Source organism: Chiloscyllium plagiosum, unplaced genomic scaffold (assembly GCF_037043375.1).
Source record: "Chiloscyllium plagiosum isolate Xiang-an unplaced genomic scaffold, Cpla_swu_hap1 HiC_scaffold_31, whole genome shotgun sequence".
Taxonomy (NCBI): Eukaryota; Metazoa; Chordata; class Chondrichthyes; order Orectolobiformes; family Hemiscylliidae; genus Chiloscyllium; species Chiloscyllium plagiosum.
The window spans coordinates 18,685,230-18,829,408 of NW_028270169.1; the positions used below are offsets into that span (position 1 = coordinate 18,685,230).

Sequence of the window (144,179 nt, forward strand, 5' to 3'; positions counted from 1 at the left end):
TTAAGGTTGTTTTTCTTATACAAACTCTGAAGTCTCTCTGCTCATCTATACTTTTCACAGTTATGCCACTTGTCACACTGTCTTTCCATATTAGCACTCACAAAGTGCACCTCTTTGCACATCTCTACACATTGACCTCTTAACTGCCGTGCTTCTGACCATTTCACCATCATGGATGACATTCCGACTCCTTTAGCTTTATTCACATCACCATCTACTATTTTGCCATATTTATACCATTTGCAAACTTTAAATGTTGCACCCTATTCCTGTGTCAGGATTGCTGATAAAAAACTGAAAAAAACAATGGATCCAAACCTGACCCTTGTGGTATTCCGATACGAGCTTCCTGTCACTTGCCAGGTTAGTTCTTAACCACTTACCTTGACTATTTACTCCACTTGTGCCATTAGAGATTGCTGTTCCTTTTATTGTTCACCCTCCAATTTCACAAACACCTTGCCTCTAAGTTGGTCTTTGTTTCTGTTTTTGCTTCTCATTGCGTAGTCCTCTATTTAGGGGCTCTTGTGATGGAGTGGTAGCATCCCTACCTTTAACCCAGGTCTAGGCCCCCCTGTTCCCACCTGGTGTGTCATAACATCTCTGAACAGATTGACTAGAAAAATGTGTTTTTTAACACTCCAACCTCATTGGCATTGCGTGGTTTTTGGCTTTGTAAACATTACCAGTTAATCACCACTTCACACTATGCCTTTGTTTTTCTCTCTCTGTTTCTGTCACTGGTACTTCCTTTTCTCTGAAACCACACAAACACTAATAATATGATTCCCTAGTCAATGACTATATCACTAATTATATTATTTCCCTCCTTCAAATCACCATGACTATGCCTTTGATTTGATAAGCAATTTATAAGCAGTAAAATTAATCAATTTAACATGATAGGTTACAAAATCAAGTTATCTTTGAGCTCTAACATCATTCTCTTATCAGGTATATGACTACTTCTGTTGTTTTTACTATTTGAGGGTTTTTTCTTGTTCATTGAGTCAAAAGATTAAAACCGTGCGATTTGTTTTTCCTCTAGTGACTTGAGGGTCATAGAGTCACAGAGTCATAGAGATATACAGCACAGAAAAAGACCCCTTGGTCCAACTCATCCATGCCGACCAGATATCCCAACCCAATCTTGTCCCACCTGCCAGCACCTGGCCCATATCCTTCCAAACCCTTCCTATTCATATACCCATCCAAACGCCTTTTAAATATTGCAATTGTACTAGCCTCCACTTTCTCTGGCAGCTCACTCCATGCAGGTACCACCCTATGTGTGAAAAAGTTGCCCCTTAGGTCTCTTTTATATCTTTCTCCTCTCACCTTAAACCTATGCCCTCTAGTTCTGGACTCCCCCACCCCAGGGAAAAGACTTTGTCTATTTATCCTATCCATGCCCCTCATGATTTTATAAACCTCTGTAAGGTCACCCCTCTGCCTCCAACGCTCCAGGGAAAACAGCCCCAGCCTATTCAACCTCTCCCTATAGCTCAAATCCTCCAACCCTGGCAACGTCCTTGTAAATCTTTTCTGAACCCTTTCAAGTTTCACAACATCTTTCTGATTGGAAGGAGACCCGAATTGCATGCAATATTGCAACAGTGGCCTAACCAATGTCCCGTACAGCCGCAACATGTCCTCCCAACTCCTGTACTCAATACTCTGACCGATAAAGGAAAGCATACCAAATGCCTTCTTCACTATCTTATCTAGCTGCAACTCCACTTTCAAGGAGCTGTGAACCTGCACTCCAGGGTCTCTTTGTTCAGGGCCTTACCATTAAGTGTATAAGTCCTACTGAGGTTTGCTTTCCCAAAATACAACACCTCACATTTATCTGAATTAAACTCCATCTGCCACTTCTGAGCCCATTGGCCCATCTGATCAAGCTGCAGATTTTTTTAAAATGCTAGCTTTCCCTCGTTGGCCATTGACATCTTTTCTTTTTTATTCATTTATGGGATGAAGGCTTTACTGGGTAGGCAGCATTTATTGCCCATCCCTAATTGTCCAGAGGGTAGTTGAGAGTCAACCACATTGCTGGAATCACATGTAGGCCAGACAAGGTAAGGATGGCAGATTTCTTTCCCTAAAGGGCATTAGAGAGCAGATGGGTTTTTCCTCACAGTTGACAATGGATTTATTTTGGTTATTAGATTCCCAATTCCAGATATTTCTTGAATTCAAATTCCACCTGTTTCCATGGCGGGATTCGAACCCAGGTCCCCAGACGTTATCTGGTCTCTGGATTAACAGTCCAGCGATAATGCCACTAGGCCATCGACTCCCCATTTTGTCCATTCTGGCTTTGACAAAGAGTTTTCATGGCTTTGGAATAGGAAGTAACTGTTATGGCATTTCCGGAGTTTGGGAATGTTTGGTGGACTAGCCAGACTTTACCTACCTGTCATTTTTCTATATTTTTATCTTCCAAACCAACTGGTGTAAAATTTATATTATTACTTCAAATCTTTCAATAGCACTTTCGAAACTGATGATCTAAAAAGGGGTGGAAAAATGACACATCTGGAAATGGGAGTTGCTTAGTGGGCCATCATGTTCATCGTATTTTTATGTATTCTTGGGATTTGGATGTCGCTGTTCGAGCCAACATTTATTGCCCAACTCTTAATTGCCGTTGAGAAGGTGGTGGTGAGCTGAATTGTTGAACTATTGCAGTTCATGGGAAGTTCCAATTTTGACCCAGCCACAGTGAAGGAATAGCAATATATTTCCAAGGCAGAATGGTGAGTGACTTGGAGGAGAACTTGGAGGTGCTCCCATGTATCTGTTGCTCTTATCCTTCCCAGTGTTGGAGTTTGCAGATTTGAGAGGTGCTGTCAAAGGGGGAATAATGAGTTACTGCAGCACATCGTGTAGATGGGAGATAGTTCGATCGTTCTGGGTCAGCAGTGAAGAGAGTGAATATTGAAGATGGTGGATGGAGTGTCAATTAAATGGGCAGCTTTGTTCTGAATAGTTCAAGCTTCTCTTTTGTTGGTCATATTTCGCTCCAAGGCACACACTATCTTGAACGGAAACGATATCATTGTTTTCTTCAATGCTGCTAGGTACAACACATGAACTGCAGTGGTTCAATATGGCAGCCTTAGCCCCCATCACCTTCTGAAGGGTAATTAAGAATGGGCGACAAAACACTGGCCTGTTCTGCAGTACTCACATCCTATGATAGAATCATAATAAAAGTGATTCAGACAAATGATTTGTGCGTGAATATAATTTTCAGCTGTGTAATGTGGCCTCACTCCAATCTTGCTTTATCCTGCTTGCAAAAGGATTGTTACGTGCATAGAGGGGCCCTCCTAACTTTACAATGCAAGTTGAGAAAGAGCTAGCCCTAAATTTCCAATGTTTGCAGAGGGATAGCAGAGCAATCAGAGGTTTGTTAAAACTAAAGATTTTAAGGCTGGAGACTGTGTTACCCTCTATTATTAAAGAGGATCAGATGGGCTTCGTAAAGGGTCGCAGATCCTCCAATAACGTTAGGAGGCTGCTTAACGTAATTCAAGCATGCCAACAGCAGTCAATACAGAGATTGGTGATTTCTTTAGATGCAGAGAAGGCAATTGACCGAGTTGAGTGGCCGTACCTTTTCTATACTCTAGACCGGTTTGGTCTGGGTGAAGTTTTCATAAGATGGGTAAAGGTTCTCTACAGTGTACCTCTCGCTGTGGTCATTAACAATGGGGTATGACCAAGCAATTTTAATATTTCTAGGGGCAGCCGGCAGGGCTGTCCCCTTTCACCATTACTTTATACGTTGGTGATTGAACCGTTGGCAGAGGCCATTCGTGGGGATCTCAATATATCAGCTCCAGAAGTGGGGTCAAAATACATAAGATCTTGCTGTATGCAGATGATGTTCTAATTTTCTTGACAAATCCAGCAGTCTCAGTGCCTTGCCTGATGCAATGCATTCACACGTTTGGCACTTTTTCAGGGTATAAGATTAATTTTGCTAAATCAGAGGCTATGCCTATGGGTGGTCTTACGAAAGAGTTGGCCCTTGAGAGTGACTATAGATTCCCATTTAGGTGGTCACAGGGGGGTTGTGTGTATTTGGGCATATTCATTACTCCAGTTCTGGATTGGCTGTTCAAAGCCAATTTTACTCAATTCTTTGAAAAAATTAAACAAGATCTCCAAAGATGGGAGGCACTTCCAGTCTCATGGTTGGGTCAGATAGCGCTTATTAAGATGAATATTCTCCCTCATTTGCTATACCCTATATGGATGCTCCCCCTGATTTTCAATAAACAAACACTCAGGAGACTGAACAGTTGGTTCAGCTCCTTTATCTGGCACCGTAAACGGCCCCTCATTAAATTAGCCAAATTGCAGTTGCCTCACAGATTGGGGGGAGTAGACCTTCCGGACATTAAAAATTGCCAAATTAAGCTCGCTTTTGACCTATGTAAGTGATTGGGTTTGTGGGGACCCTCTTTCAATATGGCTAGATATCGAAGTCTCCCTGGCAAGGTGCCCCCTTACCAGTTTGCTGTTTTTGGACAAGGTGAGGACAGTTAGGGAATATTGCCATAACCCAATAGTCATCAATACTGTTAAAGCATGGAGGGCAATTTGGCAGAGGGAAGGTAATATTGGCAAAACATCTTTGTTTACACCTTTAGTGGGTATGCCAAGTTTTCAACCAGGTATGATAGATTCAGGATTTAAACGTTGGGCAGTTAGGGGTATATCTTGCATGGGTGATTTATTTGAGGGAGACGTAATGATGTCCTTCGATCAGTTAGTACGGAAGTACGAGTTACCTAATAGAGACCTCTTTCGTCTTTTTCAAGTTAGGGATTTTATTCAAAAAAACCATACTTTTGACTGATCCCTACAAATCTGACATAGAAAGAGGGGTACTAAGGGCTAAGAGTACACTCTCTGTCAGTACTCTATATCACCAATTGGGGGGTGCCACCTCAGATGAGTCTGATCGACTCTGCAAGATGTGGGAAAGAGAGCTGGGTGTTGAAGTTTCTTCAGAGGCTTGGGAGGATATTTGGGAGAATGCAAGGAAGATACCAATTTGCAATAGGACCCATGCTTTACAGTTGAAGATTCTCCACAGGGTCCACTTAGCCCCAGACCGTTTGTCAAAATTTAAACCAGGGGTATCTTCAGCATGTCCCAAGTGCAAGGTCTGCACGGGTACTCTTACCCATTGTCTTTGGTCTTGTGACAGGCTTCAAGCATATTGGAGCGCTGTGGTGGGTGCAATGGAGAGGATTTTAGGTGTAGGGGTGGAGAAGGATCCTATTTCTCTCCATTTGGGCCTATCCATTGTATTTCCTGCAGGCTCGCATAAGGCAAAACGTTTCAATATTCTTACATTCTGTGCAAGGAAGAATATCTTGCTAGGTTGGATATCAGAAAAACCCCCCCAGGCCTGTCGGGTTGGCGGAAGATTGTTATGGAGCATATTCCCCTGGATTTTCTCACAAATATGGTACACCGCAAAACTGAGAATTTTTACAAGACACGGCAACACTTTTTGAAATACTTGGACACAGATTTATCTGCTACACTAACAAGGGCTTTTATATAGCTGTAACGATTGTGTTTCATGTGTCCAATATCCAGGGAGGAGGAACTATGAATGTATGAGTGTTTTGTTTGGCTGGGCTGAGTTATTACTATTTATTTGTTTGTTGTTAGGTATTTATTTAGTTAGTTAAATAGCTAGTTTAGGTTTTTTAAAAATTTTATACTTCTCTATATATGTTTATACATTCGTATAGGAAGGTAGGCTGGGGAATTTTTTTTATTATTTGGTTTTAGTTTTGTACTATTTTTGTACTGTTTTGAATTGCATTGTTTTGTATTTGTTGTAATATTTAAAAGTATATTTTTTCTTAATAAAAATATATTATAAAAAACTAAAGGTTTTACAGAATAGAGTTCCAGGCTTCTTGCATGCAGTTCAGTGTGCCAGCGTACAGCATGCTCTGAATATAGCAATACAAATTATGGAGGGCCTGTCCCTTTAAGACAACAGGCGTGTGTATACAGTATGTCTGCATAGGACCTGCAGACATCACTCCATTCCAACCAAACACTGAAATGTATTTTTAGCTGTAAAAGTCTTAGCTGAGCAGCTGGCACATACGAAGAAAGAAAAATGCATACTGCTCATAAAACAGTGAGCTTGTTGCTTTGTGCTGACACTGTTGTAACTGGCTCGCTGCACTTTGTATTTGCTGCAAGGCAGATGCAGATCAGCACAGTGGACACATAGCTTGGGACTGAAGCTCCTTGCCAGATGTAATCCTGGGCAATTGGAATGAGGCCACTCAGCAACAACAACAACAATGTTCAGACAATATATCGAGGATGTTGGTGAGGCCTCTCCTGGGGTACTGTTTGCAGTTCTGGTCACCCTGTTATAGGAAGGACACTATTAAACTGGAGAGGGTTCAGAAAAGATTTGCCAGGATGTTGCCAGGACTGGAGGATTTGTGATATAAATATAGACTGGAAAGCCTGGAACTTTTACACTGGAGAGTAGGAGGTTGAGGGTGACCTTACTGGAGTTTATAAAACCATAAGGGGCATAGATAAGGTGAATGACAATGGTCTTTTCCCTAAAGTAGGGGAGTTCAAAACTAGGGGGCATATGTTTAAGATAAGAGGAGAAACATTTAAAAATGACACAAGGGTCAATTTTTTTACAGAGTGGTTTTTGTGTGGAATGAATTTCTAGAGGAACTGGCAGATGTGGGTACAGTTACATTTGAATAAGTACATGAATAAGAAACGTTTGGAGGGATAGGTTTGGGTTGTGGTTGGCATGGACTGGTTAGACCGAAACATCTGTTGCCATGCTGTATGACTCTAATGTTAACTTACATGGCACCTTTAATATAATAGAAACATTTCAATGTGTTTCACAGGAGTGTGGTCAAACTAAAATTGACATCCAGCCATATAAAGAGATAGGAAAGCAGATGACTCAAAACTTGATCACAAGAGACGTGTCTTCAGGGGAACCTTAAAGGAGGAGAGAGATTGGGAAAGGACATTCCAGAGTTTAAGGCTAAGACAGCTGATGTTCAACATTAAAATCAGAGAGAAGCAAGCTGCCAGATTTGTAGGAGTGTACAGATATTATAGATAGGAAGGCATAAAGCTACAAACAGAAGGATGAGAGAGTTTAAATTGATTCATTGTGAAATGACAATATTTCATTGTTTCAGGCTTGCAGATGGCTGTAGTATTTATGCAACAACTAAACTCTCAGGTTGGACCAGTTGTTAAATGAGTTTGCTTCAGGTGAACCATTTATTACCTTCTGACTGGAAATTTGAATTAGAGTTCACTGAACACATTGGTTTGGCCAAGGTGAAATGCCCCATAGTATCCAGGAGCATTCAGGCTAGGTTAGCCACCAAAAATGTGCAGTTAAGGGGATAGGGTGGAAGAATGGGTCTGGGTGGGAGTCTCTTCATAGAGTCAGTGCAAACTTGATGGGCTGAATGGCTTATTTCCACACTGATGGGGTTCTATGAACACCTTAGTGGAGATAGTAGCATATAGTAATGCAATAGTAAACCAAAGGCCCAACAAAATGCCTTGAGGAAATGAATTTGAATTCATTTAATAAATTTGAAATGGAAAGTCCACCTGGTCATGACACTTACCATTCAATTGTTGTCAAAACCCACCTGGTTCGCAAATGTCCCTTGAGAAAGGAAATCTGCCGTCCTTACCTGGTCTGGCCTAAATGTGACTCCAGACCCACAGCAATGTGGATGATTCTTAACTGCCTTCTGCAATAACCTAACAAGTCATGTAGATCTGGGGCAGTTAGGGATGGACAGCGAACGCTGGCCTTATCAGGGGTGACCATGTCCCTTGAACAAAAATCTTTCAGTTTGTATACCAGCCAGTGGTACAGAAAAGGTCTGTTTCTGAGGCAATGAGAAGTCTGCAGTAAAACTCCGCACCGCATTCTTGTTGATAGACTCTGGTCTCAAACGGGTAGAACTAAGCCTGCTTTCCAACTCAGCATGCATCCTTTAAAGGATTTTCGAAACTGTTTGAAGTACTTCGAAGTGGCCATTGAAAGCGATCGAAACCAGAGAGTTTAAAGGAATTCCCTTTGCGAACTGACTTTGACAACTCAGTAAGGCGTCTTTGCTATGACACAGTAAGATGCAGATATTAATGCAGACACACTAAGGCAGTGAGGCGTCTTTACTACGACAGTAGCTTCAGATCAGAGGCTTTGGGGACAAGCGGTTTGCGAACACCAGCCCCCACCGCCAGGGGAAAGCAGGAGGTGAAACTTTAGACAAAGCCAAACAGCAGTCACCGAGCGGTTTGGGGCACTGACAATGAAGCTAATTCCAATTCCAATTCGAAGGTGTCCTGAAGCGGTGAGCGCTTCATCTCCAGTCAGTGTTGAGTTGAGGGCCAATGTCACGGGTAGCCCTCAGCAACTTGCAGAAACTCTGCCCGGGCAAACCAGGCCCAGACTGCAGGAGTGTCCAAATGAGGGAGGGTAAATGGGGCAGCCGTCACCCCCTCCCCATCCCCTCCTCTGCCCTACCTGACCCTGGCTGGGACTCAAGCATGCAGCCACCATTCTAGTAACGCCACTATCGTCAAAGCCCAGCCCCTTAGTTATTAACCCCATGCTGACCTTTACCCCACACTGGGGTTAGGAGCCTTGCAGCGACACGGTATAAAATCGGTTCCGATTGCTCTGACCGTGCTTCTCCACAATTGAGGTTCTTCACTGACAAATAAAGTGAGACCCAGAGGAAACACTGAGATCAGTATCTGGGTTCGAAATGGCACCTCGTGTACTACAGAAACCCACTTTTTCACAAGGCTGTGAAAATGACCAAACGAAAAAGACTTGATAAATCTATTTTTTGTAATAAATGAGATCCCCATTCATTTCCAAACGCGTGAATCCCCGGGGAACTCTCCACCTTTCTCAAATCTCTCTTTGTTTAACTGAATCCACAGTAATCCTCATCTGCTGTTGCTCCTCCAGCTGTTTATGTCCCTCGTTCAAGCCTTCAGTTTGAACTCCTCACTGGAAGGGATGTCGTTAAAATATCCGTGTATTCCTTTACTGCGTTAGCAACGAATTGTCAAACCAGTCTGAAACTGAACGAATTTTCCCACCCGGTACTTTGTGTAAGATAACCAGCAACAACAGGAAACAATAATTCCTATACTCAATGATCTGCGGTTGTGCTGCCTGTGTTAATTTCTACAGGATCGTGAATGTTATTCGATCTCTATCTACGAAAATTCGCCCGAAATGAACTGTATACCAACACCCACATTGGCCCAGGTGTCATGACAGAAGTTTTTAATACCCTCCATTCAATAACCTCCTTCAACCACTCACAGAATAACGAGGCTGACACAATGTACAAGAGAAATCGGCAAACTAAGCCTCATATAGGTTCCACCAACTTTAACAAAGTGTATTAGTTTGGATTCATTACCCCTTTGACTTGATTCGTAAACGATTTGTCTCCTCCGAGTCAATCCTTAGATTATTAACAGTAAAGCCCTAAACGTGAGTTTTGAAGTGACTTGGATAAAATCACATTAATATAAAACAAAAAAATAAACTACGGATACTGGAGATCTGAAACAAACAAAATAAAACAGAAATTGCTGGAGAAACTCAACAGGTCTGGCTGCATTTGTGGAGAGAGAAACGAGAGTTCGCGTTTTCGGTCCTCTGACCCTTCTTCAGACCTGGTAAATGAATAGTTCGTGATCTAAACTAGAATGTACCTGCTCTGAAAGTGCATCTTCAAATACAGCAACAAACAACAGCAGAAATTGCTGGAGAAAATCAGCAGCTCTGGCAGTATTTATGGAGAGAAAGCAGAGTCAACGTTTCGAGTCCAGTGACCCTTCTTCAGACCTGCTGAGCTTCTCCAGCAATTTCTGATGTTGTTTGCGGAGTCACATTGCTGTATTTGAAGATGCATTTCCAGGGTTGGTTGGTCACTGTTCAGAAGACAAACTCCTTACTTATTTAACAGGGATGAAAGTAAAATGTTGGTAAACGTGGGACAATTTACAATGAATGAAAAGGCCATCTGGACACAAAAATGGAAACTTTTTATTTGAAAAAAAAATGAACGAAAAGCGTTCTGTGAGGACGCACTAGGCTGGGTGAGAAAACCCGCTGGAGTTACCTGTTTGCTGTTCTGTAGAAGCAGAGGGCTATTTTGGAAAGTTACAAGATTATGGAGAGTGATAACATTGATGTGACAAAAGGCTCCATTCAGAGACTCTTCTCCCTGGAGATTGATTACATAAACTGCGGCTGTATTGTTGCGTTTTTGGAGCTTTTATTTAAAGGGGCAGTCACCGCTCTATTCAGCGGAATTATCAGAAGGTCAAATCGCTGGAAAATCGCTCCATGGCGACCCGCGTGACCATAATGGCGCGTTATATAATTATAATTCCCTCTTGTATCAGTTCTTTATTTTTTCGTGTGAGCCCTCCCTTCCGGCCTTTAGGCTAACTGGTGGTTGGAGCGATCGGTGTAGAGATCCTCCTGCAAGGTCAAAATGTTTATTTGCAAGTTGCGTCCACTCTAACTAGCAACGGCGGGGGAAATAGAAACGGGAACAAACATGTTTAAAATACTAGTATCCTTTACTCGAAAGTTTGATGGGTTCCCAGAATTGCATTTTGTTCATTTTGTACAATCTAAGCAGAAAATGCTGGAGAAAATCAGCAGATCTGAAGAGAACCAAATGTTTAATTTCAAAATGATTTCTTCAAAACGCATTTTAAAAAAATTCGATGATTACATAATTAACGAAATGTTTTCCGAGATTAACGTCGTTTTAATGCATTTTGTTTCCAAGTGAGCTGTGAATTGGTGCTGTGTTAACATTCAGCGTTCTCTCTCTCTTTTATTGACACATAAATAATGTACACCTACTCTATGTATCTAGCGCTAAGAACGAATACTTGGTACTTTGCCGATGTGCGGACTGGTGCAGATTTGAAATATACAAGGATGGTCAAACCCCCATTTCATTATCTCACAGGACTGTAATTCCACTCTCAGGAACTATACCATAGAACAGGATGTGTTTCCTTTACCGAGAACACTGGAGCAAATTCGCCCTAGCGTGGCCCTTGTATAGATCCCGTCGAGTTTCCGACAGAGAAACTGCTGCTTTAATACATGAAGCCGAAGAGATAATAAATGCCCAGGTGTCCCCGCTCGGAGTAGGAAATATAAAATACAAAAATTTCGATTTGTATGGCCCGGGCCTGCTGACCTTGTATAATCCAAATACATGTGTAGCTTTAATGACAGGCCAGATTCTCTCTCCCTCTGCCTTGCTTTTGCTTTCCCGTTCGAGAGAAGACTTTCTCCCAAGGTTTATTTAACAAATCCCCAATGAGACCCCGTTTTCGTGTCAACAAAGCTGTGCAGCTCCTCCCCTGTAGAAATGGGTAATGTACACACAAAAAAATTGATTTATCCGCTCATGCCGTTGACCCGTTCCCAACTTTATCGATCGATCTGCTTGTTGTGGTATCTTTTGGAGGGTTAGTGGGGAACGGGTGTTTTCAGTTTCAGTGATGTTTATGTGGCAAATTTCTGAAGACGTTCATTAAGAGCCTGCCAGAGTTTCTGTTGAATGCATTGTTCAGGATGCAATTAACCAACACATTCGATTACCATTTCGCGTTTAAAGACATTTATGCAGAATCATAAACCTCGCAAATTTGGAATGTTCGCTGCCTGGAAGTTGCATCAATAAAGGTTCAGTTTTTGCTTTAAGAAGCTGAGAAAATTGGCTGACATTTCAGTCGGGGTTCTAAAGTGGGGGTGAATGTTTTACCCCTTTTGGTGAGGAATTATATTTTAGTCAGTTATCTGAGAGGTTACAGAGGCCATATTGGGTGAATGGGAACGTTTACAAATTGTCCCCACTTTATACTTCTGCATCAAGCTTCATCCCCCAGTAACAGGAAGGATACAGGATTGGAAAATAATCTACAATTGACTCTGAACGAAAGCAAACCGGGCTCTGTATAAACTGAGATTTAAACTGTGGCCCGAGCACTGTTATTAAGAGGGGAATGTCCGTTAGTATCCCCCATTACTAAGGACATGTCCTGGCCATTTCGTATATTTCTTCCCCTGGAGAGAAATGATTTGTATTTTTTTCCCCAACAGGTCTACTCCATAATCAATCTGGAGCCACCTAAAAAAAAACTATTCTTTTATTTTTTGCTTTTATACCGTCAAGACATATCGATTTTCTTTTACCATTGATAGGACAAGACTTGATTCAATTTATAAAACACAAACATTCAAAAAAAAACTTTAAGAATCAAACACTCCAATCTGTTTGAGCGAGGGTTTAGTTTAGGGACAGAATATGGGTTATCCGTCAGCAGCAACTGCACCGGAATCTCATTTTATTAATTTGTTTTAGCGAATTCATGACAGTAAGCATTTTAACCAGAAGCTGACCCCAGAGATCTGATTAAGAACGCATAGCCGCTGAAGGGTTTTATTTTGAGGGTAACTGTTCGCTGATCGCCGAGAGGGGAGATAGCATTGTTGACCCTGGCAGCAACATATATTCAGGGGAGTGAGGGTGTGTGTGTGTGTGTGATGGAGTATTGTCAGAGGGAGCTTTGGGGCAATAAAACTGCAGTAAAGTATGGCCTAGGACCTGTTGTGAACTATCGAGACATTAGCGCCCTCCTGAAGGGATATTGTTTTAGGAATCCGTTTGAACTACTACTCCCGAAAGAAAATACCCAGGGCCGCTCAGTTCGGAATTGTAGATCTGTAAATATGACGGAGTGCATGGAAGTCGCTGTTTTATTTTGATGCTTTAATTCCCAGATACCAAAACCTTGAAGTGTTGAAAACCAAAATGATTTAAAACAAAGAAGCTCATCTTTTTGAAACAAACGCAACATACTTGCAGCTGTCTATATGGATTTGTTTGAAATTAGGTTAAGGGTGCACGTGCACATTTCATTTATAATTCCTGAATAATTCTAAGCGATGGATCTTTTAACCCTCGCGATGTACCGTTTAACAATGTAACCTTAACAGCATATATTACATTTCAAGATTTGAATTTATCCTCCCCTCCAAAAATGAATTGTAAATGTGCAACCTTGAACTAATCCTTCTGACATTTTTGGAAAGCTGGGTCTCCTGAAACCTGAGAGAGTAGACCATCTACAAACACAGTAAAACAGCGTCACCTTTCACAGAGTGAGCCAAACAATCCAGTCCTTTGAAACTATGGTCGGCAGCCCAGAGTAAAACTCGCCCAGACACAACTCAACAGCCAAAGGATTCGAATCTAAATGAGATTAAAACAGGATGATGTTCACCGAGACTGTTCATAACAAGTCAAATTCAACCTCTCGTGCTCAGTGTTTTTATTTTTGGTGGTGGGGGTTGGGAGGGGGGGTGGGTTATTTTACACGGGGTAGTGTGCTTATGAGGAATACCCTCAGTATGACTAACAGCCTTTCCGCTCATGTAAAGATCCAACTCCAAGAATTTTCATTGCCCTGCTACTCCCCCCTCGCCACACCCCCACCCCACCGAATCCTGTTTCCATTCCAATCTCCAAAATCAGACAGATTTATTCTGCCAGCGACCATTTGTCCCCTTTTAGAATTGCGAAACCCTGAATGGTTTTGATTCAAAGGCGAAATCCAATGCTTTGCTCATGTGTGCGTTAGGGCGAGGGCGAGAGACTAGAATGATCGGATTTCCTTGTGCCGTTTCTCCTGGTATTTAACGGACGTCGGTGTTCCTTTTGCTCTCACACCCCACCCCCCCTCCAGTTTAAAAAAAATACCCCGTGCCTCCAATTCCGCTGGTAGTTTGAGCACACTCTGGACTTTGGTGCGCGGCGCGGTCCAAAGTTCACCGTTTTGACTAGGTGCGGAGCGATAAATAGAGGCGGATTAAAGGTGGCAGGTTCAAATGTAAACACAACGAGCCGGAGTTCACATGGTGCCGGCTCCTCCAACGCGCTCTGCTGCACTCCGTGGCGATTTGCATATCGCTAAGACCTTTTTTTTTTACCCTCCCACAACCAGCAACCACCACCAACACACACACACACACACACCCCCAGTGCTACACACTTCCGTCTATTTGCATATTCTTATAATCTCTTCTCAAAGAAAGATCATGGCAGTTTAGACAGCCTGCGGGAAACCGATGGTCCATTCTCTCTCCTTAAATAATTTTTTTGTGTGTTTCGCAAGGCAGAGGATCCGATTGGTCTGTTTGTCTCTCTGTCCGTCTGTATATATTCTCTTACACACACACACACATACACACAAAAAAAAGCCCCTTTGATTTATTTGGAACATGGTGTCCAAATTGACATCTCTCCAGCAGGAGCTGCTCAGCGCTTTACTAAGCTCCGGACTTTCCAAAGATGTCCTGATCCAGGCGCTGGAAGACCTGGAGCCCTCTCGCAACTTCGAGGTGAAACTGGAGAATCTGCCCGTGTCCCCGCTCAAGATGAACGGCTCGGCGGCGGCGGAGGGCAAAGCCGTCTTCCACAGCCTGACCAACGGCCACAGCAAAGGCAAACTGTCCGGGGACGAAGCCTCAGAAGACGGCGATGATTACGACACCCCGCCGATCCTCAAGGAGCTGGAGTCCCTGAACACCGAGGAAGGAGCCGAGCAAAGGGCTGAGGTGGACAGGATGCTCAGGTAAGGGAGCTTCCCCGCTCTTGTTGTTCCATACCACAGGAAAATGTAACAGAGGAAATAAACCCTCTCAGGGTTTTGCAACGAGCCCCACCGCCAAGCTCGCTCGCCTTGTCAACTTAAAAATCATAACGGGACGTAAAGATCTTGCCCCACTCCCCATGCCTGCGGGCTGGTTACTAATTACCTAAACAGTTTGCTATTTATTTCTTATTCTGAAGATACAAACTGCATGCGACGCGAGGCAGCCGAGGTAGAGGCGAACGCGAACCCGTGGCTGTTTTCAAAGGTTTTTATTTAGTTCCTAGCGCCTTTTTGATCTCGGAATTCGTTCCAAAACTGGGGTAGATTGTGGGGAGGAGTGGGCTAAATCCAGCTGGGGGAGTGGGAGGGGGGTGTTTCTGCTGCAGAGTGGAGTGCTCATGTTAACTACGGGGAGGGTTATTTAAAGCAGCTTGTCAGTTTCACACTGTCATTTTGCCAGTTTCACCTTGATTACGAATCTGTCCCGTTTCGCCAGGACATCTTTCGCAATCGAGCCCCACGCTAATCTGAGAGCGAGCAGAGGATCAGAAATTCACAACAAGTTTTGAATCGCTCCTATTCCCCCTCCCGGAGAGAAAAATAAAGAGTGACGGGGGGTGTTTTGGGCTAGAAACACGGCCCCAAATACTCTCCCTCCTTAATATATAAACGGAGCCTTTTCAAAAAAAAAATCCTTAGCAAATTGTGTGTTTGAGTGCCAAAGGTACTAAAAGGTTTTGTGTTTCCAATTTAGCTTGAAGCCAGATTAATTTTATCTGAAGCTGGGCTGATCTTCTGATACTTTTTTTTAAGAAATTCAAGTCGTTTAAAATAGCTGTCGAGCGGAATTCCCTAAATAAAAATTAGCCTCTTCTGTAAAATGAGGAGGACGTCCCCTGTGCAATAACGCACCGCCCGGGCTCCAGGCGTCTGATTAAAGGGCTCCTTTCGGCAATTCCTTTCGAATCCAGCCGCTTTAATTTCGGAGCCATTGTTTTAGAAATCATAAAATGTGAAACTGTGATTCCCTTACTGAGGACCACACTGCATAACTAGACTGAATAACCTATGTAACTAGACTGTGTATCCTACATAACTAGACTGAGTAAACTGTATAACTAGACAGTGTAACCTACATAACTAGACTGAATAACTTGTATAACTAGACTGTGCAACCTATATAACTAGACTGAATAACCTGTGTAACCAGACGTGTATCCAAGATAACTAGACTGAGTAAACTGTGTAACCTATATAACTAGATTGTGTAACCTGCATAAACTCTTGAAATGTCGATTTTCCTGCTCCTCTAATGCTGCCTGACTTGCTGTGCTTTTCCAACAACACTCTCGATTCTAATCCCCAGCTTCTGCAGTCCTCACTTTCTCACTGTGTCACCTCTATAACTAGACTGAGTAAACTGTTTAACCAGACTGTGTAACCTATGAAATTAGACCGAGTAACCTGTATAACTAGACCCTGTAATCTGTGAAACTAGATTAAGCTACTGGGTACCGGGGAACGAGACTGAGTAACCTGTAAAACTAGACTGTATCACTTGTGTAACTAGCGAGTAACCCATGTAACTAAACTGAGTAACCTGTGCACTCTCAGCGGACCCCCGAATAGAATATTTCGAGAACAGGATAAGAATGTATTCGTTCGCTTCCTGTAATCCAAATGAACACGGAGTGAGCCGAATGGTTAAGGTTTGATATTGTAACAAAGTGCATCATTTCCCCATTTTCCACATTTAACAATCTGAAGTAAAATCTGACCGCGTGTCTGTAACAATAACCAAAACAAATATAGAATTATTGAGATTGGAAATATGTCCAGCACGTGTTGAAAATACGTAACGAATCCCAACAGCAATCGGGCCGATATTGGAAGCGTGTGGAACGGCTTTACTCTTTTCCCTTGTTTATTTGAGCTCCCGCCGTCTCTTTCTCAGCCGCCTTGTAGCAGTTTGTAAATATCAATCTGACCCAAGATTGTGGAGCACGTGCAGCTGACGTTTGTGCCGAGTGCTATTAATTTATTATAAATCATCGACCCCGAATGCACAGCAAAGTGCAGCACACTGACTCGGTGAATGGCTAACCTGGTTACTCATTGGCAAAGGCGAGCTGGAAGGGACTGGTCTCCAAACGCGGGGCATTATCCTGAACAAACAACACCTTGTGTGTTTGGCTTGAGAGAGCAGATAACTTACTAAATATGATCCGAAAATTACAATCGACAATCAGATTTCCAGACTCACACAGTATCATATACACAAGTCGATCAAACAGGCGCACAGAGGGAGTCTGTCGCTCCCCAGTGTTGAGACCAACATCGTTGGATTCCTTATTGACATCTCAATGCTGCAATTTCACTGTTTATTTCAGCGACCTCATACATTCCCCCGCACCCTGGGACCGCATTCCTTATTTGAATTAAATACTATTTTTTTCAATACTAATTCGCCTGTTCCATTGTAGTTCAACTCTCGGTGAATAAACGCCACGGAGGAAATTAATTTGAAAGCTGCATTGTAATGGGAGATTCGGTCCTGAAGCAGGTGGGATGGGATGAGAATGGGGGCGGGCGGGGGACATTGCTAAACGGGAAAGTGCTCGTTCCGGCCTGAGCTCATCTTTCGAACGACCTTTCGTTTCAGAGGAGAAAAAAAATTTAATGTCACCAAACTGGCCTTTGGAAAGCTTCCGTTCCACAAATATAAGAACAAACGAAGTGTAATTCGACATTCACGGGCATCCCTCCAGTAGCTCGGTAAAGCATTGCCGTCTCACAGAAACACTGAAAAATGCAGTGCACCACGATTTGTCTGTGAACCGCCAGGGTCTGCAAACAGGATAGATTAACGTAAGGGAGACAGCTCCCGATGCACTCCCGCGACCCAGATGATTTCAGACCTCCACTGCACTCACTTTACTCATTTCAATGAGTATCAATCGATTGATATTCTATTTATCTGAACATCGAGCAAACTAACCCATTGCTCTTTTATCAAAAATCATAACGCAGGCTTCCTTAATTGTAGATTTCAAATGTTCATGTTATTTCAAGACGGGCTGTAACTGACGCTCACCCAGGTGTTTATTTTAATGTGGGTCGCTTGTTCAGAATAGGCTGGATCGCTAAACGGGTTCAAATGAACATCCGTGAATTGAGAGAGAGAGGGGGGAGGGCGGCAGTCTCCCTGTAGCCAGCTCACAGTGGATTGAGTCCGTGAGAGTGTCTCTCCTGATCGCTCTGGGACAGTGCCGAGCTTCTTGCCTAGGGGATAGCCTCAGCGGGTAATGCATGTTCACCCACTCACAAACAGAACTCGGAAAGGAGTTTGGAAAATAAGCGAGCAAGCTTTTTTTTTTGAAAACCCGGGTTTGCCACACTCTGACCTTTCCAAGGTGCTTGAGATGCTTCTCCTCAGCACTGGACACCAGAAGACTCTCTGAATCTCCTATATTTTTTGAGGGTCAATTGGCCTTGGTGAAAATTTATCTTAGTCAGATCTGATCCACAGGCCACACATTGCAAATTAATGCAATGCAAACCAATTTGTCCATCTGGTTCAAGGATGTCCATCGACATTGTCTGCCCTCCTCACCTGTCTGACCTACCTGTGACTCCAGATCCACAGCAAAGTGGTTGCCTCTTAGCTGCCCCCTGAAATGGCCTGACTTACCACTCAGTTGTGCCAAATTGACGGAAGGACTTTTTCCCAAAACGTCGATTTTCCTGCTCCACGGATGCTGCCTGACCTGCCAGCTTTTTCCAGCTCCACTCTAATCCAGGCAAAAAAGTTCAGGAAGAGTAAAACTGAAAAGACTACCCACCTTGACATGGACTCAAAGTTGATTAAAGGATGCCAAAAAAGACAACCCTGCAAAGTCTTCCCAACCCAATATCTGGGGATCATATAAACATTTGGAAAGTTGTCCTACAGACAGGTCAAATCAGCACTCTGACATAGTCATACTTGCATAATCATATCTTACAATCTCCCACACGCCACCATCACCATCTCTGGATGTGTCCTGTCCCATCATTGGAGATGGATGGCCAAAAGAAAGAGGTTTCCTTGCCCATATTTGTCTTGATGCCTTGAGATAGGACAGACTCAGCAGAGTTGCTACCACTGTGGTATACAGTTGCCATACGAGTTATAGAGTCATTGAGTCATACAGCATGGAAACAGACCCATTGGTCCAACTCGTCCATGCCGACCAGATAACCTAAATTAATGTCATCCCATTTGCCAGCACTTGGCCCATATCCATCTAAACCCTTCTTGTGCATATAGCCATCCAGATATCTTTTAAATTTTGTAATTGTACTAGCCTCCACCACTTCCTCTAGCACCTCATTTCATACATGCACCAGCCTCTGCTTGAAAAAGTTGCCCCTTATGTCTCTTTTATATCTTTCCCCTCTCATCCTAAACCTCTGCCCTCTAGTTCTGGACTCCCACACCCCAGGGAAAAGACTTCATCTATTTACCCTATCCGTGCCCCTCATGATTTTGTAAACCTCTATAAGGTCACCTCTCAGCCTCCGGCGCTCCAGGGAAAACAGTCCCAGTCTATTCAGCCTCTCCCTGTGCTCAAACCCTCCAACCTGGCAACCTGCTTGTAAATCTTTTCTGAACCCTTTCAAGTTTCACAACATCCTTCCGCTGGGAGGAGACCAGAATTGCACACAATATTCCAACAGTGGTCTAACCAATGTCCTGAACAGTCATAACATAATGTCCCAACTCCAATACTCAATGCTCTGTATAATAAAAGAAAACATACCAAACGCCTTCTTCACTATCCTTTCTATCTGCGACTCTACTTTCAAGGAGCTATGAACCCACACTCCAAGGTCTCTTTGTTCAGCAACACTCCCTAGGACCTTACCATTAAGTATATGAGTCCTGCTCTGATTTGCTTTTCCAAAATGCAGCACCTCACAATTAGTTAAATTCAACTCCATCAGCCACTCCTCAGCCCATTGGCTCATCTGATCAAGATCCCATTGTACTCTGAGGTAACCATCTAAACATGTTCCCAAATTAAACTAGTCCCACTCACCTGCATTTGGCCTATATCCATCCAAAACTTTCCTATACATGTATGTATCCAAATGTTTCTTAAATGTTTTAACTATACCTGCTTCCACCACTTCCTCTGGCGGTTCATTCCACATACAAACCACTCTCTGTGTTGTCCCTCACGTCCTTTTTAACATTTTCTCCTCTCATCTTAAGAATATGCCACACTCTAGAGAAAAGTCTTGTTTTGAACTCGCCCACATTACAGAAAAGTCCCTTGCTATTTACCCTATCCATGCCCTTCATGATTTTAAAATGTCCATCGGTCACCCCTCAACCTCCAATGCTCCAGAGAAAAACATCTCAAGGAATCAGGCCAAATATGGGCAAGGATACCTCTTTCTTTTGGTTATCTACCTCCTGCACATGCACCACCTCACTCTCACCCCCCATAGTGAATCAGTGTCCCTCCATATAGTGCATGGAAAACACACTGAGGGAAACAAGAACACTAAATGCTAATTTGATGAGGATTTCAATATTGATCACTGAGAATGGCTCAGTAATAGTGCTACTGACTGAACTGGCTGCGTCTTGAAGAACATTATTACCAGAGTAGGCCTGTATCAGGGGACGAGAGAAACTATACCAACAGAAATCCTACCTGATTTGTTTTTGTTATTCTGCCTGCCACCAATACATCTGCCCATGTCAGTGTTGGTGAGAGTGATCACAGACCTTGATTTGGCGATGAAATCTCATTTTCATACTGTAGCAATTTCCAGTGTGTCAAAGGAATAAGTCCAGAATGGATCAAGCAGCTTAAATCCCAGCTCCCATTAGGAACCAAGTTCCCCGAACAACAGCACAATGTCTTGTATTCCATCATAACCTGTTCCCTTATGTCCCGGCGTACCCTTCACTTTACCAGTTCCATCAAGCCAGGAGACCATTCTAGTTCAATGAGAAGTGCATGAGAGGATACCAGGTACAGCAGCAGGCATACCTTAAAATAAGTTGCCAACATGGTGAAGCTCTAACAGCCTTGATGCAAGCAAGCATTGATAAAAAAAACATGAATTCCAGAAATGAATTGAGACTGACTGTCCTTGGCATCAAGGCAGCAATTGACAAATCATAGCATCAAGGTGCTCAAGAAAAATTGCAGTCATTAGGAATTGGGGAAACATTTCTACTGGTTAGAGTTACATGTAGAACAGAAGCAGACATCATAGCTTCAGGCCGATTATCTCAGCCCCAGTATATCACTGCAACAGCTCTTAGAACTAGGAGACCAACTATGTTCAGTTGTTTCAGCAATGATCTTCATCCCCAATCATAAATTCAGAAGTGAGGATATTCAATTATGATTGCACAGTTTTCAGTTCAGTTTGCAACTCCTCAAATACTGATGTGATCCACGTATACATGGAGAAAGCCAATATTTGTGCTTGGGCTGATGCATAGCATACAAGTTATTTGCCACCTTACTGCCAGGAAATCTTCAAGAAGAGAAAGTCCAACCACATTCCCCTTGATATCCAATGGCATTTCTATCATTGAATCGCCTACCATTAACATCAATGATTAGAATTAGCACAGGCACAATGAGGAGAAGGTACTAAGGTAAAGACTGGGGATTCACTGATAAGTCTTTCAACTCCTGATTCTTTCATACTTCTCCATCATTTACAAGACACAAGTCAGTTTGACACCATCTAGGACAAAGCGACATGCTTAATTGGCAGACCATCCACAATCATCAGCATTCAGTCCCTCCACCTCTGACACACAGTGGTAACAGGGTGCACCACGGAGAAGATGCACTAGAGCAGCTTGCCAATTCTTCTTTGCCAGAACATTTCAAACCTATGACTTTTATCACCTGGAAGAACCAAGGCAGCAATATACATGGGAACATTGCCACCTGCAAGATCCACTTCAAAACACACATTCTCCTGACTTGAATTGCAGAGCCCTTTTCCTAATATATTGACTACAGCCAGTCAAGAAAGCAGCTCATCACCACCTTCTCAAGGGCAATCAATGAAGGGCATCAAATGGCCGCGAGCGTTGCTGACATCCCATGAATGAATTTTAAAACCCGTGATCTAACAGTGAGAGGCCAGGGAGCTCTCCTAATAAAATGAGGGAGAGTCCCCATATAGTATCCATAGCTATCATAAATATAAATCTGCACATTTCCTTGCAATTTCAATTAAACAGCTTGTGGGTCGAGCAGTGTATCTGGAAGTATATAATGAATAGAATTGTGCTGCTGAAAGATGTGCCTTAAAAAGGAATATTGCCCATTTCTTTTTTTCTTGTGGATATTTCATCCTTTTGTAGGGAGGTCACAGGTTTTCCCAGGGCGATTGAGATGACTGTGTTACATGTAATATTTTTATTTGGTGTCTCCAATAGGGAGGACCCATGGCGAGCAGCGAAGATGATCAAAGGTTACATGCAGCAGCATAACATTCCGCAAAGGGAAGTGGTGGATGTGACAGGTCTCAATCAATCTCACCTCTCACAACATCTCAACAAGGGAACCCCAATGAAAAATCAGAAACGGGCTGCTCTCTACACCTGGTATATTAGGAAACAACAAGAGATTCAGAGACGTAAGTATCTTTGCCCAAAATGGGATATGGTATGGGAGCATTATATATACATTGTACATTATATATTGAGAAGAATTGCATATTCTTCTCAAATATTGTTATAGTGAGCAGTAAATATTGATTAAAAATGTGAAGAGTTTACTCATTTGTTAAAATTACCGTTTTAGTTTCTGGTTATAATGTATTGAAGCACTCACAACCTACTTATACATCCAGATGTAATGTAACTTGAAGTTGATATTGTTGTGGATAAGCCAAATAATTTCTGAGTCAGAAGTTTTCTATTTCAATCACTTGTCCAGTTTGCAAATTTTGTATCTGGGAAGAATTGAAAGAAGTTACAGGAAAAGCTCACTTGCCCAACAAGCTTGTGCTTGTTACTTAATTCTAGCTACCTTTTCCTGATTTCTCATCATGACTTTTAATCACACCTTTCTCCAGAAACACACCCAGTTGTCTCTAGCAAGCGTAGGACAAAGGAATGCAGATTTAGCAAAAGACAATTTAGTACTGCTATTACAAAGTTCTTTATCATGCAGAAAGTGATGGATTTGTCACTGGCTAGAGTCATGAAGGTAGGATTCCTGGAATCATTTAGAAGCCAAATTGAAATGGGGAAAATTTAGGATAATCCTGGATAGAAAGAAGAGATAGACAGGTGGCCTTATAGGTCCATAATTGCCTTACAATCCTGAGAATCATTTTACACATATACTTTAAGCACCACTTTGGCGGTTTGTTCATGGTAAAATAGGAAATAGTAATAAAGGTAATGTCTATTTGTAAGCAAGTAACTTTGGAACAATTTATTGTAATAAATCTGCAATATTGTCTTTATTGTTTTAGAAAGAAAGACTCATTTATTTACATTACATCATTAGTTGCCCTCTCTGACCCTTCACGTGTACATATATAAAAATCTATTTGTCCTTGGTACAGAATAAAAACACAGTTCATTAGTAGAGCATTTCTCTAACATTATTATGTAACCTTTGGGGAAGAACGGTAATTTCAAAAGAATTTTGCAACCTGTAATTATTTGATATAGTTGAATAGTTGTGATATGATGCCAAATTTAATTACTAATTATCCATTGTCAGGAAGAAAATGGAACAGCATACAACATAATAAAGTCAGGATTTGCAATACATATTTAAATAAACTCAGTGTTACAGCAGTGCAAATAATTTGGTTCAAAAGCATTTCAGATCGCACCATTTCAATGTGGAGCTTGTCATCTGCTACTGTCTACCATAACATCCACTACTAAAAAAAAATCACAGAAACAGAAAAGGTTTTTGAAGCTGAACTTTTGTATATTATGTGGAATGACACAATTCATTATGTAATCAAGACACATGACAACTTAGAGTAAAAATGGTAGAATAAATTCAAAGTTTGTGAGAAGATTTGTAGCTCGGGTGCTAGTTGTTGTGGTTCTGTTCGCCGAGCTGGGAATTTGTGTTGCAGACGTTTCGTCCCCTGTCTAGGTGACATCCTCAGTGTTTGGGACCCTCCTGTGAAGCGCTTCTGTGATGTTTCCTCTGGCATTTATAGTGGTTTGAATCTGCCGCTTCCGGTTGTCCGTTGCAGTGGTCGGTATATTGGGTCCAAGTCGATGTGCTTATTGATTGAATCTGTGGATGAGTGCCATGCCTGTAGGAATTCCCTAGCTGTTCTCTGTTTGGCTTGACCTATAATAATAGTGTTGTCCCAGTCGAATTCATGTTGCTTGACACCTGCGTGTGTGGCTACTACTAAGGATAGCTGGTCATATCGTTTCGTGGCTATCAAAGTTTGTGAGAAGATTTGTAGCTCGGGTGCCACGAAACGACACGACCAGCTATCCTTAGTAGCCACACATGCAGATGACAAGCAACATGAATTCGACTGGGACAACACTACTATTATAGGACAAACCAAACAGAGAACAGCCAGGGAATTCCTAGAGGCATGGCACTCATCCACAGATTCAATCAATAAGCACATCGACCTGGACCCAATATACCGACCACTGCAACGGACAGCTGGAACTGACAACCGGAAGCGGCAGATTCAAGCCACTATAAATGCCGGAGGAAACATCACAGAAGCGCTTAACAGGAGGCTCCAAAGCATTGAGGATGTCACCTAGACAGGGGACGAAATGTCTGCAACACAAATTCCCAGCTCGGCGAACAGAACCACAACAGGTAGAATAAATACTGGGATGAATTGGATCTGGTATTAAGTAATGGTCACAGGACCTAAAATCCCATTAATAGCCCTTGACTTTCCTCAATCTTTCATTTATAATTGTACTTGATTAAACAAAAATACTTGATATTTTGAAACTGCCATTTCTTTGATTGATTCCAATCTATTTTTTGTCATAATGCTTTTTTTTTAATGAGTGGACTACAATTTTCAATAATAAACAAATATTACCAGTTCTTAAGCTGTTATAGAGTCATGGAGAATTACAATACAGAAAGACACCCATTGGCCATCAATTCAGTGCTGGTCATCAAGCATTTATCTAACCCCATTTCATAGTCCTTGCCCCTCTCCTCAGAGGAAAAGTTTATTTTTATTGACTTGATGTATACTCCTCATATTTTTGTAGATCTCAGTTAGATCCCCTCCAAGCCTTCTCTGATCCCTATCATATTTCATTCATGGAGATGCTGAATAATAATTTCTTAAGTTTTCTTTAGTTAATATGCTGACCCATATATAGCTAACAACATTTGCTAAAAGGTGCCAACTAATTTTCTTCTGCTGACAGAAGCCATTTATAATACGCCATTCGTACCATCTGACTGAAATTCCTTATTAAAAAGAAACTAAACATATTGGCTCCATTGGAAAATGAAGACAATAGTAAAATAGAGTTGATATTTTTAAAAGATACTTTTTGCTTCAGTCAACATGAGGTTTGGAATACCTTGTCTGCTCTTCACAATCTAATCCTCTTGTGCCATTATTTCATTTAAGTCATAATAATTGAACAAAGAATATTTACGCTTTATTATGGAATTTTATTCACATTTCCTATTCATTCTATATTTTTCTCTAAGTGTCCATAATGAATTATTGATTATACAACTTTCTCATCAAGGTTAGGCTCCAGCACATCTAGGTGCTGAGGCTATTTCATCACCTTTATGATTAATACCTGTATTAGAAGAACTAATCTATGTTAAGATACCTATGGCACAGTTCTTATTTCTCCTCAATCCATGTTCTCCACTCTAACTGATGACATATTATTTCCCTGATCTACAACAAAATAGATTTGCCATTAGGTTCCATTACTAACATCTATGTTCATAATGGTTATACAGTCTCTGGCAATTGTGTGGATTTTAATCCATTCAGCATCAAGGTGTATGTTGCATTATAGATATGGGAGATTGATCTCCAGTAGCAAATATTGAAAGCACAATGTAGCGATTAGTTATCTCTCTGTCCTCTGGAAAAGCCTTTAAGAAATAGTTTTGAGACGAATCCCAACTGCCCTGTTTATGATTCTCTCAACTTTTGTCTCTAATGTACCATTCTTACTGTGAGAGGCCAGAGGAATGGTTGAAGTGAAAAGTGCATTGGCTGAGTTGTGCGTATCCTTTTGGGCAAAGGCACAGTTTGGTTAAAATTACTCTGTACAGCATCAGAATAAAATCAAAGACCACTTACAAAGGACAGTGAATATTAATATTTTGCTACAGATATGTTTAAATTGTATTGGAAACTAAAGAATTATAGCTGTCGAACTAAATACATAATAGAGATGTTTCCAGTGTAGAGGAGTACAAAACTTAGGATCTTGACTGTTACATAGAAACATGGAAAACAGGAGCAGGAGTAGATTATTTGACCCTTTGAACCTGCCACGTCATTCAATGTGCCCTGTTTCTGCTTTCACCCGATATCCTTTAATCCTTTTAACTCTAGATATCTCCATCTTAAAAGCATTCAACTGACACTAACAAATTCAATAATGACTTCAGAAGAAGCCATTGCGCACAGAGAGCAGTTTGAATGTGAATGTTACCACATGAACTGATTGAGACAAGTTATGGAAATGTTTTAAGGGAAAGGTAGATTAGTACTTGAAGGAGAAAGGGTTAGACGTATAGGCAAATGGAATAAGATGAAGATTAGGTGGGGATAAACAAGCATAGACCAGTTGGGCTGAATGGCCAGTTTCAGTACTATAAATTCTATATAGCTCTATGTAGCTTTTTTTGGACCATATGACACTGGGTTTGAAGTGTCACTGAACTGGTTCCAGTCCATAACCATTAATTATCCCATGTCACATTGTTTTACACTGAGTTAATATTTGCTGACAGTTTCTCAAATCCTCAAACCAGCGATGTCTGAAAAGCAGACATTTTTGGGAGGTGACATGATCTGATTTGCCCTCCTCACCAATATCATTGGTGTAACTGAGCTGGAAATCCATGGAGCTGCTCCCATTCCACCACCAACTCTTAGCGGCTTATAAAATGGAGCTTTTCCAGCAAAGTACCACCAATGGATCTGCAGCTGCTTTAAAGAATGTCCTGATTTCTCTTGCAGCATCACGTCTATTTCTTTCCAAATTGCCCATAGCAATCATTAATTGGAAAACATACCCTCAACACTCAACATGCCTGGTATGTACAACATGACCCCGAAGCCCATAAGATCTGAAATCTATCATGAATCTTATCCTAGGGGTTGCCAGCTTTGAGACACTGTACCAGTATGACATTCAATAACAAGCCACCAGCTGCAGAGAGCAACAGAAGCCTGTGCTGTATTTCCACTTCAAGTTTGCAATCCATACTTCTGTTGATGAGATTTGATGGTGACTGTATTGACATCTTGTTGTGAATTTTTTTTTTGAAGAATAAATGAATCCATTTCTCCTGTTGTGTATAGGCTGGGTCAAATCTACCCTTTCTCTTTCAGAATTCAACCAGACTATCCAGAATACTGGAAACAATATGACAGACAAAAGCAGGCCAGATCAGCTGCTGTTTCTCTTTCCAGAGTTCAATCAGCAAGACCAGGGGCAGGGCTCGGAGGTGGGCACTGAGCCTGCTAACAAGAAGATGCGTCGCAACAGGTTTAAATGGGGACCAGCATCTCAGCAAATATTGTACCAGGCTTATGAGAGACAGAAGAACCCCAGCAAGGAGGAGCGGGAGGCACTGGTGGAGGAGTGCAACAGGTAAGTGTTGATAACCCGGTCATTCACAAATATCAGTTCTCCTTGGTATCACAGTTTACAAGTGTGTGACTGGATTCAGATTAAAGCCCTGACCAGTGTTAACTCAAATGATCATAACCATGATTGCAGTAGGGGTTTCCACCATTGGATTCAGCAGGCCGGGAGAGGGAAAGGGAACAAATCAGCCTGAGTTTCCACTCCTCATCCAGGGACTCTTGCCTGAGCAGACCCATGTGTGTTTTCAAAAGGCTGTGAACCCCATGAACTGTATCTAGCCTCAAAATCAGGAGAAGAGCGGGGAGAAAATATGTTAGGGTAGGAAATTATTGGTGCTGGAGGGGTGTTACATGCTAACACAAACCAGTACAGTCTATTTTAAAGACTCATTGCAATCTTTACAGAACTAATGTTTTGCCTGGTAATGCCGGCTTCTGTGCTGCTGTCACTTTCTTGTCTTCTTCATATTTGGACCATGGGATTGCAAACATGGTGTTGTCATGCCACAGTGATTGTTACAGACAATCTTTGATTCTAGCCGGATATTCTTCTTTCGGTACCTCAGCAATCTTTGAAGAGAATGTAGTCAGTGATGATCTCCCTCTGTCGCAAAATAGAATCAATGCGAAGAACAGTTGAGGAGGTCAGCGTTAGGACAACTAATTGGGTATGCGTCATTGGTGGTGTTTCTACTCAAGGTGATGCAGCCTTATCATGAGATTTTAAGTCTTTGTGTGTTTCTATGTCATTTATTTTGACGGGGATGGAAAAGTTTTAGGGTAACCAGTGAGTAACCAGTGATATATTTAGAGATAGTATTGAGCAACAGGGTGAGGAAATTCAGTTGTCATCAGCACTGTTATTCAGAATGATAACTTCAGGTGTATTGTACCCATGGAGGAATAGGTTTTGCTATTTATTCATTTATGTTTCTGACAGACCCAGCATGATGTATTTGTCTGAAGGATTGTAATTTCTGTCTGGTAAATCAATCTAGTATTACACAGGAAAATATAATTTCCAAGATTTTCTTATTTTTTTAATGTAATGGAACATCACTGGTATTTATTGCCCATCCCTAATTGCCCTGAAATTGATTGCTTTGCTCGGTCATAGAGGAAAGTTAAGAGTTAACTCCTTTGCTGCAGGTCTGGAGGCACATGTAAGCCATAACAAGTCTGGAGACTGATTTCCTTCCCTTGCCATTTCTTTTAACAACTGATGCTAGTTCCTTTGTAATTAATTGAAATTAAATTGCACTAGTTGTTTGGTGGGATTTGAAGCCATATCATATCACTTTAACCTGGGCCTCTGGGTTTCTAATAGGCCACCGACTCCTTATGAGAACCTTCTGTGCAGGGAGGACAGGGACAGAAAGTTTTCAAGGAGTATTATGGCAAGTGACTTGTGATAAATCTCCCTCGAAGGTTTATTTCAATTTATGAAAATATAAAAGGCCAAATTTCACTCTTCCATTCCTCCAGAATGCTTTCTTTTGAGATGAAACTATTTAAAATTAATGCATCTTCTGGCAGCACAGTAGCTCAGTGCTGCCTCACAGCTCCAGGGAACTTGTTCCAATTCCAGCCTTGGGTGACTGTGTGAAGTTTGCACGTTCTCCCTGTATCTGTGTAGGTTTCCTCCGGGTGCTTTGTTTTCTTCCCATAGTCTAAAGATGTACAGGTTAGGTGGACTGGCCATGCTAAGTTGCCTGTAGGTCCAGGGATGTGCAGGCTAGGTGGATTAGCCATAGGAAATGCAGAGATGGGGTAGGAGGATGGGTCTGGGAGGGATGCTGTTTGGAGGGTCAGTGTGGACTCAATGGGCCAGATGATCTGTTTTCACAGTGTCGGGATTCTATAATTTTCCTCATGCAATGCCACTAGGTTCAGTGACTTATCTCAGCCAGTCCCACCAAAGATGCCATTCTGCATCATGTTGAAACAAGGCTTGCTCCTTCTGTATTCACCAACATTCAATTGTCCACTTGTTACTTTAATTGATGGGAAATCCATGGAATTCAAAAGCAGAAAATCTTGGCCAGAGACTTTAAAACAAGGCAGAGGAAAGCAAAAGGATTTTAAATTTCAACATCTTTCTTCAACTAAGTTTCATACATGAGATTTGAAAGAAATCTCAATGCTGAATTTGGTCCTCGTTATTGAATTCCTTTGAAAAACTCTTATTTCCCTTATCAAAAGATTTATGCTGCACTTTGAAATAATCTGTCAGAATTGGAAGTACACACTTCTGGAGCAGATGCCTTGAAACCAAGCCCCTGGCTCTGAGATAGGGACATATCATCGCGCCAGAAGAGACCAAGTGATAGTCCATGTTTATGGGTAAAAACAATGACTGCAGATGCTGGAAACCAGAGTCTAGGTTAGAAAGGTGCTGGAAAAGCACAGCAGGTCAGGCAGCATCCGAGGAGCAGGAAAATCGACGTTTCGGGCAAAAGCCCTTCAACAGGAATAGAGGCAGGGTGCCTTAGTCCATGTGTATGCCAAGTGAAATTGTTTATTCTTGTATTTAAATTTATTTTCATATGAATGAAAATAGGCATGTGCAATTAAACTAAGCAATTCACTTTAATGGTAACAGCACTCAGATGAAATATTAAAACATTCCTATCATTTCTCACCTCAGAGCTGAATGCATACAACGTGGGGTCTCGCCTTCTAAAGCTCATGGACTGGGATCAAATCTGGTTACAGAAGTCAGAGTGTATAACTGGTTTGCTAATCGAAGGAAGGAGGAAGCTTTCCGTCAGAAACTTGCCATGGATGCATACAACGTTCAGTCACACAGCATCAACCCATTGCTGTCTCACAGTTCTCCACATCACCCACAGCCGAACTCATCCCCCTCAAGTAAGCACGGTAAGCTGTTGGCCATTCTTTTATGCCAGTGTACCATTTAAACGTCCAATGTGTTGCAAAGGTGCAACTGAGGTTGGGAATGGAGTGGTGTGATTTATCATACAACTGCAATTTGAGCTTAAGGCACTGATGCAAAATGAAGTTTCACAACCCAACTAATTTCGACATCACATGAAAGTAGCATTGGCTGAAGTGTAAAACCGATGTTTTCCGCAATACAAAGGGATTCCCATTTGGAGAGCTACATGAAACTTATCCCTAGGGAGTTAGCTGGATTAATTGGTTTGGCTACTCTTTTAATCTGTGCTGTTCTTAAATGGTGGGACATACTAGTTTCAAAGCGTGAGGTTTGATTGTGGGCACAGGAAGGAACGTTGTTCTGTTAAATCACACTTGTCCAGATTGCTCAATACATCAACATTTCCTTGCTGGAATTATACTTTTTAATCAAAGAAAGATTTGTAAATATCTATTGCCTTGTTTGGTTACTGTATGGTTTCCATTATTTTTTGCTAACAAGAAGTATAATGGAGACTGATGCCCATTTACACTGCTTTAGGAGTTTAATTCAATCAACATAGTCATTCTGAATTAATCAATGAGATCACAAGCTGAACAAGTACATGGAATAAAGTTCCAAGGATGTAGGTTGGTCTTTCTCAGGTTCATGAGGCGAAAGTGAGGACTGCAGATGCTGGAGATCAGAGTCGAGAGTGTGGTGCTGGAAAGGCACAGCAAGTCAGGTAGTGTCCGAGGAGCAGGAGAATCGACGTTTCAGGCAAAAGCCCTTCATCAGAGAACCAGAGTGTGGTTTAAAAATTATGGTCCCAAAAGGCACCTCAAGATCCCATGCCATGGGGGTCACCTTTGAACTTTCAAAAGGTGTACAGAATGAGGAGGGAACAGGAAAGCCCATTCTCTATCAATTAGTGCCCCCTCCCCCCAAGCTCCTTATTATGAAGGGGTCTGCAGAATGGAGCTGTAAATTTAATATTGGTGAGCCTGAGCATTTGGTGCACATTAGCGTACTGCATTGTGGTTTGCCACAGTCAAATAATATTTATGTTTCGGTTAGTTGTAAGTGCTTTTCCTGGGATCTACTTGCATCGGCGCATGTGCTGGACCTTTAATATTTTTACGTGGCCCATTGTATTTTTGTTAATGCTACTGGTATTAAAAGGAATGCTAGGGAAGAGAAATGGGTAGTGGAGGTTAGGCATTTATAGAGTTGAAATTTGAGAATTAAATGACGGGTCACCATGCCTCTGCATTCACTTGCTTCGAGGAGTTTTGTTTATTTTTGTTGGAAGCACTGCATAGCAATACAAGTGGCAGCACAATTGGTGACAAAGATTGCACATCGTGCAGGGAGGGTAATATACCTGTTTATCTATGACACAAAGAGCATTAATGAGGCATCCTTTAACACAGTACTACATCACTAATTCTTCAGTGGGATTCCACTATGTTAAGAGGAAATAAACATTGCAAAGTCAGGACAACTTATTATTTTTCATTTTTTCATGGTACATGGACACCACCACAAAGCCTAATATTGGTTAACAAACCCTAATCCTTCTTAACCTGAGTCACCTGCTCAGCCATTTCAGAGGGCAGTTGTGGATCTGAAGTCACATGTAGGTTGGGTAAGGATGGTGGTCCTCCTTCACTAAAGAGCATTAGTGGACCAGTATATTTTAAATACAACAATCAATGATAGCTGCCATGGTCACCTGCCTGATGAAGGGCTTATGCCCGAAACGTCAACTCGCCTACTCCTCGGATGCTGCCTGACTTGCTGTGCTTTTGAAGTGCCACACGTTTTGACTCTGGTCACCATTCCTCAGGTGAACCTTATATTCTAGATGTATTAATTGAATTCAAATGAAATCCACCACTGTGCTGAGATTTGAACCCATGCCCTGAGAGTTATGGCTTTGAGATCTGGATTACCAGTCCAGTGACATTACCACCATGTATAACCCAGATGACCACATCCCATTGACACTGCAAATACCATTGAGGGTAAAAGGTAGATTCAGTTCAAAACTTCCAATGTAATTCTGGCCCCAAGCTTTATTCCAATGTAATTGGATACTGGATCCTAACATTATCCCATTCCATTCCTCAATCTGAGAATCATGCAATTTGTGCATTAAGGGGGAGACATACAGTTTTATCATATCTCACACAATCTCCGAGTAATCCAAACTGCTGTACGGCTAATGATGCACCTTTAAGGTGTGGTCACTGTTGTACTGTAAAAATGCAGGAGCTGGATTGTATACAGCATGATCCCACAAATAACGTGAGACCTTTTCCCTTGCTCAGTGTTATAAACATGGTAAAAACCAAGAGTCTTGATTTGAACCTGTGGTGTGCTTGGTTCAGGTGGAGTGTGGGGGACCCTGTGTGATGAGAATGGGTTTCTTATGAATGGGCAGTTGTAAATCCTCCACAGACTGGTCAGCTCAAGGCCTGGGTTATTCTGGCCTTTTTGGTCTCATTTTAATGCTCCCTCCCCCTTAGTCAGTGGGAATGATGTAAAATCTGATTGGTGGAAATTGGGGTGGGACATTGCCAAAGACTTCTCGGGAATAAATCCCAGCCTAAAATAAAAATGGTGCATGGAAGTATGTGATTTGTCAGTTAGAGAAGAAGGACCCATAATTGTGACTGGGTAGTTGAAGACACTTTGAGAGGGCTAGCTGAGTCAAACCTTCATCTCAGCAAAGAAGGAGATCACTTGGCCTATCAAATCCATGCCAGCTCTCTGCCGACCAACCCATAAATTTCCATTCTCCTGCTAGTGTCCCTGTAGACCTGCAAGCTTATTTCACTCAAAGTACCTATCTCATTTGCTTTTTAAATCATTCATCACCCATCCTGTCCACCAATTATAACCTTATAGAGCTTTATAAAATCATGAGGGGCATGGATAGGATGAATAGACAAGGTATTTTCCCTGAGGTGGTGGAGTCTAGAACTAGAGGGCATAGATTCCAGGTGAGAGGGGAAAGATTTAAAAGGAACCTAAGGGGCAACTTTTTCACACAGAGGGTGGCACGTATATGGGATGTGCTACCAGAGGAAGTGATGGAGGCTGGTACAATTACAGCATTTACTGGCATCTGGATGGCATATGAATAGGAAAGGTCTAGAGGGATATGGGCCAAGTCCTGGCAAATGGATGAGTTGGAGTGAAGGGTCTGTTTCCGTGCTATACATTTCTATGACTCTGTGACACTATGACTTTCAAGTGGGCTACAGGCCATTACTTGCTGCATAAAACAAAAATATTACTCCCTTCCTCCCCAACTGTATTGTCCAGAACCTTAATGTACTTCCCTCCCTCCTTACTCCACCAGCTAATAGGAACGGCATTCCTTTGTCTATCTTATCTCAAGTTGTCATAATCTTGTGCACCTCTATCAAGTTTTGCCTCAATATCCTTTGCTCCAAAGAGACTAAGTTTAGCTTCTTCAAATTAACTCTTTCATGAACTCTCACTTCCTTCCAAATGCCACCGATGGATGCTCCAAAAGTTTAAAGCACCGTCCTGTCACAGTGCCATCCTGTGGCTGGTATCTGTGACACTGTGCCAGACCTCTGTGATTTGTCCTTCAGATTGCAGCACCAATGAATTGGGCCCCTGCCAGTCTGCAATAGGCAGTCTCTACGCTGCCAGAATCCTGGTAATTAAAGTAATGTGGGATTGGTGGGGACAAGAACACAATGGGTTCTGCCTGTCTACTGTTTTAACCTCTTGTTCCTTCCTCCTGAACTTCCTGCATGCCAGCTGAGTTATAAGTGGGACTGATGTGTTCGGAGCTGATGGATTGAACCAATGCACAGAGCAAGAGTAGGAATTAGTAGTGAGGGAATAGAGCAAGGTCCGATAGATAGAGAGACTTAGAATCCCTTACAGTGTGGAAACAGGCTCTTTGGCCCAATAAGTCCACACCGACCCTCTGAAGGATAACCCACCCAGACCCATTCCCCTACATTTGCCCCTGACTAATGCACCTAACCTACACAGCCCTGAACCCTATGGGCAATTTAGCATGGCCAATTCACCCTAACCTGCACATCTTTGGATTGTGGGAGGAAACCGGAGCACCCAGAGGAAACCCACGCAGACACGAGGAGAATGTGCAAACTCCACACAGACAGTCACCCGAGGCTGGAATCAAACCGGGTTCCTGGCGCTGTGAGGCAGCAGTGCTAACCACTGAGCCACCGTGCTGCCCCAAGTAAGAGTGTAAGCAGGCAACATGTAATCTAATCATGGTGCATGGGACTGAGTAACCTGATTGTAGGGCACGCTAGACCCTGAACTTAGTACTTAAGAATGGCCATTAGGACAGAGTGCTGAAAGACCACTCTTGGTCGCCATCCTGTACCATTGTGTGTGTGAGTACTGTCTGGAGAAGAAGGCGGGAGAGAGTTAGAGGCCAGGGTTGCCAGGGAAACAAGTTGCAAAATGAAATCAGTAAAGAAAGAAATAGAATTAAAAAGAACAGTGTAGAATAAAAGTAGTGTAAAAACGGAGCAACAAAGGTTTGGTGAGTGATAGCAGAAATGTCATTGTGATTCCGACGAGATCGGAAAACAATCCACATTGTTCTTGTACCTGCAATCTACACACTAAAGTTAGCAATCCCCTGATCCAAACAAAGGGAACCTGGCGGGCAGTGGGGTCATGGGGAGGTCACCCTGAGGTCGCCGTCCCAAGTATGTAGAGGCGGGCGGGTAGAGGTGGGGGGTGGCACTTGGACAGGGTGGGGTGGGGGTTGGTTTGTTGGGAGGAGTTCATTCTGCTGACCCTGACTAGCAGCCTTAGTGTCATAGGCCACTCAGCTACAAGACATCCTACAAGCACATTGTCAGCAAGATCAGCTGTTTTCAGTGTCACACTCAGGCTAAAATAATGCAACAGCATGCAGTCAGTGTTGTCATGGCATTGTGTCCATTATGCATGCTTAATTGAAAATTAAGCAAGTGCTTTGAATGAGCCATGTTCCCCTTTGATCTCTCCTGTCCTGCCAGTGTGTACTCAGTCACTGCGTGACATCCTTTGTTTTTTTATATGAGGGGACTGCATTTGTGGAATGGTATACATGTTAATTTATCTTTACTCTGCAAGGTGGTTACAGGCTGCCCCCTTTATGTTTCCAGCTCCAGACTCAGTCAGCAGGAGCTGTGCAGTCTATGGGATGCAATGACAGCCCATTCTGCGGTCCTCTTTACCCACCAGGAATGATGGTCCTTTCTTAATGCAGTCTGTGAATTGGGATTGGGGTCTCAAAAGGTCAGGCGTGTCGGAGGCGAGAATTTGCGAGTTTTCTGGGGACTGGTGCTGATATTGATTAGGTCTCGAGAAAGGAGGAAATGAGCTCAGGAAATGAATAATGCGGGGACAGGGGAGTGCATGAGTGAGTCAATGAACTCTAATCTTTCTAACCTTTCCCAGGGCACATAGGTACAGAGCATTTTGTTGGATTGTCACTTCTCTGACTCAACACGAAACCAATCTTTCTTTAAAACGAATAAACTGTACATGACAGGTCCAACAATTGTTCACTTGAATTATAATCCTTCAGATCCTCAAGATTCCTTGCAACTAGAAGTAGGTTTAGGGAAAACTAACTCCCACATGAGCTGCCTGGTGGAAATTTTTGGTAAGAGAGTTGCTTTGTTTCACTAAGTACAGTATTATTAAGCTCCTTTTAAAGTGTAGTTATACTGTACTGGTCTGTCCAGTGGCGACTGTAGACTGTGAATGGTCTCAGTTCTAGTATTCAATTCAGACTGTGCCTAGCCTCAAACTCCACTCTACCCAGTGCCAATAATTTTCTCAACATACAGAGAGCAGGTGAGGGAGCGCACTTTCATCTTTCACACTTAAAACAAATTTTTGCATAAGTTTACAAGGTACACAGTGAAACTTTTCACAGTGTGTTGCAGCAGAGAAAGGTTCAATGGTCAAAGGTTCTGTGCAGAACAAAAGGTGCTGGAAATGGGCAGCTGGAGAATTGAAATGCCAGGCGAACATTTCGATGAGTGGTGCTGTTAGGATTGGGAAATGGGAGTTAAGTGAGACTTTTCTTTAAGAAGGAAATTAAGGAGAGGACCCGGTATCTTTGGATCTTTTCAGGGTTGGATGAGCGATCAGGTGGTGCTCGCATGTCGAGAAAAGATTCTGGCTGGTTGCTTGTGAGAAAAAACACTCCTTGTTTAAAATGAGAGCCTTGGGGAAGGGCCAAAGTACAAGGCATTAATGAGGTTGCGAAGGCTTAGGAGGAAGGGGAGATAAGGTGGTCTGAAAGTTTATATTTCAAAGCTGGGGAATTGAACTTATTGGGTGAACGTATGATTTTGTTTGGCTGCCCACATCTTCATTTCTTTGTGACATGCAGTAGACAGAAATTGCCACACTTGTTTTTGCTCTACATCCTCATGTGGAAACTATGATTTAACCAAACTAGCATTGTTACCTAAAGGCAGGGAGTTCCTACCTGCGGCTATAAACTTACACACAACTCGTAAAAGGAAATTCACTAATTGTGTTCGTATCTCTTAATTAATGGTTCATGCTATTTGAATTTGATATTTTTGTGCTCTTTGACCCTCATTGTGCTTAACCAGGCAGTATCTTAATTTTTAAAATTTTCATCATCGGTTACAAATCCTCAGCCCTCCCTGTCTCTGCAATCTCCTCCAGTCCCACACCTCCTGGGGATAGCTGTGCTGCATTAAATCCAGCTTCTCCTCCGTCCCTGATTTTAATTGCTGTCTTCAGCTGCCCAGGTCCAAAATTTTAGAATTTCCTCCCTACACCTCTCTACCTCACTTTCTCTCTTTAAGACAATTCGTAAAACCAACATCTTTGCCAATGATTTTGATCATCTAATCCAATATCTCTTTACATACCTAGGAGTGATATGTTTTTATAACGCATCATGGGTCAGTTTATCACATTAAAGGTGCTATGTAAATATACGCTGTTGTTGACGGGAAATTTGGAAAGATCTTTCTCAGTGCCACTGTGTAATTCTCTGTAACCACCTTGCCTTGGTATTTGATGGTATTGGAAATCAGAGTGCCCCTCGTCAATAGCCTGGGGTAGCAGCTGATGGGGAGTTTAACTGGACCAGTCACATTATGCCCTGGTTTCAAGAATAGGTCAGAAGCTGGGTGTTTTGCAATGAGTAACTCACCAGGTGACCCTCTAAAGTATGCCCATCATCACAGAACAGATAAGGAGTGTGATGGAATATTGCCATCTGCTTGAATGTGTGCAATGACATCGGTACTCAACACTACCCTTGGGCAAAGCAGCCTGCTATATTGGCAGCACATCCATCTCTTCCATCATTCACTCCCTCCACTACCAGTGCACCATGGTTGCTGTGTGGAGATGCATCATAGCAACTTGCCAAGATTTCCATGACCTCCCAAGCCTGTGACATCTACCACCTAGAAGGGCAGGACACCAGAAGTGTGGGAACACCAACACTTCCACATCACAACATCCAATGTATTGCTGTTGATGCATTGTTGCGAAGTTAAAATTCTGTAACTCCCTCCCTCACCATACTGTAGATGTACCATAAGAATCGCAGCAGTTTAAGAAGGCATTTCACCATTATCTTCTCAACGGTCATTAGGGGCAGGCAATAAATATAGGCCTACATCCATTATATGAATAGAAATAAGTCTCATTCCAACAGATCTAGGTAATTGTAAATAGAATAGAGACACAAATCAAATTGCCTCTTGGGACAGACAAATAAAATATGACAGGAGTTACAAATCTTCAGGTTAAAGAGATAATAGAGACTGATTGTCATGTGTTGTTTCACGGTCATAAAGCTTTCATTAAACAATCACAGTTTCCCTGGATTGCTCCTTAAGTGGTGCTTCGATCTTCCAGCATGCAAACCAACCAAGCAACTCTCAAAGTCCCTCCCACTTCTGTTTAATTCAGAACTGTTTTCCCACAGATATAGTTCTAGAAAAAATAACTGAGGTCCAATGGATCTTTAGTTGGACTTTATGCTGGAGCTATGCAGTGTAATTCCAATGGATTTTGGGATGGACATTCCAATGGATTATGCTAGAGAACTGGTATAACTCCTGTAGACATTGGGGCACACATTCTGCTGCAGGTGCACTGGAAAGTGATGAGTTTCTTTGTTGGTGTGTACACTTTGTACCTTCACAATGCTGCTTGCAGAAGGGCTCCAAATCATTTAGCTCTGGTATGCGGCCGTGGGGCCATATCATGAAATCCAACATTGTGTCCCATAATGTCAAGGCAATTGAATTCCCTTCCTGTCTTCCTCTGCTGGCTTTCCTTTATACATTTCTTTAAATTGGGCATCTAGAGTGATCTGTTCTCTATACTGCTCTTTCATCCTAACCTCTGCATTTTATTAGCACCATTTTAGTTTCACTGTATTGGTGGTGAGTGGCAATGAGCCACTATGAAGCAAAGCATGGATTGGATTGTCCAGCTTTCGTTGTCTATCATGTGGCGACTGGCTTGGTTAGGGACTCTACAGCAGGTTTCAAGTGTCAGTGGAGAAAAAAAGGTCTAATGACACATGCTGAATTGCAGTACATAGAAACATAGGAACAGGGGTAGCCCAATCCTGATGAAGGGCTTATGCCCGAAACATTGATTCTCCTGCCCTTTGGATGCTACCTGACCTGCTGTGCCTTTCCAGCACCACACTCTCGACTCTGATCTCTAGCATCTGCAGTCCTCACTTTCTCCCATTCAGCCCCTTAAGCCTGTTCTGCTATTCAATGGGATCATGACTGACCTGTGGCCCAACTCCACATACCTGCCTTTGACCCGTATCCCTTAATACTTATGCTTAACAAAAAAATCTATCTCTGATCTAAATTTAAAAACTGATCCAGCCTCCACTGCCATTTGTGGAAGTGAGTTCCAAATATCTCCCACCCTTTGTGTGTAGAAGTGCTTCCTAACATCTCTCCTGAACGGTCTGGCCCTAATTCTCAGACTATGCCCTCTAATTATGGAATATTGTTTGTTTTTGTTTTGTTCTAGAATTGTATTGTAAATGTGGACATTAAATCACTTCAATGTGTAGCCTTAAATATGAGGAATGGCTGCTTGGGTGCTTTTAGAGTTGCATCCAATGTAGAAAAAGAGAGACGCAAAAGAGAAAGTGAGCATTCAGGAAGTTGAAGTGCACAATGTTCAGAAGCAAGAGGCACATATGCCCGTGTTGTTGACACTTGTCATGCAGTCAGCCCCAGAACCCAGCCTTAATTGTGAACAAACATACAGATACACCATTGCCCCACCACAACTTTAATGCAAAGATGGAAAAATTACAGCTTCTCCTGCATTTTCCAGTGGCCATTTACACAGGAATCTGGTCAGGGGTCCTGGCTCAGGTTACCAGACAGTGATGAAGCTCTGTACAAAGGGAGGCTGGCACTTTAACAGAATCTTATGAATAAATTCGGGAGATGGTGTCACAGTGGCAATGTCACTGGACTAATTATGGAGATCCTCACCATCTCTGGGAACATGAGATCAAAGCTCACTGTTACACTCAGTAAAAGTTGAATTTAATGAATAAGTTCAAAATATAAAACTATTTTTATTAATGATAACAGTGAAACTATTATCAGTTGTTGCAAAAACCATCTGGGTCATGCATGGCCTTTTGGGAGGAAAATCTGCTACCCTTATCTAGCCTGGCTTACACGTGACTCCAGACCCGCAGCAATATGTCTCACAGATAAATGGCCTCACTAGTTCAAGGGCAATTAGGGATGGTAAACAAACGCTGGCCTTGCCAGTGACACCCACATGCCATAAAAGAATTAAAAAAGGGAATAGTTGGATTCCTTGTAGTTCACAGTCGAAAAGTGTAGCACTGGAAAAGCACAGCTGGTCAGGCAGCTTCTAAAGAACAGGAGAATTGGTGTTTTGGGCATAAGCCTTCCTGATGAAGGGCTTATGCCTGAAATATGGACTCTCCTGTTCCTCAGATGCTGCCTGACCTACTGTACTTTTCCAGCGCTACAGTTTTCAAATCTGATCTCCAGCATCTGTAGTCCTCACTTTCTCCTTCCTTGCAGTTCACACAAGCAGTGAAGGACAACTGCACCATTTTCTTTAAGACTCCAAATCCCTGGCAGTCGATGACAAATCTGACTTTCATTGCCTGGCAGCCGATTGGTGGAGTCCACGTACAGCCAACTTACTAACTTAAACTTTAGCAGCAGGCTCTGAGAATCAGGCTTCAAGAAGGTAAACATGAGGGTGCTTTACAAGGTGGTAATCTCAATGAGGACGTCAAGTAGTATCAAAACCAAGAGAAGGTTCTCTTCATCATCTGAATGTAAAGATAGTATTTCATTCACAACAATCGGCATTTGGAAGATATAAGGTGCAGTGTGTGTGATGTGGAATGTTAATAACTGGGCTTTGTAATGGATACTTTTGATTTCATATGAAAGTTGTTGTAGCTTACATGGCCTTACTTGTAGTGATCTCCTAGTTAAACATCTCCTTGATCTTAAAATTCTCATTTTTGATTTTAATTACTGCTGTGCCCTCACCACTCTCTATGTCTATAGCCTCCTCCATCCTAACAGCACTCAGTGAACTCTGCACTTCTCCAATCCTGACCTCAATTTCACTGCTCCACCATTGGCGACTGAGCCTTCATTGTTGAGGCCTGAGGCTGTGAATTTTACCTGTTTTAACCATTCCACCTTTCTCTCCTTCCTCTGTTAAGTACTGTTAAAGCATTTTTGGTGACCACACTTCTCCTCATTTGGCCTCATTTGACCTCAAGTGTGGCTTGCTGTCAAATGTGGTTGAAGACACTCTTGCGAGACACTTAAGATCTTTTATTTGTTAAAAAGCTCTCAATAAATGCACATTACTGTTGGTTTGCTGATTTTGTAAGATCGGTTGCTACCATGATGCACATGTTGTCATGGTGACAGAAAGAGCTTGGAAGCGGGGCGAGTGACAGTGTGCACATAACTAGTGTTTATCTTTCGATTTGTTAGTAGTTGGATGGGAAGAAACTCCAGTGTGATGTTGCCTTGGAAATGTGCAGTGAATGGTAAAGGTGATTAGAATATATCATGTGCTATTGTGGTCTTCGTAAAATTTTTACTTTTCTCCTTTGGTCATGTTTTGAGACTTCGGTCTGCTTTGACAGTTGTTTTGGGGGCAGACGCTTTACCCATGAGCCTCAGCAGTCTTTTTCTACTGCAAACGTACTGAAACATATCTTCATTGTTATCCCACAACTATTTGCCTTTTTTAAATATTCTATTCTCGATAACTATGTTGCTCTGCCTCACCTCATGTGTAATCTACTTTTCAGAGTTATTTTGTGTCCCCAAAAAATTGTATCAAATAATTTGAAAGAACTCATGTACAGAACACAAAGTATGAAGTTAGTGGCTAATTACAAACTTGGATTATTGCATTATAAAATTGGAAATAATCAGGATGAATGGACCTTTTATCTGAACTGAAGGGAGAGCTTACAGAGTTGAGTATGGAGGTTTGTGGATAACAATATGTGAATATAGCAAAAAGAATGAATGTACAGGAGCCATTCCTTTAGCACATTGTTAAGGGCCATTGTTTGTTTACGAGCACTGAGGGTCAATCTCATTGTAATTCTTTGTATTAATCCTTGTATCTTGACCAGTATGGACCAGTTTGGGCCAAAGGGTCAGTATCCGTGCTGTAGGACTCTATGACTCTATATGAGTAGATATTCACCTTCAGTGGAAGTGCAAAATGGGTGGTGTGCCAATGACCTCCTGTTATCCATTTCTCCAGCATTCAGTTCCTCTAACTTTAATAGGATGGAATATTCAATAAGGGGTATATCAGATGGTTGATGTGATATTGTCTGTTTGGGTCCACCACTCAGCTGAATTTTAACCCTAGATGGTTTTACAACTAGGAGCTTTTCTCTTTGAGGTAATTGTCCCCTCTGTCTTTCAGGTTCTTATCAACATGTCTTGTTGAGCAGGTGGTTATGTGATTAGCTCCAGACCCTGACCACTTATAGCTTGTGACAGCAGCTCACCTCAGATTCTACCTCCCAGCTTTTCTTTCCCTCTCTCCACTTTGTCAAAGAGTTTACTTAGTTTCATTATTTGCCATGACAGACAGCAATTTGTTGTGCTGCTCAGTTTTGCAAGAGATCACGCAGTTAAAAGAAAATGAATTCATTCAATATGTAGCTCAGATTGCTAAGAAAGTGTAATCCCCAGGAAGATACCATTTATGTCCTTTCTTGCTGTAGGTTTGATTAACCGATTGAGTGTGAAAAGAATAGTGATACCCGCAGGGAATTCCCTTTTGGAAAATGATGGCCACCATCTCCATTTCTCATCCTTTTATACAAATGGAGGGAAGTCCACAGGCTGTGGTCACTTCTCTGAGCAGGACGCCCTGCAAGCTCCAGCTCAAACCAAACACGGTTAGCCGTGGAATTGATCTGTAATGTACAACTGGAAACCACACCATGGAAAATGCTAACAAAGGCATTCATATAAATTGCAGTCTCTGTGTATGGTAACTAAATGAATTCTTTCATACCACTAGGATTGCAAGATTTTATTCATTGATGAGATCTTGACATCACTGACAAGGCCAACATTCATTGGTTAATCCTAATTGTCTCAGAGAAGGTGCAAGGTGGAGGGAAACTGACAGTGCTATTAGGAAGGAAGCTCCAGGGCTTTGATCCAGTGAAGAATTGGTGATAGATTTCCAAGTTAGGAGGTGTCTGATTTGGAAGGGACCCTGCAGGTGTATGATGTTTCTGTATATTTGTTGCTTTTGTCCTTATAGGGAGTAAATAAGGGTTGTGAGTTTTGAAGGGTCTGTTGAAGGAGCCTTGATGAAGATCAAGTCCATTTGGTCCATTTTAATTCATCAATCCAGAGATGTCCTAAACCCCTCCTAATGTTTTTCTGAAATGATTTTGAAATTCGTCCCTCTACTAATGTACATGGAAGTTTTTTTTCCACACACTGATCAGTCTTTGTATGAAGTAAAAAATCCTATTATCAATCCAGAAGTGAGTTTGAACCCATGTTTCCTTAGTTCTGCTCCCACAGTTCAGTTTAATTTGTAAGCCCAATTAAGTATTTCCTTTTCTGCTTAACAATCTTCAAATTTTTCAAAGGGTCACCTCTCACACTTCCCCCTTTCCAAAAGCAGAAACCTTAGGTCTGTTCAGAGGAACACCGATCCTAACACTGGAATCAGCTTCTCTCTTGTCTCTTCTCAGCAATGACTTTGAAACTTTCTTTCATTCCTGGAGATATGGTGGATCAGTGGTTAGCACTGCTGCCTCACAGCACCAGTGTCCCAGGTTCGATTCCAGCCTCGGGTGACTGTGTGGCGTTTGCACATTCTCCGGGTGCTCCGGTTTCCTCCCACTGTCCAAAGATGTGCAGGTCAGGTGAATTGGTCATGCTAAATTGCCTGTGGTGCATTAGTCAGAGGGAAATGGGTCTTGGTGGGTTACTCTTCAGAGGGTCAGTGTGGACTGGTTGGGCCAAAGGGCCTGTTTCCACACCGTAGGCAATCTAATCAAACTGAAAGCAGTATTTAAACTGTAATCTGGCCAGAATATTGAACAGATTCATCATTCCTGAAATACTCCTGTGAGTAATACCTGCCAGGTACTTTTCGAAGCACAACTTATGAGGAGTAACAGCAGCCTACAGTTTGGAAGAACTTTGTATATATTAAGTTTATTTTCTTTCCCGAAGTGTGTTGGCACTGATAGGGTAAGCAAACTGAGGGACAATAATAAACATCAAGCCACCAATAATAGGTCTCAGTGCCTTTGTTGAGTCTACAGCATCAGACCTTTCCCCAGGTGCAGCTTTTCAAAGTTAACTTACACCTGCGGCTCTCCATTGACTTTATGCAGTTACTTCACTGTAAATTGAATGCTGCCAGAGAAGGGACTGTGGATACGGTCATCATCACTGAGTGTGTTGATATTGGTCCATCAGATCATTGACTGACAGATGGGCTGCATAACAGATGGTCAATAGAGTGATGCATCAATGTACTCACAGGTTGCTACTGCAGCTCAGTAGGGCAGGACTTGCTCACCTGTGGGTTTAATTCCCTTTGTTCCATTACTGTGCCTGTCTGCATTTGCTGCCTCAGTTATTTTAGTGCCAGTGTTAGCCCTTTTCATTTAAAAGTAGCAGCTCACTGCATTCAGATTGGATAAGAATTTAGGCGAACATGGAAACTAGAAAGAGCACACGCAAAAAACATTAAACCCATTGATTTCTCCATGCAACTTACTCCCGGTCCTAGCTGAGCAAAGAGAAATATCAATTTTGTAAAACAAATTGTAACGTAGGGTCTTCATGCTTCCATGGGTTGGGGGAGGGGCGCGGGGAGGGGTGTGGGGGGAGTTGGTATCTGAGGCCTGAATCCCTTGGTTTGTTGCTAGACACGTCTCCAATACTTTATTATCGAGATTGCCATTGACATAGGTATGGGGCAGGTTACTCATTACCCACATGTTCAACCAAGGACTGCATGAGGCAGGAGGAAGAACTTTAAACAGAATGAATTAGCTCCCTCTGGGGTTTTGCCTTTACCAGCAAGCCCAAGAGATCTTTTGGAAAACATTGCAAACCAAACTGAGCTAGACATTGTCCCTTTAAGGAGGCCATTCCAACGGTGCTTTGTGAACACTGTTTGCTAAGATGTACATTTAATTAATGGGCCCCGGCTGGAATTGATAAGACATGTCTGAGCAGAAATTTGCCTCAACCATAAAGTTCAGGTAAATTCTTCAGACCACAGTATCTGCTTGCTTAACAAGACCAAACAGACTGATCACAGGCTGAGCTCCTGGGGTCAAAAGTTCACACTGAAAGCCTTATTACTCAAGGCTGGCTGCCACTCCTGGTACCCACAGCATTGTACAACAAGATTAATTGGATTGACTAATTATCTTTCACTTCTGAACACCAGAAAAAATTGTATTGGTGTGTGGATGAGGATATTTTTGGTTTAATTTGTAATTGATGCAAGGCATAAAATATTTCAAGAGCAGTTAAGAAAGGGTCATAGTTTTGCCCGACTTCTCTCCATTTGTAGAGGAAGCGTGTCTCTTTGGGGTGTGGATCCATGGGCACCTTCCAGTTAATTGGTCTTTTTTCTTCCCTGGAGTGTGTCCATCGACAAGACAATTTGATTATGAGCAAATACAGACAAGGTAGGTCCTGAGTCTCACCCCAGGTCAAGCCGCTCAGTTTCCAGTAGAGGTCACACATGCGCTTTCCTGCAGAATGTAGAGATCAGCAGCTGGAACCCTGGACAAACTTTCTCCCAGCACCATAGCTCTTGACATCCTAGAATGACCCTCCAAGGCATTGACATAGAGAACCCTCACCATGTGCTCCTAAAATTCCTCTCAGATGGAAGATTTAATCTGAATTATTTCTGCTAAAATTTGGGAGCAAGGGTGTTCACACGAACGTAAGAAGGGATTGGTTCTAAATCTTTGGGTGACTGACTGGCAGCGCAGAATAGCCAGTGCCTTCAGCCAGGCTGATGAAGCATGTCCACTCCTAAGGCTGTGTCTTGACCAGCATTATGGTGGAGTGGCATCAAAATCAATGCCAGTGTTGAACTGCCCCGGCTGCCAGTAAGTAAGAACAGGGAGTGAATGGAGGATCGGGTTACTGAAGTTGTTCTCATGCAGAACGACAAAATTCATTCCAAACTTATCCTCGCTGGGCTTCTTTGGCATACCCCTGCATGCGAAAGTGATTGGAGTTCACCTGGCATTCACCCTGACTGGTTTGAGCCCTTCCAAGGCAAAACCAGCTGCAATTGACTCTCACTAAGTGTTCATTTTTAATGTATCAAAACAGACCCCATTTAATTGTTTTCACTGATCAAGGTGGGGATGGTTGTGTAGGCTGGCGGTTTTTAGAAATTTCTGAGCTAACTTCCTCGTTGCCACTGAGAGATTTACCTACAAAATTAAAAGTGGGCATATGTAAAAGATGTGCTGCAGCTGGTCAATCCCAGCTTTTGTTTGGTATCATCTTCTGTCGGGTTAAAAATTTGAATAGTCCAGTTCAGTCAAAATGCAAACGTGCAAAAGACTTGCAAAAGAATCACCATGATGTAAACAAAGCAATCAAAAATGGTGCAAGAGCTCCGTTTTCACAACCAAAGGAAAAACAAAGCTGGTATTAACCGTCTGGGTGCTGGGCTGGGCCTGGGGCTAATTGATTATTCACCTTTAGAGACCCTCCAATTATTGGTCCACCCTTCTCATTATGAGTTCTAATCTCTTGCAACAATTTAATGTACTACTTAGTTGCCTGAGGTGATAAATTTCGATGAAGATGTGTACATAAAATACCTGACACCAGGACATGGGGGTGATTTTCGGAAGTTGTTTTGCTGTCAGTGTGTCCTACCCACTGGTCACTCAAATAAAGAAAAAGATGGGTTACTTTTTTCAGTCTGTGAAAATAGACACACATTAAATTACTGAGTGATGCTCACGTCGTTCCAATGTAGCCTCCCACTGAATCTAAAACTCTCCCTCGGCCAGTGCTAAGTAGGCCCGATTAGGTATGGTCCTGATATACCTCTGGGTCCTGACCTATGGATTTGTTTTACAGCACCATTTCCATTTACTCTCTGCCAGAGGATAAATCATTTTGTGAAACCTTTTATTCTAAATATTCCCAATTACAGCAAGTTACCGTGCAGATAGAGGCCAGTTGAAATGTGCCCTCTTAGTTCGAACTGTGTCCCTATCACCAAAAATAAGATGTTAGTTATTGGAACATTTACATTGCTGTTATCTACAAGCACACTAACCCTTAGAATTGACTCGCTGACAATGCCTCTGGTCACTGATAGTAAGTAAAATATATATAACCAGGATTGTGTTATCTATCACTAACAATCCTCGGATAGCATCGTCATCTTGTCAATCTTGAGATATATCACAACCCACTCCTGTTTATATTATTCTTCATATAACACAGATAAAAAGTAATGTCTTGCTACCTTTTTTTAATGAAAATGAACAAGCATGAGCTGTACGTGCTCTATGGAATTAGCACATCTTAATGAGGAACACCCTCCCAAACATTGGCCTCCCGAACTTGCCAAGTTCTCGGGGTGGTCTTCACTTACAGAATGTCATTGAGCTCCCAGCCCAGACCGCTCGGTATTTGTTGTTTGCTGAGTCTCTGAAGAGCAGGGAGTTGCCTATATACAATTGTCAAAGAGTTGCTAATGAAGAGAGATGGATAAAATGAAGGGGATTTGACTACGTAATGGTTACAGCACAATGGCATGTGAGTCTAATATTTAAATGTAAGGTCAATGCTTTGCAAAGGCAGTTTGGGTGAGAACAATGATGGTATGGGCCAGTTTGCTGGGACATTAGATGGAAAAATGGAAAACCAAGTCTTTGGTGAAGAGACTGCTCAGACCCCTGTTTGAATTCATCCAAAGATCATGTCCTAATTCTCACCAAAGCTCATTAGCCCCATCAGTCCATACACACTGACTTATATTGGCTTTTAATTCAGCAACACCTCAAATATAACATTCTTAATCTTCTGTTCAAATCCTTTGTCATCACTGGAACATCATATCTTTTCCCTCATCATTGGCAGCCATACCTTCATCTGCCTTTCTTTATCAGCTCTGGAATTCCCTTCCTCAACCTCTCCACCTCCTCTATCTCTTTCCCGCTCCAACAAGATGCTCCTTAAAACCAATCCCTTGAAGCTTTTGGTCATCTGCTGGACCATTTCAACATTTGATCTAAAGTATTTTTGGATAATGCTGCTGCAAAGCACCCTGGAGATTTTATTATGTTGACGGCACCATATAAATGCAGCCGAGTGTTTGTTTCTCCTCCCCTGATGATGGGGGACTGGATGAGGCAGCCACCAGGATTATGGCTCTACTGTCACTCCAAGGGCCTTCTCTTCATCAGCTTACAACCTGACCTTCGTGGAAAGAGATGGAGCTGGAGGAGTTTGGTGGCACAGTGAACCAGCAGTGTACATGTGCCTTCACTGCAAGTATTCTCACACACAGATCTCTCAGTATTGTCCCTCCTTCCCTGCGATTTGGAACATTTGCAGCTGGAACTCCCACTAAAGCAGGGCTGCTTTTTCTCTGCAAATATAGGCCTCAGTATGCTAGCTAAACCATGGGGTAAGGGTAGAGCCTGCCTCCAGTGCAGCCTGACTAGCCTGGCATCCGGCCATGACTCCTCCTCCAAAGAATCACAATCCACGGGCAACACATTGTGCACATTCCAAAAAAAAAGGGGGAGGCTTGTTCAAATCACTCAGCACCAAGACTTCTGAGCACTGACAGGGAAATGAAGGAACAAGCAGCAACAATAACAGAAACAACCCCAGAATGCACTTTTTTCAAGTTGTGAAGGCCTCTCCAAATGTACTTCGAGAGACAGGCTGTCACTACCTCCACCTCAGAAGGGATTGACTTCGGATCCTCCATTGCACCCACCTTGCTCATCCCTGTATCTGACCTGAATGTCAGTGGAAATGAGGCCTCAAGGTCGGAATCTGGTATATAGTCTAGTTCTGTCTCACTTACTGGATAGAACATAGGACATAGAACATAGAAAAATACAGCGCAATACAAGCCCTTTGGCTCTCGATGTTGCGCCGATCCAAGCCCACCTAACCTACACTAGCCCAATATCCTCCATATGCCTATCCAATGCCCGTTTAAATGCCCATAAAGAGGGAGAGTCCACCACTGCTACTGGCAGGGCATTCCATGAACTCACGACTCGCTGAGTAAAGAACCTACCCCTAACATCTGTCCTATACCTACCACCCCTTAATTTAAAGCTTTGCCCCCTCGTAATAGCTGACTCCATACGTGGGAAAAGGTTCTCATGGTCAACCCTATCTAAACCCCTAATCATCTTGTACACCTCTATCAAGTCACCCCTAAACCTTCTTTTCTCCAATGAAAACAGCCCCAAGTGCCTCAGCCTTTCCTCATACGATCTTCCTACCATACCAGGCAACATCCTGGTAAACCTCCTCTGCACCCGTTCCAGTACCTCCACATCCTTCCTATAGTATGGCGACCAAAACTGCACACGATACTCCAGATGCGGCCACACCAGAATCTTATACAACTGCAACATGATCTCAGGACTCCGGAACTCAATTCCTCTACCAATAAAAGCCAGTACGCCATATGCCTTCTTCACAGCACTATTTACCTGGGTGGCAACTTTCAGAGATCTGTGTACATGGACACCAAGATCCCTCTGCTCATCCACACTACCAAGTATCCAACCATTAGCCCAGTACCCCATCTTCTTGTTACTCTTACCAAAGTGAATCATTTCACACTTACCTACATTGAACTCCATTTGCCACCTTTCTGCCCAGCTCTGCAGCTTATCTATATCCCGCTATAACCTGCCACATCCTTCCTCACTGTCAACAATTCCACCGACTTGGATAGAGGCCACTGGGCCAACTCCACAGGCCCAAATCCACCCGTATGTTAGCTGCTACGAGCGAACTACCATTCGCCAGCTCACTCAGGCCCCTCTCTCTATCTCTCCTGTTACAGAGCTAACCAACATCCCAGTACAACAACCAAGCACATCTTGCAGTTAAAGCAAGTATAAACTGAAGATGTTATTGTCAAATAGGACACTATTTATGTTGGAATATAAGGGAACAGCAAACCTTATTGTATGGAGAATGAGAAAGGTTTGCTGGAATAGTATCAGGATTGAGTGGTTCCACAGAAAGACTGAATAGGCTGGCTCCTTTTCTTTCGCAAAGACTGAAATGATGGACGTTTTGAAGATTATGGAAAGGTTCAATAGGGTAAAGATAGTCAAGATGTTTCTAATGGCAGATTAGATCAGAATTTGAGACCATAGTCATGTGACAGCGGGTAATAAATCCATTAGAAAATTCAGGACAAATTCTATCCCCAGGGAGCAATGAGAATGTGGAGGTTACTACCACAGAGAGCAGTTCAGATGTAGATACGTCAATGGAACAGGTAGTCAAACAGGCAAGATAGAAAGGAATAGAAAGATTTGGGGTGGGTATTGTGCTTTCCTCTCTCGCTCATGTATTTGGGGGTGAGGAGGAGGCAGCATGAAATAAAATAGGTGGTCAGCCCCACTTCCTGCCTGCCAGCCTGTGACCTGTCCCACATATTGTGCACCTTTGACAGCGAAGGCTGCTGTTGGCAGGAGGGGTCACCTCCTCGATTGGGACCCCTGAGCATATTACAGGCACCCTCTTGCTAAAGGTGCTACACTCTCCACTTTCTCCCACCAAGCACTACCATGCCACCCCTCTCCTGGGTCTTCCTAACCCATCCACCCCTCCTCTCTGTGGCCTCCCCTACCAATCCTCTCCAAGATTCCCAGATTTACCTGAGGTTCTGGTGACACCTATATTCTTTCTGAGTGGGATTGGTTGTATTCTGAGCATTGGCCAATGGTCTTTCCTGATATTGCTGAGCCCATGGAGCTCCCGAATGATCCGAACTCTTTAGAGCAGGACAACCTTTCCCAGAGGGGCAGAAGTCCCATGCTCACCAGACCACGGCCCTCCCTATGGGCCATTCAGATTCCCCATGCATCAAGGTGCTCACTGACCTTTAGATTGAGGGAGTGGGGTTGGATAATCCATTTCCCATGAAAACCATCCCGCCCCTCCCCACCCCCCACCCCCCTCCCATAGCATTTCCTTTGTGCTGATAGAGTGAGGTAAACAGGAATGGGGGGAGAATACTGTTCCAGCAACACTAATATGGGCTGAATGGCCTGGTTATATGCTACACATACTTTGTGATGCTGTTTATTTCATTCATTAACAATATGCCTTACAAACTCTTGCAAAGAAATAACATACCCTAAATGTTACAGTGGGATAGCAGTTCCTCTATATACTGTAGAGCATCAGCAGAAATTGCATAATAACTATCCAATCCTAGTATGGATTCTCACTCACAGGGTAAGTTCAGATGGGAGATCAATAGATTTTTTGACTGATTGTGGAATCCAGGGATTTGAAGATAATATAGAAAGGTGCAGCTGAAGTCGAAGATTAGCCCAATTCTTATTGAATGGCTGGAGTAGATCTGAAGGGCCAAATGGCCTACTTCTAGTCCTTGTTCTTATGTCCTCGTGTTTGCAGTGTAAAATTGTGAAATTGTGTCTCTTATTGCCAGGTAATTTGTGAGTACCTCGCAATCTAATCCCTATTGATCTCACGATTTGGACACAGTGTCAAAAGCTGACATTGTTTACATTCAGAATGACACTCTCTGTGAGAGCATAAAGAATTGGAGTGTTATGCGGCAACTCTCAGGGAACACAGTAGGTCATGATTACACTGACGGGTGCCTGAGAGAACTGAGGAACCAATGCCACGAAAACATATTTATCTTCATCAGTTTCACTGACACCTGTTATCTATGAATTTCCCAGGCTTTGACTCCGGCTCTGAGCTCCGTGAGCGGTACTGGCTCAATGCTGAAACTGGCCTCACATTTATCAAACCCTTTCTCCTCGAACCTGCACTCTCGCAACCTCCCCTGAGTCTCCCCACCCTCCCCTGTATGCAGCATTAGTAATTCACTACTGAAAGTGCCTTTATCTTCCCACTCGGGGAGTATTGTTGGTTTATGGATATTCATTAACCCCCTCATGTTTTTAGGATCACTTCCCTGATTCCTGAAACACACAATAAACATTCGATCAATGCTGACCTGCTGCCTATATCAGGTCAGTTTAAAACTTCAAATTATAATAGACTCTCCCTAATGCAGGAGATCAGAGTCAAGAGCGTGGTGCTGGAAAAGCATATCAGGTCAGGCAACACCTGAGGAGCAGGAGAGACAATGTTTCGGGCCTAAGCCCTTCATCAGGAATGAGGCTTGTGGGCCAGGGGGGCTGAGAAATAAATGAGAGGGGGCTGGGGCTGAGGGGAAGGTAGTTGGGAATGTGATAGGTAGATGAAGGTGGTGGGAAAAGGTGATAGGTCGGAGAGAAGGGTGGAAGGAAGGTGGACAGGTCAAGAGGAAATGAGGAAACTGGTGAAAGCCACATTGATCCTATGTGGTTGCAGAGTCCCAAGGCGGAAGATGAGGTTATTTTGGCAGAATTGACGGCCTTAGTGGTATTACCACTGGACCATTAATCCAGAGACCATAGGTAATCTTCTGTGACCTCGGTTCAAATCCTGCTGTGGCAGATGTTGAAATTTGAATTTAATAAAATAAAATAAAAATCTGGCATTGATGATGACCAGGTGTCGATTGTTGGGAAGAACCCATCTGCTTCACTAATGTCCTTCAGGGAAGGAAGCTGCCATCCTTACCTAGTCTGGCCTACAGACCCACAGCAATGTGGTTGACTCTTAACAACCCTCTGATATGGACAATAAATGCTGGCCTAACCAGTAATGCCCTCATCCCACGACTAAGTTAAATTGTAATGATTTAGGGATAAATGTTTTATGTCGGAATCTTTTGTTCACCAGTTGGGTAGAACAAAGTATTCTGGTTCTACACACAGTAAACACATTTAACAAGAATATACCCACAATCTGAATGCATTGATTCTTTCACACTATTCCTTCTCGAGAAAAAGACCGGTGTAGTTGTCCCTTGTCCTTCATGGAGTTAAACATCTCACGAGTCATGGTTTTACCATCTATCAAGAAGCAAGGTATAGTGATGTCTCTCACTGGCCTTCCCAACAGCTTTTCACCGGCAGCTACTATCATCGTCTTGTTCCTACACTTGAAACAGAAGTGTGAGTGTTGGTGGAAGAAATACAACTGTGCAGCCTACTTTGACTCTTGGTGCTAAAAGTAACAAGATGTGGAGGAGAAAAATGAAACAAATGATTTCTCTTTAGCCTACAAAGGTGAACTCTCTAAGCAGTCAAGGGAGATGATGGGAGGCGGGCAGATAAATAGAGTTGAGGCTGATATGAGATCAGCTATGTTTGCATTAAATGGAGGAGTGGGCCCAAGGGGCTGAATTGCCTACTCCAGCTCCTAATTCTTATGTTTTTATGATGGAATTGTGACAATATTTTGGCTTTACATTCTGTCCTTTTTTTAAATGAAGAAAGGTTGAACTGTCTGCTCAAAGCCAGTAAAGTAAACAGCTTCTGATTGGGTTTTTTTAAAGTTGGAACAATAGAAGCAGCCTGAATGTTTGGGGTCAAGCTCCCACAGAGCCAGTATTTTTAAATTTAGCTTTCGGCAGCTGCTGGACCTTGGAGCTGGATGTGGAAGACCTTATTACTCTCTCTGTTATAGCTAAAAGCTAGGGTTCTCTTCCTGTTGCTAGAATTACATGTGAGACAATCTATTTTACTGAATTTGCCTTTGCCAAGGGTATGTTTATGGAATGTTACTATATTGGAACAAGTAATTAGTATTAGTCAAAATATATATTATTTTGATAGATTTACAGTTAAGCCAGTTTTCTGTTACCTTTATTTCATTTGTATTTTAACTGTAGTGTAAAAATAAAGTGTCTATTGCTTAAAGTCAAATGGTTTAACAAATTAAATTGCATCTGGAACATAACGCCTCACACTTGCCTTTCAAAGGGTCTGGGCTACCTTCTCAATATATTTTGAGGGGATTTGGTCTGGTCCATATCAAATCGGGTGCTTGCCCTGGATCAAAATCTCTAGTTCCAGATTGGGGTTAGGATTATTGCACTCAAAGGCAGCAAGTGGTGAGTATTGGTGTTTTTGTTTTAATTTTGGGTGTTGTATTCTGTTGATTTTAAATAGAGTGTACCTTGTGAACTAATAGCTTTTTCAGTTACTAAGAATTTTCTGGGGGAGGAAGAAGTCACTTTGGGAGTTTTACAGGAAGTGTGCGAGGCAAACCTTTTGGAATTGGCAGCTGGAGTTGGGGTGCCTTTATCCATGAGAAAAGGGAGGTAATTATAGCAATAGCCTGACAGGTGCAATTACTGGAAATGTCATTGAAATCAAAGCAGAAAGAGAGAATAGCTATGGCAGAAGAAAAAGAAAATGAAAGGAAGGTCATAGCAGAATAAACGGAGAAAGAGAGAGTTTTTGAATTTCAGGGATTGGAACTAAAAACTTAAAATGTCAGAGGTAGAAGTGAAAGGTAGGAGTAGCGATAAGGACAGTGATAGAGAGCAATCCCTTCATAGCCGAATCCCGGTGGGGATCTGTTTAAATATGTTCAAGCATAACCTAAGTTCAATGAGAAGAATGCAGAAACTTTTTCATTTCATTCAAAAAAAATGGCTAAACAAATGAAATGACCAGTGACCATGTGGGCATTCTGATCTAAACAAAGATGGTAGATAGAGCTAGTGAGGTATTTGCATCACTATCAGCAGAGGTATCTGGGGAGTATGGTGAGGTGAAAAAATCCATCTTAAGTGCCCCTGAGTTAGTACCAGAAGACTACAGACAATTTTCTAGGAGTCTAAGGAGGGAACCTGGTCAAATGTACATAGAGTTTGAAAGGATCAAAGAAATTTTGATAGGTGGATAACGGCATTGAAAATAGATCAAACATCTGACACTATCAAAGAGATGATTATTTTGGAGGAGCGCAGGAATTCACTTCCTGAAGTAGACAACTCACATGAAAGAGCAGTGCGTTAAAACTGCAAGATTATCAGCAGAAATGGTAAGTGATCATGAGTTGCTTTATGAATCAATGTTTGGCCTCTGTCATCAATTTCAATCTGTGAGAGATAGAAATTGGGGAGAAGAAAATTCCTCGGGTGTTAAGGGAAAAGGATTGAAGATAATAAAGGTAGTTTACCACAGGCAAAAAGTAAACCCATGAAGAGGAAAGAGAAGTTAAAAAAAACTTAGGTGTTTTCACTGTAATAAAGTAGACCAGATGAAGTCAACAGTGTTTGTGGTTTGGGAAAGCATTGGGAAGGTGTATGTGGGAAAATGGGATAAGCCAATGGTTTGTTGAAGTGGTAAAGGAAAGCACAGTGGAAGCTAAAGAGCTGCAAAAGCATGCACAGTCTGTGCAGGGGTTGGAGCTAGAGTAGGCAATTCAGCCCCTCCAGCCTGCTCCGCCATTTAATATAAACATGGCCGATCTCACATCAGTCTCAACACCTTTCTTTTGCCTGCCTTCCATCATCTCCCACTACTGCCTTTCTCAAAAGGTTACCCCATAGAATGTGCAATTTGTTCAGGAGTTGGTTGAGAAGAAAGTGCCAGATCCCTTTAAATAATTGACCTGCCTGGGTAAGGTTTGCTCACATATGCCAGGAGAAATTAAGATTTTAAGAGCAAGTCAATCTTTCATGGTGAGGGATGAGGAGGTATATAATTCAGAAGGTGTATTGCCAGAAAAAGATAGTGTCATATGTTTGATCTATTTTCAATGTGGAATTCATGATGAGAAAAGCAGTGTGCCACTATATAAAGGGAGGTTCGAGAATCCAGTGAAAAGTAGTGAAGTGGCATAGGAGTAAGGGAAATTCTCAGTGACAGAAATACTTTACAGTTTGTAATGATACAGCTGGATCACAGGTGGGAGTGATGCCTATTGTGCTTGAAAAGCCAGTGGAAAATCAGGCAATGGAAGTATATCCTGGGATTATTCCTGACTATATTGTAACAAGATCACAAGGCCACAGGTGGAGAAATCAAAGAATAAAGACAAGAAAGTTGAAGTTCAATTAACAGAAACAATGTTTGATCAAATGGTTGAGAAAAAAAAACAAGAACAGATGGAAGAAAAAGTGGATATTTTTACTTCAAGGAAATTAGCTGAATTACAACAGAGCAAAGAAAAGCTAAAGCACTTGTAAAATAAAGCACACATGAACAAGAATCTGAGTGTATCCTAGTATGTTACTATCTTAAAAATTAAGTCTTGATGAGGAAATGGAGACCATCACATATTCAAGTGAATGAAAAATGGGCAGAAGTTCATCAAGTTGTGTTTTACCAATGGGTTATCAAAAGGAAGTGTTGTGGGTAGCATATGAGTTACCAGTATGAGATCATTTGGGAGTAAGGAAATTCAAGCCATAATACAAAAACACTTTTACTGGCATGCTCTGCACAAGGATGTGGTTGAATTTTGCGGGATACGTGTCAGATAATTGGAAAGCCTCAGGCACTGATAAACCAGCAAACTTAATACCCATTACTGCTTTTGAGGAACCTTTTACAACAGTCTTAACTGATTGCATAGGACCCCTACCAAAAACAAAAATGTAGGACCAGTATTTGTTGACCATAATGGATGGAGAAAGTGAGGACTGCAGATGTTGGAGATCAGAGCTGAAAATGTGTTGCTGGGAAAGCGCAGCAGGTCAGGCAGCATCCAAGGAGCAGGAGAATCGATGTTTCAGGCATGAAGAAGGGCTCATGCCCGAAAGGTCGATTCTCCTGCGACCATAATAAATGGACTTACTAGATTTCTTGAGGCCATTTCATTGCACAGTATCATGGCTAAAAGGATTGTAGAAGAGTTACTCAATTTAGTTTACTAGATATGGACTACTCACAAAAATACAATTGAATCAAAGGTCAACATTTCATCAACGTTATTCAAGGAAATTATTGAGCTTAGGAATAAAACAGTTCAAATCCACTGTGTACCATCCAGAATAGCAAGAAGTATTAGAATGGTGGTATCAAACTTTAAAGACCATGTTGAAGTCTTTTGGTCAAGACTATCCAGAGGATTGGTATAAAGGAATTCCATTGGGACATTTTTGCAATTAGGGATGCACCTGAGGAATCAACTTAATTCAGGCCATTTGAATTAGCTTTCGGGCATAGGATGAGAGGACCACTGAAAATAATTAAGGAGAAATTGGTGAGTCAGAATTCAGAGAACTCATTAGACTATGTGTCAAATTTTAGAGAGAGCTTAAATAGAGTGTGTGAGTTGGCTAGACAACATTTGAAAGTAGGACAGCATGTGATGAAACAGAAAACAGATAATAAATCAAAATGTTCATAATTTTGCTGGTGGAGATAAAGTGTGAGTGCTACTGCCATTGGTAGGTGAACCTTGAAAGGCGAGATTTAATGGCCCTTATCAAATCAAAAGGAAATTGAGTGAGGTGAATTATTTGATAAGAATGTCAGATTGAAAGAAATCTCAGAGTGTCATGTGAATATGCTCAAAAGGTATTTTGTTAGAGTAGGAAAGCAAAGGAGACTGTGTTACTGGTTATAGCACAGAGTGAAGAACCAAGTTCAGATGATTCTGAATTGAACATTGCTCTAATTAAATTGGACAATGAGGAAATACTTTAAAAACTGGAATATATTACCTTCCAGAGGAAGATTGAAATGATGTAGATGTATTATTACAATCACTTGGGAGATATGTGGGAATAAGTTGGGAAGTACTAATTTAATTATGCATGTGGTCAATATATGAAATGCTGAAACAATTAAGCAATGTCCTTATAGATGTAATCCTCTAAAGTTGGCACAGGTTCAAAAATAGATTGAACTCATGCTCAAGGACAAGATAATCAAAGTAAGCTGCAGCGAATGGCGCTCACCCGTAGTAATGGTGCCAAAGCCTGATGATACCCAATGATTATGTGTGATCTATCACAAAGTCAATGCAGTTATAAAGTCTGATTCACATCTTATTCCATGTTTGGAAGACTGTATTGAGAAGGTTAGATAAGCAACTTGTATTTCGAAGTTGGGCTTACTCAGAGAATACCGGCAGGTACTTGTATCTGAAAGTCCAAAAAAATGTTTGGCTTTCATGTCGCTGAATGTACTGTACCAGTTTAAAGTCATGCCATTTGGTTTGAAAAATGTGCCACTCACACATCAAAGACTAATCAATCAAGTCATTTCGGGATTATCTAATTGTGTGGTGTACATGATGTTTTGGTGATTTTTAGTCACACATGGAATAAACAGTTGTTCGATCGACTTCGGGAGGCAGGCTCAGTGATAAACCTGGCTAAGAGTGAGTTTGCAAAAGTCCAAGTCACGTTCCTGGGCTATATCATTGGACATAGACAGATGGCCCCACAAAGGTCCTTGGGGAGTTTCCCATAACATCAGCAAAGAGGGAAGTACCACGATTCCTGGGACTGTGTTGTTTTATAACATGTTTGTATTGATATTATACACGTGACAGGGTGAGAGAATGTAATTGCCGATGCAATTTTGCGGCAATGATAAAGAAAAATGGAGGTGTTCAGTGGGCAGGAGTAAACAGGCTGAAATTGAATGTAGCAGTGAATGGGGCAGGAAAAAGTGGCTGAAATGAAGTGTAGTGTTGGGATCTTGAAGCTGGATGTGCAAGTTCCTTCTCCTATCTCAGTTAGAGCTAAAAGCTGGGTTCCCTTCCTGCTGCTAGAATTATTTGTGAGACAATTTACCTTCCTGAATTTGCTGTTTCTAAGGATGTACTATATTGGAACAGTTCATTAGTAGTGGCTAACGTATTATTTTGTTAAGCATTTCATAGAGTTTTGGTTAAGCCTATTCTTTAATTTTTATTTTTTCGATATTATAACTGCTGTGTTAAAAAAAAAGGTGTTAGTATTTCTGAAGCAGGGTCACTGGACCTGAAACATCAAATCTGATTTCTCTTCACAGATGCTGTCGGACTCATTGAGTTTTTCCAGCAATTTCTGTTCTTGTTTCTGATTTCTAGCATCGACAGTTCTTTCGGTTTTCAAAAATAAAATGTCTTTTGCTTAAAGTCAAGTTGTTTGACCAACGAATTGTACCTGGGAGGTAATGCCTTACAACACCTTAAAAATAAGAAAAAGTTAGGTTCTAAGCTATCTTCATAATATATTTTGAAGGGGTTTGGTCTGGTCCAGACCAAAAGGCAGAGGGCACACAAAATGTAATGGCTGATGAGAATGTTGGCTTCCATTTCCTTTGCTTCATCATTATGTGAAACCACAACTGAGATAAACAGAGAAGTTAACTGGGGCTCTAATTCCTGAACACTGAATGCAAGTCTGTAGCTCTCTCCATGCGACACCGTTCACCTCGGTCTTTGCATCTTTTCCTTCTGGTTTTTAAAATTGTTTCTAAGGTGGCAGAGAAGGTGGAGAATTCAAAAAGGTAACAGCATCTGTAATAAAGGCCATACAGATCCAGAGGTTTATATTATTATGTGAGGGTTCCACAACTTTTAATGCATTTTTATACCGAAGTTTAGTTAGTTTTATCAATGCATTGCAATTTGTGCACTGTTTTGGCCCACAATAGGAAAACCCTGGAACTGCTCACTTGTCTGGTTTCCAGTCATGTATTCCTAGTTTAGTGTCTACACCAGCCTGGGAATTCAGTGACAGGCAAAACAAGTTCTGTGCTCTCCAGGGTCAAGGACACTTTAAACTGCTTTTGGCAATCTGTCAGCTATATTACATATTGACTTAACCCATTACACCCTTGGCACTTAAGTCAAGAAACTCACTGTCAAACATGACTTGGAGTTGGGCTCCATCCAGGGGTGGCAGTCCCAGAGAAAAGGGGTGGATTCGGGATTAATGAGTAATCGCATTAGTAGCAGTCAAAAAGAGTATTTAACTCTCATCAGCAAATGTTTGCTATTGTTATGAATCTATCCCTGACAATCTTCTGACTTCATGTACATATCTGTATTCACAGCAAATGTGTTCATGCCAGATAGCACAGATGGGGCAGATTTTGCAGAGTTTGAGAACTAGGGACTCAAGTATTTAAATTTTATCTCATAATTCAACGAATGATTTACAAATACAGACATTAAAACATGCCTGATGTTATTTAACTTAAAGAACCTAAGTACCTTCCTGTAATAATGATGAAATTCTCTCTTTCTCCCTCTCAAATACTGAAGTAGTTAATGAACAAATTTGGAACTGTTCTATAAAAATAGGCAGTTCCCAGACCTGCTGTGGTCAAAGTATATCTTGAGGGAATCATGTGCTCAACCTCTTTATGGAATACTCTTCCCGCTCAGTTTTATAAACGTTGTTTGCTGTAAGTTAATGCAGGTAATAAACAGCAAAGAAAAAGCACACAATCCACAGGTGCTGTACCTGAAATGCTACACCTGAAATGTCCTTCACAGATTCAAGTTGAAGGTCATACTCCCCTATATTTCCAAGCAGCTTGTACCAGCCCAAATTCATCTATTTAACCTGGAGAATTAGGCAAGAAATCACATACTTCAGACTGACCTGGATAGATTGAGTCACTCCCTGTCCAAAGCTGCCTTGTGCCTCATTCTGCACTGTGTACATCGTTCACTTCTGTGCTCCTACTCCTGTGACATTGAGGGAGTCAAGAAGGGAAGGGACATACTGTCAACGTTTTTGTTAGATTTGTTAGTTTTACTTCATTGGGAGGGAAGTAGGAGACTCAAGGTTTTGCCATAGGGAGTTGTATGGGGATTAAGAGTGTGGTGCTGGAAAAGTACAGCAGCTCAGGCAGCATCCGAGGAGATGAACCAAAACGTCGATTTTCCTGCTCCTCGGATGCTGCCTGACCGGCTGTGCTTTTCCAGCACCACTCTAATCTAGACTCTGTTTCCAGCATATGCAGTCCTCACTTTTGTCTATTGCATAGCCAAGCCCCTTTGGGGTGTTGCAGATGTAATTGCACTGCGAAAAAAAAAGAAATTGAGCTAGTTCAGAAGTTTATTACTGTAACAGAAAACAAAATACATGCTCATAAACAGTGAGTGTATATCGGTGAAATTGACTAGTATTAAAAGTAAGAAAGCATTTATATAGTAGCTTTCGCAACCTGAATTCTCCCCAAAGAGTAGATCATAAGCATAGTCATAATGATGATGTAGGAAATTCTGCAACCAATTTGAGCACAGTAAGCACCTAAAATAATAATGTGATAACATCTGGATAATCTACTTTACACTGAGGGACAAATATTGGCCATAGTTACTAGGAAATGCACACTTCTCACCCTCAAAATGGTGAGACGTTTTAGACCTGTCCTGGGGGTAAATAGAATTTCTGTTTAACATCTCATCCAGAAGGTATCACCTGCAACTGAGAAGTCTCCCTTAGTCTCAGCCTGGATTTGTGCTCTGGTATCTTGAGTAGGGATTTGAACCCACATACACTTGAACGCTAATATAAAGCAATAGATTCATATTGTAGCTATCTACAAAAATTTTGTATCTCATGAGGTGTTGAATGATGTACATCAAAAATGAATCAGGATGTTTAAGATGAAAGATATACCAACCGAGGAAGGATCGCATGGCCTAAATTTGGGCAAAAATGATACTGTTGTACCTTACTGCAAAACAGCACAGGGAGCAGGAGAGGTGATGAAATATGCAAAATACAAACTCTAGCAGAGGTGAACTCAATTGTCTTCTGAACTCATGGACAAAGTCAATCTTTGTCTAATGAAGCTATACCCCCCAGTGCCTGGCATTTTACCATGGTAATAAAATTCATTTAAACAAAGGTTGTAAAACAGTGTTCAGTAACAGTAAAGTACAACAAAAGGAAGCAAAATTTCCTGGAGTGTTTGGCCCTTGGGGTATTGAAAGTTGACATGTTTTGCAAGTCGAAAGGTTTGAGGTGCACCTAAACTGACAGGTTTTATAAAAGGTAGCAACAGAGCTGGAGAAGAGACCACAGCATTTCATTTCAAAGAGCAACCTAGTGCTCAGAACTTGCAGTTACATTGTGACAGTCGATATAGTAATTCACAATGGCACATGTTGACATAAAGATATGACCAAAAACCACAGATGTAAAGTATGTAAGGAATGCCGCTGGGAAGTGCATCTCCTACATAAACATTTTAATAATATATTGATGTTGGTGATTGTACAGAAATGAACATGAATTGGAAGATCACTATCAGTAAAAAGTTTTTAGAATTCTTTGATGGGATGTGGGTATCAACTGTTGAGATCCTTGAGGGGTGGTGCTGAGCTGTCTTCTCAAACCATTATAGCCCATGTGAGGTAGGTACACTCACGGTACCTTATGGAAGGAAGTTCCAGAATTTTGACCCAGTGACAGTGAAGGAACTGTACTGCCAACAATGGTAATGCCACTGAATGTTGTTCCTTGGAGATGGTCATTACCTGGTACTTCTACCATGCAAATGTTACTTTCCCCAAAGCAACCAAAGCTTGGATGTTGTCCAACTCTTGCTCCATATAGACACAGAATGCTTTAGATTGGAAAAGTTGCAAAGGTGCAGGGGCTGGTCAGCACTCAGCACTTGTGAGGGGGGAGATCCCAGCCCTCCTTCCTTCAGGTAAATGTTGACACCCAACAATGATAACCAGTCCATTTCTCTGTCGCCTCCCCGCTTGGTGAGCATTTTATCCGCACCACAGAGTAATGTTGATGAGTAGCAAACCAAACAACATCTGCAACCCATTTTGAAAGTGCTTTTGCTGCGGGATTATGAGGAAGCATTAGAAAATAATCTTTCTGGGATACTGCATTGGAACAGATTGCTTACAAAGTGTTAACTAAATCCTAGTGATCTATTGACCTACACAGACCCTGCAGAAGACGACCAATAACTACTTACCTTTTCCAAAATGGTGGCTTTATGCAAATTTAGACTTGATACTGTAGTGATTATAACTAGGTTAGCTGGGCCGACAATCATAGAATCTGAGTGCCCTGATTGAGGGTGTTACTCCTCTCCAATCAGGGAGCCCTGGCTGACAGATATAAACAGGAGTGTCAGAGGTTGTGTTCACTCTGAGAGCTGGCTCTGAGGGAGCGGGATCAGTGTCAAAGACTCTCCATGTGTAAATAAAGGGGGGACTTGGTGACGAGATACCAACCTCTGTGGAGTTATTTCAGAGACCTGAATGTGGGCAAAGTGTAATTGTCTTCTTTTTCTGCATTTATTTAAAATTTGCCAACTTTCTAAAAATCTAAATGGAAAGCAAAGACTTTAATTGTAGCTCTTTTGAGTGATAGCCACACACTTGTACAATTATTGGCTTTCTTGGAGTTGAAGTTGCTCTGTTTGTACTGATTTTGTACTGATCTGTGTTTACGTTTTGTGTCTTTGTCTACTCACTTAATGATGGTTGCTGTACTTCGGGACTAGTTGAAAATTTTTTTTCGAGGAAACAAATTGGAAAGATAATGTTAAGTTTTTAAAAGTACTCTATTCACCACAATTTTTAAAAATAGCACTTTATGGTAGACAGTGAAAATACTAACGGGTTTAAAGCAAGATAGCAAATAATAGGAACGTGGTCAGCTTGTCTCAGCGATGAAGAACGCTAATGGGAAGTCTCTGATTGCTTTTGGCCATGTGCAGAGTGGAATTTAAGGGAAAAGAAACGAGACAGGGACACAGACAGCCAATCAAGCTATTCGTAACATCATGTCGCAAAATCTTTCAGACATAACAGAGGCTACTGGAAGGATATAAAGTAGCTAATGGTGACAAGCTGTTTGAGTAAATGAAGCGAAGAAGCATGCCATACTATGGCAATATATTGTTAACTAATTTACATAATAAAGTTAGGAAATGTAGTCTTGTCATAACTAATACTGCTTTTGTACCCACTGTTAATGATTTACTTCTAATCTTAGCTTGGCAAATGTTGTCTGGGTTCATTTTTGAAGCTATTGAGGGTAACAAAAAATGTTTGTTTTGATGAAGATTATTAAAACCTGGGTTGTCCTTCTATATGGTTAAGCATTGGGCAGTATTTACGCATATCTAGACATAATACATTGATTGGCACGATCAGCATTGATGTCCACTAAAAATTAACTGGGCTTTACATTCTGTCTCGGGTCTGAAATATCGTCACAATGTTTAAGTGCTAATCTGGCCTGTCCCTTTAAGGCATGTGTTTATGGATTGCTTGTCTGGCCTGCCCCTTTAAGGCATGTGTTTATGGATTGCTCCTCTGACCTGCCCCTTTAAGGCTGCTGTTCAGGTTGGGATTGGAACAGAGGGATTGGAGTGCTGCGCGTTGTGAGGGTGAGAGGTTGGAGTGGGAGATGGGGGTAGACAGGTTGAGGTGGTTAATGTCCCAGCGGCAGTTGGAAATGAAGAGGTCAAGGGCAGGTAATAGGCCAGCGCGGGGTGTCCAGGTGGATGCAGTGTGTTGGAGGTGGGCGAAGGGGTCCTCGGAAGGTGGGCGGGAATCCTGATTGTGAAAGTAAGCTCGGAGGCGGAGGCGATGGAAGAATTGTTCGACGCCATGGTGTGTATTAAATTCATTGATGCGTGGACGGAGGGGGATGAAGGTGTGTCCTTTGCTGAGGACTGATCGTTCGTCCTCAGTGAGGGGGAGGTCAGGGGGGATGGTGAAAACTCGGCAGGGCTGGGAGTTGGGACCTGGTGTGTGTAGAGCTGGGAGTGGGGCGGAACCTGTAACTGGAGTGGGTGTGATGGTGGGGGGAATGGGGGTGGAGTCATGAGCAGGGGTAGTGTTCCCCTCGGGGTTCTGGGGGGTGGGGATAGTGACAGTGGGGTCTGTGGGGGACATGTCAGCAGAATGCAGGTGAGTGGCGGTGGGGGCTGAAGTGGTGGTGACCATGGCAGTAGGGGTGGCGGAAGTCACTGAGCATGTGGCATCAGCGATGATGTGAGGGGCGGAAGTGATGTCACATGTGATGCATGAGGAATTGTGAGGGGTGGAAGTGGTTGTGGGAGTGGCCATGATGGGGGCGGAAGTGACATCATCAATCAGCGTGGGGGTGGCAGCTGTATCAGCCGCATGGCTAATGGCGTCTGAGTAAATTCCGAGGCCAGGGAAATCTTCTGGAATGTTTGAGGAGCGCTGGTTATGGAGGTGGGTAGATAAAAGTTTGTTGTATTTACAGTTTTTGATGCTTGAGATGGAGTTGATACGGAACTGTCCAACTACTCGGAGCGTTCCGCGGCAGCGGGGCCAGGTCCATCCTTTGCAACACCGGGGACAGGTAGAACCTCAGTACGTAGTGACACTTGGTGTTTGCATACCTTTGAATGTATTCAATTAAAAATCACACAACACAGTTTATCGTCCAACAGGCGTATTTGGAAGCACCAGCTTTTGGAGCACCACTCCTTATTCAGATGGCTGTGGAGAATAAGATCATGCTCACAGAAATTATAGCCAAAGGAGTCCAATGTCATGGAGATGTGATACAGTAAACAGTCTTAGATTAAAACTTTCATCTTTTATAATGGAATATGCTGGTTTCTGTTCTTTGATATGGAAGTCCCAGAACTTCTTTTAAATTACATTCTCAAGATAGCTCAGGTTTTTAAACAATAGGTATGAAGTCTGTCTGTGTCCCAATGCTATGTCAGACTGACAAACCCTCTGTATAGTTTTACAGAGTTTTACAGGGATTCATGCAGTTTTTGAGCAAAATAAAATGTAATTCTGCAAAAACAAAATCACCCATAAGCTTACTTGTGCATGCATGTCAGAGTGACAGATTGAGTGTGCATGTGGGTGTGAGTGCATGTGATAGAGTGTGTGTGTTTATATGTGTATGTATGTAAACTTGGTTAAGTGTGGTGGGGTATGTTTGAGAGGGTGCATGTAAGGGTGTGTGTGTGTGTTTATCATGCAGTGGGGTCACCTGTAGTGTTACATGAACCCAAGGTCCCGGTTGAGGCCATTCCCATGGATACCGAACTTTGCTATTAGCTTCTGCTCAGTCACTCTGTGTTGTTGCTTGTCCTGAAGTCCGCCTTGGAGGATGGCCACCTGAAGGTCTGAGGCCGAATGTCCTGGACCGCTGAAGTGTTCCACAACTAGGTGCCTGGTGTTGGTGTGCGGTGTCCATTCATCCATTGTCATAGCATCTGTTCGGTCTTGCCAATATACCATCCCTCAGGGCATCCTTGCTTGCAGCGTATGAGATAGACAACGTTGGCTGAGTCACATGAGTACTCGCCATGTACATGGTGGAAGGTGTCCCCACGCATAATGATGGTATCCATGTTGACACATCTTGCAGCGGCTGCTGTGATAGGGTTGTGCAGTGTTGTTGTCCTGAGGGCTGGGCAGTTTGCTCATGATCACTTTAAGGTTTGCTGGTTGTTTTAAGGCGAGAAGTGAAGGCGCAGGGAAGGTCTTGGCGAGGTGCTCATCCTCATCGATATTGAAGGCTGTGAAGAACATGGCATAGTCGTTCTGCACCCGGGAAGTACTGGACAACGAAGGGTATCCTGTCTGTTTTTATTGTTGTTTCCTACTGCAATACTTATGGTGAGTTGGTGAATGCAGGATATGCTCAAAATGGCAATGAATTTGAGACAGCCCTGGAGCCAACTAGCTTGCAAGTGGATTGTTGCAGTTGACATAGAAAGCACTTCCTGATGAAGGCTTTATGCCCGAAACATCGATTTTCCTGCTCCTCGGATGTTGCCCGACCTGCTGTGCTTTTCTAGCACCACACTCTCAACAGTGTCACAATTAACACTGGTTAAGGGAAGGGAAATAAGCTGTAAGTTTCTCAGTCTTGTTCATAATATCCCAGGTCTCCAGATGGAAAGTACATCTGTGTGGATAGTAAATGAGAATAAGATCCGATTCACTGTGCAGACTGGATTGCTTACTTTGAAAAGTACAACAGCTCAGAATTGAGTTCTGGCATTGGTCAATCCCTTTAGGAATATAGAGGTGAAAAAATTATAAAGAATTTCACAAGCAATCATATAAGATACTGTTAACAGCCAAAGAAATAATGGATTTTTTTCCCCACTGACAGTTTTACTGGAGGCTGGGTTGTAAACTAAAAGCTTTTTATTATCCTCTGGACTATTATGTGACCACTGGGCGACAGAACCATTTAAGGGTTTTACTGTCTTGCTGCTGTTTACAAGGCAAACCGTTGCTAAACGGGCTTGCATTAGAGATGGGGAAACTGAGTACACTACTGATTTAACATTGATGAAGCCTCATGGAAGTTTTACAAAACAAATTTTAGTCATTGATGTAGGGTCATTGAAAAGCAGTTAAAAGCTGTTAATTCATGCCTCCTTCAAGCAAATAATCAATCGATAATCGGTTACATTTAAATGATTCATAGATGTGGCAACCAAGGAATCTGCGATATGAAGAAGGGGTGATCATTTGCTGAGGGAGTAGGAGACGGGGTGCATGGATTTATTTGTGTTTGGTTATTGACAGCTCAGATGCCATCATCATCATCTGCTGGAGTTGTTTCAGCATTTATAGTATCGGGGAACAGCTTTCCTGAGGTTCCTATTGTAGCTCATCAGATGTTTCCTTCCCTATTGTCATTGTATCTCTTCAGCAGGTGGTAGGTGTTGGGGAAAGAGGTGAGAACACTCTTGAGTCATTCAGGAGCCTCACTTGGACTCATGATGCTTTCTGTTGCAAATCTTCATTGGTTTATGTTTTTATTCAGTAAGATTAGTCAGATTGATTCTTTATCTTTCCTTGGCAATAGGAATCCCATTGTCTTTCCTGGCCTACACATTGGATTGGACTAGGAGAGAAGGAACATTTCTTTTTTAGTCTTTACCTATTGCTTCTTTGACTCTGCTGCTGTTTGGTTCATGAGGGAGTCCTGGTGAGGACTTTTCATCCATACCAAGCCATGCAACCATACTGGGGAGCCCGTAAGGTGACCATTTCATTCCGTGGGTGCTCTGCCCAACAGCAAGACTCTTGTCACATTGTCTGCTGATGCTTCATCCTGAGCTGATATCTTGGCAGTTTCTGTCAGAGGTGGTTTGCTATTGGATTCACTGTCCCGGCAGGGGGAGGAGACGGGTCCCAAGTTACCTCGGTTTAAATGGGAATCACAAGGGGATGCTGTTGGTTTTATTCTGAATGTCACACTAGTCGACTAACCATCTAGGGTAACCAGGCCACATTGCAAATCGTACTGTACTTTCCGCTCTTTCGTTAAAGCTCTACAACTTGAACAAGGGAATGAATCAGCGCCCAGCTCAAATAGGACTTTTTTTCCTGACTTCCTCCTCCCTGGGTTACAAGTCGATGGCTCTTTGTAGTTCACTGGATAGTCCGTTTTTTGTGCAAAATCCATAATAATGGAAAAATCCCTAGAAAGCAATCAGGAGTGACTGATGGTTAGGATCAGCTAGCACAGAGCAAGCTCTGAAATGTTTAGTTTGTAGTGCACAGAATAGAGGTCCCAAACACTTTCAGAAAAGTAACAAATGGCTGTCTACAGCCATCTCTGAGCTTGAAAGAACAAACACACATCACAATGTCAGAAATATGAAGGAAGTTGGCAACTGTGAGAAATAGTGACAACTGTGACTCTGAATTATTCAATAATGCCATCACCCTGGCATTTCACAATGTTTGCCCTGGATATGAGGTACTGCTTGTGTTGGCACATTTCCAGCTATGAACGCAGTTCTTGTTTTCATTGCAATTGAAAGGCTGCTTTCAAGGCACTAAGATCGAGTGACGATGTCACAGATTTATCAATCTTAAGTGATAATCAAGCTCATTTTTCATAGCGCATATGGGTTGCAACTCAAAATGTTCTATTTCTCAGTCACGCTACCCCTTGGCTGAGGAAATTCCAGTCTTGGTCTTTCACCTTATCACCTCCCTCCCTGTTTTTCGAAACCTTCTCTCTGTTAGGCTTTAACGTACGTAGACTAATTTTTCCCATTTCATTTATTCCCCTCTTGCTGAGGGAGGGATTCCCTGCTGGAAGTGCTGTGCTTTATAAAACTAAGTCACCATTTGCCCTCTTTTACTTGAGCACAAGACAGTGCCTTTGAAGTTGAACAAGGGGAATCCACTCCTGTTTTGGACAATATTTATCCTTTGACCTCCAACTAGCTGGTCATTTATGTCTGCGGGAACTTGCAATGTTAACATTGATTGTCACATGTGTTGACAGTATTTGAATTGCTGAATTGGTAATGAAACACTTTGGGGTGTCCTGAGGAGGTGGCAGATTCTATGTAAATCCACATTCTTTTCCTCCTGCACAGGGTTCACTACAGAAATGTGGTTTGTTGTTGTCTGCCCATGCTTTCTTTGTCACATTTATTTTTTTTTCACCTTGTCTTTCTTTTCTCCCCATTTTTTCCCTTCATAGGCCACTCGCTGCCCGGCATCTTCCTTCATGAAGGAAGTCAAGGTTCTCCTGGCTATGAACATCTCCACAACCATCAGTGCCCCAACATGGCCAGCTGGCAGGAGGTGCTACTCAGTCAGGGTGAGCCGGGCAGTAGTGCTTTTGTTTCCTCAGAATGTTACGCCTCTCTGACAGAAGCCCCCAAACTGAGGCAAACCTCGGGCCGTCCTGAGAGTTGGACTCAGTGATTTCTATATTGCGAGAGACTCTCAACCCCCATCCCCACTTACTCCTCCCCGACAATCAGGATGGACTGGAAGAAAGGCCTCATCCATCATAACCCAAGGCTAATTTTAAAAAAAAGCAGTCCTGGAGTTTAAGGCTAATATTATCTCGCGGTCACTCGAGAGTACAAGGTTTAGAATTGCTGCCTCACTAACAGTCAGCGACCTGCTCACAAGGATCTTCCTGCTCACGTGCTCTCTGAAGTGACATGAATTCGTGTTGTGTTGCTATCCTGTTTGATGTGAGATGGCGAATTACTTCTGGTGAAATGGGGCATCTAACCCCTGAGTCGTCCACACAGACTTTGTTCACCTGGTAGCAAGGCCACACCCTTTCCCATTAAGAACACCATGCCATGAAACAATCCATGGGGATTCAGGCCTGGGCTGCTCAAGTTGAGTTTAACCAGCTGATACTCAGCAGCTTACCAAACCAGACCACTTGGACACTTCTTACTACTTGTCTGTTAGCTCCATCCTTCTCTTCAAGGCATTAACCTTCAGGATTATTTGGAGTGGAGTTGGAGAAAGAAAATCCCAGACTGCTGTGACAGGTCTATCCCTCCATGTGCGGTTAACATGTCAGTCACCAACAGCCCTGTGGAGACTTGCTGATCTGTTGGGTTGAGATTGCCTCCTATCTGACTACCTGCATTACGGATTACTGTCCTGTTCAGAATTAAGTAGGGGGATGCAGCAGTTCTAGCACTTTCAACAGATATCAGGGCTTAGAATTTCATTTAGACTTTATCACGTAGCACAACTTCTAAAAAGGCTGGGAAGAATTATTTTCTAACAGAAGAAACCTACGTGGGGCTGAAATTCTTAACTGCATTTAGAATTATCACCTTGGCTTTTCCTCCATTATAGAGTTAAATGCCTATTTTGATTTGTGGCATGGTTTGATGTTCTTACCACATCCAGGTTTGCACACTGAAATGTTGGTCTTTTCATTCTGCTGCTTAGTGGGAACACAGGCAGTGTATTGACTGACGTACTTAGGTACACCAGAGACCTTTCACCTTTGCCCCTGCCACCATGTCAGTGTTTACTTCACGTGTTTTTTTTTTGTTTGCTCTCTGTTGGGCTAAGAAGGCTAAGATACAATTCAGTCAATTTCAGTGTATTTGATTTTGAATTTATTTTGTGCAGGAGGCGTGCGATATGGCCAGCAAGGGACCAGTGAAGTCTCCTCTTCCACAGCAATCAGCCACCATGGTAACAGCGCCATGGTAACAAGCCAAACAGTTTTACAGCAAGTCTCGCCAGCAAACCTGGACCCAAGCCACAGTCTGCTGTCACCTGATGGCAAGATGGTGAGTACACCTGCACTATTGTAACTGCAGTGCTGATAAGATAAGAGTCCGAGAAGGCAAAACAAACAAGTCGCTTTTTAATGGCGGGCAGACTCATACAAGACAATGAGAGCATTGTAGGAGAGCAAGGTCTGGAATCCAGAATAGGTCAGAACTGCAAGGCAGTGCAGTAACCCTTAGCCTGCACAGCACTAAATGTGCAAGTTCAGTACTCAAGCAATAAAGCTGACAAAGAAACCTTTTCAATTTATTGATCAAGCACATTGTCAAGTTGTGTTTTGGGGTGTGACACTATTCTTTATCACTGGTGACAATCATATTGATAATAAACTAATTTACTTCATTTCTCACTTAGTTTCTCTGACGTTCCCTAACTGTCATTGCCTATGTACCAGTTACTGCACACTGAAACATAATTTTGTTGTATGCAAAGTGCCAAAGGATGTCAAAGCGATACAAAAGAAGCTTTATTTTCTTTTTTCCTATTTCCTTTGTTTTTCTACCTTTTCTTCCAACTTTCCTTTCTCTCTATTGCTTTCCAATCCAATTTTCCAGTCTGGGCTCACTATACAACCTCCTACTTTGTTTCCAAGCAATGGAACTCTTACCTGCCTCGGCTTTCTTTCCCCTTGTGACCCACTGGCCTTTCAACCCTTACTGTACTGTGACCTATTCCCTATTTCTTGTTTTGCCTCTTTCGTTTTCAATTTAATTCAATTTCAATTTAATTTCTGCCTTGGACCCAGAGTATTGAGCACAGGAGTTGGGAGGTCATGTTGCGGCTATACGGGACACTGGTTAGGCCACTGTTGGAATATTGTGTGCAATTCTGGTCTCCTCCCTATCGGAAAGATGTTGTGAAACTTGAAAGGGTTCAGAATAGATTTACAAGGATGTTGCCAGGGTTGGAGGATTTGAGCTATAGGGAGAGGTTGAATAGGCTGGGGCTGTTTTCTCTGGAGCGTCGGAGACTGAGGTTTACAAAACATTATAGAGGTTTACAAAATCATGAGGGGCATGGACAGGATAAAGAGACAATGTCTGTTCCCTGGGGTGGGGAAGTCCAGAACTAGAGGGCATAGGTTTAGGGTGAGAGGGGAAGATATAAAAGAGACCGAAGGGGTAACTTTTTCACACAGAGGGTGTATGTGTATGGAATGAGCTGCCAGAGGAAGTGGTGGAGGCTGGTACAATTGCAACATTTAAAAGGCATTTGGATGGGTATATGAATAGGAAGGGTTTGGAGGGATGTGGGCCAGGTGCTGGCAAATGGGACTAGATTAGGTTGGGATATCTGATCAGCCTGGACAAGTTGGACCGAAGGGTCTGTTTCCATGTTGCACATCTCTATGACTCAATGTCCTCGCACATGATGAAGAGGAAGGGTTCGAGATCAGCTGCTTATTGGTCAGTTTGCTGCTAGGAAGTATGAGAAAATGGTCAGAGAGGGGCTGACCCTTTTCTCAGGAAGTTCCACAGAAGATGGTTGGTATCAGATATTTACCCATTGTCTCCTACACCTCCAATGGCAATCTGGCTGAGACCCCACTGCGTTGGATAACTGCGCCTCAAGCGTATTTTCTAATCGTGATTCAGGAATCATGCACACACATCACGTCCCCATTTACGGCACAAACTCCTTGGGCTAGATTTTCAGTTTTGGGAGGGTAGGAAAGAAGAACCGGGACAACCCTTGGATCCTTAACCCAGCACCCCCGAAGGGTAACGGTCACTGGTTGGAATTTTAACCAGAGACAAGTTTTTTTTTGTCCAAAACAAGATGGCAGGCAGACTACCAAAGCCACAGTGGAAATGAGGGAGTTGGGTTTGGGACATCGGAAAATCTCCAGCTTCAGGGCAGCATCTGCCAACAATAAAAAGCAAACAACCAGAAGGGGGTTCTTCAACATGAAGGACTTTAAAGAATTTAATGAAGAAATATGAAAGCCCATCAGGCTAACATTATTCGGGAGGAGCAGGGATTCCTTCTGCAAGGGAATTTAACGGCACTCCCACTCCGCGAGGTAGGTGAGACGGGTGGGCCTGTCTGGAGCCCTGAACACTAATACCTTCTTCCCACCCCCAGCCAGCCTCAAACAAAGTGTTCACTCCCACAGACAGCTAAACGGCCTCTCATCATCACCAGAAAATGACCATGGACCATAAGATCATAAGATATAGGGGCAGAATTAGGCCATTTAACAAACTGAGTCTGCTCCACCATTCGATCATGGCTGACACGCTCCTCAATCCCATTTTCCTGCCTTCTCCCCTTGATCCCCTTACTAATCAATAAGTAGAGACTGACTGGAACATTACAATGAACTGCCTTAAACCAGGATCAGAGTACTCAATTCGATGGGCACCATACCAGGGTTGGGGTAGGTGCCCTGTGGTAAAAAAGGCCAGTGCAGGGAACGACGTCAGAAAACTTTTCATGCACCATCTGCCTGTGCAGGCCTGGAACATTCCGCATTTTGCATGGACATTTTTCCCTGCTCTGCCAATGAACATGTTCCATCAACCAAAGAACCAGCTGGAACTAAAGAGTTTCCATCAAAGCTCCCTTGTATTAAAGGCAATATGTAGTATTTATGGACGGAGGAAATTCTTCACAGCATAAGTGCCAATTGTCTGGGAAGTAAGACAGACCATTTTGGGATGCAGTAAACTGTATTAGGATCCAGCAAGCACCTTCAGGGATTTAAAAGGGGATTTTAAAAAAAACACAAACTCCACCCTCCCACCAAAAACCTCTTTGAATATAGAGGTTGATAACAACACTTGCAATATAAAACTTAAACCATTGATTTAATCTGTAAAGGTTTTCAAAAAAAAGTAGATAAATTTATAGTAAAAAGTGAAATGTTAATAGTGATAGGGAAAAGGGGATATGATGTGGAGAGTTCTGTCAGAGAGCCAGCACAGACCCAAAGGGTCAGATGGTAAAGATATTTGATTCTGTGAGGAAAGGTAAGTCTGAGTTTCTCCTAAATGCAAAAAGCCTCCCCTTATTGATCTTGGAAGGCTGTCCACACCTTAAGTTAATTTTCTCTGCTAAGCTGCATGCTGCAGTCAATTTTCAAAACAGAATTTTTCAATTGACAGCCATTAACAGCAATTACATTGTAGCTGGCAGCCACTTACCATTTAATGGTGATTTGCACTATTTACTGATGGTACGTACCTGCTGTCAGTGAATGCAGGGCACCACATTACACTTCCTGTGCGGAGGAGATAATGAGAAGGAATTAGTGCTGGGAGTTACTCACTGGAGGACTCATTGAATTAAAGAGTCACTAAATCTTTGAGGGAGATGTTTTGGCTCATTGACTTGCAGCCTTGCCGGCTATCTGTACCTAGATCCAGACAGTCCCATTCTCCCATTCTATACCCATCGCCCTGCAAGTTTATTCCTCTCACGTGCCCATCCAATCTCCTTTTGAAATCATTGATCATCTCTCCCTGCACTCTGTAGGCACTGTTCTCCTGTAATTACCTACACGCTGCTAAAGAGATCTACTCACAGACCTTTATTTCAATCTCCTCTATGTCTTACCCAAAACTCTGGTTCATGTCTCCTAGCCATCAGCTAATGGGAATTGCTTTATTTCATCTGCAGAGAAACAACTTTGGCATCTCTACCTAACCTTGTAGCCCCTCATCACCGGCACCATTCTGGTGAATCTCCTCTGCACCACCACGTCCTTCCTAAAATGTGGTGGCCAGAACTGGACACACTGCAACTGTTGTTGTCTGACCAGAGCTTTATAAAACTTTTAGTAAAACCTTCTCACTTTTGAACTCAATGTCTCATGAAGATGGAGATCCTATGTGCTTTGTTAACCACACTCTCAGTACCTATCATGTTCAGAAATCAATGTGCACGAACCCTCGGGTCCCTCTATCCCATTAGACTCTTTTGTTCTGTGGCATTAAAGTTCCTGTTGCCCTTTTCCTAACCCTTTTACCAAAATGCATCAAGTCTCTCTGTTTAACAGTTCCTCAGCCCCACTCTCTATCCATCCTTCTTGCCTCTCCATGCTTTACCAAAGTTGATTGGTTGAAAGCAGTGACCCTAGTACTGACCCTTGCGGAACACCAGTGTCTATATCCTCCTGTCAGAAAAATATCTGTACACCTCAAGTTGCTGTTTTCTATCCTTAACCATGTTTTTATCAAAGTATATAAGCCGCAAGCTTTTAACCCATCTCTTTATGTGAAGCTTTACCAAATGTTTTCTTAATATTTAGACAGAGCATCCATTGACCCCTTCATAAATCTGTTACTTCATCAAACAATTCACAATTTGCCTCTTTTATAAATGTATGCGTAAGTATGTAGAGTGTCTGTACATGCTGTATAAGTTCTTTGAAACTTGTCATTTCTTTTCATGAGCATAAATACTGGAAAAGACAATTGATCCCAATGTGGCCTTTGACTAGGTCCATTTGATTTAGAAGAGTATTTCCACTAATGCTCACTTTATGGTATTGATGGGGAAAATAACACTGAGCTGTTTCAGGATACAAATTCTTATAAAAATGGTAGCAAACCAACAGAGATTGGTCACTTTTGAAAAGGAAGTCACAATTGTGTCAGGGACAAAATCTAGAACCTTCTCCTTGTGCCTATGAATAAAAAGAGCTGTTTGATACAAAATGGTTTGTAATACTCACTGTTTACAGATGCAATGATCCACTTAACAAGCTCTTACACCCACTGGCTGAACACATGCCACTAAATGAGTAACTTCTGAACAAGTTTCAACTAGTATCTGATCTGGTTTCTCTTTTCTCTTCTTTGTTTAGATCACTGCTACAGGTGGACCTCTGCCTCCGGTCAGCACGTTGACAAATATTCACAGCTTGTCACAACCTCCACATCACAATCACCAACAAACACAGAATCTCATCATCAACCCCCTCTCTGGAGTCATGGCGATAGCACAAAGTATGCCCTCTTTCCAACTAACCTGGCGTTCCACTTGTTCTTCCGCTTTGCAATGCGAGTTTCATAATGTTCTGGGGCCTTGTGTTCATGTTTATTCATGAGAGATTTGCCATAAGATTGTGGTTCTGCTGTCAAAATAGATACACCAATTAATGTGGCACTGTCCAATAAGGATGTCATGGTCGACTCACATCTCATCTCAAATAGCTGATCTTAGTAGCATTTCAAATGAGAATCAGAGCTCTCGAGAGGGGAGGCAGGCCGAGAAGGAGTGTGCCTCTTTTCTTTCTTTGCTAATTACTTGTTTGCTGGATGTGGAAGCACTGGCCGGGCTGAAGTTGTTGTCCACCTTTAGTGGGTTAGAAATGGTGGTGGCTCATTGGCTTGAGCTTTGGTCCTTGTGGGGATGGTGTCAACTAGGGAATTCCAACAATGATGAAGGAATGACAGTGTATATGTCCCAGTTGTGACAGGTTCTCACTTGGAGGGAAGTCTGAAGAAAATGATATTTCCATCATTTGGTTGACCTCCTCAGCAGTAAAGGTTGAGGAATTGGGAGGCACTGTCAAAGTAGCCTTACTGAATGGCTGCACTGCACATTGTTCATAACATAGTGCACCAGTGGTGGAGATAGTGGACATTGAATCCACTGGCAGGAAATACAGTATATTAGCTTCACCTCTACACCCTAGTGAATTGATCATCATTATCAGAATCAGTATTTCTGCAGAAGAGAGCAGACAGCAGTAGAGGATTATCTAGTGACTGCTCCTGAGAAGTCCATATGTGTGGATGTTGGCTCATTTGTGATGCTTACTGCCCAGAATCTCACTGGAGGGGAAGTACTGAATCCCAGCATCCAAGAAATTAGTTGCAATCTGGATATAGGGATTTGCTTGGCATGAAACACATGGAGATTCCCTGAACTGCACTCCCATTGAGCAAGACTCTGGAAATCTTTGTCTATCTTAATATCTTATCAACACGTGGCTTTAAAATAGAGGAAAATCAACCAGATTCAGAAATATAATTTTACTGAAAAGGGCATTATTATTTTCACAAACTATTTCTGAGTTGAGAATGATTTTGGCTGTAATTACTCTCACTCTGCAGTGTCCTTGCTTTGCATTAGTGCCAGGGAAACTAACATTAATCAGGAGTCAAGGCTTGGTCTGTCTCCCAAGCAAGGCAGAGACTGCTCTCTCAGTTATGGCCATAATAGTGCTGAATACTCATTAGAAAAAAAAAACAACTGGCTCACTAATAGTCCTTTTGGGAAGAGATTTGGCCACCCCTACAAGACCAGGCCTACTAGAAACTGTATTCTGCACTTGATGACTGACTCTTAACTCACTTTGAAGTGGCCTAATCTAATATTCAGAGAGGAATTGGGACTGACAACAAACAAGGCCATGTCAGTGTTGCTTAAATCTCCAAAGCACCGATGAATTCTGAATGTGTAGAATGAGCGTTATTACAGAGATCATTCAGCCTTTCCCATCTGTCTGATCAAATCCCATATTGAAACATCCAGCCATGAAGCAAAAGATCCAGCTTTTATTTTATCTAACTTTTTTAAACCGTAGAGGTAGTAAAGGATTAGGGAAATACGAAATAAGGTTTGGGACAAGGACGAGAACTAAATGGCAGAATAGGCTCAAGAGGCCTCGTGAGGCCTAGTCCTACCCCTATGCCTTATATTTTTGCGAAGGCTATTGCCTGTGTTAGTCACTATTTGAACTGATTGATATTTGTCTTGGAATAATCTTACTTTCATTTGAATTTGTTTCCTGTCCAGTTAATTCTGTCATTGCTCAGTTTCCACTTTAAAATCTGTGTCTGTTGTGAATCTGATGAGTATCTGAATCAAACATAAAGTTAAAAACTGTGTATGTTCCAGCTGCAAATCTAGTGGCAGCTCACTCAAAGAACTTGCTCCCAACTCTAACAAGATTTAAAAAAAAGTCGAAGTCAGGATAGTCCCAAAGGACCATAAGGTTGCTCTCTCATTAGAGAGATGATTGGTGGTGAGTTTAACCTCAGAGTCACCACACCTCAGGCAAGGGGAGAGATTGAGAAGGTGGGACCTTTGTGGTAACCTCAGACAAAGCAGCCCATTTGATTGGCATCACATCCATAAGCATCCATTCCCTCCACCACCAATGCTCAGTAGCAGCAGTGTGTACGATCTACAAGTTGCACTGCAAAAATTAACCAAATATCCTCAGACAGCATTCTCCAACCCCCACGACCGATTCCATCTAGAAGGACAAGGGCAGCAGATACACGGCAACGCCACCACCTGCAACCTCCCCTCCAGGCCGCTCACCGTCCCAACTTGGAAATCTATCTCTGTTCGTTCACTGTCTCTGGTCAAAATCCTGGAATTCTCTCCCTCGGCATTGTGGGTCAGCCCACAGCATGTGGACTGCAGTGGTTCAAGAAGACAGGTCACCACCACTGTCTCAAGGGCAACTAGGGACGGGCGAGAAATGCTGGCTAGCTAACCACACCCACATCCCACAGTTGAGTAAAAGGACAGTATGGGAACTGACGTGCACATATCTACCCCTCGGTCAGTACGGTACCACCTGTGGGTGAAGTCCTGTGAGGGGACTTTCTACCAGTCTGTAGCTGTGTTTATTTTTTGAGTAGGTGGGCAATGGGTGGAGGTACTTTAATCGGGCAAATGGAATTTGGATGAGCGATGCTTTGAAAGATTTTTGCGTATGGAGTACTGACATTGTTGCCCTGTCTTTGTGTTTTTTTTTTGATTTTCCAGGTATAAGCACATCCCAGGGGCAGAGTGTTCCTGTTATAAACAGCGTGACAGCAGGTAGCCTGGCAGCTCTACAACCTGTGCAGTTTTCACAGCAACTTCACAGTCCGCATCAGCAGCCAATCATGCAGCAGTCTCAGAGTCACATGTCACAGCAACCGTTCATGGCCACAGTGACCCAGCTGCAGAACTCTCACAGTAAGACGTTGTCATGGCTTGGAGTGGGAGGTTGGCTGTTCAGTGTTTTTTTTATTTGAAAAAGGACCTCGCAGCCTAATGAAAGTTGGATGATTAAGTGTTTTCAGTTCCTGCCAACGTCTTTTTGCCTGGTTACCCAGTTGAAGTCACACAGATACTGCAGCCCTTGAGTCATCTTTAAGCTCTCAATGAAATAAGTGTAAAGCCGGATCTCTTCCTTACCTTGGCTAGAACATTCTTGTTTTCTGTTTCCAAAAGGAGCTTTTCTCTCCTCCACACCCTCACTGAATCTCCCTGGCCACTGTGGTGTTGGAAAGTATGGATTTTCTCAAGTTTCCTTCTCAGAATCACTCCCAGTCTGTCTTACTCACGCCCTGAAGGGTGAGGAAGGCTAGGGTCTGTGCACAGGACAAGCCTGTTGGAGAGCAAGCACAAGGCTGGCAGCCTGGGTGTAAGATACATTAGACCCAAAGTGGTCTTCTACAGAGGTGGGGGTTGGGGTGGGGTGTTGGGGGGTCACTGTTCATTAAAGATGGAATCAATTGGACCAAGGGTCCTTCCGAATTCAGATCTGGCTAAGTGCTCACCGTTCCGCCATAACATGTGGCAAACTATCAGGCAGTCAAGTTCAAATATGAGGCAATGCTGGGTCTCGGTCCCAAAACCTCCTGACTGGGAGTCAATTGGTATATAGCTTTATTTTACAATAGGAGTTGCTGGGGCTGGCATTCTCATTTTGAAATTAAAATTTATTTCATGGCCTTGATGAAATTTTTATGAGGTACTATTAACCCTCAGACTGCCAGCAGGATTAGAGACCTAAATCAGCACAACAATAAACCAGCTTGTATATTGCTTTCTCTATAATATTAACCCTATTGTAACTGAATCATAAGTTGCTGTGTCAATATTTTGCCTGTGATTTTTCTGCGTCGGTGGTCACAATGTAGTTACATGATGTGGCCACTATGTGGCTCTGTGAAGTGAGAGCAGGGAATCCCTGCAGGTTCCATTGCCATCTTGCATATAAAAGATCAACTAACTAACCTCAGCAACATGAAGAGAAATTATTAAGATTACACAAAAATGGAAATAATTTTATACATGCCCTGCATTTGGGCTGGCATCTCTATTCTAATGGCCTCTTGTGTTGTAAACTGCAATGTGTTGGACCTGCTCCTCTTCCCTACACACCAGTGATTACAATGTACTGTACACCTTCTGCAGAATATCCCACAGCAAGCTACTGAGACAACTTCAGCAGCAACACTTCCCAGACCAGTGACCTCCTCCAACCAGAAGAATTATTTAGTAAATGAATGACATTGTTATCACCTGCAAGTTTCCCTCCAAGTCTCACACCCTCACATCTTTGAAGTGTGTTGATATGCCTTCAAAATCCTAAATGTCCTATCCCTAAGAATACTGTGAGGGTACCTTCACTACTTGGACTGTTGCAGATCAACATAGAAGCTCACCACCAGCTTCTCTGAGCATGGGCGATAAGCTCCAGCCTTTCCAATGACATCAGTGTTTCCAAAAGTGATAGATTTAAAATGGAAACTTGCAAAATGTTGCTTTTGAAAAGGATTTGGTTTGCTTATTTAATTCATCAAATAGCCCCAGTGGCATAATTGACCAGCAAATTAATATCACAATATTAGGCTCTCTGAATCTCGGTGATTCCTGACCTAGTCTGGTATCATGTGACTCACAATGTACACAACAACATCTCCTTTGGGAATTCGGGCAATGACTGTTAAAGGGTGTTCTCCCTCAAGGAGCGTCTGAGTCAAGCCTGGGGATTCTCTCCCAGTATTCTAATGTAAGCCACTCGATAGTGACCCGGAATCAAATCAACATTGATTATTATCTCTTCAACTCAATTAAAGCACCAACATCTCATCACCGACCCTTCAGTTGAGATCAGGTAACACAGCACAAACTGATATTTTAATGGCCTGTGAGATTGTACCTCACCCTAACTTGCATATCTTAAAGAAATTCACTTTCATATTTGCTTTTGGATTTTAAAGCCCAAGGAAATTGTTTTTTAAAAACATTCATCGTTGAAAATAGATTTTTCTTTAATATGTTCAGTAACTTGGCAGCTTCTTTCAGACAATCAGAGAGCTGTCTATTGCTTTTGAAATGGTCGGGGAGTGGGATGCGATGTAGGTAATAATTACAATGTAGTTCAAAAAATTAAGATTCAGAGCCATATATCACATTACCTTCTAACTTACATTTTGGAGTAAAGCAGTAGAGACTGGAGCAAAGGGATCTTGCCCCCTGCCTCTGTTGAGTGTTCTTTCTTATTGGGTAAGGTTAGAATAAGATGCCTTTCTTTTTACATGTTGATGAGATGAGGGCATCATTATGTTGACCAGCATTTATTATCAATCCCTAATTAGCCAGAGTGCAGTTAAGAAGCAACTGGGGGACTGGATGCGGGTGGCAGATTTCCTTCCCTAAAGGGCATTAGTGAACCAGAGGGGTTTGAACACCAATCAATAGTGATTACATAATTGCCATTATTAGGGCTTTTAATTCCAAATTAGCACTGAATTCAGTTGAAACTTTGGCCATCTACTATAGTGAGGCTTGAACCCGTTTCATCAGAACGTTAACTTGGAATTCCTGGATTATTGTCCAGTGACCTGGTCACTCGGCTAGCACCCCCCTGCACAGGAAGCAAAATGTTTGAAGTTCCTTCTTTGATTTCTTTGCCAATGCTTAGTGAGTCACGACACAAATCGTGATCTCAACATAAAATGAACGACACTGAATAATTAAAGCTTTGCCAAACACTTCTGCATGAACACAGGAACAAAAAGACCCATACATACAGCCTTTTAGATATGGCTGAGATTGTGACTGATACTAGGAAGCACTTGCCTTCCATGTAGCTCTCAATAGGGTTGTGTTAGGGTTAGACCCATCAGTTAAAGTAATTTTTTAAGTTACTTGCGTCCAAAAAGGATATATTTGGAGATAATTATTGAGATCAGCTGTAAGTGTGCAGATTCTTTATAAAGTTGATTTTTGAAACAGAAATGTTCCTTTTCCCCTCTCTTTCATAGAATCAGAGTATTACACAATTTTACAGTATAGAAGGAGGCTTTTTGACCCACGTGTCTGTATCAGCTCTCGAACGAACTACACAGGTAGTCCCATTCTCCAGCCATCTCCCTTTTCATCATTTTCAAATAGACATCCAGCTCTCTTTTGAAACCTTGTATGGAATCCACCTCCACCACTCTTCCAGGCAGAACATTCCAAATCCTAATAACTCTCTGAGTAAAGACATTTCTCTTCATCTCACTCCTAGCTCTCTAGCTGACCATCTTAAAATTGTGCCCTTCAGTTACTGACAGGCCATCTAATGGAAATAGGACATCCTTCTTTACCCTGTCAAAACTGTTCATAATTTGAACACCCTCAATAAGATCTTCTGTTTCTCTTCCCTGCTGTAAGGAGAATAAGCCCAATCTCTCTGATCTTTCCTTGTGTCTAAAATCTCTCGATTCCTGATATCATTCTAGTAAATGTCCTTTGCACTCTGTCTGGGACTTTAACATCCTTCCTTAACTATGGTGGCCAGAACTGAACGCAATGCTCCAAATGTGGTCTGACCAATGATTTGTAGAGGTTCTGTGCTTTTATACTCTATGCCTTTACTTATAAACCCAAGGATCCTTGTAGTCTCTGACTTAATTTGATCATAAAGTTGCCATTATCTGGAAATTTATGGTAAAAGTGAAGAGATTCAATAGTTTTCACATTTCCTGGCTTACTGTTTGAATACTGCGATGTGATTGGTCACTTACCCTCCTGGCTGGTATCTCAGTGGCTGCATTCCAAGTGACACGGTGACAGATTTAAATTGCTTCAGGAAAGCGGAAAATCCAGTCACAGTCATCACCAGGTCTTGGTGGACAGTTTTATTTAAGATTACTAGCAAATACTTTCTCTTTACTGCTAATGGCAAAATCTGGGCAAAATTTGAGCAACAAACGTTATGTATTTAAACGTTACTTTCTTGGGTGATACTCGTTTTTGTTCATTACGTTTAGCAAAACAATGCTTGGTTTGTGCAATGCCTCCTACTGTTCTAGGTGGCAATGTTGTGGAGTACTGGAACCTCTGAGCTCCAGACTCCAGGTGTGATGTTATGGGGCATAACTGCCTACCAAATGTGCTTTGGATTCCTGCCAGTAAATCATCACCCAGTCTGTTTCACTTATAGCATTTGGAAAATTGATTCCTCTTTTTGCAGGAACTTCTTTCATCTTTAAACAAACAATGCAGTTTAAAAGGAGAAAGTGAGGACTGCAGATGCTGGAGATCAGAGCTGAAAATGTGTTGCTAGAAAAGCGCAGCAGGTCAGGCAGCATTCAAGGAAGAGGAGAATCGACGTTTCAGACATTAGCCCTTCATCAGGAATGAGGCTTGTGGGCCAAGGCAGGATGCTGAGAGATAAATGGGACAGGCATGGCTCTGGGGGGGGGGGGGGAGGGAAGGTAGCTGGGAATGTGAATGTGAAAGGTACATGAAGGTGTGGGTGGTAGAGATAGGTCGGAGTGGATAGATGGGAAGGAAGGAAGATGGACAGGTAGGACCGGCCAAGGGGGCGATGCCAAATTGGAGGCTTGGGACTGGGTTAAGGTGGAGGGAGGGGAAATGAGAAAACTGGTGAAATCCACATTGATCCTGTGTGTTTGCAGGGTCCCGAGGCGGAAGATGAGGCGTTCTTCCTCCAGGTGTCGGGTGGTGAAGGTTTGGTGATGGAGGAGGCCCAGGACCTGCATGTCCTTGGTGGAATGGGAGGGAGAGTTGAAGTTAAATGCAGTTTAAAAGGCTGCTACTGCTGCCACATGAGGTGTGGGGTGGATTTCAAATCTTCAGACATTCCTGTCCAGTGGCTTGGACCTATTTGCTATATAGTCACACGTTGTGAAGGGAAGGAGAAATTTGAAGGTGCACTATAAAATGGCTTTATAATAAACGTGTGCATCATTTACAGTGGGCCTGGCTTCCGTTCACATTGAGGTGAATAGTGGAAACGGGTTGCCAATTTGCTATCGGCCCACCTCTTATTGGTGGTCGGCAAGACACAGCCCTGTTGCAGACCAGCTGAACTTGTTTCTGATGTGTTTGCCTGGCACTGTCCTTTTCATTGAGCTCTTTTGCAAAGAAAGCTTGTTAACTTGTCTCCCTAGATGTGACTTGTAGCACCATAAGCTTGTGGAATCACTGGTGCTCTTTCTCCTCTTTTAAACCAAAAGTAGAGTCTCCTCTACCTTTTTAAAACTGAAGTTAAAACTCTCTCAATGCTGTCTCCATCAAAACTTCCCAGAACAGGTACAGTGTGGGGTTGGATGCAGAGCAAAGCTCCCTTTAACTCTTTTAAGCAGAAACTAAACTGAAAGTAGATCTCCTTCTATTATTTTAATTGAAAGTAAAGCTCCCTTGATATTATCGCTATCAAACATTCCCAGGACAGATACGCACAGGGTTAGCTACAGAGTAAAGATCCCTCCAATCTTACATGCTGTTTCTGTATGTGCCTCTGTGTGCAGTGATGATGACTATAAGCAATATTTAAATATTCACTTGTGTTGCCATTATCCCCAGCGCTATGATCCCAAAGCTGTAAAATGGGATTGATGTCATCAGAGTTTGCCAGAGGAAGTAGTGGAGGTTGGGACAATTCCAACATTTAAAAGGCATCTGGATGAGTATATGCATAGGAAGGGTTTAGAGGGATATGGACCAAGTGCTGGAAAATGGGACTCGATTGGTTTAGGATATCTGGTCAGCATGGATGAGTTGGACCAAAGGGTCTGATGAAGAGCTTATGCCCGAAACATCAATTCACCTGCTCCTTGGGTGCTGCCTGACCTGCTGTGCTTTTCCAGCACCACATTCTCGACTCTGATCTCCAGCATCTGTAGTTCTCACTTTCTCTGGGTTGGACCGAAGGGTCTGCTTCTGTGCTGTACATCTCTGTGACTAGTGTGGCCTTGATGGGCCGAATGGCCTGTTTCTGTGCTGTAAACATCTACGAGACAGTGGCCTGCACAAATCCTCCTCAACTAATAATACTGCTTTATTTGACAGAAAAATATTTTACATTGCAAGTTGCTTTAAATTAAGCATTACAGTTTACAAATTAATGTAAAAGCACAATACCCTGTTCTACTCATTATCTGAAACTTGTCTTTAATGTCCTACATGATGGAACAAGCACAGATTGTGAAAACATCATCAGCTTGAGGATTCAAGGTTAGTGAAGGAGTCACTCATCTAACTCTGCTGTTCTGTTTTGGTTTCGTTCCAGTGTACACACACAAGCCAGATCCTCCCCAGTATTCCCACACTACACGCTTTCCATCGGCCATGGTTGTCGCGGATACGGGCAGCATCAGTGCACTAGCGAGCATGTCCTCCAGCAAGCAGGTAACTGAGTACAACACCCACAGGAGTGGCTCAAGGCGGTATATTGGCTGTGAGCCTGTGGCTTTTAGAAATGCTTTTCCCTAGTGATTGCTAATCCGTTGCAGATACACATTGGCTGAGTTTGATGTAAAGTTCTAGGTGCCAATGGTGTGCATAACTGATCCACATATTTATTAGCACTGGACAGTTGCCTTGAGTCAATATATTCCTTTAAACCAGGAGGTGAATAGTGGACTGAGTTGGGCGAACTCATTGCCTTTTCCTACTTCTTAAATTCCCAGCCATTTTCAAATCCTTGCATATTCTTGTTGCTCCCTTTATCTGTTATCTCCTGAAGTCTCAAAAGCTTCTGTGCTCTTCAAATTCTAGCTGCATGAACATATTCCTGTTTTTAAACAGCTCCAACATTGAGTCATCAGTTACCAAGGCTCCAAGCTTTGACATTCCCATCCTAACTCACTCTGTCTCTCTCCCTCTCTTCCTCAAGGACTTATCTCAAAATTTACCTTTCTGAGCAAATATTCCTCTGCTCTGCTTGGTGTTGGATATTGATTGACGACACTGCTAGACTGTTTTTGTTTTTGTACGTTAAAGGCAATGCAAGTTGTTGCTGAATGTGTTAATAATGAGAAAGGCCTTCAGTTCATCCAACACACCATTATTTACAACTAAATTCAATGAATAATGAGATTTTTAAAGGGTTGGCCATTGCCGTACAGTATTTTCTATCACGTGGATACCATTTACTGGGCAAGTTTATTAGTTGTGTAGAAGTAAGTGGGGGTGGGAGGGGTTAGCTTGGTTGTAGTTAAGAATAGGGTCTCATGTAGTTGAGAATAGGGTCAGCTGCCAGATTTTGATCCTGTCCAGACTGAGCTGGACTTAGGGCCTAACTCTAACACATTCACAGAATAAGTGTAGTTTGGCCACCCTCAGACAATTGAGGACGTGACCAGAGAAGAACAAGGGTAAGAACCTGATGCGTTCACAGTTGTACAGTCCCCTTTTTAAAATGAACTCCACAGTTTGCAGGTGATACCATGACATAGGTATTGGATGAGACAGGCAAGTTGTAGATTTTGTGCCCTAGGCCTTCAGTTGTTAGGAAATGTTGAGCTGCATTGGAGGCAGCTTCCAAACATGCCCTACCCATTGTATATGGGACAGAGACTCTATGATAAGCGAAAGGAAACAAGTAGCTATCAAATAGTTCCTGTTCCTTTATTTCAATCTATTTTTGTTACATTTCCCCAAATGCCTCTTCCTCTCTTGAATGTGTTGTGTCCAGTTGGGATTTGATTTCACAGGGAATTTACCCTCATGAACCTTCTCTGTTTGTGAGCCTGATTGGCATACTCAGGTTGGGAGTGCAGAAGAAATTACTGGCTCCCAAACCTGACTTTGATCCCTAGGCAGCCAGAGCAGGGCTGCCCCTGTAAAAAGATCAGGAGCAGCTACATGGGCACTCAGGCGTGTGGACCCTGTGGAGGGTTTATTGGAAAGGCCCACCTTGGCCTCATTCCTGATGAAGGACTAATGCCCGGAACATCGATTCTGCTGCTCCCCGGACGCTGCCTGACCTGCTGTGCTTTCCCAGTACCATAGTCTCCACATTGAGGATCAGTTCACTTTGTCTCTGGTAAAATGTTTTTTAAACAGAAAGACCCTCTAGCCTTCATCCCCACATCTGCCTCATTCTCAGATACTCCTTAAGTCCCAACCATACTATCTCAGATCGCCCACCAACTTCCTCATGGTTCCTCATACCCTCCATATCAACCTATGCAGCTCTACCCAGCCCCATGGCCCTTTGCACACCTGTGTCAACTCATTTCAACCCTTATCCCCTCATCTATCTTTCCTTGCCGATACGCCTTCTACAAAATCTCACTCAGTATCCGCAGGATATGATATAAAATAGTGAGGTATGGTTGAGGACCCCTTGTAAGACAGTCAGCATTGCCTAGAGGAGCAGGTGGGAAAGAGATCCCATGACCAGCAGAGATTGAGCTAGATTCATTGGAGTTGATTGGACTTGGTTCTTGTTGTACTAGGAGTTACCTGTTTGTTGAGTCTCTGAGAAGTGGTTAACATATTTTCTGTTGTTAAGTTTTAACATACTATAGAAAATGTGGTATATTTAAAATAATATAATACAAGACACAAAAAAATGAATAATATGATTAATCAGTTAAAATACATGAGGATGCCAGGACAAGTGATGTGTAAAGGCTGTAGTATGTAGGAGCTCTTGGATACCATTGTGACCTGGGCTAGCATGTCTGTAAAACATGTTTGCAGTTCACGTGGCTTTGGCTCTGAATTTATGAGTTGGAGGCTGAACTACAAACACTATGATACTTCAAGGAGGCAGAATGTTACCTCGAATATTTGTACCAAGAAGCAGTCACGCCACTGAGGAGAACATGTTCTGATGTTGTCAATGGTCAGGGTGAAGTGGTGTGTCTGGGAGTGAGGTAAAGGTGTCAGCCTCTGAAATTGTCTGATGGGTTTAAGGTTCTCTCGGCCTGTTGAGAAAGGTGCAGGGGCTGCAAGGTCGATGAGCAAATTGACTATGGCTGCAGTGTGCTGCAGGAAGTCATTCAAGTGGGGTGCGCAATAACAAATGTGGTAGTAGTAGAGCTTAGTGGTGTTAGGGAGATTGACACCAGTGTTTGCAGAAAAGATTGAGAATCCAGGCAGTTGTGTTGCCTGCCCAGTGGTAAGTTTAGGACATCTGCTCAGCTCTGGAAAGGAACTTGTAATTAGAGGAAGGAGGATGTGTCGAGAGTGTAGCGCTGGAAAAGCGCAGCAGGTCAGGCAGCATCCGAGGAGCAGGAGAAACGATGTTTCGGGCAAGAGCCCTTCATCAGGAATGAGGATAGTGAGCCCAGGTGGTAGAGAGATAAATGGGAGGGGGGTGGGACTGGGGGAGAAGATAGCTGATATTGCGATGGTTAGATGGAGGTGGGGGTAATGGTGATAGGTTGGAGAGGAGGGTGGAGTGGATCGGTGAGAAGGAAGATTGACAGGTAGGTCAGGTCATGAAGGTGGTGCCGAGTTGGAAGGTTGGAACTGGAATAAGGCGGGGAGAGGGGAAAAGGGGAAACTAGTGAAGTCCACATTGATGCCATGTGGTTGGAGGGTCCCAAGGTGGAAGATGAGGTGTTCTTCCTCCAGGCGTTGGGTGGTTAGGGAGTGGGGATGGAGGAGGCCCAGGACCTGTATGTCCTTGGCAGAGTGGGAGGGGGAGTTGAAGTGTTTGGCCACGGGGCAGTGGGGGTTGGTTGGTGCAGGTGTCCCGGAGAGGAGACAGGACACCTACTTGCAGAACACTTCAGAGAACATCTCTGGGACACCTCACCAACTGGCTCCAGTACAGGGGAAAATGAGGGCTGTGTTGGGATGGTCTACCCTTGAACTGTAATGGGATCAGTGTTCTTGTGAATTGCATAACTCAGGAAGTAGAGAGAATTTTAAACCAAAGGTGAAAGGGATCAATTCTGGAAAAATGTGGTATATCAAAGTGTACAAACAAAGTAATAGAGAAAGATAGTGATATTGAAAATGAGGGTCAGAGAAAGAAAGAAAAACATCTTAGGAATATACCAACCATTAGGGTGGTACGGTGGTCAGTGGTTAGCACTGCTGCCTCACAGCACCAGGGTCCTAGGTTCGATTCCAGCCTTGGGTGACTGCCTATGTGGAGTTTGCACATTCTGCATGGGTTTCCTTCGGGTGCTCCGGTTTCCTCCAACAGTCCAAAAATGGGCAGGTTAGGTGAATTGGTTGTGCCAAATTGCCCATAGTGTTAGGTGAAGGGGTAAATGTAGGGGAATGGGTCTGGGTGGGTTGCTCTTTGGAGGGTCGATGTGACCTTGTTGGGCCGAAGGGCCTGTTTCCACACTGTAAGTAATCTAATCTAATCTAATCTAATCTAATCTAATCTAGGTAACAGTGACCACAAAATAATTGAACTTTGCATCCAGTTTGAAAGAGAGAAAATTGGTTCTCAAACTAGCATTGCAAACCTTAATACGAGTAACTATGTGGGTATGTACGTTAGGCAAGCCAAATTGAATGTCATATTAGTTTAGGGGACAGTTAAATAGATATGTAGCAATAGACATTTGAAAGGATATTTCAGAATAAGTGGGTTCTGGCTCTTGACCATTGGTACCAGTACAGGGGAAAATGAGGGGCGTGTTGGGATGGTCTACACCTGAACTGTACTGGGATCAGTGTTCTTGTGAATTGCATAACTTGGGAAGTAGAGAGGGTTTTAAACTAAATCGTAGGGGAAAGGGATCAAATGAACGAAAATATGATATATCAAGTAGAGAAAGACAGTAGTATGGGAAATGAAGGTCAGAGAAAGAGTGAAGAGAGATAGAATCCTACTATGAAGAAAAATACCCAAAGGGAGGAAAACACCATTTGTGGTTAACTAAAAAATGTTAGAGAAAGTGTCAAACGTAAGGAATATGCATATAACTGCATTAAGCTGAGCTGTAGATCAAATGTTTGTACAGAATACAAAGAATGGCAGGGAATGACTAAAAGGTTAATCAGGAGGAAGAAATATTATGAGAGGAAATCAGCTATAGAAAATGAATAGCAAGAGTTTCTACTGATATTTTATAAAGTAAAAGTAATGAAGTTGAGTGTTGGTCCTTCAGGAAGTGAGAATAGGGAATTAATACTGAATGACAAGGAAATGACAGATGAAATGAATAAAAATTTTGCTTCTGTCTTCACTATGGAGGTTGCAAAAAATTTTGGTAATCAGTGTAAATCCAGAGGTGGGAGGAAGAGAGGAATTTAGTGAAATTACTATCACGAGGGAAATGTACGAAGCTAACTGGTGGAGTTGCAGGCTGACAAATTTCCAAACCAGATTGACCTCAACCTAAGGTCTTAAAAGAGCTTGTTAATATGGCAGTAGATGCTTGCCGTTAATTTTCCAAATGTGGCAGCAAATAACTGCTCTAAATTTGCAAATAAAACCCCTCCATTCAAAAAGAGAGGGAGGCAGGAAGTTAGCTTGCTGTCTGTCATAGGGAAGGTGTTAAATTTGATCATTAAAAAAGGTTATAGCTCTGCACTCAGAAAAACCCTAGGAAGAGTCAGTATGGTTTTGTCAAAGGAAAGATCTGTTTAATTATTTCTTGGAGTCTTTGAAGGATTAAAATATTCTATGGATAAATGGGATATTGAGGATATAGTGTTGTTGGATTTCCAGAAGGCATTTGATAAGGTATCACTTCTAAAGTTTTGCAGAAAACCAAAGCACATTATCTAAAAGCTAACATATTCGCATGTATAGAAGATTGGCTGGCTGGCAGATAACAGAGAGTATCCGTAAATGGGTCTTTGTCTGATTGGCAGGATGTAACAGGTGAAGCCCACAGAAATCTGTGTTTGGGTTTCAATCTTTTTAGAAATTACATCAATGATTTTTCTCTCAGAGAATTGCATGACTATGGAACTCTATGCCTCAGAAAGAGGTGGATATAAAGTCATTAAATATTGCTAAAGCATAAATAAGTAGATTCTTGTCAGGCAAGGGAATCAAGGGTTATTGGGGTAGATTATGTGGAATTTGGAACATAAGCAGATCAGCCATGATCTGCAGAGCAGGCTGAATGTATCAATTGGTCTATTTCTGCTCCTATTTTGTGCTTGCATGTTTGTAATATATGCATCTATTGATGAATTCATTATTTTGTTTTAAATGCATTGAAACACATTTGCAAATTTTAACTTCCTTCAACAATTTAATTGCTTACAACATCAAGCATTTGTGGTCAGAGACCAATTTCAAGGCCTTTAAAACCACTTTGACAATCAAACTGACAGGCACCCCACTATAACAATGCTAGGTTATAATCACACAATAACAATAAACTTCAGGTGTCTGTGATCAGATAGACTGAAATAGCAAGCATTGGATTTTTTTATAACTGGAAACAGGTTTTTTTTAAAGAAAAAGTAAGGGCAGGACATGTAAATGCCTTAACAGTTTGATAGTTCCCTTAGCAGCCCAACAGATTCCTTAACAGTTCCTTTGCATGTATCCATTTACACACATCCATGACTACTGTTTACAATCCCAAAGGACATTTGACATCTCACGAAGGGCAACAAACATATCCAGCAAGGTGACCTCGCCTCTCCAAATATACCCTCACCCTTCAAAGGCTTCTGCTGATAGGTCTAACATGCACAAGCCCTGTGGCTCAAACAACAGAAAGGCAGCTGCATTTTACTGTGTTGCCTCCATGAGCTACAAATCTGTAAAAAATAGAAACCATCCTGTTTCCCTGTCCCTTCCTGATGAAAATGGATGGGGGAACAAATGTGCGACTGACTCAGAATCACTCACCTCAGGCACTGTTCACCTCAGAGTCAGCTCATAAATATTCACCTTAGCGACAGCTCACAACGCCTCCGTGTGGCTTTGAGCTGACTTCACCAGCTCCATTACATCATATCCTGCTTTTATATTCTTTATTGATAGATTTAGTAAGACACAGTAATCCAAAGAAAAGCACTGAGACAACTAAGAGCATTGTCATTCTTTAGTGGAAGTTCATTTGTGTACTCTGTGTAAAAGGAGAAAGTGAGGTCTGCAGATGCTGGAGATCAGAGCTGAAAATGTGTTGCTGGAAAAGCGCAGCAGGTCAGGCAGCATCCAAGGAACAGGAGAATCGACGTTTCGGGCATGAGCCCTTTTACTCTGCGTAAAAATCATGAACATGTTCATTACAGTTTTAATATTTTGTTGAACTTTTACTTTGCATTGAATCATGGCAGCACTGGCTGGGCCAACATTTATTGCCCATCCCTAATTACTCTCGTGAAGGTGACAGTGAACACTTTTGTGGACCATTGCCGTGTATCCACAATGGCTGCACCTAAAGTGCTTTAGGAAGGGAGTTCCAGGATTTTGAGGCAGTTCCAATGAAGGAATGCCAGTATGTTTCCAAGATGGAATGATGTGTGACTCAGGGGGTAACTTGCATATGATGGTGTCCCCTTTGTGAATACATGCCCTCCTCTTCTGTATGATAGTTACATTGATCTGGAAGGTGCAACCAAGGAGCCTTGGTGCATGTTGTGAATGGCACACACACTGCTGTCACTCGGCATGAGTGGAGTGAACCTTTAAGGTGGTGGGTGGGGTCCTGATCATACACACTGCTTTCTCCTTGTTGAGGTTGAGCATGGTTGCTTGAGCCTCGATAGTTCAGTCAAGTGCAGAGTATTCCATCACATTTAACATGAGTTGTCCTTTATGAATGGAATTCAGGAGGTGACATTTTTGTTTTAGGTTTTTAATTTACTTTGTAAATTCCTTTATTCCCTGGCTTTCTTCAATACTGGTGGCCTTGCCTGCAGATGTGCAGTCCCAACATGGAAGTCTGTTCCCAAGCCTCTCTATCTTTCTCCCAGTTTCTAACTATATTTTTGACCACATCTCTCTCTTCAGTGTGGTGATACTTTTTGACTAATAATGCTTTGGTAGAGCAGCTTGGGACATTTTAATATGAGCTGAAAATGTGTTGCTGGAAAAGCGCAGCAGGTCAGGCAGCATCCAAGGAACAGGAGAATCGATGTTTCAGGCATAAGCCCTTCCTGAAGAAGGGTCCTCACTTTCTCCTCGAACATTTTAATATGATCAAGGCGCTACATAAATATAATTTGCTGTCACTAGTGAATTATTTTCAAACAAGGGGCAATGAAAAAGCACCAACAAGTCTCAAGTATTTTTAAGTAAGTAGGCTTGACTAAAAATGCTCACAATAATTTGTGAAATGAATAGAAACATTCTAGTAACCCAGCGAGCTGCAGACTAAAAGATTCTAGCTTTATATATTTGCGTCACAATCATGTTTGGTATTTGCATTATAAAACTCGAAACACAGCAGCTCAGCCTTCCTGCCATGATTAAAAATAATGGAGTATGGGCCTCTTTCTAAGCTGTGCTCCACAGCAGCAACCCAAACTAGCAGGATCACTTTAGGCACATTAAGTTCATTGGGGTACAGTGCAGAAATAATTGTAATTTGCAACATACATTTGATAAAATTCTTATCAGAAGGAAAATAAGTTGTGATTCAATTATAATATTGTTCTGTTGAGGATGAAGTTGATTTTGCATAAGCCATCTGCTATGGCAGGATTTGAACCTGGGTCCCCACATTAATAGTCCAGTGATAATACCATGAGGCCATTTCCCCACCAATGTACAGCTTTCCACTATTGGAAGCCATGTCTTCAATTGACTGGGCTTCATGCTCTTGAATTGCCTCCTTAAATCTTTCTGCACCTTCTCTCCTCCTCAATGCTCCATTAAAACAACTTATTTGACCAAAGTTTTGGGTTGCCTGTCCTGATAGCTTCTTGCGTGTCGTGGTATCAAATGTTGTTTGGTATTGCTCCTCATGCTGAAGCGCCTGTGATAGCTTTGGGAGTCCCACTTTGCAGATCACCCTTTCATCCTTGTGGAATCGGCTCTTAAGAGGAAAGCACAGGTTTAGAAAGCCTTACCTTCCTGCTGTAAACATCATAAAATCATGAAGAACTTGATCCACATCGACTTCATGAGTCTCCTAAACGAGGCAAAAATTACACCATATAACTCAGTACGATTGTACTTTTGCCTCAGATCTACGCAATAGAAATGATGCAAGAAAGGCAATCTGCGTAGAAAGTGGTTTTACCTGAAGTAACCAGCAAGCTCCACATGCCAGATCGCCTTAAACTGAACCGCACCCATCACCTATAAAACACAGAGCAGCCTTGTTTCCTTCAGATACTGCACTGTGTCGTCAGTAACTGCCAGCAGTGTGATTTATGACAACCTATTACAATTTTGTGTTTATTTGCTTTTCCCATTAACCAGTATGATTTTCACCAGGTAGGTCAGCACACCTTTTTCCACTGGATTCGACCAACTTGTCTGCAAGCCTTGCTAATGCTGTTCATTGACTCTTCCATCTCGCCACTTTCTCCTCCTTTCTCAAAAAAAAAACAGTCCCACCTTCCTCCCACAAGGAGCTTTCTCTTAGGATTTGCTTAAAAGACCAGTCCGTTTGCAAAGAAATGTCATTCACTTGGAGCACCAGGCAGGCTTTTCTCCACAGGCCTCAGGACCTCGCCATTGGACTCGAATGGAGGTCAGAAGCCTACCCTGTGTGAAGGAGAGCTATGAACCTCACATATTTGCCTAATTGGCCCATTAGTGACCAGGTGGCCCAGTAGAGGATAGCGGGCAGGTTCTTAAAGCTTGAGGGCCAATCGGGATCCAACCATAACATTAACACATAGAAGCTAATCTCTCAATTAGCTAAATGAGAGGGGGGTCACCTGAAGGTAGCCCCCTACCATTCTGTCTTCCCCAAATAAAATTTGAAATAGAAAAAATCGTCAAGCAATTGGACCACCGTTTTACCGTTGTGAAGGGGACACCTCTCTAAAGGCTTCCCAGCAGTTGCAGCCAATTGTGTTTGGCCTGTTAGATTCTTGGTCTGCCAGTGGCTGCAGAGAGTACTATCTGCAGGATGCACTGCACCATCGAACCAAGGCTCCTGTAACAGCACCTTCCAAACCCGTGATCTCTACCACCCAGGATGACAAGGGCAACACACACTTGGAAACACCATTGTCCACAAATTCCCCTCAAAATCACTCACCACGTGGATGCATATTGGCATTCTTCTTTCATCACTGAGCTAAACTCTATTGATTCCCTTCCTAACAGTGCTGTGTGTATCTATGTCACACCAACTGCAGTGGCTCAAGATGAGAGCTCACTACCAGCTTTCCAAGGGCAATTACGGCGATGTATATCAGTGACACACACATCCAAGGAATTTGAATCAGAAGAAAACCTTGTGAAAAGGAATGCTGATATTTGCTGAAATTTTAATCATCAAGTCACAGAATCTATTTATCATTATAAACCCTACATAGAATGCCCACTTTCCACTCCAGTCTTACTCCCTGTTAATAGGATTTGTGGTCACATGTTTCTCTTAACATGTGCTTTTGCAAACTGCTCAGGCAACATTTTCCATTCAATTTTCCTATGTCAACAGTTAAAGAAACTTTGACCACTAGATGGCTCTGTCAAGTGAATTTCTGAAGTTTCTCTCCCAAACCTGTCACCATCTTGTATCCATAAACATAAAATTTAATTAACTGACTGTACAAAATCGTAAGCCCTTTCTGCATATCTTTAACACTGACTGTCCCCAAAGTAATCAATTCTGGATTGTGCCTTCTTGGTTTCAGCAATGGTAGCCCACAAATTACAGGTAGTGAGATTAGAGAATGATTGCTCACAAAGATAAGAACACAAGAGTTAGGAGTAGGCCATTTGGCCCCTCTAGCCTGCTTTGCCATTCAATACAATGGTGGCTGACCTGATTGTAACCTCGACTCTACATTCCTGCCTGTCCCCCCACAGCCCTTGTCCCTCTGCGCAGATCGAAGATCTATTTTATTTCCCTATAGTGTTTCTTAATCTCTTGTGAGAGGTGGGCAATGCTGACTGGGCTAGCATTTATTGCGTACCTTTAGTTGCTGTTGAGAAGGTAGTGATGAGCTGCTTTCTCGAACTGCTGCCGTGTGCTGTAGGTAGACCCACAATGCTGTCAGGGAGGGAATTCCGGATTTTGACCCAGCGACAATGAGAAGGACAATCTAACTCAGACATAGTAATTATTCAATGACCCAGCCTCCTGCTCTCTGCGGTAGAAAGAACCAGAGGTTAATCATGTTCTCAAAAATAAATTTCTCCTCATCACTACCTTAAGTGGGAGCCCCTCATTTTTATACTGTGCTTCCCAGATGGATATTCTCCCAGAAAGAGAAACATTTTTCCAGCGTCTGTCAAACTTCCCCAGAATTTTCTTTGTTCCCAAATGATCATTACTAGTTCTTTAAAACTCCAATGGGCTCGAGCTTTCCTCATAAGTTGACAATATTTTTATATGAATTTCTTGTGTCCACTACAAACGTGTTAATACATTCAATCATTGTTCACTAATATCACAAACTGATCCCTTTCAACACCAGCCAAGCAGTATGGGTTTTGGAATAGATTAAATTACTGACTTCACCATGACAGTCATTCACTGATTGAAATAAAACTTCTTTTAAAAACCCACAGAATATTTGCTTTAAGAAATATCGGATATGTGGAGTAGTTTAGATTACTTAGGCCCAAAGTGGGGGCTGTGACCTCAAATGGTGTGCTGACTCATTCATTTTGGGGTTGTGACCTCCAAGGTAGGAATGGCTAACATATGGGACTGAGTGAACAGCTGCAAGGCAGCTTTTAAACCTTAAAATATTGTTCAAATTGTGGGTGTGGCCTTTAGTGACTCAACCTTGATATCTGGTTCCTGGAACAGTAAAAATGATGGAACTTAACATGCTTATAAAAGAGTAGGAAATCTTCTTGAGAACTCTCTCTATCTGATTCCTCTCTGTTGCCTCTGTTCAAGGTCTTCCCTACTACTGGCATTTTTTAAATTCACATGTGGGCCATGGGAGTCTCTGGCTGGCTGGGATTTATCATCTATCCCTAGTTGCCCTTGAGAAGGTAGTGGTGAGCTGTCTTCTGGAATCACTGCAGTCTATTGATACAACTGAATGGCTCGATAGGCCATTTCAGAGGGCAGTTGAAAAAGAACCACATTGCTCTGGGTTTGGAGTCACATAGTCACTTTGGGCAGCACGGTGGCTCAGTGATTAGCACTACTGCCTCACAGCGCCAGGGACCCGGGGTTCCATTCTAGCCTTGGCGACTATGTGGAGTCTGCACATTCTGTGTGGGTTTCCTCCCCCTCACAGTCCAAAAATGTGCAGGTTAAGTGAATTGGCCATGCTAAATTGCCCGTAATGTTAGGTGCATTAGTCAGAGAGAAATGGGTCTGGGTGAGTTACTCTTCGGAGGGTTGGTGTGGACTTGTTGGGCTAAATGGCCTGTTTCCACACTGTAGGGAATCTAACATATATGTCAGACCAAGTTAGGGTGGCAGATTTTCTTCCCTGATGGACATTGTGAGCCAGATGGGTTTTTCCAACGATCAACAATGGTTTCACAGTCATCAGTAGATTCTTAATTCCAGATTTATTTTATTAAATTCAAATTCCACATCTGTGGTGACAGGATTCGAACCTGTGTTTCCAGGATATTAGCTGAATTTCAGGATTAATAATCTAGCGATAATACCACTAGGCTAAAGGTTCAAAAGTAGGATACTATTAAATTGGAGAGGATGCAGAAAGGATTTACAAGGATGTTAGTGAGACTGGAGGGTGAGAGTTATAAGAAGAGGCCGGATAGGCTGGGACATTTTTCACTGGAGCGTAGGAGGTTAAAGGGTGACCTTATGCAGGTTTATAAAATCATCAGGGGCACAGGTATGGTCAATAGCAAGAGTCTTTTTCCCTAGAATAGGGGAGTTCAAAACTAGAGGGCACAATTTTAAGGTGAGGAGGAATATTTAAAAGGATCTGTGGGGCAGCTTTTTCACAGAGAAGGTGGTTCATATGTGGAATGTACTGCTGGAGGAAGTGATAGATGCAGCTACAATTAAAAGATATTTGGGCAGGTTCATAAATGGAAACATAGAAAATAGGTGCAGAAGTAGGCCATTCGGCCCTTCAAGCCTGCATGACCATTTGATATGATCATAGCTGATCATGCAATTTCAATATCCTACTCTTGCTTTCTTAGGAAGGGTTCAGAGTGATATGGGCCAAATGCAGGCAAATGGGACTAGGTTAATTTGGGACCATGGTAGGCATGGACAGGTTGGATTGAAAGGCCTGTTTGCTCTGTGACTCACTGTTAGTCTCAAGACAGCACAACAGTTTCCCATCCTTGAAATGGGTTTCATGGCAAACAGAATTGGGAATCACAGTTTTATAGATTAATCGCTCTTGTGTATTCATTACCTTGTACTTTCATACAAGAGAGTGAAAGTGGACAGTGGTCTGAGCCTCTGTTAAGGAATATATGTTTAGTATTTGCTGTCATGGTTTCCCTTATTTCTGTCCTTTATGTCATACTGTCTCAAAAAATTTCCTTCAACATAGTAGTAAAGTCCTACATTTGTAAATAGGTAGCTGCTGTCTTCACAAAAGTATTAAGCATTTAATTTTGGAAGTGAACTGTTGAGAGTAGCATCCAAATGCTACTTCCATCATGAAAAGAGTAATAATGAGATGTTCCATCTCAATTCACCTTACAACGCAATTGTAAATAAGCAAAGGCCTTTCCTAAATGCATCTTCATTAATGTAGATATAACCCTATATTCATTTGTGTTGAGCCATGTCAATATTTCCATTTATTGATGTCATTGAAAAGACTTGAAGAACATGATAGAATGGAATGCAGTGTTTACTGCAGTTAAGTGAAATAGTACAATTGTCCCACATAGTGTTCAGCTAAAGTATTTCCATCATAATACCTTCTTCACTGTTAAAAACTATAATTTGCCTACCTCACCAGTAAACAAAGACACTTGAATTCAGTTAAACAGCAAGTTTATTTCTGTTGGACTAAAAGAAAGGTGAACAGAGGTTAATATACATAAAATAGAAATTGAGTCTTACTGTTTGCTGAGGTTCTGATACACAAATCTCAATCAGTTGAGCAGTCAGGCAGAGAAATACTCCTAAGTAAACGAGGTTTCCTTTGAAACTCTCTATCAATCAATATGCTAACTATTCAGCCTTAAACTGGTTTGATTAATTATGCCTTCATACTCCAATGGGCTTAGATGAGTTGCTTGTTGGAACAAGCCTTCACAGTGCAGGAAATACCCTCTTATCAAAATACGATGTGACGCTACCTGTTAGTTTAACATACATTCGGATAATTACCATCTTCTCATCAGAGTCTCTGGTCAACCTTCCTTGAAATATAGTTAACTGGAGCTAATGCAAATGCTTTGCGCATGAGGTGGCACATAGTTTACCAGAACAGACTTTTCAAATAAATTCCACTCACTGTCTTTCCTGTTGCTGGAATCGTGAGAGCACTTTCCAGCAAGTTTCATCTAACAGGAAGGTGAAACTGAATGAGTGAAACTCTGAGGAAAGGAATTTGAGTTTAGGTTACCAGGGAAGGCTATTTAAACAAAGGAGATGTATTTGGTCAATGCCAGCACAACAACATGTATTTACATAGCGCCTTTGATGTAATAAAACATCCCAAGCTTCTCAGGAATGTTCTCAAATAAATAATGATACGGAGCCACGGAGGAGATATGAGGCGAGATGATGAAAAACATGCTCGAAGAGGTAGGTTTTGATAAGGATCAAAAAGGACAGGAGGGAGAATAAGATAGAGAGGTGGAAAGGTTCGAGGGGGCCTAGTCAATTGAAGACATGGTCACCACTAGTGGAATGAGTCAAATCTGAGATGTACAAAGGCCAGAACAAGAGAAGCACAAATATTCCGGAAGGTCAAAGGGCTGGAGAAGCTGATAGGCTCAGGAAAAGGGAGGCCGAGAGGGATTTGAAACCAAGGGTAAGAGTTTTACAATGCTTGGCTGGGAGCCAATGCACACCAGTAAACCTAAGAATGATGTCAGTGAATGGGAATTGGCAAGAGTTAGGATCTGGGCAGCAGAATTTTGGATGACCTCGAGTTTATGGAGGGTAGAATGTGAATGGTCAGCCAGGAACATGTTGAAATAGTTGGCTATAGAAATAGCAAAGCCAAGGATGATGGTTTCAACAATAGCTGAGCTGAGTTGGGACATGTTACTATGATAATAAAAGGCAGTCCTTACGAATGGTAGGAATATGTGGCTGGAGGTTCATCTCAGATCTAAATCTTAAAGCCAAGGTCGAAAGCAATCTAATTTAGTCTCAGAGAGAGGGTTGGCGTGAGTAGTTAGGAAACAGATTTGGAATGGAGAACAAAGACTGTCCAATATTTAATTGGAGGAGGTTTGTGCTCATCCAGTATTGGTTGTTAGAGAAGCAGTCTGATCAGTTAGCAGCTTGGAGGGTCAGGACAGGTGGCAGTGCCGTCACACTGGGTTTCATCAATGTACAAAGTAGCACGGTGTTTTCAGATGATGTTGCTTCGGAACAACATGTAGAAGAGAAATGGGAGGGGTCCAAGGAGATAGGAGACACCAGTGGCAATGGTGAGGGAGCAGGGGGAGAAACCATTGCAAGTCACCCTCTGGCTGGGGTCAAGTGAGTGGTGACCCTGGAGGAGGACACACTGATAATGTGGTGAAGCATGGCAAAGATTATCTTTGCCAATGTCCCTGTAGCATAAAAACAGCTTACAAAGAAGAGGTGTAAAGTTTTTCTTTTGCAATAGAAATCTTTAGTGTCTGTGACAACATGTAATTAAACAAAATCTACTTTCTTTCTTGGGATGTGGGCCAGCATTTATACTCCATCTCTCATTGCCCTTGAAAGGTGGGTGACCTTGGCTGTGCCTTTCTCAACCACGATTAGATTGGTGCTGGAAAAGCACAGCAGGTCAGGCAGCATCCAAGGAGCAGGAAAAATCGTGTTTTGGCAAAAGCCTTTTGTCAGGAATGAGACTGGGAGCTTCAGGGGTGTAGAGATAAGTGGGAGAGGGATGGGGCTGGGGGGAAGGTAGCTGAGAGTACAATAGGTGGATGGAGGTGGGGTTAATGGTGATAGGTTGGAGAGGAGGGTGGAGCGGATAGGTGGGAAGGAAGATTGACAGATAGGACAGGTCATGAGGATGGTGCTGAGCTGGGATAAGGTGAGGGACGGGGAAATGAGGAAACTGGTGAAGTCCACATTGATGCCCTGGGATTGAAGTGCTCCGAGGGGAAGATGAGGCATTCTTCCTCCAGGCGTTGAGTGATGAGGGAGTGGCGGTGGAGGAGGCCCAGGACCTGCATGTCCTCGGCAGTGTGGGAGGGGGAGTTGAAATGTTCGGCCACAGGGCGGTGGGGTTGATTGGTGCGGGTGTCCCGGAGATGTTCTCTGAAGCGCTCTGTGGTAAAGCGAACCACTTTGTGAACCATTACAGTCCAAGGGGCATCATTCCAGATTTATCCATTGAATTCCACCAGCTTCCATGGTGCAATTTGAACTCATGCCCCCAGGGCATTAGCTTGGTACTGTGATTGTAAGCCCAGCTACATTACCAGTACATCACCACTGCCTCCATGTTATTTATGGCCTATATTGCTACTGTAAAAGCTTTTCAAACAAGTTATATTTAATCCACTGGAAAAGAAAGTTGAACACAATGTAAAACAGGTTTCTAACATGAGAGTTAAACACATGGACAGCCTGACGATTATGCAGCAAGGATTATTTACAACCACTGCAACAAATCATTACCAATATTAAGGCAAGAAAACTAGAAGAACAGTGTATTTACATTGAATTAAACCTTTATTTGTACATATTGATTGAGGAATCTTTAGTCTCCAGCTACAAGTGTGGCCATTTGTGGCCATTTGCTTGGTGACTCTGTGGGGTTCAGTATTACACATATCTTGTCTCTTACTTCAACCATTAATACTCTGATTTCAGAAGGATGTCCTCCAACACCACACCCCCCCCCCCCCCCCCCCACCAACAAACCATCTCTAAACCATTCCTTCCCCTGTGCCTGTCCAAATATCTTATAAATGTTGTAATTGTACCTGCATCTACCACTCTCTGCCAGTTCATTCCACACATGAACCACTGCCTGTGTGAAAATGTTGCCTCTCAGGTCCCTTATAAATCTTTCCCCTCTCAACTTAAACCCATACCCTCTAGCTTTGAGTTTTCCTACCCTGAGTCATTTGAATCCTACCATTTAAATTTCTGAATTCAATAAAACTATGGAATTAAATGATAGCCGAACAGGGTGACTGTGAAACCCTTTTGTGTAAAAAAAAAACACAACCTGGTTCACTATTGTCCTTTTTAATATTTGTGGACGGCACAGTGGCACAGTGGTTAGCACTGGTGCCTCACAGTACCAGAGACCCGAGTTCAATTCCCGCCGCAGGCGACTGACTGTGTGGAGTTTGCACATTCTCCCAGTGTCTGCGTGGGTTTCCTCCGGGTGCTCCGGTTTCCTCCCACAGTCCAAAAATGTGCAGGGTTAGGTGAATTGACCATGCTAAATTGCCCGTAGTGTTAGATGCAGGGGTAAATGTAGGGGAATGGGTCTGGTTGGGTGCGGTTTGGCGGGTCGGTGTGGACTTGTTGGGCCAAAGGGCCTGTTTCCATACTGTAAGTAATCTAATCTAATATCCTTCATTCCGGGAAGAAAGAGGAGAGATTGCTTGTTCCTCAGTTTGCAGCTAATAATTTGATCCCTATTTTGTCTGTTGGTTCTCACTGCTGTTAGATTTTAGCAAGTGCCAAATCTTTATTAAGGTGCAGTTAAAATGTGTAATTTCAGAATTTCAGCTCCAATCTCTACAAGTCCGACATGTGCAGAAGAAATGAGAAAACTGGCTTTGTGTGAGGAAATTTCTTCTTGATTTAGATTCAGGAACCACCATGACCTTTGCCCCCAGGCAACACTCATTCACAGGGTGCAAAGGTCAGGGAAGAGGGGGTGGAGATCCATTTTGCTGGGTTTCCACATCACTTCATGTACAGTCTTTGAATTTCCTATGAGTATGAGTCATTTCAAAGTCTTTGTCTTTTAAAACTAGCACTGAACAGCATACACCCACACTCCTGTACACCCAAAATTCCTCAATGAAGTCTTTAACATGCTTATTTTTGTAAGGGGCCCAGTCTGCAATATCCATCCTTATAATTAGAGCAGAACATGGTGTTGTGGTTGTACAGGACATTACTGAGACCTCTTCTGCAGTACTGTGTCCAGTTATAGGAAGGATATTATTAAGCTGAAGTGGGCTCAGGAAAGATTTTCCAGGATGTTGCCAGGAATGGAGGGTTTGAGTTAGAAGGAGAAGCTGGATAGGCTGGGACCTGTTTCACTGGAGCGTAGGAGATTGAGAGATGACCTCGTTGAGGTTTATAAAATAATGAGACTTTCAGATAAGGTGAATGGCAAGTCTCTTTTCCCTAGGGTGGGGAAGACTAGAGGGCATATTTTTAAGGTGCGAGGAGAAAGAATTAAAAAAGACATGCGGGCCACTATTTTACACAGAGAGTGGTTTGTGTGTGGAATGAACTTCCAGAGGAGGTGTTGGATGCAGGTACAGTTACAACATTTAAAAGGCATGTTCATGAATAAGAAATGTTTGGAGGGATATGGGCCAAGCACAGGCAGGTGGGACTAGTTTAGTTTGGGATTATGGTCGGCATGGACTGGTTGGACCGAAGGGTCTGTTTCCATGTTGTGTGACTCTAGCATTCTATGACACAGCTCTTGGTTTGAAAGGCCCATATCTGAGTTCCTGGGTATAGGTAGCCACAAAGATCTGATCAGTAAGTCATGGTAAATGTGAACTCAAAACCAGGCACCTTTTGAGCACCGTATTAACTCACTGCCAGACCCTCTGTGTGAGGGATGACGGTGTGCATATCGAAGATTCCTGATAAAGGGCTTTTGCCCGAAACATCGATTTTCCTGCTCCTCGAATGCTGCTTAACCTGCTGTGCTTTTCCAGCACCACTCTACCCATTTCGAAGGTTAGCTTTATTAAGTACCTGATGGGGATTTTTTGAGAAAATGGCTGGTGATCACATCGTTCTCCTCATTCCTTAACAAAGACAGTCAATTGCAGGAAATTGAAATTTAGGGACAGTACATGAAGTGATGCGAAGATCCAGTATCTCCGCCCCCACCTCTTCCCTGACCTTTGAACCCAGAGAATGAGTATTACCTGGGGGCAAAGACCATAATGGTCCCTGAATTTAAATCAAGACAAAATTCCTCACACAAAGCCTGATTTTTGTCATTTCTTCTGCACATTTCAGATTTTTAGGGGATATTCTGAAATTACACTTTTTAACCATTTAGAGTCATAGAGATGCACAGAATGGAAGCAGATCCTTCAGTCCAATCCGTCTATGCCATCCAGATATCCCAACCCAATCTAGTCCCACCTGCCAGCACCAGGCCCATATCCCTCCAAACCCTTCCTATTCATATACCCATTCAGATGCCTTTTAAATGTCGCAATTGTACCAGCCTCCACCACATCCTCTGGCAGCTCATTCCATACATGCACCACCCTCTGTGTGAAAAAGCTGCCCTTTAGGTCTCTTTTATATCTTTCCCCCCCCTCAATCTAAACCTATGCCCTCTAGTTCTGGACTCCCCATCCTCAGGGAAAAGACTTTGTCTATTTACCCCATACAAGCTCCTCATGATTTTATAAACCTCTATAAGGTCACCCCTCAGGTTCCAACACTCCAGGGAAAACAGCCCCAGCCTATTTAACCTCTCCCTATTGCTCAAATCCTCCAACCCTGGCAACATCCTTGTAAATCTTTTCTGAGCCCTGCTTAATGAAAATTTGGCACTTGTTAAAATCTAACAGCAGTGAAGATCAGCAGAAGAAATAGGGACCAAAATAATTAGCTGCTAATTGTGTCTTTCCTGAAGAAAGGAAATTGAAAAGGATACTAGTGAACCAGATTGTTCTTTTCACAAAAATGTTTGCAGAGTCACCCTCATTAGGCAAGCGTTTAATTCCACAGTTTTATTGGCTTCAAGTTTTACTGTAGTCCCCAGGACAGTAGCCATATTAATGCAGTTTATTAGATTAGATTATTTACAGTGTGGAAACAGGCCCTTCGGCCCAACAAGTCCACACCGACCCACCAAAGCGCAACCCACCCAGACCCAATCCCCTACATTTACCCCTGCACCTAACACTAAGGGCAATTTAGCTTGGCCAATTCACCTAACCTATACATTTTTGTGTGAGTGGGAGGAAACCAGAGCACCCGGAGGAAACCCACGCAGACACGGGGGGAATGTGCATAAAACATAGAACATAGAAAAATACAGCGCAGTACAGGCCCTTTGGCCCTCGATGTTGCGCCGATCCAAGCCCATCTAACCTACACTAGCCCACTATCCTCCATATGCCTATCCAATGCCTGTTTAAATGCCCATAAAGAGGGAGAGTCCACCCAGTGCAAACTCCACACAGTCAGTCGCCTGAGGTGGGAATTGAACCCAGGTCTCTGGTGCTGTGAGGCACCAGTGCTAACCACTGTGCCACCGTGCCACCCAGTTCTGTGTTATTTGTCTACTGATATTACCACTACCCCATCAGCTCCCTATATCTGTCCTCAGAGATGTTAGAAGATGATTACCAGCTTCCCCTCTGTTTTACATGAATGGCAGGTGCCTGCAGTGTGTGACTCAAACTGATATGACTTTGGGTCATGTGATTCCATCATTGCATCGTGCCCTGTGACTTACTATTGTGATGTGAGTCGTAATTTCCAAGCATGTTACTGAGAAACAGCAAACAGTACTGCTAGAGTGACAAGAGCACACCCTGGGTATATTACAGAGAAATAGCAGGCCCAATATATTTCAGAAATCACGTGGCTTGCATAAATTGTCAGTATAAAGGAATAGCATGTTTTCGATCTATTTCAGAACCAAACACAAGCATGCATACATAAGATCAGACTTTTCTATGGAGAATCTATAGGAAATATTTGAGGCAAAACAACATTCATATAACAGAAAAATGACAATAAATGGATATAATATAGAAGGAAAGCCCATGACAGAGTGAAGAAAATAATTGGAGAAGGAGCATATTATATATACAACATGGGGAAGAGCATTGGTGAAGCAGGAAGGAATGCAGATTGTTGAGGAATGACATACATTTGCTAAGTGTGTACTCTTTTTTAATTCTTTCATGAGGCATGGGCATCACTTAGAAAAGTCAGGGTTTGCTGTCCATCACTAATAGCTCTTGAACTGAGTGGCTTGCCAGGCCGTTTCTAAGGGCACTTAAGAAGCTACCAAAGGATCTGGAGATCTGTGTAGGCCAGACTACATAAGGCTGGTAGATTTCCTTCCCTAACAGACAATAGTGAATCAGATGAGTCTTTACAACAGTTGAGGATAGTTGTCATGATCACGACCTTGAGACCAGCATTCCAAATTTTTAATAAAATTTGAATGCCACTACTGCCAGGGATAACTGTAAAGGTAAAGCTACCATGGTCCTTCCAGACCAGAGGGCTGCTCTTTCATTAGAGACTGAGACAATTGGTGGTAGTTTAACCTAATGGTCACCACACCTCAGGCAAGGGGAGAGGTTGGGAAGGAGAGTCCAACACGGCAACTGGTCCAAGAAGGATAAAGGTAGCTGTCACACAATCCCTTATGATTTTGGAAGTCACTCATACAAGGATTGATGAACTCTGAACTCTCACATATCCCTGTTCTATTGGGTAAATGTACAGATGGGAACAAAATTAAATTTGGCGCTGCTATCCCTCAGTGAGAATGGTCATTTAGAAGGAGTACAGATTGGAATTAAGAGTACATATTCTCGCTCAATCTCTGCCCTGTGCATAGGTCAATACTGGGAGTGCCACAACACTGAATTTACAAATGTAAATAAATAGTCAATCCTGCTAATCTTTGCTTCTTTATTGTATGAGCATTCAGTATAAATCACCTTAGTGTTACTGTATGCATATATAAAAATGAATGGTGATATATGTATTCCTCTAAAGTCTCTAATTGTATATTAACAGAGTGGACAAATTTGCCCAAGTAAGACAACTGCTAGAACATTCCCATGGCTTTGTTAGTTTGGGAACCATTGCACCCACTTTAAGGGATAAGTCATGTTTGTATTGCCAGTGCCTGATTCACAGGGGTCTGGTCTTAATGACATCTCCTGGCGTCTTCTTATCTATGTATTATTATGTTTACACTTCCAATAAATTAGGCCGGTCACAAAAGCTATCTTTGGCATTATTCTCCCCATGAAATAAGATCAATCGCATCGTATCTTTTTATAGAATACCTTGCAGCAATTTGTTGTACATAAAAGAATTGTTTAAGGAGGGTGTCAGCAAGCACATGAAATTCTTATAGCAGAGCGACAGAATTACATATTGAATGACATTTTAGGGAAGAGAGGAATTAAAAACAAAGAGAAGGTATATTTCCTTTTACGGGCTTTATTTGGAGACTTAGTATTCTGCAGTGAGTTCTCTAGAGCTCACCTCTGCCTTTTCCTGATAACACAGATGTTAGTGTTGGCCACATCAGCACATTTTATTATTTATAGTGGGTTCTGGAAGGTTTCACTATATTGGCAAAAAATTATTGACTGTTTTAAAATTGGTTTTCTGATTTTTTTTTCCCCAAAATGACGAATAGGTATTGAAAGGGCAAACAGTGACAGATTATCTCCACTGGTTGGTGAATCGGTAACTAAAGGAAATAAACTCAGGATTATTACCAGAAGAACCAAGGTGGGACATCCAAAGACACTTTTCCACATTGGCTATTAGAACATTAAATATTTTACAATTTGGGGTGGGGAATGTAACATGGTTTAACATTTGAGAAGGAAGAATATCATGGAATACGTGCAATGAATAGGGACATGGGGTTATTGTAAATAGTTCCAACAATTGAACAACTAACACCAGTACAGATGTAGTGAGTTGAATGGCTATCTTTGCTGTTGTAAACTGTATTCTTGAAGTGAAACAAGAGGCCAGTTGTGCAACACAGTTTGTATCATAGTGACGCTTTGTGTTGGTACAAACTGTAGAGTTTTTCAGCTGGATACTTGCCCAGATCTATGCTAAGACAAGATGTGCCTTTACATTGCACACTCCTTAAACAATATTTTGTTAAATGAAAGTTCAAAACTAGAGGGCATAGGTTTAAGGTAAGAGAGGAGAGATTTAAAAGGGACCAAAGGGACCAAAGGGGCTAATTTTTCATGCAGAAGATGGTGTGTGTATGGAATGAGCTGCCAGAGGAAGTGGTGGAGGCTGGTACAATTACAGCATTTAAAGGGTATCTGGATGGGGATATGAATAGGAAGGGTTTTGAGGGGCTGTGGGACAAATGCTAGCAAATGGAACTAGATTTATTTAGGATATCTGGTTGGCATAGACAAGTTGGACCATAGGGTCTGTTTCCATGCTATACATCTCTATGACTCTTTGATTGTAAATATAAACATTTGGGTGCCAATGATCACAAAATCCACATAGAAAGGCCTGTAACCTCCAGGTTTTGAAATTCAGGTTGCTTGACTATGTTCTGTGCTCTGCATGTTAAGAACAATGGTATTTTCCATTAAGAGGATTTTGTTGCGCAGTCCAGAAAGATATTCTGCCTACCACACAACTGACCAGTGTTATGAAACAGGAATTTCAGTGCCAATGCAATGCAGGTACATAGGCTGCACATCTCAATGCCTGGCTGATCAAATTAGTTAGCGTATTCTTTTGGTTGTTCATCACAGCAAAGAACTGACCATATTCAACCAACTTACACTTGCAAATCCCAAAACAATGTGCCTATAGTTAGATGTGCTTCCATGATTGGGCAACACTTGCTGAACAATCTTGAATGTGCTTATGGTTACATTAACAAACCATAAAGGAATCAATCAAGCCTGTAACACAGCTCATTTATACTTACTAGAGATAGCGCATATTCGTATGCAGGGATCCAATCTCTGCAAACAAAGGCAACATTGTCAAACCTTGTGCCTTTTTTAGAAGTACCAGGGGGTTTAAGGAGCCTGTGATTTCTCATTGCTTTCTCCATGGCAATGCCTTAGCCAATCAGAATTGACTGGCTAACCAGACAGCACCCTTTAATTATCTACTATAAATTATTATTATGATTTGAAATTTAGAATTCTTGTATTTGCCTTGATCAGAGTAAGATAAAAAGCTTCATCAGCAATGTAGAAAGAAGGAGTTGTAAGATTGTCATTTTGTTTTTATATCAGAAGACAGAATTAATATGGTGGAAGGGCATGGAGTGAGGAAATTCTTTTTTTCTGGTCACTGTGTGTACCGGCTCAGTGGTTAGCACTGCTAACTCACAGCACCAGGGTCCCAGGTTTGATTCCAGCCTCAGGCGACTATCTGCGTGGAGTTTGCACATTCTCCCTGTGTTTGCATGGGTTTCCTCCGGGTGCTCTGGTTTCCTCCCACAGTCCAAAGATGTGCAGGTTAGGTGAATTGGCCATGCTAAATTGCCTGTAGTGCATTAGTCAGAGGGGAATGGGACTGGGTGGGTTACTCCTCGGAGGGCCGGTGTAGACTTGTTGGACCAAAGGGCCTGTTTCCAAACTGTGGGGAATCTAAACTAATCTCAACACCGTAAAGAGAGATTTCAGTTACTTCTGTTTACCATTTTGTTGGAACTACCATCCAGTGGAAATTTTCACAAGTATATTGAAGTTGGAGGTAAAAGATGCTGTTTCAGGATGGGCAATCTGAGGCTCGAAATTTACAATCTTACCAATGTTCTATTCAAGCTGAGGGTGTAAACTAAACAGGTTGGGACTTTACTCACTGGAGGTTAGAAGAATGAGAGGTGATCTCATTGAGACATGCAGGATTCTTAAGGAGCTTGACAGGGTAAATGCTGAGAGGATGTTTCCCCTCATGGAAGAGTCTAGGACCAGAGAGGATAGTCTCAGAATAAAGGGGTGCTAATTTAAGACTGAGATAAGGGGGAATTTATTCCCTTAGAGGGATGTAAGTCTTTGGCACTCCTTGCCACAGAGAGCTGTGGGGGCAGAATCCTTGTGTATGTTTAAAGCTGAAATTCTTGATCAGATGGGGAATCGAGGATTATAAACTTGGAAAGTAGACGCAAGGAATGTTGAATCAGCCATGATCCTATTGAATGACAGAGCAGGCTAAAGGGGCCTACTTCTGATCCTATTTATTTTGGGCTTCAAGCCCTGGAATATTTGCCTCAGAGTTAATGGGGCAACTCTTAATATTTGCATTAACAGCAGCTGCTTATTCTTCTTTTTTGTTTATTTCCTTAGTGTCCTCTTCAAGCCTGGTGATGCTCCATTCATCTCCTCTCTTCTAATCCCAGGATAACAGCATTAAGAAGGAAAACAAAATGGCTGCCAAAAACCACCTTTCTGGTATCCAGAGGTTTCCATAGAAAACCTCGCTGAGCCAGCCAGTACACAGAACAATTCTATGGAGCTGTCCGAGGCTGGCCTCCTCTGCAGCTAAATTCTTTAGCAGACTGACAGAGAACACATTGCAAAAGGGAAAACCTGGCCCAAACTTTACCTTGAAATTCCTGCTGGAACAGTATTTTCCTATTCACCACACATGTCTTGTCTCAGATTGTGCTCTGGCTTGCACAGGCCTCACACGAGAACAAAAATAGCAAAAGAATTTTAAAGAATTGGGGTTTGTTTTAGGAACTCACTTGAGCAGCAAATTCTATTTGTTTCCAGAAAATTTACAACCAAAGCAAATCTCCTTTTTATCTGTTACTGGAAGTTTGAAGCAAAAACACTTTGTACAATTTAACCAAATTTGAACTGTGAATGTTAAATGAAGGCAGATTATAGTTAAATTCTAAAGAAGGGACAGCCTAGAAAATGAAAATAAAAATCTTGATTGACCTGATTAAGTGCAATTCCTGGGATGAGCAACATCTCCAATGAATGCATAGTCTGCAAGTGAAATTGCCAAATGGGAACTAGGTGCTGAACAAACACGAGGAAGGAAACAGAGTTACCCCAGTTGGTATCCAGGGATTTTGAAAGATTTTAAAGTGAATATCCCCCTTTGAAGCTGGAACAAAATCTGGTTGGTATTCCTTGGAGCACACCACTGCCCCATAATGACGGAAGTGATTTTACAGGAGAAACAGATTGAATTCAGTCAACGCGAACTTCATATGTTGAAAAGGGGCACACCTTTGCTAAAAAGGTAATGACATGGGGATTTGCAATAAAAGCAATTATTGTGGAGATTCGATCAACATTCCAAAGCTTTGTAGTCTTGATCATTCCAGATTACATCCACCAATTTGGGGCTACTGTTAAATATTGATATTTCTGGAAGAAAAGGGTGGAAATAATTAAGGTGTCTGGTGGAAGGTTATGGATTAGTTAGCTGGAAACCAGCCCATTCAATATATGGTATCCAGTACTTCCTGCACTGGTTTCATATTCACTCATGACTGGTAGATTTGGTGATGAATGCAGTCAAATATTTGTCCCATTCCTATGTACTTTAAAGTTTAATAACGCTGAAAAATGTGTTGCTGGAAAAGCGCAGCAGGTCAGGCAGCATCCAAGGAGCAGGAGAATCGACGTTTCAGACATAAGCCCTTCTTCAGGAAATAATAATGCTGTCTAATAATGCTGTCTAATAATGCTGTCAACCATTTCCTTTCCATGATGACATTAGGTCTGCTTGTGATGCAGCGAACAGGTTTTAAACTCATTTTTAGTCACAACATTGGCCAACAGGCAGTTGAATACAAAAGTAACCCAGCTGGTAGACTATTTTGCTTGTTTGCTCTTCATGAAGTATGTTTTACCATGAATTTTGCCCCCGTAAAATGGGGAAAGACCAACAATCAGAAATGCATCCAGATTTATTCAACTCGTTTTGAATTTTCCCAACTCAGATTGGATCATTTGCAGGAAGCCATGTCCAGTGAATGCACCACTGAATCTTTGAACGTACCTGTTGTCGTGCAATTGTAACAGAAACGCAAGTGTTGGAATTTGGAGTCGGTCCAAGTTGGGATTTTTGGTTCAAATTAACATTTTTGATTCTGATTTTCTCTAGTCGTATTTAGGACCCTCTTGAACTCTGTACAAAACAATTATTCCCAACCATCAATCTTCTCATGCACCTAAAGAATAACAGTAGACTTCAACCTTTCTCTGAAAATGAATCTCAAATTTTTGTAGAGCTCCTGTGGCACAGTAGGTGGTACCACTGCATCTAATTCAGAAGCTCCAAGTTCAAGTCTCACTGCAGGTCTTGATGACCATGGAAGGAGAGTTGACGGTCTGGTCCGCACAGGTGGAGAGTCAGCCAACAAACCCTTTCGAACCTATGCCTCCGTCCTGCCAAAACAGAAGAGAAGTGCATAAAGATACAAACCAGCTTCACAGATCTCTACGATGCTCAAAACATTCTACCAGCTTTTTCTTTTCAAATCCCCAGATAATGGGACTACAAGGAGTAAGATCCCTTGCTGTTGACTGGGAAAGCTGATGTAACCCGTTATACCAAAGGACAGTAGCACTTCCAATTGTCTGGAACAACCTGTGTGTCAAATCAGAAGGTCACATTCCACCTTCACCTGGCAGCTGAACAGGATTGCACTGAAGTAACGTACAGGCCTCATCAGCAAGTTGGAGAAGCAAGCTATTAGAAATGATTGTTTCCAAAAAATGTTACAGCTCTCAAGTAGTAGACCTTCCTGATCAGGAGATCCTGATTTCAAAGCCTTAAAAAAATCAGTCACTCAAATATTCGGCCTCATCTAGGTGGGAATAACCAATGGTTAGAGAGGTTGCAAATTGTTGTACTATGATGCTAAATCTTAAAAGAACAAAATACAAACATGTTCTGACTTGCCTGCTTTGTTGTATCCCTCAAGTTGAAGCCAGTCGTTAAAGGCTGCCCATTGGCTAACAGATCATTAAAAGCCTGGAACATTCCTCATGCCCACTGACCATGCACCCAAAGAATATGCACTGATCAGCATCAACAAATCATTGACATGATGGGGAGAAATCACTGAAGACATTTGGGGAAAATAAACTGTGGCTTGAATGATCTGGCCTCCACAGTTCTTCTGAGAGTCACTCCCAATGGTCTGCTCTTCTGCTTCTGGGAACATTGAAATGATACATTTTCACATTCTGCCACTCATTAAAAAGAAATAAATATTAATAGAACACAAACAGAAATTGCTGGGAATGCTCAGCAGGTCTGGTAACACCTGTGGAGAGAAATCAAGAGTTAATGTCTCAGGTCCAGTAACCATTCGTCAGAACTGAGGAAGTGGAGAGAACTGTGGAGAGAAATCAGCGTTAACGTTTCAGGTCCAGAACTGAGGCAGGGTCACTCGATCCGAAACATAACTCTGATTAATCTCCACAGGTGCTGCCAGACCTGTTGAGCTTTTCCAGCAATTTCTGTTCTTGTTTCTGATTTCCAGCATCTGCAATTCTTTTGGTTTTTGTTAATAGAACAACTTGGGATGATGAAGTGCTGGACTATGTTTGATCTAAAAGTCAAACAAGTGTTAAGTGCCTTAATGAGAACAAGTTTATCTCAGTGACAACATTCCCTCCTTTCAGCATGAGATTGAAATAGACCATATCCTCCAGTCTGATGGTTCTGTTTGTGTTAGCTGTGAGTAGTAAGGTCAGAGGGGCTTAGAGGTACCTTGAAATAGAAAAAGGAGGGTGCAGTATACTTACAAATTCCAGCAATAGGCCAACGAAATCAGAGCAGAGCTCAAGTGAAGCTCAAAGATCTGCAGCCTAAATAAATTAAAGCAAACTTGCCAAATCATTGTTCTTCATCACTTACTGAGAGCTGCTACACAATTTTAATGTGCCTTCATATCATAAGTATCGGATTTTGCCTGTTATTGCTGGTTTCCCCTGATTTCACCTTGGCAGTAAATATTGCACTTTGTGTGACAAACTAACACACTCTGCTGCAGAGGCCAGCAAAGCAGAAAGGTTTTATTTTACCTTCACGTTGTTATACTGGCCATTTCCCAGGTTTAATTGTGTAGGAAAATAACGATGGCATGAGGGCTGAATATTCCAAGGAATCCTCTTCGAATGAAGTGAGCTGACAGATAAAGATATTGCTGATTTCCAGATTATTATTTATACCACAGTGACAGGGCCATTGCTTTAAGATGACAGAAGAGGGCTGCTTTGTCAATCATGGACTTCCAGCATCACCCACCACCAGCCCTTATCGGGAAATTGCAAAAATCCTTAATAATGGACAGAGAACCATGGGGAGCATATCCTCAATTTTCCAATGTCTCTCTCTGGAAGTGATACTCCCTCAAGGGAATATGTATTTATCAGTTTCTGTTCTCATCACTGGTATTTTTTACTTGTATATTCTGAGGAATGTCTTCTGTGATTATAATTATAATCAGGTCCTTCGGAGTACTCTGATTGGATACTTCAGATCATGTTTTTGCTGCATTAACTCTCCACAGTTTAACTATGGTTTTGGAATCATATATCATGTCCATTTTGTCACAGATTTCAGTGCTCCTATAGTCATTTAATGGATGTCACAGCAAGGATTACCTTGTGCACATTGGAGGGACTGATTTCCCCATGTCTGATTGAGTTAAATATAACTAGTTATAGAGATTTTATAATGAGATTTATAAAAAGTCGGCAGATTTGGTTCTTTTTGACATCTTCAGCTTTAGTCCAGTCACTGTCCACTTTGTATAAATTATCTATCCAGCATTTCAGAGAGCTTTTACATACTTTATAAACTGTCACAGTATTTACAGTCTCATTATATTAATCTTGCTTTGACAAACTGTGAATCTACTGAAAACTCTGGTGATCATTGTGCAATGATTTGCGATGATGTGCTACGTTGAATGAAACAAGAATCATCAAGTCACTGCATGTTTAATACATTTGCCCTGGTTCAGAGGTGGTGTTTTGCCATTTGGCTAATGATACCTGCACATATTCCAACAAGAAATTCAATTGTAAATCAAATATGCTCTCCATTAAACTGGTGTCCAGAAACTGTTCCCATTGGCAAGCCATTACACTGAATCATGTGTTAGATTATATTGATATTCTTCCAATCAAACATGGGCATCCTTTCGTTTTGGTGGAAAGAATGAAAAACTTGCATTCAAATAGCACCTATTGTGCCTTAGGACATATGCAACCCCTGGTAGATGACAGGCACGGCAGCCAATTTGTGCCCAGCAAGATTCCATAACAAGCTGTAAATGAACAACTTGATAATCTTGTATCTCTGCTCATTACATTGAACTGCATGCCACTACTAGCCATGTTATTACATCTGTTGTTTAAGCCGCTCCCTGAACTCCTTAACTGATTTTACATCTTCTAAGCTTTAATTTATTCTCCTGTTATCTGCAATTTTATATCCTGCCTTTTTCTCTAGTTAAAAAAAAGCACAACTCAAGAAATGTTTAGTCTGTTTGATTCTGTGCAGGTCTTTTAAAAAATTAACATTTTTATTCACCTTTAGATTCTGTTTACACCATCTCTAACTGATACCTCTGAATACGAATTCACCTTATCGACATGAGATTTTTCTTTTAGTGAAGGACCACAGTCCTGCATTCCCAGATTTGTAGGTCGACCATATAAATGCTTGCCTCACTAAATAATTGTATCACAGGCTGAGGAAAAAGAGGGACTAAAATTATGAATATTGTTTCAAAGTAAGGAAATACAGTAGGTTTACAATAAGTGTTTGAAAGTTCTTATCATGAAATATTTCCCATTGTGATCCTGAATATATATGTGATACATTTCACAACAACAAAATGGCACCTTCTTTCATTTTTTTTTCATCTCCTTTTAAGGTCTTTAATTCTCCCTCTTGTTTTCCCTCATTAATTCTCAGTCCTTATCATCTTCATAGAGTCATATAGCATGGAAACATTCAGTCCAACCAGTCCAGACCAACCATAATTCCAAAGTAAACTAGTCCCATCTGTCTGCGCTTGGCCCATATCCCACCAAACCTTTCTTATTCATGTACTTATCCAAATGTCTTTTAAAAGTTGTAATTGTACCTGCATCCACCACTTCCTCTGAAAGTTCATTCCACACACAAACCCCTTGTGTTCGAATAATTACCAAAAAACACTAAAGAGGCTAGTTTTTCTGGATTAGAAAAGGCTAAGGGGTGATCTGTATAAAACGTTGCCCCTCATGTCTTTTTTAAATCTTTCTCCTTAAAAGTATGCCCCTTAATCTTGAAATCCCCACCTTCGGGAAAAGGCACCTGCAATTCACTTATCTATGCCCCTCATGATTTTATAAACCCCTATAAGGTCACCCCCCAACCTCCTACGATCCAGCAAAAAAAAGTTTCCAGTCTACCCATATAACCCAAACCCTCCATTCCCAGCAACATCCTGGTAAATCTCTTCTGAACCTTCTTGCTGTCTCACTTTCTCTCTCTCTCTTTAGTTCTCTCGCGACAATCATTTTTTTCCTCTCTACTCCCTTCTGTTTCCTTTGTCCCAAACTCCCTCAGATCCACCACTCCTTCCGTTCTCTCCCTCCGAACATTCATTTGACAAAACAGTGTTATTGAAACTTTCCAGAATTTTAGATAAAAATGTATAATTATTGAAGACATTGATTCTATCTTACAATTGGTGTATTTTACTGCTTTGTAACTTTTCTAGTGTCCGATACACAGTATTAATTTACATTTTTGCTGAAGATTCTCGGTCAAACTGAATTTTTCAAACAAAAGTTATAGTAAAATAATTCTTATTTTGTAATGTACAAAATTGTTCATCATGAAGATGTGTAACTTTTTAGTAATCTCAGTTCCAGCTGATTTTCAATGGTACTTGCCATTTTATGTACAATTGCAGGCAACAGGTCACAGAGACCCAGCAGCAGAGACAGTTCGGTCTTTGGTATAGTTTTGTCTGTTAATGTTTTGGCAATTTCTTTACTGCCGAGGACATAGAAGAATTCTGACCTTTTTATCTAGAGGAAAAAAATGCCGTTAGAATTGATTTGTTTCGATGTATTATTTTTGTAAAAATGCAAATCCAGTCTTTTAAAAATCATATTTATACTTAATGTGTAAAGTGAACATTGAAAGTAAACAATGGTAATGAAAGCTGAAGGCTGCAGGAGTTTTCTTTTCACTCGGAGTCAAGCTGATGCTTCACAACTTGTATCTAAGTAGCACCTATAACATAGAGCAGGTAAGGCACGAGGAATACAGGAGATCCACAACTTTAAACATCCGACTCATGAGCACTCATACTTACAAATGCAATCCCATACAAAGGTATAATTTTAAAGAGTTGACATATGAATACTTTTTGTACTTACAATCTCTACTTTATATTGTTCTGCATTGTGTTCCGACTTGCGTACAACTCGATTTACAACCAGATTCCAGAATAGAACCCATTCACAACCCAGGGACTGCCTATACTGCAGTGGATAACTCATCTCCTGATTCCCTAAAGCCTGTCCACCACCCACAGGGCACAAGTCAGGAATGTGATCAAATACAGTGCCTTGATGGGTACAACTCCAACAATGGCCTGACACCATCCAGAACAAAGCAGGCTAATGATTGGCACCACATCCACTCCCTCCACCACTGGTGCTCAGCAGCAGCAGTGTCTACTATCTACATGATGCACTGCAGAAATGCACCAAAGATCCTTAGACAGCGCTTTCCAAACTCACCATCACTTCCATCTGGAAGCGAAAAGGCAGCAGATACATAGGAACATCATCACCTGCAAGTTCCTTTCCAACCACTGACCACCCCAACTTGAAAATATATCATCATTCTTTCAGTGTTGCTGGGGCAAAATCTTGTAGCTCCATCTTTAGCAATATTGTGGATCTTCCTACTGCACATGGACTATACTAGGTGAAGGAAGTAACTCTCCACCATCTTCTCAAGGGCAACTAGCGACGGGCAATAAATTCTGCCCTAATGTTGCCACATTCCATGACCCAAGTCAAATAAAAGGAAAAAAAGAACTTTCTTTCGGGACAGATGTTAATCAAGACCTGGTCTGCTCTCTCATGTGGTTGTAAGAGATTTCTTGAGTAAATAAAAAGCAGAACAGTTATTATGAAATACTGGGCAATATTTACCCCTTAATCACCCTCAATCAAAATATTACTAAAATAGGTCACCCAGCCATTATCACATTGTTGCTTGTAGGAGCTTGCTCTGCATAAATGTTGCCTACATTACAACAGTCACTATGGATATTTCAAAGGCACCCTATTGTCTTTAAAGTGCTTTTGGAGCAGCCTGACATTACAAAAGGTGCCTTATAGATCCAAGTTTCCTCATGTAAAATTCAACATTTACAAAGGGGAGGCATTAGCCGAGGGATATTATCACTGGACTGTTAATCCAGAGATTCTCAGGACCTGGGTTTGAATCCCACCATGGCAGATGGTGGAATTTGAATTCAATAAAGATTTGGAATTAAGTATCTAATGGTGTCCACAAATCTACTATCAATTGTGGGGGAAAACCTATCTGATTCATTAATGTCCTTTAGGAAAGGAAATCTGCCATCCTTACTTAGTCAGGCCTACATGTGACTCCAGCCTCACAGCAATATGGTTGACACTTAACTGCTCTCTGGGCAATTAGGAATGGGCAATAAATGCTGGCCCAGCCAATGACACCCTCCCTCTGTAAATGAATTTTAAAAAGTTCTTTTCTCTCTTGTGGAAATGCTGGAATACAATGGAGGTCAGGAACACCTCCCCATCGAACCCTCTGTACCTCACGGCAATTTCCACCCTTGTTTTGTGTGAGATCGAACAATCGTCCAAATGTACTAGAATACTTCCCAAGAAACACTAAAGAGGCTGGTTTCTCTGGATTAGGAAAAGCTGAGGGATGATCGGATTGTAATCTTTAATGCAGTGAAAGGATTTGACGGGGCTAATATAGAGAAAACATTTCCATTTGTGGGGAGCTCAAAACGAAAGGTCATAATTATAACAGTCACCAAAAAAAAATCTTAACATGCAAATCAGGGGAAATCTCTTTACCCAGAGCGTGGTAAGAATGTAAAATGTGCTAGCACATATAGTTGTTGTAAATAGGATGTATAAAAAGGTGATATCTAGGATGAAATGAAGTACAGTGGAAGACCATTTGTGTGGAACATTACACCAGTACAGGCCAGTAGATTCTGTTGAATGGTCTGTGCAGTACTCTCAATGGAGCTCAACATATAAAATATTAGGAAGCCCACAGCAGCCGAACCTAATCCTAAAGTGCATTTTATAAAGATCGCATTGGGACCCCCAACTCAGCTTGGAATTTTCTAGCCAGGTGTCCTGAAGATAATCCTTGTGTCCTTGTTGCAGTCAGGACTGAAATGGGTGTCAACCAAGTGAGTTTCCAGATCAGATTCAGATCTATAATCACATAATCTACTCACCTAACAACTATTCAAGAACTGACAGTTAATATTCTCAAAGGACATACTTCCAAAACTGCCTCAGAATCCATTTTGCTGACAGCCTGTGGGAGTGATTCACAGCAAAATAACTCATCCATCAACAAAATGTTATTTCACTGGCACATGGGATTATTATGTCAAAAGAATACACCCCATCGTATCAAAACGTTCATTTTCTGATTGTGACAATGGCCCTTGATAAGACACTGGCTTGTACAATGAAACAATGGATTAAATGCATTTTTATAACCACACCCTGGGTTATACCCTCTCCCCACCCCCCGGCTATGTCTTCTCCCCCTCTCCACCCCCTAGTTATACTTCCACCCACCTCCCCATCCAATGCCTATAGACAGGATGTGGTCTCCCTCCCTTGCCCAATCTTGAGGGATGCCCTGGAAGTCCAGGTTCCAGATCTGAGGGGAGTGGGAGCCAATCCCAAACTGGAGCTCCATTGGAAATACCGACCGTGATGGTGGATTTCCAGGGAACAACCACTTGGAGAGGCTGGGGCATGGGGTGAATCGGTACGTAATATTGGGAGAGGAGACAGACAACATACATTCTTTACAAACATTGAGTTGAGGTTTCCTGATGATGGGTTATGGGGCAAGTAAATAAGATGTTGCTCCCAATGAGTATCATTTTACCAAAACAAGAGCATTGACAAAGACAGAACTACAACATGGTCAATCCATTGGACCAGAGATCATGAACCTGAGGCTGGAAAACCACATGGGACTTGTTAAGGCAGCTCCCACTCTTGATTATATTTGAATTGAGTCAATTTAGCTTATTATTAAATGTTTTGTTTCTTTAAAAATTTATCTTAATGTTTCACTTGTGAAAAGCTCTCAATAGCTTGGTCTTGGAATTGGCTTTGGTGGGAGTTGAGGGATATGGCATCCAATTCTTTCCAAGTTGTTGGGTTTTCATTGCCCTGCAACTCCAAGATAGCACCTTCTCTTTAAGTGAGGTTTACCTCAGACCTTCCAGACCAGCCATAGTATAGATGTAGGAAGTTATATATGCTCCTTTCCCTGTTTGGAACAATGCCACGTGATGCAGAAGAATGGTGAGGTTATGAGTGGTTACCAGATAGTAATCTAATCAATGGGCTGAGCCATTGCAAATTGCACGAGAAAAGGTCGAGTGGGTTTATTACTGTTATCTGAACACTGGGATTAGATTACAGCTTTGAAATCATCTTTTGGAATGTCACTTGTTTATAATAGATAACCTTTATTTTTATTTGTTTAAGGGTTTGTTCAATACTGCTTGCTCATGCTTAAGGGAACAGACAATGGCTCCATGTCACTGCTGTGATGTGGTATTCAAACAAGGTTAACTCTGGGAACACCACCTTAAATATTATCAAGGGACAATCTATGAGGTTCATTTTGCAATGGTCCCAGGATAAGGGTTGGCAATCTTAATAACAACATCAACACTTTACATTTAGTCAAATTTTAAGAGCTGCAATCAGTCATACAAGAATGAAGAACAAAATGTATTTCAATAACAATTCAAAGATTTAGTCATAGAGATGTACAGCATGGAAACAGACCCTTTGGTCCAACTCATCCACATCGATAAGATATGCTAAATTAATGTAGTCCCATTTGCCAGCACATGGCCCATATCCCTCTATTCATATACCCATCCAAATGTCTATTAAATATTGCAATTGTACCAGCCTCCACCACTTCCTCGAGTAGTTCATTCCATACACGTACCACTCCCTGTGTGAAAAATTGCCCCTTTGATCCCTTTTAAATCTTTCCCCACTCACCTTAAACCTATGTGCTCTAATTTTGGATTTCCCCACCCCAGAGAAAGGACCATGTCCATTTGCCCTATCAATGCCCCTCATGATTTTATAAACTTCTAGAAAGTTACTCCTCAGCCTCTGATGCTCCAGGGAAAATAGCCCCAGCCTATTTATTTACAAAAGCGTGGTTAATTGAATGAGAGTTGTTTTTTGCAAGTATAGTGCTGATATAAGTTTAATAAAACAGAATAAACCATTTAATAACCATTTAATAGTCATCAAAATTGGCTCGATTTAAATGCAATCAAGATCAGAAGCCTCATGTGTCTTTAACAAGTTTTACATGGCTCGAGAGAATGGGCACTTTCTCACAGAGAATGTAAAAGAAATCAGAGCAAGAGGAACCCAGCGTCTGATAAGGAAGGAAACGCTGGAGTCACATGGGTTGCCTGATGCTATCAGCACAGCCACTGAGTCCCAGTTAGAGAAAAACTGTAATACTTCAGGGTGAATTGTGACAGCACTGAGTACAAAAGTGTAGACCCCTTGGCTCTGGCTCTTCAAGTGCTTCAATCTAAACAGCTTGATGGTTTACATTGGAGTTAAATCTCATACACGGTGGCTCAGTGGTTAGCACTGCTCCCTTACCATGCCAGGGACCTGGGTTCGATTCAACCCTCAGGTGATTGTCTTTGTGGAGTTTGCACATTGTCCCCGTGTCTGTGCAGGTTTCCTCCTGTAGTCCAAAGAAGTGCAGGTTAGGTGGATAGACTGTGCTAAATTTCCCATTATGTCCAGGGATGTGGAGGCTTGGTGGGTTAACCATGAGACTTACAGGGTTGGAGGTGAGTCTGGGTGAGATGCTCTTCAGAGGGTTGCTGTGGATGTAATGGGCTGAGCGCCTGCCCCCACACTGTAGGGAATCTTCGAGATCCTTTTTAACATCTTCCTTTCCAAAATTGCATTTTTGTCATTTTTGATGGCAAATCCCATGATGGAAAGCACTTCAAATTTACTTGTAAATTGGGGACATGAGATTTAATCTATATTTATAAGCTTCCATTAATCGCTTCCTCAATCCTATTGTGGAAGTATGTGTGCTGAAACCTGTAGTGTGAAACTTCACAAGACAGGAGCGCTGATCATATAATGGGCCCTGATGTATGTTTCACCTGCACCATGGGCTCTGCTGTAATGAGGCTCCAGTATCACTCAGCTGTTTTAAAATACCATTAAACCCTTTGGTAAAATGGAGCCTGCAGCTGAGATCTTCTGCTGGGAGCTCTGACATTGCTAATGAGTTTCTATCTAACTAGGAAGTGCCTCATCTGCGAGGAAAAGAATTCAAGTCCAGAATTTGTGCAAATGGGAATTCGAGTCAATCGCGGATGATTTTTCCCTCTTTTTATTTCATCTGGCTCTCCAATATCTAGTGCCTCTTTGCGGGGGGGCTCTTTTGTTCTGCCACTCGTTCTAATTCCATGAATGTGTCCCGTCACCAAGATTTGGGATGTCACAGCAATGCTAGGAAGCTCAGTGCTGCTACACCCCCACCCCCTCAGACTAGTGCACAGGAAGTCTGTCCTGTTTACTCCTTGTTCCCAGCATACTAGGGCATCTTGGTATCCTGAACGAGTAGCTGCAATACACATATAATTCAGGACAATAAAAGCAATTGGGTTTTTCATCTGGGAAGGAGTTGGAGCAATCCCGCTTTTATCTGATGGTCTTCCAATACTGGTCCCCGGATGATGATCAGGAGTACAAATGTTGGCCTACCCTCTCCTTCCTAATCTGACTCACTTAAGCAAATTATAGTCACTACTCCAGCCCCTCAGTTGGCATCAACATTTTTCTCCAGCTTTCCCTGCACTATGCATATCATCCTTACAACTGGCTCTCAGGGGGCTTTATGGTTTATGATCAATCCATAAGACCATAAGACATAGGAGTGGAAGTAATGCCATTTGGCCCATCGAGTCTACTCCACCATTCAATCATGGCTGATGGGCATTTCAACTCCACTTACCCTCATTCTCCCCGTAGAGTATCACTGTAGGGTATCCTCAAGGGGATATTGTGTGACAACCAATTCTCAGTAAACCCCTACCAAGCAATCCAGTTGATTCCACCCACCTTCCTCTTTCTTTCCTTGAGCAGAAGATCCACAACTTCTGGCCGGCAATGCCCACCATGGCCCAAGCGGAATTTGGCAAGTGGAGCAGTCACTGGAGATAGGCTGTACATGGAAAACGTCTAACAACTGGTCAACTGTTGGTACTGAGATCAGGACAAATGTATTTTTGCATTTTGGAGTTTATCCTCATTTGTCCTGTGTGACAGAAAAGCAGAATGTTACCTTGTGAAATGGTCTGATTAACATATATATAATGACATAAGCAACACTAATAAGCTGGAAATTACTGCTTATCCAGTTAGAATAATTGAATCCCTGTTCAGCTCATCGAGTCTGCACCAACCTTCCAAAGAACATCCCACCCAGACCTAGCACCCCACCCTATCCCCACATTTCCATTGGCTAACCCACACTAAAGGGCAATTTCGAATGGCCAATCCACCTAACCTACACATCTTTGGACTGTGGGAGGAAACCAGAGCACCTGGAGGAAACCCACGCAGATGTGAGGAGAAATTGCAAACTCGACATAGACAGTTTCCAAGGCTGGAATCAAACCAGGACCCTGGCACTATGAAGGCAACAGTGCTAACCACTGAGCTGCCATATCAACTTCAGAGTGTAAGACCAGAGTCGCACATAGGCATAAGAGGATTTCTTCCCTGAAGGAAGGATATAAGCAAAGTTATCACATGTTGCAAGTTTCATTTCAGAGTTTTCTGCAGTGGGAAGTGAAGACATAGTCCTATCAGAGTGAGTGTCCTGCACTATAACATGAGTGATTTTCCCCAGACCTTATTTACCACATCAGCTGAGATACTCGAACTTTGGGTGAAAGTATAAAATGGATCATATTGAATGAGTCACCTGTTGTGTAGCTCTCTTCTCTGCCTCCCAGCGATTGAAATAGATTAATAGATAGACCGATCTATTGAATTGTACATATTTGACTAACGAAGAGCCTTGCCCAGCTCCTGGAGACTCTATACCTCAGAAAGGACATGTTTGCCCTGCAGTTGGTGTAGCTTCACCAGAACAATACAAGGTCTCCACTGTTAAATCACGAGACCAGTTTCGACTCAGTTTTAACCCCTGCGTTTGAAAAGCTGAGGTGATCTGATTGAGATATTTAAGTTGATAAAATAAACGGATAAAGCAGTCACAAAGAAATAATATCCTCTGGTGGTGCAGACATTAATTGAGAGCTGGGATGAAATCAGGAAGCACTTAAATGATGGCTATAATGCAAAAAGACAATGCTGGAAATTCTCACCTGTTACATTCACACAACACCAGGTTATAGCTCAACAGGTTTATTTGGAAGTACTATTTTTTGGAGCACTGCTCCTTCATCAGGTAGCTAGCTGCTAGACTATAACCTAGTGTAGTGTGATTTTTAATTCTGAACAATGTTACTTGATAATGATGTATATCCCTACCTACCTTGCCACCCCTTCCCATGGAGTATGGACAAACCCATCTTTACTTGCAGTCTCCAATAAATGGCTTCCAAGTATATCAAACAGCTTGAGCTGTTACTATTCAGCATCCTCACATTGTGCAGTTATTGAACTCTGACCTCCAGCTTCCCAACCTGCCTGGTACACCCAGACCAAGCAGATAAATTACAATCCAGCCCATTAATCATAATTAATTCTCATTCTCATCATGAATGTGGGAACACTGTCATAAAAGAGTAGAGACCAATGAGTCATTTGATCTCAGAGAAGCTTTGATTTATAGACACATCATAAACATTCCTCACTGGGAAATGTACTTAGGAAATATCAAAATAAACTGGGCACTCCTAGATTCAAAATAAGAATCATAGGAACCGTAGGAGTAGGCAATGTTGAATGTATCGATGGTACAGCAGAACAGTGCACTGTTGTCCATCTGGCTCATTAATGTCCATCACGGAAGGAAATCTGCCATCCTGACCTGGGCTGGCCTACATGTGACTCCAAGCCCACACCAATGGCCTGTGAACTGTTCCCTGAAATTGTGTAGCCTGCTGCCTTGCTGCATCAATACAATAAAAAAAAGCCTCAAAAAAGGAATGAAACTGTGTGGTTCACCTGGCATCGACATAGCCACTGGAAATGACAATGGCAAAAACATTCCCATCTACTCTTCACAAGTCTTCTTTAAATTCTAGCATCTGGGGGCTAGTGCCAGAATTGGGAGACCTGACTCACAGTCTAGTCAAGCAACAGCCTGACATAGTCTTACTCACGGAATCATACCTTACAGACCACATCCCAGACACCACTGTCACTATCCCTGGATATGTCCTGTCCCACCGGCAGGACTGACCCAGCAGAGAGGGAGGCACAGTCAGGAGGGCATTTCTCTGTTATTTCAACATTGACTTCATAACCCATGAAATCTGATGGCATCAGGCAACATCCTGCTGATTGAGGGCCATTACCCACCCTGTTCTCAACTGATGAATCTGTGCTCCTCCATGTTGAAAAGTGTTTGGAGGAAGCACTGAGGGCAGCAAAGATGCAGAATGTACTCTAGGTGGGGGAATTTCAATGTCCCCCACCAAGAGTGGCTTGGAGGCATAACTAGTGGTCAAGTTTTAAAGAGCATAGCTGTTAGACTTGGTCTGCGATATAGCTGTTATAGGGCATAGCTTTAGACTGGGTCTGCGACAGATGGTGAATGAAGCAACAAGAGGAAAAAACAATCTTGACCCCATCCTCACCAATCTACCTGCTGCAGATAACTGTGACTGTATTGGTTGGAGCAATTATCACACAGTTTTTGTGGAGGCAAAGTCACGTGTTCACATTGAGAATAGCCTTCATTGCATTGTGTGATACTAACACTGTACCAAATGGGACAGATTGAACAAATATAGCAACTCAAGACTGGACATCCGTGGGTCATCAGCAGCAGCAGAATTTCACTCCAACACAATCTGGAACCTTATGGTCCTGCATATCCCCTACTCTACCATTACCATCGAGTCAGGGGACCAACTCACGTTCAATAGAGAGTGCAGGAGGGCATGCTAAGTATAACATGATACACAGCTAAAAATGAGGTGCCGTCCTTGCAAAGTATTGAAAGGTCTATTTGCATAGCCTCAATTGATAAACGGAGCCAAGTCATTCCAACCCAAAGGATCAGATCAAGGCTCTGAAATTCTGTCACATCCAGTTGTGAATGGTGTTGGACAATTAAAAACAGCCACTTAAAAAGGAGACTCCACAAATATCCCCAACCTCCATGATGAGAGAACCCAGTACATCCGTGCAAAAAATAAGGCTGAGGATGAGCTTTGTCTTTATTGGAAATATATGATTGTTCCTTCGGAGTCATTGGGTCACAATCCTGGAACTCATTCCCTGACAACATTGTGGATGTGCCAACAATAAATGGACTGCAGCGGTTCAAGAAGGCAGCTCACCACCACTTTCTCAAGGGTAACTTGGGACGGGCAATAAATACTCATCAAGCCAACAACATCACACCTCCCATGAAAGAGTGAGGAAGCAGCTGGTTTTTATTACTTGAATAAAGGCAAAATACTACAGATTCTGGAAATCTGAAACAAGTACAGAGAATGCTGGAGATACTCAGCAATTCTGGCAGCATTTGTGAAGAGAGAAACTGGGTTCTGTTCTGAAGAAAAGTCACACAGATGCATAATGTCAACTTTGTTTTTCTCTCCACAGATGGTGCCAAATCTGCTGAGTTTCTCCAGCATTCTCTGTGTTTGCTTTAGTTTTCATTACTTCGTAAGATAGATAAAGAGTAACAACTCCCTTTGTGTTTCTTCACTTATTCCCCGGATAGATTGAGGCACTTTTCATTAATAAAACAAAACTGGCTGACACCAAATGGAACAGAAACACCTCAGTGATTTAATTAATTAAATTACACGCAGTACACCAGCTTTCCAGAATGGGCTCAGTGCTTTTCCACTTTCAGAGCCTGGATATTTTCTCTTCCTTTCTGATCTAGAAATGGGCTAGAAATTTGACACATGCAGCACAAGAGCATATTTTCATCCCTGTGAGGCCCCGATATGTTAACACGAAGATCCAGTGGAATCTGGTCATAAGAGCTGTGTGAATATTCATTGCGGGTCCCAAAATACCATTTCACATCACTGAGTAAAACAAGTGGAGCATTGCCTGAAAGACATAGTACGCACTCACTGACGCACAAACACTAAAATTCAGCCTTGGCTTTTTTTTTGCCTCCTACTTAATTTGAGCACGTTTGTTTTCTCCTTAAAACCGTGTCGCTGTCTTCACAAAACTTAATTCTCAGACACAGCGCCAGGGTCCCAGGTTCAATTCCAGCCTTGGGCAACTGTCTGTGTGGAGTTTGCACATTCTCCATTGGTCTGCTTGGGTTTCCTCCAGGTGCTCCTGTTTCCTCCCAGAATCCAAAGATGTGCAAGTTTGGTGAATTGGCCATGCTAAATTGCTCATAGTGTCCAGGGATGTGTGGGTGAGGTGCATTAGTCAGGGGCAAATGTAGAGTAATAGGGTATAGGGTAGGGGAATGGGTCTGGGTGGGTTACTCTTCAGAGGGTCAGTGTGGACTTGTTGGGCCGAATAGTCTGATTCTATTCTATTTTATTCTATAACACTGTGAGGTTACAGCATACTGACATACAATAATAGGGAAGAGTCAAAACATGTGGCGCTGGAAAAGCACAGCCAGTCAGGCAGCACTCGAGGTGCAAAAGAGTCCACATTTCGAGGATAAGCCCTTCATCAGGGACAACAATAGTGCCCAATTATAAGTGGCATGGAGGGTGGGATGTGATGGCACAGCAGGTCAGTAAAACCACCATTCAACATAACAACGTTTGTCCACATCCAGTCCAGAAATACAACCTCTTCACCTGTTGGCTATACCTAACACACGGCAGAAAGCTGGTTGGGTTGACTAGAAAATGCCATCCACGCCTCCTCCCCACCCCCCCCACCCCCACCTCCCCCACCCCCCACCCCCACCCCGGTAGAATGTTAAGATTGTTGAAGTTGTCTTTCAGGCACAAAGTTAAACCTTAGATTCTAACTTCCTGCTCAAATCAAAATCCAACGGCATTACTTGAGGAGAAACAAAGTTATCACTGTTTCCTTGCTGAAGTTCCACCTTTCAATCCACAAATCTACATTTGCTGCTTCAAGTTTTACTCAGCACAATTAGCATTATATTTATTCATAGTCCTCTCACACTGAGTCAGATGTTTGTGGATTTGTGCATATAACTCCAGGCTGACACTTCAGTGGAGTACAGTGAGAGTGCTGATCTGTCTGCAGTGCTGTCTTTCAGATAATTAACGAAACTACGCCATCTCTGGTAATGAATAATCCCAAGGTACTAAATTGAAGGAAATACATGAGAGTTTCTCTGGTATCCTGAACAATACTTAATCCTCAAGCTACACACCTAAAAAAGATTACACCTTCATTCTCACGTTATTGTCCAAGGGAGTTACTGTGCACAAATTGGTTGCTGTGTTTCCTACAACATTTGCTGCACTTCAACAGGCTGTAAAAGCACTTTGAGTGATCCTAAATAACACCAGGTAAATGTAATTTCTTTATGGTTCTTATCACCGTTTCACACCATTGCAATTCAATAGGAAAGAATGAAAGTTGATGTTTCCCATCAACAGAAACACTAGCTGCTATATAACCAGAGTGTAGCAAGGTACTGGAGCTGTACAGGAAAGAGGTGAAAGTGATGAAAACTGCAACTCCAATAACTATACAGCCCTCACAAAACATCCAGAACTTCACAACAGATTGCAGAATCCCCTAGCCATGGAAAGAGCTAAATTTTAGGAATAATGGAACACTTAAGCCTCAGGCTCTGGAGAGAGTTTTTAAGCTATAATTGATACCAAAGGATTATTCAAATACAGTGCCTAACTTCAACATTTCTCTCTCTCTCTATACACACACACACACTGTATCTATTGTATGTAATTGGAACTGTTAAATACATGTTGGAGGACATAAAAAAAGAACAAAGTACATGACAAGTGTTAAGTGCCCTGATGGTTTTATTTTGAGGTGTTTTCATTTGTCCATTGAAGATTTGCCGAGCAATTTGTGTTGGTTGTCACATGTTTAACAAATGAAGTCAGTTTGCAAACTCAACAAATAATGCCTTGTGACCTGTTGCTTTTTAAAATTAATATTATTTAAGCCATTCATTGATCTATGCTACACAACAACGAATCAAATGGAATACCTGATTTATGACAGACACTTGAGGTGCAATGCAGACATTGTAATGGCATTTCAGAAATAATTGTTCTTTTTGTTCGGTGGAGTATGACGAGAAGTGACTTAAATTGACATGATACCAAGTCAGTTTTGGGACAAGAGAGACAGCTGGCCAGAGTATATCAGAGCTTCATTCACCCCTGACAATACATTCAATCTTATTTAATGTTCTCGGGTTAAGCGCAAGGAAAATTCCAAGCCCAATGTTCATAATTTTCCATCCCTGGTCTGTGGAAAGTACTAACTGCCTTATCTAATAGAAGACAAAGACTTTATCCTCTGTTAAATCTTGTTTTGGAACCTTTCTTGACCTTTAAACCTTCCACACAAAGGCATCAATACATTTATCATTCTTTTAATTGTGCAACTTTGATTCTTTCAGACACAAAAGTGTAGAATTTGACTTGGTGCAATTGCGTAAAACAGGGGACACTGAGTTGGCAGCTCATTTTATATCTTTCCCAAGTTTTCCATGAAAATCAGTGAAAATGCAGAATGGCCATTTTACCCCCTTGCATAAGATCTACTTTTGGAGAAAGAAAGAGATGACTGAGGTTTTTATGTACATGGGTTTTAAAACACTGCAATAAATGTACGGTTGGTCAGGCAATAATTGGACTTACAGTTCATCTCACCACCACTCTCTGACTCTGTTCCAATTTTTCCCTGTGAGATCTTTCTAAACTATTTGTCTCTAGCAGAGATACAGATTGGGAACTAATTTAAGCCTCCTTAAAATAAACATGATTGTCATTCTGCCCACCCCGGTCTTTATTACAGATTTGTACTTGGCTAGTCATGGCTTTTATATTGCTTTAATGTTGGAAGCTTGCCATAACAGTTAAATAGCTTGTCTCTCTCATTAATGCTACACAGCATACTCCAGTATATTTTAGAATAGGGTCAAGGTTTTGTCTTGTATTCTCGCCAGTCCATTGTATTGCCCCATTCATTTTAAGGGACAGCAGGATCCCAAGCTAATGCATATATGAAGTAGAAATTCCTGGCTCAGGTATTAACAGATTCAATACAGGATAAATTTCTTCCAAACATAAAGCCTAGGGTAAACCATTTGACTGGGAAAGAAAGCGTGTACACATATCCATTTGGAAATACTACAAAGTGCTTTAAGTCCCCTTTAATAATACAGTGGAAGGCAAGCTCACTGTTTCACACCAGAAAGCTGACATCTCTGACAAGGCAGCATTCTGACAGTGCTCCTGCACCAGAGAGCTAACTCAAGCTGCAGGCCAAAGCATCAAGAAAGGATTGAATGTCCAATCCTTGATTTTCACGTGCTAACGTTTAACCAACTGAACCAAGCTGAGGGGTCTGTGAGCACTGAAAATAAAAGATGAACAACTGTTTAAGCCTCTTTCCACCTACCCATATCCAGCCCACACCTCATTCCCTCAGTCCTTGAAATAGCCTGGAGTTATACTGATTCCTAGGTAAAAACAATGACTGCAGATGCTGGAAACCAGATTTTGGATTGGTGGTGCTGGAAGAGCACAGCAGTTCAGGCAGCATCCGAGGAGCAGCAAAATCGACGTTTCGGGCAAAAGCCCTTCATCAGGAATAAAGGCAGAGAGCCTGAAGCATGGAGAGATAAGCTAGAGGAGGGGGAGGGGGGTGGGGAGAAAGTAGCATGGAGTACAATAGGTGAGTGGGGGAGGGGATGAAGGTGATAGGTCAGGGAGGAGGGTGGAGTGGATAGATGGAAAAGAAGATAGGCAGGTAGGACAAGTCCGGACAAGTCATAGGGACAGTGCTGAGCTGGAAGTTTGGAACTAGGTTGAGGTGGGGGAAGGGGAAATGAGGAAACTGTTGAAGTCCACATTGATGCCCTGGGGTTGAAGTGTTCCGAGGCGGAAGATGAGGCGTTCTTCCTCCAGGCGTCTGGTGGTGAGGGAACGGTGGTGAAGGAGGCCCAGGACCTCCATGTCCTCGGCAGAGTGGGAGGGGGAGTTGAAATGTTGGGCCACGGGGCGGTGTGGTTGATTGGTGCGGGTGTCCCGGTGAGATTCCCTAAAGCGCTCTGCTAGGAGGCGTCCAGTCTCCCCAATGTAGAGGAGACCGCATCGGGAGCAACGGATGCAATAAATGATATTAGTGGATGTGCAGGTAAAACTTTGATGGATGTGGAAGGCTCCTTTAGGGCCTTGGATGGAGGTGAGGGAGGAGGTGTGGGCACAGGTTTTGCAGTTCCTGCGGTGGCAGGGGAAGATGCCAGGATGGGAGGGTGGGTTGTTGGGGGGCGTGGACCTGACCAAGTAGTCACGGAGGGAACGGTCTTTGTGGAAGGCGGAAAGGGGTGGGGAGGGAAATATATCCCTGGTGGTGGGGTCTTTTTGGAGGTGGCGGAAATGTCAGCGGATGATTTGGTTTATGTGAAGGTTGGTAGGGTGGAAGGTGAGCACCAGGGGCGTTCTGTCCTTTTTACGGTTGGAGGGGAGGGGTCTGAGGGCGGAGGTGCGGGATGTGGACGAGATGTGTTGGAGGTCATCTTTAACCACGTGGGAAGGGAAATTGCGGTCTCTAAAGAAGGAGGCCATCTGGTGTGTTCTGTGGCGGAACTGGTCCTCCTGGGAGCAGATACAGTGGAGGCGGAGGAATTGGGAATACAGGATGGCATTTTTGCAAGAGGTAGGGTGGGAAGAGGTGTAATCCAGGTAGCTGTGGGAGTCAGTGGGTTTGTAAAAAATGTCAGTGTCAAGTCAGTCATCATTAATGGAGATGGAGAGGTCCAGGAAGGGGAGGGAGGTGTCAGAGATGATCCAGGTAAATTTAAGGTCAGGGTGGAATGTGTTGGTGAAGTTGATGAATTGCTCAACCTCCTCGCGGGACCATGAGGTGGCGCAATGCAGTCATCAATGTAGCAGAGGAAGAGGTGGGGAGTGGTGCCGGTGTAATTATGGAAGATCGACTGTTCTATGTAGCCAACAAAGAGACAGCCATAGCTGGGGCCCATACAGGTGCCCATGGCTACCCCTTTGGTCTGGAGGAAGTGGGAGGATTCGAAGGAGAAATTGTTAAGGGTGAGGACCGGTTCGGCCAAACAAATGAGAGTGTCGGTGGAAGGGTACTGTTGGGGACGTCGGGAGAGGAAAAAATGGAGGGCTTGGAGGCCCTGGTCATGGTGGATGGAGGTGTAGAGGGATTGGATATCCATGGTGAGGATGAGGTGTTGGGAGCCAGGGAAACAGAAGTCTTGGAGGAGGTGGAGAGGGTGGATGGTGTCTCGAACGTATGTGGGGAATTCCTGGACTGGGGGATAGGACAGTGTCGAGGTAGGTAGAGATGAGTTCAGTGGGGCAGGAGCATGCTGAGACAATGGGTCGGCCAGGGTGGTCAGGCTTGTGGATCTTGGGAAGGAGGTAGAACCGGGCAGTGCGGGGTTCCCGGACTATGAGGTTGGAAGCTGTGGATGGGAGATCTCCTGAGATGATGAGGTTCTGTATGGTCTGGGAGATGATGGTTTGGTGATGGGGGGTGGGGTCATGGTTGAGGGGGCGGTAGGAAGAGGTGTCCTCGAGTTGGCGTTTGGCTTCAGCGGTGTAGAGGTCAATGCGCCAGACTACCACTGCGCCCCCTTTATCTGCTGGCTTGATGGTGAGGTCGGGATTGGAGCAGAGGGATTGGAGGGCTGCGCGTTGTGAGGGTGAGAGGTTGGAGTGGGGGAGGGGGGTAGACAGGTTGAGGCGGTTAATGTCCCAGCAGCAGTTAGAAATGAAGAGGTCGAGGGCAGGTAATAGGCCAGGGTGGGGTGTCCAGGTGGATGCAGTGTGTTGGAGGTGGGCGAAGGGGTCCTCGGAAGGTGGGCGGGAATCCTGATTGTGAAAGTAAGCTCGGAGGCGGAGGCGGCGGAAGAAATGTTCGACGTCACGGCGTGTATTAAATTCATTGATGCGTGGACGGAGGGGGATGAAGGTGAGTCCTTTGCTGAGGACTGATCGTTCGTCCTCAGTGAGGGGAAGGTCTGGAGGGATGGTGAAAACTCGGCAGGGCTGGGAGCTTGGATCTGGTGTGGGTGTGGAGCTGGGAGTGGGGGCTTAACCTGTAACCGGAGTGGGTGTGATGGTGGGTGGAATGGGGGTGGTGCTCCCCACAGGGTTCTGGGGGCCGAGAATGGTGACAGTGGGATATGTGGGGGGCGTGTCAGCAGAATGCAGGTGAGTGGTGTTGGTGGAGGCGGAAGTGGTGGCAGACACAGCAGTGGGGGGGGGGGCGGAAGTCACTGAGCGTGTGACATCAGCCATGATGTGATGGGCAGAAGTGATGTCACATGTGATGCATGAGGAATTGTGAGGGGCGGAAGTGGTTGTGGGAGTGGCCATGATGGGTGCAGAAGTGACATCATCAATCAGCGTGGGGGTGGCAGCTGCACCAGCCGCATGGCTAATGGTGTCGAAGTAGTTCCAGAGGCCGGGGGAATTTTCTGGAGTGTTTGAGGAGCACTGGTTATGGAGGTGGGTAGATAAAAGTTTGTTGTACTTACTGATTCCTGTCAACTAACCTGAGGAATAAACCTCTCCTCCTTCAGAAATCCAAGGCAAAAAGTAATTCATTCACCAACATCTGAGCCTAGCATGTCCAGCACCTTGTTTGCTTCTGACATGTTGCTGCCTTCCCAGCGGTGTTCCCTCTCCTATTTTGTTTGCTGTGCTTACATTTTGCATTGGACCATACCTTCAAGCTCCACTGCAGGTTTGATTGTGTACAATCTACTCATGGCACTATGGGATTCATTCTAGATTGCTGCATTGCCTTGTTTCCTGGTTAATAGCACAGCAAGCTCCCACCAAAAGCAATGGGATTACGACCAGTCAATCTATTTATGGGATTGTGACTATGGGATAAGTACTGACCTGGACACCACCTGTTCTTAATGCCATGGGATCTTATCCATCCATGGAGGAGACAGAAGAGGCCTCAGTTTAGTTTAAAAGGCAGCAACTCTGACAGTGCAGTACCACTTCGGAGCATCAGTCTGAATGGTATGTTCAAGTTCTGGCGTGGGACTTGAACCCTGAACTTGAACCTTGTGTTTCAGAAATAAAACTATCAACATCATTCTCAAAATGTTCTTTCAATGTGTCAATTCAGATCAGTCCTGCTTTGTGCCACTTGTATCTCAGGGTTTATCATACAGACGTTTATATAGAATTCAGGGACCACACGAGCAGCATGTTACACTTTGTTTTACTAATTGGATAGGACTTTGTAACCTGGACTGCCTAGGAGGCAGGGCAAGAGAAATTCTGTACCTCAATCTGTGCCAGCAACATGTACAGAATGTGCAGTATACTCCTCCTTTCTGCCTTGCACTTTATGGCTTCTTCCATTCCTTGATCTTTACTAATCACACACATTGTAAGCATCCATGTTTAGCCTCCTCGGCCTTCTTCAGACACACTTTCTGTATTTTGCAATACAATATTAGTCACAGAAGCAAAAATTCCTTGTGCTCATCTTGTCCTGAAACTGCACTCTCCTGAGCAGACAATCAGCTTGAATACTAATTTCAAATTGATGTTATATTCCTTAATTAAGATCCTGGTTAGTTAAAACATTCCAGCTGTTTTAGTACTTTGATCCTTCAATGTCACATGTCACTCTCAGCCAACAGAGAGAGAACAGATGGCCTGTTCCATCATGTCTGCCAAATTCTGTTTATGCTATGTTTCTGGGAGCCACACAAGACCTGGGGTAAGTGCATTGTCCTTATTGTTTTTCATGTTTCTCCTTCCCTGGGCTTTTATTGGTACCTAGACAAAGTAATTGAGTAAAAATGGCTATTATGATAATTCTTAAATTTGTCAATAGACGTCAGTGGCTTAGTCAACAATTATTACCCATTCCTAATTGCCTTTCAGAAGCTGATAGTGAGCTGCCCTAATGAACTGCTTTCCTCCTTGGGATGTAGGTATCTCTTATACAGCACATACTGTGGTGACTGTGCATTGGTGGCGAAGGGAGTTAACGTCTATGATGGTGGATGGAATGCCCATCAAGCAGGCTGCTCTGTCCTGGATAAGAACAGAAGTTGTAGGAGCAGAGTTAGGCCATTCAGCTCATTGAGTCTGCTCCACCATTCAATGAGATCACAGCAGATCTGATACTGCTCAACTCCACTTTGATGACTTATCCCCATAACTTGATTCCCTGACTGATTAAAAATCTGTCTAACCTTTCCTTGAGTATACTTAACGACCCAGTCTCAATAGCCCTCTGTGGTAAAGGATTCCACAAATGTACTGCCCCCTGAGACAAGAAATTCCTCCTCATCTCTGTCTTCAATCCATGACCCTTTACTCTGAGATTGTGCCCTCTGGTCCTCGATTCTCCCACAAGAGGAAACAACCTTTCAGGATCTACACTGTCAAGTCCCCGAAGAATCTTGTATATTTCTGTAAGATCATTCTTCTAAACTCCAATGAGATGGTATTGAACTTTTTGAATGTTGTTGGGTGCTGCAACCATTAGACAAGTAGAGTGTATTCCTGACTTGCACCTTGTAGATGATGGACAGGATCATTATTACATTCTCAGTGATATCATGATGATAGCAGAACAAGAGGAATTAGGAGCTGAGTGTTTGGAGTCTCAGATTGACTCCCTCCTCTTTCCTGTGGTTTGTGTTATCTTTAATAAAACCTATATACGCTCACTTACATGAGCACAGACCTGATCTTATCGTAAATGACATGTCTGAAATTAGCCAACTGAAATCAAGTGTTCTTCACCACCACGTCATCTTGTTGTGCTTTCAGCCATCCATTTTCAGCAAAACATCCTCTCATGTTACTCGAGCCAATCACACACTTTCTTTTGCAAAAGGAACTACTCTACCTTCACGAAATGTGAAGCAGTAAGTTGAAGTTATTACACTAAAGGGAAAGAAGTGACAGTTGTGATTCCCAGCACATCAAAGCCTGATCCAAACGCTGCAGGTAATGTAAGGTTGTACATGTAATCATGATGAAAATGCTGGGAGACCTTCATTTATATCGAATGTTATACAAAGTCTCACTGATTCTGTCAGGTGGCCTTGCTAGACAGCAGTGCAAGTCAGAGATAGAACTCCATCATGACATGGCCAATTCTTCAGACATTTTTCAGATTGTGAAGACATTACCAACTGCTCAAGCCTTAAGTGGTGTGGTTAATGATCTCAAAATAACCCTGTGCTGAGTCATACTCCCTGTGCTTACTTTCTGTTCTCATACCCAGGGGTATGTGAGGCAGACAAAGCACATGTTTACATCTATTTCTGTGACTAGTACTTCCTGGAAGAGGTCACTAGCCTGCCACCAGAGTCTGTAACTTGCCACTCCACTCCACTCCTTCAGCCTGACCAGGAATCTCTCTCTCTTTACTGGCTCCCATCAGCTAATTGAAAGGTGTTTACATGCTCTCCCTGTGCCTGCGTGGGTTTCCTCCGGGTGCTCCGGTTTTCTCCCGCAGTCCAAAGACGTGCAGGTTAGGTACATTGGCTGTGTTAAATTGCCTATAGTGTCCAGGGATGTGAAGAATAGGTGCGTTAGCCATGGGGAGTGCAGGGTTACGGGGATGGGTCTAAGTGTGATGTTGTTCGGAGAATTGGTGTAGACTTGTTGGGCTGAATGGCCTGTTTCCACACTGCAGGGATTCTATTTAAAATAATTTCACAGGTTGATGATCAACCACTTGGCCATGTTGCAAAGGCATCCAGTCTGAGCAATAATTACTTAATTGGGCAAAAAGTAATTATGAACAGCCATTGCAAAGAAAGGTCTGGTCTGGATGGCCATTCTCATGTAGATAGTCAGAGCTCCCTACATTCTCAAGAACTGGGATAAAGCACCAGTGAAAAAAACATATCTAGCAACCAAATGAACCTTCCTGCTCAGCAAACAAACTTACATCCAGAACCTCAATCTGAGCTACAAATCTTCTCAAAACTCACTAACCACAGTTCAGTTGGCAGCACAATCCCCTCCCCGTCAGAGCATCGTGAGTTCAAATCCCCCTCTAGAGACAAAAGCAAATTATCAAGGCTGATACTTCAATGCGGTACTGATGGGACCCCACACCATCAGAGGTGGTGAATTTTAGATCTTTGCCTTCCCGACTGAGGGTAACCAGTACTGTGGCAAGATTTGGAGAGAAAGTGAGTTTTCCTTGGATTCCTGACCAATGTTTATCTCTCAATGAACATCGAGGAAACAAATTCTTTGCACATTACTTTATGATTTACAATTTTGTTGTACAAGCGGATTGCCATGTTTCCTACTTTACAACAGTCAATCCATCGACTTCATTGGTTAATAGTGATGTCGTGAGGTTCCAAAAGCTGTTGTGGAAATATAAGTTCTTAAAATTATCCTAAAATGATAGGGTGTCATGGCGTACTGGTAATGTCATTGGACTAGTAACCCAGAGAGCCAGAGTAATGTTAACGGTGCACGGGTCAAATCCCACCAAGGCAGGTGGCAAAATTTGAGTTCAGTAAAAAAACTGTAAGGAAGAACTAATCTAATGGTGACCTCGTGAACATTGTAAAAACTGACCTAGTTCATCACTTCCTTCACGGAAGGAAAATAGTTATTCCTCGTCTTGTCTGGTCAACGTGGACTCCCAACCCACAACAGTGTGGTTGTGTTTCCTGCTGATTACCACGTATCATCCTCCCTTGGCCAATGAATCAGTGCTCCTTCATGTTGTACAACACTTGGAGAATGCACCGAGTGTGGCAAGGGAAAAGGACGTACTCTGGGTGAGGGGCTATAAGGCTATCAGCACTGCTGACTGAGTCCTGAAGGGCATAGCTGTTAGACTGGGTCTGTGGTAGGAAGCCTATAAGAGGGAAATCATACTTGACCTCATCCTTACCAATCCACTTAGCACACATGCATCTGGAAATGACAGTCTCTGTAAGAGTGGCCACTGCACAGTGCTAATGGAGACAAAGTCCTGCCTTCACATTGAGAATACCCTCCCTATTGTGTGGTATAGCAAAATCACTGTGCTAAATGGGAACAACTATGAACAGATCTGCAACTCAATACCGGAAATGAGCTAGGAGGGCTAGATTCAAGTCCTACCTGCCCTGAACAAGTTGATTAGAAAACATCTGAACACAAAATGCAAATTCTTCCTGGACTTGTACCAGAATGGTTCGGTCTGAATATAGTTGGGGACGAACCAGACTTTCTTGAGGATCGTTTCCTGCCTACTATTCCTCCAAATTCCACAATGAAACGTAAACCAATATCTTTAATCGTTCTGACTTTTGTTTTATCATTATCATTTGATATGAATTGTAATTTTAACTTCAGAAAGGATATAAACTGTAAGGAGCCTCAGTCCTTCTTATTTAGGGAAGGATAGCCACCATCCTTACCTGGTCTATATGTGACTCCAGACACCCCCAATGTGGTTAACTGTTCACTGCTCTGTCCAAAAGGCTGAGCAAAACTCTCATTTGGAGAACAGTTGGCAGGGGAGGGAGGGTTAAGGAATGTTGGCCAAATCTTTGATGCCCACATCATGTGAAACAAGAAGGAAAAGACAGGGTTGACTTTGTGACTGTTCCTCCAGCTACCCTTTCACCCACCCAACCAGCTGATAGAAGGGAGAGCAGCACATAGAACTGTGCAGTGTTTTTGTTACCACAGGCATGATGATGGCACTAGCACTTGGCAACTGAGGTTAGTCTGGTTGTACACCAGTCTATAACAGTGAGAATTGGTGTTGTGGTTCCTATAGGAGGGCGGAGGGGAGACGAATTGCTCTGATCAGTCAATGTGAAGAACCGTCGTGTTCCTGCCTCATGAGGCTGAGTGCATCATTCAATCACTCTCCTGGCAGCTTTCACTCGCTAAGGACACGGTGCTTCTTCACACTGACTGAGCATGATACACCCAGAGAACCTACACAACAAGACGCTGTGTTTTCTGTGTAGCTTTACAGCCAGGAATGTACTATCTCAACCACGTTCAATCAGTGCATGTCGCAATGCACAACCCTCACAGACTTTATATCATTTATAACTTGTTCAGTGTTTCTCTTTATTCAAAATACATGAGACTGCTTCATAGAATTTTATTGACTACTTTTGACTATTCCTTAATTTACTATCCATGCTTTCATTCCTTTTTCTTAAGGCAATCAACCGTGCTGAGTAAAGCTGTCCTGCAGTACCAGTATAAAGATTGAGTTAACACAGTAAACTTTGACACACACACACAATCCTGTTCTAATTGTAAGGTTCCTTCACACACACCTAATGACCAGCATCATGAAAGGACCTCACAGTCTCTGATGTCAAGAAAGCAGCTGACCACCAACTTCTCCGGGGAAACCTAATATTGGAAAATAAATACTGGCCCATCCAGTGAAGTCCACATTCTGGGATTAAAAACTAAACATCAACAGAGATTGTGATTTGAATCTAAAATCTACAGTTCCGAATCTAAACTATGCAGTGGAGTTACCCTCAGCAGCTTCTGACCTAGACTCCAATTGAGCAATGAGTGAAGGTTTCTATCCAACACAAAAGGTTCCACCTGATCCCTCATCCAGAATCACCTTATGTCAGAATAGAACATAGAGAATTAGTAATAGCATAGAACGGATGTAGATTTGCTCGCTGAGCTGGAAGGTTCATTTTCAGATCTTTTGTCACCATACTAGGTAACATCTTCAGTGAGCTTCCAGGTGAAGCTTCATCCAGAAGCTCACTGAAGATGTTACTGAGTATGGTGACGAAATGTCTGAAATTAACCTTCCAGTTCAGTGAGCAAACCTACATCCAGAACCTCAACCAGAGCTAAATCCCATTAAACCCAATAGCATAGAGTGTTAGGACAGATGGCCATAATTACTGGGAGTAGACAATTCAGCCCCCAAGCTTGCTCTGCAACTCAAGACAATCATGGCTGATCTCATCTCGGCCTCAACTCCACTTTCCCTCTTGCTCCCATAAACCCTTTCACCCCTTACTCATTAAATATCTGTCTATCTCCTCCTTAGATTTACTCAGTGTCCTTCACACACTGCACTCTGGGGTAGTGAGTTCCACAGATTCACAACCCTTTGAGAGAAATCATTCCTCCTCATCTCTGTTTTAAATCTGCTGTCCCTTATCTTAAAACTATGACCGCTTGTTCTCAATCACCCCTTAAGGGGAAATATCCTTTCTACATCTACTTTGTCAATCATCTTTGGCATTTAAGATACCTCAATTATCCTTGTATTCTTCTAGACTCTAGTGAGTATAGGCCGAAAACAACTTAATCTGTCCTCATATAAAAGCCATTCATCTCTGGAATTAATTGAATGAACTGTCACTGACCTGAGTCCAACGTAACAGGATAAGTAAAATACATAAAGCCACCAATATGCACCTTGACCGATCAGTGATTTTGTATTCTATCCCCTAGTAATTTTAAACCCGGGGAGAAAATACAAAGACGAGAAAAATGTAGAAGAAAAATCTGGTGAATTTTATGAAAGAAAACCAGAAGTTCTTCCACAGTTGTTTTTATTCATTATTGGCCAGGTCTGCATTTATTGTCCTTGAGAAGGTGGTGGGGAGCTACCTTGTTGAATGGCTGATGTCCATGTGATGCTGGTACATACACAATGCTGTTAGGGGGCCAGTTCCAGGATTTTGATGCACTGACAGTGAAGAAATGGTGATGAAGTTTCAAGTCAGGATGGTGTTTGGCTTGGAGTGATATCCTAATGCCCTTCTCTATGCTGTCAAAGGAGCCTTGGTGAGCCGTCTTGTGGATAGTATAGACTGCTACCACTGTGCATCAGGGGTGTTGAAGAGAGGGAATACTGAAGGTGGATAATGGGATGCCAATCAAGCGGGCTGCTTCCTCCTGAATCGTGTCAAGCTTCTTGAGTGTTGTTGGATATGCACTCCTCCAGACAGATGAAAAGTATTCGCTCATGTTCCCAACTTGTCCTTTGGAGGGAAGGCTTTGAGGTGCATCAAGTGAAACATTCATAAAAGTCCCAGCCTGTTTTTTTAGCCACTGCCTGGGTATGGCTGATCCAGTTCAGTTTCTGATCAATGTGGTAGCCCCCAGGACATTGGCAGTGAGTTCCTGAGTGATTAAGGTAGCTGCAGGTTTAATTAATGTGTGGTAAGTTGCTCTTATCCATCTAACTGAAAATGACTGTCAACAATACACTAAAATAACCCAATGATGAATCAGTGTTATTGTATCATTTGGATTTATGCTGAAACATTGCATTTTCTATATTAAATGCCGAATTTATTGTGCATGCAGCAATATCACTTTAACTGGATCCCAACAATCTTTCACTCTCTCCTTGCTTCGTTCACCACGCTTAATAATTTTGCAGAAAATATTGCTTTGTTTTTGGAACTTGGCAACTCTGCATGGCAGTCACAGAGAATTCAAGAGATCACTCATCTTCCTGACCTCAGAACTGAAGGAGGATTCTCAGAGTCAAAAGCCTGAAGAAAGAGAGAAAAAAAAGAGGGAAAATATAAATCAATTTTTTAAAAAAATGGAGTATGCCAAGATGAGAGACAGTTATTAGCCTGATAAATTATTCTAATCTGTATCTATTTTGTATAAGTAGATTCTTAAACTGGCTGCCATTGAAAATAATGGGGTTACACACAGGTCAACAAATATTTGGAATGAGTGTCTTGGAATCTCCTTAACGGCCTCTCACACAGAGAAGCCACTTTGATCTGATCACCACAGTACAGTGTTATGCACCAATAGTGATGAGTAAAAATTGCTAAAATAACTCTGAGGAGACATGCTTAAAAAAATAGACACGGAAAAATATAACTTGTGGTCAGTCATATAAATGAGTCTCATAAATGTTTGGTTTTAATGATTACAGTCTGACATCAAACTGCCCAGAAGGAACCACCCCATCATGGTCCATGAACATTGCATAGAATCCCAGCACAGTATAAGGCTATTCAGCTCAAAGGTTCTATGCCAGGGCTAGTGTTCCAGGCAGGGCTCCAATATGCTTCATCTGTGTTGAAACTGTTGTTCCCTGAATCTTAGAAGGTTCAGAAATGGGTACTGAAATCATCCCGCCAACATTAGGTAAGTTTGTAGAGGGTTTCCATGGAGCTGTACTGTGCACTTAAGGACCAACATCTTTGGCACAGGAACAGAGAAATAATCCTGATTGCACCCCCTTTCTTTTACTGCCCACTCCTCTGAGATTGCACCAGTTTTGAGCTACATGTGTGAGCTTTGTGTTGAAAAGTGACCAAAGTCTTTTGCTTTTGGGCTGAATTCATACTGTGAGACTGTAACATGACCTGCAACAGAGCAACATTGTGAATTTTGCAACTTCTTGTCCAAATGCGCTTTAGAATCATAGAGCCTACAGTGTGGAGGCAGGCCATTTGGTCCATCGACACCACAATGACCCTCTGAAGAGCATCCCATCAAAGCTCACCCCCCCCCCATCCCCTACCCTATCACCCCTCACTGCCCATGGCTAGCTAACCTAGCCTGTGTATCCCTGGATATTATGGGCAATTTAGCATGACCTAACCTGCACATCTCTGGACTGTGGGAGGAAACTGGAGCATCCGGAGAAAACCCACACAGTCACCCAAGGGTGGAATTGAACCCAGGTCCGTGGCACTGTGAGGCAGCTGTGCTAACCACTGAGCCACCATAATCACCAAGATAATAAATGAGGAACTTTGCATGATTCCCTTGCGATGGTCACATCACACAATCTAGTTTTGCCGCTGCCCCCCAACAGTAGACTGAGGAGATTTTATGCCATTGATCACTCCCCAGTCTGTCATCCTTCATTCTAAATGTTAAAGGATTGTCTTCTCACTACATCACTAAAATGTGTTGAAGAAAAGTTGATAATTCATACAAAGGATTTTTTTAACTGAAATAATTTAAGGACTGAGTCAATATTTGACGTCAGGAAGATGGAGCTATGCATTTATTTTTCATTGAATGCTGATTTTACGTATTATCTCCGCAGCTAATTGGCGAGGGCCTTTGAAGGAAATGTTTATTTTTTTGCTCTCGAGAATGATTGATGCCTCTACAAGTCCCTTTGAACAGAACAATTAGCTGATGCTTGATCCATCCCTTTCAAACAGGCTGGAGGTAGAGCATGGAGCAGGCAGAGGAATGAAGACATACTGTGTACAGCC

General features: G+C 42.4%; 1 protein-coding gene across 7 annotated transcripts; it reads left to right on the top strand.

Moving 5' to 3' along the window:
* Positions 1 to 13,907: 13,907 nt before the first annotated feature.
* On the top strand, positions 13,908 to 117,479 carry hnf1ba (HNF1 homeobox Ba). 7 transcript variants are annotated; one of them, XM_043718363.2, is made up of 11 exons: positions 13,908 to 14,766; positions 22,253 to 22,452; positions 27,472 to 27,652; positions 30,296 to 30,528; positions 69,671 to 69,790; positions 71,086 to 71,249; positions 76,061 to 76,202; positions 78,985 to 79,179; positions 85,523 to 85,641; positions 107,968 to 108,062; positions 110,624 to 117,479. In XM_043718363.2, the coding sequence occupies exons 1-10, from the start codon at positions 14,414 to 14,416 to the stop codon at positions 108,019 to 108,021; spliced, it is 1,761 nt and encodes a 586-aa protein (XP_043574298.1). In that variant the 5' UTR covers positions 13,908 to 14,413; the 3' UTR covers positions 108,022 to 108,062; positions 110,624 to 117,479. The 7 variants fall into 7 exon arrangements, with proteins under 7 accessions (XP_043574298.1, XP_043574295.1, XP_043574296.1 ...); XM_043718360.2 differs by having other exon boundaries at positions 13,909 to 14,766; positions 27,391 to 27,652; XM_043718361.2 differs by having other exon boundaries at positions 13,909 to 14,766; positions 27,391 to 27,652; positions 30,296 to 30,519.
* The last annotated feature ends 26,700 nt before the right edge of the window (positions 117,480 to 144,179 follow it).

What these genes read in the sequence shown, in the direction of transcription:
- hnf1ba (XM_043718360.2), top strand. Translation starts at nt 14,414, where the DNA reads ATGGTGTCCAAATTGACATCTCTCCAGCAGGAGCTGCTCAGCGCTTTA. An exon ending in TGTCACCTGATGGCAAGATG is followed by an intron (nt 71,250 to 76,060) that starts GTGAGTACACCT and finishes TTCTTTGTTTAG; the next exon opens with ATCACTGCTACAGGTGGACC. An exon ending in GCATGTCCTCCAGCAAGCAG is followed by an intron (nt 85,642 to 107,967) that starts GTAACTGAGTAC and finishes AATGACGAATAG; the next exon opens with GTATTGAAAGGGCAAACAGT.